Source organism: Pinus tabuliformis, chromosome 1_1, assembly GCF_031772625.1.
Source record: "Pinus tabuliformis cultivar Carrire ecotype Pingquan chromosome 1_1, CPIR1, whole genome shotgun sequence".
Lineage (NCBI taxonomy): Eukaryota > Viridiplantae > Streptophyta > Pinopsida > Pinales > Pinaceae > Pinus > Pinus tabuliformis.
The window spans coordinates 677,880,973-678,025,151 of record NC_142297.1 but is presented as its reverse complement, the minus strand read 5'-3'; the positions used below and the strand labels follow the sequence as shown (position 1 = coordinate 678,025,151).

The window sequence follows — 144,179 nt, the reverse complement described above, 5'->3', positions numbered from 1 at the left end:
ACCTATTCGATTGCTAAGTTCTAGAGCATGAACAACTTTTTCTGCAATAGACACTGAAGCTCCAACTGGAATATAGAACAGTAAATCACATGATCAACATCTTTAAAATACTTCTGAAGAAATGACCCATGGAAAACATCATGGAATTTCACTGTCAAAGGCAGTGAAAGTCGATAGGCTACTAGCCGAATCCTCTCAATAATCCTGAAAGGTCCAAAAACCCAGGGTTTGATCTTGGCACATGATCCAATCTGCGATGATCTCTTCTTTGGTTTGATGTGCAAGCACACTTGTTCCCCAACATGGAACTCCTTGAACAACATATTATGATTTTCATATCTCTTCTTCCTATCTTGTAATGCATTCAAATTCTTCTTGATTACCTTCATTTCTCGCTCCATGCCTGACAACATGTATGGTCCAATCAACACCCTATTAACTTGATCACTGCAACTGATGGGATTATTACAACTCTGCCCATACAATTCTTCAAACAGAATCATCCTCAATGACTCCTAGTACCCATTGTTGTAAGTGAACTCTACCAATGGAAGGCACTCTTCCCATTTCCACTGTTGATGCATCACATACATCCTCAACATGTCCTCCAATATCTTGTTGACCCTCTTTATTTGTCGATCTGTTTGTGGATGATAAGTTGTACTAAATGCCAACTCTATACCCAAACCTACAAATAACTCCTTCCAAAACCTATAAGTAAACTTCGAATCCCTTTCTAACACAATATTCTTTGGAATTTCATGTAATATGACCATGTCCCTGTTGAATACTTGTGCTACATCACTCACTGAGAATGCAGACTTCATTAGAGTGAAGTGCACTACCTTTTTCAACCTGTCCACCACTACCATGATGGAATCATGTTGTCTCACTGTCTTTAGAAATCCTATGATAAAGTCCATGAAAATGACCTCCCATTTCCATTCTAGAATTACAATCAGCTATAACAATCCACTTGGGTGCTTACATTATGCCTTCACCTACTAACAATCCAAACACCTAGCCACAAACTCTACTTCATCCTTCTTCGAATTCATCTAATAATAAATCTTCTTAATTGTTGTCAGCGTTTTCTGATATCCTGGGTGACCTGAATATGGTTTCGCATGAAAATCCATCAATGTCACCTTCTGGAGATCATTCTTATCTGGCACATATATATTTTCTCTAAATCTGACCAATCCATCTTTTGTGAGACAATAGTCCACATCCTATGCACCTATACCTACACCTGTAACTGTACCTATACTTGTACCAGTAATTATACATTTTCCTATAATTTTACATGTACCTATACTCTATTGTAATGTGTGTGTAAGCTCTCTATACTTGTCATCCTATTGGCCAGCCTGCAAGATCCTATCATGTAGATCTGTCCCATAGGAGCTTATAGCTTCTATATGATTTACCTATATTTTCCTACTAAGAGCATTTGAAACCATGGTCTCCTTTCCTTTGATGTATTTTATATCAAAACCAAACTCAATATTCATGTCCAACCACATAGCTTGCCTGGCATTCAGATTTAGCTAGTTAAATAAATACCACAATCCATTTTGATCACTCATCAATACAAACCTTCTACCAAGAAGATGGTGCCTCCACATATTCAATGCATGAATGTTCGTTGGAAACTCAATATCATGTGTCATATAGTTATTCTCAGGCTCATTCAGTTTTCGTGACTCATAGCACACTACCTGTCCTTTTTGCATATGGAGTCCACGAATTCCCCTCTTTCAAGAATTTGTACATTTTACAAATTATTTATCCATATTTGTGACCTTTAACTCTGGAGAGTGTGTCAACAACTACTTAATTTTCTCAAAACTGGCGTCGCACTCCTTTCTCCATTCAAACTTATTACCTTTCCTTTGCAATGATGTAATAGGATAAACAATATGTGAGAGGTTCCTATGAACCTCCTGTAAAAACCTACCAACTCCATGAAAAGTCTCACCTCATCTACATTTCTTGGAGCTTTCCACTCCATGATAACTCTTACCTTTCCTAGATCCACTGTTATGCCCTCCTTGGAGATAACATGTCCCAAGTAATGTACCCTAGTCTAAATGAAACTGCACTTGTTGATCTTAGCATACAACTGACTCTCTCTCAGCAACCTCAATACTGCCGCAAAATTATCGAGATGCTCTTCCTATTTCTTAGAATATACCAATATGTCATCAATGAACACAATAACAAAATTATCCAAATACAGATGCAACACACTATTCATCAAGCACATAAAGGTAGTTGGAGCATTAGTAAAACAAAATGGAGCTACAATAAACTCATAATGCCCATACCTAGTCTGGAAAGTTGTCTTGTAAATGTCCTCCTCTTTAATTCGTACCTAATGAAACCCAGATCTCAGATCAATCTTTGAGAACACTAGTGCTCCCTTCAACTGATCAAACAAGTCATCAATCCTTGGCAACTAATACATGTTCTTGATGGTAACTTTGTTCAACTTCCTGTAGTCAATGCAATATCAGTGCACTCCAAGGTGATAAACTTGGCCTAATGTATCATTTGTCAAGCATCTCTTTCAGCTGCAACTTTAACTCTACCAACTCAGGTGTGCTCATCCTGGAAGGTGATTTTGGTTTTGGAGTTTCCCTTGACACCAACTCAATAGAAAAGCCTAATTTTGTGTGAGGTGGAAATTCTAAAATCTTTGTACCTTCACAAAACTTCTACATCATCAACTTCTTTAGCTTTGTCACTGGAAATATTCACTACAAATAACACACACCCTTTCCTGCGACTACGCTTGGCCAACATAGATGTCACCATCCTAACTGGTGTCACTTTCTTCTTTCCCTGCAAGACTGCTAGTTCCCCATTGTCATCCAAGCACTCAATGGCTTTGTCATTACAATCCACCTTGGTCCCATGAAGGTATAGCCAGTCCATACCCAATATCATACTATATGATCCCAATGGCAATATGTTCAGGTGAACTACTATAGACATGCCATTCAACTCAAATGCACAAGATCTCACCCATTGATGAACTATTTTCTTTGTACCTATGGCCAACTGCACTAACCAAGATTTTTCATGAACTTCTATATTCAAACCACACTTATCCACCAAGCCACGACTAACATAACTATTATTAGATCTAGGGTCAATAAAAATAAAAACAACTTGATCACAAAGCTTACCATCCATCTCAATGATAGATGCCTAATGTTTTGCTTTCCTATTATTCAATGATGTATAAATATGAGGAACGCTCTAACTAACATCCCCAACAATCTATGCCTCATGTGCACTATATATATGAGGCCTACCAGCCTGTTTTTGTGGAAAATATCTCTTAAGGTGTTCCTTACCTCTTGTCCAACATTCCAACCTTCTAGTACCAGCACCTCTATGTTATTGTTGTGATCCATGTCCCTGTCTAGCTACATTGAACTTCTTTTGTGGTGCCACATTTTCTTTCTCTTCTACATTTTGAGGCCTTACTCTTTTTTCTTTCCATTTACCCTTACCTCTATCCTTATCCTTCCATTTCCATCCTTGTTGAGATTCATTCTTACGCTTTGACTTCTCATAACAATGCTTCAATTTCCCAATAACCTCCTCAAGTGACGGAGGCTCATCAGACTCAATTTGATCTATAAATGCTAATGGAAAACCACCTAAAAATCGCTAAAGTTTAGCCTTCTCACCTTTAAGATATGGTACATACCTCAATAGCTCCAAGAACTTAGTCATGTACTCTTCATTTACCATTGATCCCATATTTATCTCACAGGATTATTTTTCCTTACCATCACAGTACCTCTCCGATAGGTGCTTCTTCCTAAAATCCTCTTGAACTCATGCCAACTTAAGTCCTCCATCCTGATGTCTCTAACCGACTTCACATCTTCCCACAAGATAACTTCTTTACCTTTCCGGCTGAAGATAGCAATTATGGCCTTCATTTTTTTTGTGTACTTGTGCAACTAAAAGAACTTGTTCATCCCAAGTATCCAAGCCTCTACATCTTCTGGCTTCTTCAAATCTCCATCAAAAGTAGGTGCCTTTTATTTCTTAAATTCATATGAAAAGTATCCCCTATCACTCCTCCTATAAGGATGGTAACGATGACGATCATGATGTATGCCAGAGCCAGAACTAGAATAATACATGTATCCATCACCTATCCTATCCGGAGTATCCAATAATCTACCATCTTTGACCGTGTCATATCTATCTGACATGTTACCCTCATGAGACCTACTACCATATGCCCCATAAGTTATGTCCTCCTACCCATGGTTGATCTAAAGTGGCCCTTGTCATTGCAATCCTGACAAAATCTAAAGGAGTATTGCATTAACCTCTTGTTCTTTCTCTTGTTCCTACATTATTTTTTTCATTGTCTACCTTACAAATCCTTATTTCTTCCTTCAAGCTTCTCAATGTGTCTGCTAAGTCAAAAGACTGCCCAACACCACATTTCTCATTTGATTCATAGGGAGAATCTTTGTAGTCTATTTTTTATCTCTTTCCTGTGAGGCATACAATGTGAGCTAAACCAAATCACAATAAACCAATGTACCTTGGCATAATTCAGGGAGGATATATCACCTACAAGATCAACCAAATCAGTGTAATACATGTAGAAACATAATCATAACAACATATAGACATATAACAAATAGGTGTATCAACACATAAACATCGTTCTAGCTAGAGTCTAGTCATCAATGCATGACCATATCAACTACACATACCATGACCTCATGCATGACAACAAAAACCATACTAATGTACTCTGACAATACGTAAGCATAAATAACATGTAACATGATGAAACACTTCACGAAAACAAAAACATCCTTTTTCACATGGCGACATCATTACAACCATGACCAACACCATGCATATGAAACAATCATATATACTACAAGGATGATTAATACACATGCAACCGACATGAATACATGACCAATACACACTGCCCATCTAGTACAATGGGTGAACCATGCTGTGATACCACTCTGTAAGACCCTCATCCCATATCAACCCAAGTAACCAGCCAATTGGGGTAAACATGCGATGGGAGCCCACTATAATGGGATTCAACGTCCTAAGCCACCTTAAGGAAGTGGAATCAATGGAAAAACACAATGCAGACCTTCCACATCAGCAATAAAACTCCCAGGAGCCATCCCAATGACTTAGGTAACCATCCCCCAATACCAACTGAAGATTTAGACCATTAAACCCCCAAACCCTCCCTTTATATGGACATGTAGGCATCCATGAGGCTCTAGACGCTACCATAGCATGGGTATGCATGCGTCTGGAGACTTTTCTCCTCGAGCCTATTCCTACAACTCTCGGATTTGTGTGACTTTTTTGGCCTAGAGCCCAGGTCGCGGCCCATAACTCAATGACACTTTAGAAGTGAAACATAACAACAAAATAAGGATACAAGTGCAATTACTTGAATAAGGATTTGACTAGACCCCTATTATCCATGACAAGAATTTCATCAAACATGTAAAAATATGTAATCTACAGGTTTAAACAATAAATCTAAGCATAGGGGTCTCATACTTATATGAGAATTTCTAAGAAGCATTGTCCCCTTATATCATTAGCTACATTATCATCTATTAGGTGATACATACAACATTCATTCATTTACAAACCTAAGCATGAGGAGAGCCTTACATCATCACTGTCATAATACATGCTTATAACTAACATAATAACAAAAAAAATATCAAGGATACAGCAACCATAGAATCCACATATATACCAATACATTTACACTTAAGATACCACGGAGAGAACCTCTTATTAATGAATCCAAAATCCAACCAAGGATGGGACTACCACATTCCACCTGACCATAGATTGGCTGAGCCAAGTCTCTCTTCAGCCAATCACCATCGTGCCATATTCTAAGCATGATGTGGGAATCAATACAAAAGAACCAACCAGGGCATCCCAAGGCTAAACCACCTCACCTTCATCAATAGAAACTGGGATTTACTGAAATCCACACCGGATCACTAGGCCAAAACAATAAATATATAATAACAAGCTTTACCATGATCTTCACTAGATCACTGGGCTAAAACAAGCATGGGTGCCACCAGATTTCTCCACCTACACCGTGAACAATTTTCCTATCTCCTAGTTTCTCAATCTTTACCGTAATCCACAGTCTGATCTAGGGATCACTAGGCCCTAAATTGAGACTCCACCCTTTAGGATTTACCGTATATATTTTCATTCACAGAAAAGGATTACTAGGCCTAATCAAGGGCAACCACTTCTAGGATTTACAATATATCCTACCATTAACCAATTGAGGATCCCCAGGCCCACCTAAACACATAATACTTGGTTTTACCGTAACCCACAGTCTGGTTTAGGGGTCACTAGACTGGTGGATTTACCGCAATCCATAGTATGGTTTAGGGATCACTAGGCCATGTGTTATTTTATTTAGAGATCCACCTCACTCATATTTGAATCCATCTGAAAATCCGACTCAAACAAAAAAAGTAGAACCCCATTGCACCATGGCTAACTGGAAATGGCAAGACTAGGTTGAAAACACTGACACACTTGGAAAAGCCCATGCCATAATAGGAAAGAACCATATGAAACACCATGCATGCCAAATCTAGCAAGGAAAACACACACACAAATTGATAACTACAAAGAATCTTGTTGTAGATGCTTGAACGTGCTCTTCCTTTCTTACTCCTTCCTTCGTCTTGCCTCCTTTGCCTTTCTTGATCCAATGCCAAAGTGCTCCAAGAAAACTCTAAGTGTCCAAGAGTGAGAGAGGGAGAGAGAGAGAGAGAGAGAGAATAATGAGAGAGCTATAATAGTGAACTGACAAAAGATACCAACTGATCCTCAAAAGCCTTTTTATCAATTAGGCCTATATTTTATTCATTTTCCATTATTTTCCTTCATTTTCCTCCTCACATGAAACCTATGACCTTTCACCTTCCTTTTCTCCTAATTTCCATTATTTTCATAAATAAATTTGCCAAAAATGTCATTTTGCCTTCCCAAATGCTTTAGCAATTTCCTTTGCCAATTTCCTTAGCTATAATAAATCAATGAACACCCACTAGGATGTTTTTCTCAACATTCATCTTGAATAAATGTCCCATCAACCGTGGTTATTAATTTTCCTTTATCAACTTTTATTACATAGAATTTTCACTAGGATTGTTACAATAATAAACCAGATTTGTTTTGTGTAGGGGCATGCAAGAAAAATATGGTGGGTAGATTCTTCACCATTTTCACATAAGGGACCACACAAAGGACCTTGGATGCCCCTATTCTATAAATTATTCGATTTTGGGACATTTATATGAGTAAGCAGCCAACAAAAGGTATTTACTTTGTGGATAACATTATTGTGCTAGATGTTTTTCCAAGTGGAAGACTTGAGTGGCACTTGCATAAAAAATAAGAGCTCTTCATATCCAACCTTCATCAAATATGCATGTGACTTCCATCCCACTTGGTCGTCAACATTTTGGGTCCAAGGGGAATAACCTATCAGGATCTCCACCAAAGGGAGTAGGTTGCTAGGGATTTCCTTGAATTTCCATCTTAACCATTGTCCCAATCCCTTCCACTAGGAAATTTGTGGAGAGGAGGATGATACATTATATATTTCATCCAGTAGTGGAATTTGGATCCATTTCTCACTGTCCAACTAGGATTCTTGATGATTAGGTTAGAAAGTGGATGAGATAATATTCCAGATAGTATGTCCCTTTCATGTGGGTTGAATTGGGTCAATATTGTTTCGAGAGGTCTTGATGAGAGTATTTTGCAGTAAGAACTTTAGCCCATAAATATTTAGGATTTATCCAGTGGATATTGGTGGCCACTCGCCAATTCCAGTTGGTACCCCACCATTGTTTCTTTCATTTTTTCATTTTCCTTAATTGTAGCACAATTTACTATTTTTAGCAGTTTTTCGGGTCCTAAACATCCATAGCCGTTTTGAGGCCCTAAACGACCTTTTTTTGGTTATCTACTGCCAACGATTTTATGATAAAATCATTTTTTCTGTTGTATTCCTTGGAGAGATCTTTCCAATGGGTATCATGCGTATCAAACGAAGATAATATGACCAAGTCACAACCCCGGGAAGTTGGTTGTCCAACTAACCCCAACGGGCCTCACAAAGTCTTATATCCTCGGGTTAGGGTTTTGGTTGTTTAGGGTTTTCTCTTATTGTTCAATAATAAAAAAGGACCTTGAGCCTCATTACAAGTAGTTCAGAGGCATGTAGCCACCACATCTCTTCTCAAAGATAAGCTATTATCGTCGAGCTAGTCTAATTTCCATAATGTTTGTAAGCATATTTCATTATTTGATATTAATCAAATGAAGTGTTATTTCTTCCGCATCTTTGTATTTATGGTTATATCTATAATTTGTTGCATTCCTGTTTAAATTCAGATCAGTCGTATCAAAGCAGTCTTCTCTTTCTCTATTTTTCTTTACATGTCCCCAATGAGGTCGGGATATAAGGAGTTAGGGCTTGAACTGGTCGAACCTTTGCAAGACCAGCCTCATAAATCTCAATGACCTCCGATGTAGGAAGAAAATAAAGATGAGGGAGTAGGAGATCCTATCAAAATATTGCTTGAGGAGGCCCTCAAGAAACAAAGGAATGCGATGATGGATAACTTTGCTCCGATCCTTAAACGGTTTCCCACCAGCGGCGCATCCACATCCAACAACCACTTTGGAGGCTCCACGCCTTTTAAGGTACAAGTACACTTTGACATTCCCATATTTGAGGGACAGATAGATGCAGACACCATAGATAAATGGTTGAATTTGTTAGAAGCATATTTTCCTATTCATGATTTTTCCAGCCAAGAAAATATTACTTTTTATCTTCTCAAAGCAGCCCCCCATGTCAAGGACTAGTGGGAAACCTATTGTGATCAGAAGTATGAAAGTAAAAACTCACTATTTTCAGTTGCTCCCACTTGGAATTCATTCCAGGACGCCATCAAGGAGCAATACTACCCTGTCAGGAGCTATGAGGATAAATACATAAAGTAGACCATGCTAGGGCAGGGAAGGGACCAAGATTTGTTGGATTTTACCAATATTTTTCATACCTTGCACATGAAACATTCTGAGAAACATTTGGTACTCAAGTACTGCGACTACCTACATAGATACATTCAAGATGAGATGGAGTTCCTGAACATCTCCTTGCTCGGCACAACATACCGATAGGCTATCAAGATGGAGTAGAAGTTTAAATAGAAGAAGCGAGACTTTAGATCTGTGAATCCAAAGCAAGGGAAAGGTGCCGTAAAATTGTAGAACAAAGGACAAAGCCAATACTAAACAGCCTAGGAAAACCTGCCAAGGCCACAAGCAAAGGACAATACTACAAAGTCAAAGAAGGACACGGGAAAGTGGTGTGAGTTCCATAAGAGCTCCACCCACAACACAAGTGAGTGTTGGGCCAAGCAATCACTGGTGGTCGAGCTGAAGGCTTCAAAATTAGATGCATGTTCCAACTCTGAGTCAGAACCCAACAAGGGGAATCACAAGGGGAAGAAGATTATTGATGTGGAGCCCAATGCCACCGTCACCACCACAAAGATCCAGAAGGAGGAACTCAAAGATCCAGAGGAGGAGCGTCTCTGCCACTCCCAAATGTGGGTGAAGGGTTCCTTACTATAGCTCATTATCGATAGTGGGAGCCAAAAGAAACTCATTGTAGCAAAGGTCGTGAATTAGTTGGGCTTCCTGACCACAGCACACCCACAAATGTACACCATCAGGTGGCTTCACCAAGGACAGGATCTATGCGTGAGCTAATAATGTCGCCTTCCATACAACATCAAGCCCTTCACAGGTGAGGTATTATGTGACATTTCTCCCCTTGATGTTTGTGATGTATTATTACGCCAACCATACTTGTGGAAGCGACATGTTTTTTATGAGTCAAGGTGTCATGTTGTTATTGTTACATTAGGAAATAAGTTGTACAAGGTACCGAAGGTAGCCCCGCCTACTACCATCTCTATGGTTAATGCAAAAAATGCAGTAAACTAATTTCAAAAACCGAGAAATTTGTTTTCTGATGATACGCCCTCAAGGAAAGAAGAAGACAGAGGCCACGATGCCCATACAAGGCCCCTCCACACGACAAAAACATATGGACAAGGTCGTGGAGGAGTACGAGGACATATTCACCTCCCCCGCAGGGATGCCTCTGCATTGTCAAGTCAAGAACTCCATCGATCTGACCCCAGGTCCCCCGTTACCGAATGGACCAATCTATAGACACTCCATTCTGGAGAATGATGAAATCAAGAGGCAAATTCAAGATTTGTTGCAGAAAGGTCAGATTCGGCCAAGTTCATTGCCTTTTGTGAGCCCAATATTGTTGGTATAGAAGAAGGATGGGACTAAGAGACTCTATATTGACTATTGGGCACTGAACAAGATCACTGTCCAAAATAGGTACCCAATCCCATGGATTGATGACCTTCTGGACCAACTCACAAGAGAAAAATATTTTTGAGCAAGATCAACTTGAAGTCTAGATATCACCAAGTACCAATCAAACCCTTCGATGTTGCAGGCTACCTTCAAAGCCAAGGAGGGCCTTTTCGAATGGTTGGTTATGCCTTTCGGGTTGACGAATGCTCCTGCAACGTTCATGAGGCTTATGGATGACATCTTATAGCTATTCAACAACTCATTTATAGTGGTATACTTGGATGACATCGTGATCTTAAGCAAAAGTTGGGAAGAGCACCTCCACCACATCCGACAAGTTCTCCAAACACTGCGAAAACACAAGTTATGTGCTAGTTTGGAGAAATTTACTTTTGGCATGACCAAGGTTTAGTATCTGGGATACATTATTGATGAATTTAGCGGGTGCAGGTGGATCCAGCCAAGATCCAAGTCATTCGGGATTGGCCAGCCCCAACCACTCTTATAGAGCTCTATAGCTTTCTGGGTATTAGGGTTCTCTCATATCACTTGGTCCTTGAGTCAAGTCACCAAAGGAGGAGAGAAACAAAAACTCTTTTGGTTTGAATCTCAACAGAAGGCATTCAAATACTAGAAACATCGCCTCTGCTCTGCACCAGTGCTCACATTACCAGACTTGCAACAACCATTTGAGATTGAGATAGATGCCTCTAAGTATGCTATTGGTGCAGTCCTTACTCAACAGGGGCATCTAGTGGCATATCATAGTGAGACACTTTTAGACATGGTCCCAAAGTATCCCACTTATGATAAAGAGATGTATTCCGTTATGAAGGCCCATCGACAATGGGAGCATTACATTTTGGGGAAGGAAACAACCATCCACATAAACCACCGACCCCTGAAATTCATACATATGCAAGGGAAGTTGCAGAATGATCATCATCAGAAGTGGTCCACATACCTACAATAGTTCCATTTGAATATCAAGTATAAGAAGGGCAGCAAAAATAATGTTTTAGTCTACCTCAATGAACCAATGATCATGGCGTTAACTACCGTGCTCAACTCTTGTGGGCATGGGACTTCTGATTGGCCACACATACCATATGCTCTTTGGGGGTCAACGAGTTCCAGGTTTTCACCTCCAGGATGCGCTATTATGCCATATGGGACACCTTTGTGTTCCTTCAGTGAGAGTGTGAAGATGATTTGGGAAGTGCACTACAGTCAAGCCACTAGGAATTTTGGGGTCGAGAAAATAATGGCATTACTGCAAAAGTATTTCTATTAGTCGAATCTTCGACAGGATGTTGGGAAGTACATCATATCCTACACTACCTACGTCATCCCCAAACTGACCATCAAGAAGAAAGGTCTCTATACTCTGTTGCCTGCCCCTAGTCGACCTTGGAAATCCATCTCCATGGATTATTTCAGGCCTTCCTTCTACTAAGCATGGAAACAACTATGTTTTTGTGGTCGTCAACCAATTCTCGAAGATGGCCATTATGGTGGCCTGCAAGAAGAGTATCACAGCAGAAGCCACTACTAAACTCTTCTTTGAATGAGTGTGGGTACATTTTGGGATCCAACAGTCTACCATCTCAGATCAGGACAACAAGTACCTCAGTACATTTTGGTACAGTCTCTAGTCGATGCTGGACACGAAGCTCACTAAGTCCACAACTTTCCATCCCCAAACTGATGGCTAGACAGAGGTCGTCAACAGTACACATTCTGCACATGTACAACTCAAAGAATCCACGCACATGGGATGAGAGCCTCCCCTATGTCTAGCATAGCTACAACCGGGCTCTCGACAACTTGACTGGCCATTGCCCTTTTCATATGGGCTTAGGATTCTAGCCACTATGTCCCATTGATGTGGCCATACTAGTTGTAGCAACTGAGGGAGATTTAGCTCATGTCTAATCCAAATTCAACAAGGAAAATAGCTTCATTGAACATATTCAACACATCCTCCAACAGGTCCATGACATATTGGACAAATCCAATGCCAAGCATAATAGTGGCATGATCAACATCGGGTGCCACACAAGTTCCAGGTGGGCAACAAACTTTAGCTACATTCGCATAAGGAGTGCCTCACTGGGCCCCACCACAAGATTCACCCTCTCTGATATGGGCCATACAACATCACCAAGGCTAATGGAGATAATGCTTTTGAGCTCAACATTCCCCCATTCCTTGGCCTGCACCTAATATTTAATGTGGATCGTCTTCAGCCATACTTTCCACCATTACTAGACACATATGACATTTTTGAATATCTCATACCAACAAAGTTAAATCTAGATTGAATGGAACAAGTTGCGACTGATCAGATCATGGACACGTAAATCAAGCACACTCGTCAACAGAAGATCCAACTGTATTGAGTTTTCAAAGCATGCCAACTCCTTCACCAGCGCAAGTGGCTCACCAGGGACCAAGTTCAACAGAAGTTTCATCATCTCATGGAGAAACTCAATGCAATAGGGACCATTGCTTTCTAAGGGGGGAGGATTGATCCAGGTGGATATTGGTGGCCACCTGCCAATTGCACTTGGACCCCCACCATTGTTTATTTTTTTTTTAGTTTGCTTAATTGTAGCATAGTTTACTATTTTTAGAAGTTTTTAGGGTCCTAAACTTTTGGAGCCATTTTTAAGCCCAAAACAACGTTTTTTTGGTAATCTATTGCCAACGATTTTTTAATAAAATCATCTTTTCCTTCGTAGTCCTCGGAGAGACCTTTCCAACATGATTTCATGTGCGTCAAACAGAGATAATATGACCATGTCACAACCGTGGGAATTTGGCTATCCAACTAACCCCAACGGGGCCCATAAAATCTTAGTGTTACATCTCCTCGGGTTAGGGTTTTGGTTGTTTAGGGTTTGCTCTTATTGTTCAATGATAAAAAGGCCCTTGAGCCTCATTGTAATTAGCTCAGAGGCATGTAACCACCACATCTCTTCTCAAAGATAAGCTACCATCACCGAGTTAGTCTCATTTCCATACTGTTTGTAAGCATATTTCATTATTTGATATTAATCAAAGGAAGGGTTTTTTCTATGCATCTCTGTATTTATGGTTATATCTGTAATTTGTTGCATTCCTATTTAAATTCGGATCAACGATTGGATTTAATTTTCCAATCCAGTTTAGCTCCTACGACATGATTCATCAAGGTAGGGTCACGAATACCTAAACCTCCATATAGTAGCCTATCTAATCAACTGGAATTTCTTAGCTAAATATTTTCCTCCCTCCGAAAGCAATTTCTTGACATGCTTCCTTAAGTATTGGAGGATATACTGTGGAGCTAATAGGGTAGAGAAATAATATAGGAGAGTTGCAAATAGGAAACCTTTATAAGGAAAATACACCCTGCTAAATTTAACCACCTTGCTCCCCATGATTCAAACATGCCTTTTACTTTTGATATTAAATTGAGCCAAGCCTAAGGAGAGTGGGATTCGAGCAAGATCAAAATACTTAGGTACTTAAACTCTTTTCATCTTTCCACTATACTAAATCCGAAAACCTGACCAATCTATTTTTTCTTGATTAATGAAATATTCCATGTCAATATTTGAGACTTAAGAGAGTTGGTTAAACCTCCTGAGGTTTAAAGGAAATTGTCCAACACTCGCTGAAATATACTAGGTATTGCTACAGAGGCTCTTTCTAAAAGCATAATATCATCTAAAAATTGGGAGTGATTAGAATTTTTAAGGTCTTAAGTATAATGATTATTTGGAAGGCACGCAACCCTACACACAAATTCTAGATGACAATTAAAGGTATCAACTACAAAAATATAGAGGAAAAGAGAGAGAAGTGACATATATTTATTAAAAGAAAGTGTATAATTTATAAAATATTATTTTGATGTAAAATATAAATAAAATACTTCAATATTCATGATAGTAAAAATATTTTAATATCAATGATTTTTAATACAATTTCTATCCAATTAAAATATTTTAATATTAAATATATCCCATGTGAGGGAGATAACATAAATTTCACATGAATTAATTAAGAATATCGATAGAAAGACATTAAAAATAAATAAATAAATAATTTATTTTAATTATTTTTTTATTTATTTATTTATCATTTCAATCCAATTAAAATATTTTAATATTAAATATATCCCATGTGAAGGAGATAACATAAATTTCTTGACATGAATTAATTAAGAATGTCGAAGACATTAAAAATAAATAAATAAATTATTTATTTATTTATTTATCATCTCAATCCAAAAATGTAAAATCTTTTAAATGAAATTTCGTAATATCTAAAATAAATATTAATATTAAAATATTATTTTGATATAAATTATAAATAAAATACTTCAGTATTCGTGATAATAAAAATATTTTAATATCAATGATTTTTAATACCATTTCTTTCCCATTAAAATATTTTAATATTAAATATATTCCATGTGAGCTAGATAACGTAACTTTCTTCGCATGGAATTAATTAATAATATCGGTAGAAAGACATTAAGAATCAATATAAGAATTTTTTAATTCTTTAGTTATCATCTCAGCCGAGAGGTAAAATATTTTAAATGAAATTTTTTTAAAGTTAAATGAATTCCTTTTTTTTAATCTTCTCTATCTTTATTTACATTAAATTTTAAATCTAAATAGATTTATGAGAATTACTTGATACTTAACTTAAAATCATTTATTCCATTAAATTAAAGCACAATTAATAAAAGAATGTTTTATAAAACATAAATGCGTAAAGGAAAGTAAAATCAAAATGAAGACTAACAACTCATTTTAAGTGAGTGGAATTATAATATAAACAATATGCAATTAATAAACTTAATGCTTACAGGATTTGCTCCAAGATCATTTCTCAGATAGAATGTATTGAAGTTAGGGAAGTCTTTCAAAGACATGTCATGGACGTATTTGAACTCACAGATATTTTTATTCGCTGTTTTTTTTTATGGTATTGTACAAAGGGGTGATGTGGTTGTGGTGTTTTGCTTCAAATTTCTGAATATACTCAATACAAGTAGCATTAGCATCGGGGCTTCAAAATTATACCAGGGTAAAATTGGTGGCATTATGGGGCCTGCCATGGTTTGTTGAAGAAAAAAAAATTCATAACATGTATATGAGGATTCCATGATTGTTATTCAGGGCATCTCGGGGACCAGAAATTTGACCTCTCTGATCTCAGGGGAAAGAGGTAACGGGTGCATGCAGTCGTTCAATTCTTCACAAATTTTAACATTAAGGACATCTACAAAGAAAAAAATGTCAATGTTGACTCCCTATCCAAAACAAGGTTGGAGGATTCGGAAGGACATTTATACTTCTCCTTTGCCTCTGATGATGCACCCAATGCGGAGGGGTGGATCACTCTTCCATAGTTTTTTGGCACAATTGGCTTTTTCTCTTAAACTTTTCTGTCATATGTTAGTTTATTTCACTTTTTTGAGTTTTTGTCGGTATTAACCATTTTGAGACAATAAGACTTATATTTACTTACAATGGGGAATGTTTATTTATTTCAAACTTGAAGACTTTGTGTGTTTTATTTAAGATAGAAGTGCATCAAAAGGACAAAATACATATGTAACTAGGTTTTCTCCCCTTTAATAAAATCAAGTTCTGTTTTTTTCGTCCGAAAAAAATGCAGTAAATACAATAAACTAGAATATATAGAATTGGATATATAAATGAATATATCTATATACAATTAGGATATACACAGTATATATATATAGATATAAGTTTTTTTTTCTTAAATTTACTAGTTGTTTTATCTACTATTTTTATGTGCTTGCTTGTTTTTTATTTTTAGTCTTAGTTTGCAAGTTTTCTTATTATTTCTATGTTAGGAGTTGCATGGGAGAGTTATTACCTCATTTAAAACCTTTTTTTACTCTACTTATGTTTATTTAATCCTATTTTTGACTCTCACACTATTTGAGCATCTCCTACTCCAACTTTAGGCTACTAGCTAACAAAATAAAGTGTTTTTCTATTTTCTGTTGTGGATGCTCTATGGAACCAAAACCTATTGTACATTCACTCTCAGTGACTGTTTAAAATATGTATTCATGTCAAGAAGTAATATGCATAGTAATTATCAAGTAATTTTAATTTACCTCTCTTGAGCTACTTATTCTTTTTCAGTACAACTGCATTCTCTCTTCTATCTTGTTATGCAATTGCGAGTCTAGTATTTTTTACACAGTTATATATTGTGCTTGTGCTTAAAATGAAACATGTTGTGTATTTATATAAGGCCATTCTCTCCAATATATCCTAGTCATTAATTCCACAACATTATCTTGTCTTTATAAATAATAGGAATTTTAAAATTTTCATCTCCATACCTAGGAATAGAGAACTTGTTACACCCATATTTGATAGTTATTCCCAATATATTGTATATAGTTCTATTCAAAACTCCACTGAACAACACTATTTATGCGCAAACTATCCTACATATTTCCTTTTCAAACATAGTAGTAACACAAGCATAACTCATTGTGCTTGCAGATATGAGGTTTCTATCTAACCTTGCAATTTGTATAACACTTGGGAGTGTTACAACCCTTCCATTACTGAGCATCAATTTCAATTTTACTCAACCTATGGTCCTAGGTTTCAATTCATATTCAAAGAAAATATCACCTCCACCATACCTTTCATATTCACAAAACCACTCCCTATGAGGAGTCATATGAAAGGAGACACCTCAGTTGACAAACCATACATCATGATTTGCATGTGTGATTGAAGAAGAAAAGTGCACATCCCCTCCTTCCTATGAGTGATGTTATTTTATTTAAAGGGGGCATCATTAGATCACTTGCCTATTTCAATGCTTTTGGATCTAGAATTTTTCCTAAAATGCCCTTATTTTCCACATGTCTAGCAACTCTTTACAAAATTTCCTTGAGATTTAGATCTCCCACACGATAAATTATTATAATTTCTATATTGTGAGTATCCGATTATAGATAAGGAAGATTTTATATATATTTTCATGTTTTTCCACCTCGTATCCTCCAACAATAATGATGATACCACATAATCTAAATTAAATTAGCCATGTTACTATTGATCGCTTCCACTAGACTATCCTATGAATTTGGTAAAGAGCATAGTAAATTGATACACTTATCTTAGTAATAAAAATTATTATCAATGGATAATATTTGGATTGTGATATTATTGAAGGAATTTAAATGCTTTATCACTAAGTCTCCAACATTCATCCTTATGTTGTATAACTTCTTCCACATAAAAGTTTTTTACCAACTACATAGTCTAATAAAAAGCCTTTACATTAGAGAAATTTTGAGGTCTAAAATGGGAATATTAATTAATATTATAAAATAATAGTGGAAATAATAAAATAATATTAGATACATCATCAAATTTTAGAGGGAAAAATAAAATATTACTTTTCAACTTATATTTTCAACTTATTTCGCTATAGTTTTACTCAAATTTTGAGTGGGAGAACTCATTGGATGCAAAATCTAATTCCTCATCTAAGGAGTACACATGTTGCATATTTTAGATGGACCCTGCAACATGAAAAATGAGAAATACATGGAAAACATTATTGCAATCATGTTTTTCATGTATTTCTCACTTTTTGTGTAATAGTGTTTATCGAAATTATGCAACATGGGTACTCTTTGGATCAAGAATTAAATTTTGCATCCAAAGAGTGATCCTGCTTGAAATTTTAGTAATATCATAAGGAGATATAATGAAAATATGAGTTGAAAGATAGCTTCTTCTTTCTTTTTTTTACATTTTTAATCCAAAAATGGTGAATCATTCATCATGGTTGACATCAACACCTTGAATCCTATTGGTTCTTATAAAGTTGATTTTGGTTGTACATTTTTATTTTTAGGCCAATTTAGACCTCAAAAATTCTCTAATGACTTATTCCATAATGTCTTAGCTATACCTTCTCCTAAGAAATTTAGTAATATTAGATCTAAGAGACAACTAGCTTGTTCTCTTTGCCTTTAAATCCAAATTTTTGTAGCCTTATTTTGACATTCTCAAAGGTGCATTATCTGTATCGATAATAACTCATTCATCCTTTTCTACAAAAAGATAATCTATGTTGAGCTTCCACAGCTTAAAATATTAACCATTAAATTTTTGGATCTCTATTTTCTATTTTCTTACCAGTGTTCTCCAACAAAAGTATCACCACCATAAAGCTTCATCTATTACAAGATTAATCGTAAACCCAAGATATTTGGTCCCTAGCCACAAAATCATCCCCCTTAAGCTAATAATTTCTATAATACCAAATTTAAGTTTTAAACTTTATATAGTCATGCAATGCATACACACATTCTTAATAAATAGAAAACTAGAATAATGACAACCACACACTACATGAATATTTAATCACCCAAACTCACAAAATTGGTAAATTTTTTAGAGCCACACCTCAAATTTCTTATCATTAATCAAAGTAATTATTTACAATACAATATATAAGATCCCACTGCATCCAAAACACCTAATTATTTAACATGGATTAAATTACAACATTTATTCCTTAACCAAAATTGGAAAAATATGTGTTGAACCACTATGAACAAAAGCGTAATGTAGCAGAGAATGCACGTATGCCGGATATTTATATGTAATTAAGTGTATACACTTTTGTAAAGATATAATTTATTATTGAATGAAACTCAATTGGTGATTACATTCCTCTCGACGGTGTGCCTAAATAGGCATGGATTGGTCACGAGGAATTGAATGGTCATGTCTTTTGACCTTTCATTCATAACTAATTTTATTAATGTTTATTTCTTAATTAATTATTATTGTTTATTAATTTTTTTATTATTTTTTTATAACAATTCCACACTTTTAGAAATTCTTTTTCCTCTAAGAATAATAATCAGGGTTTTCTCTAGTTGAACACATTGCTACAGAGCAACGACTATTTGATTTTATGAGTTTGACGTTGTTTGTGCCTTGTGTGTTGGTGAAGTTCTTATATGTATTCGCATATTCTTTGAGGCTAGGAGGATCAACACCACACAGTTTATAATGTTGACCTTGCCAATTAAACTTCATGAATTGTTCTTTAAGGTTTGTAGTATAGCTTCTTAACTGCATTAACTATTATGCACCTAGAAATATATCCATTTCTATGAGCAGCAGAGCATAGAGTTCTATCTGTAGCTTGAGTTCTTGTATTTAAATTGAAACCTTATTAAATTCTCCTATTTTCTCAAACCTTTTCCTAGTAGTGATAATCATGGTCAGGTCCTTGATTTGGCACACACAAATATTGAGTTGTTTAGCAACAACAATATTTATACAATTATGAGTATTGTGAGAATCTACAAGTATATTAACATTTATTTCTCTTATGATCCCTTTAAGTTTCATGGTTTTAGCTCATAATTCGCTCATAATGTTTGTCTTAGTGCTCTTTCTTCTTGGAGACTAGGTTCTTTTTTTTTGAAGGTGTGGTGGAACATATTCTGCAGTTGCTTGTTCTTGTTGGTCCTTTGAAAAATTGTTTTCTTCATCCTAATTTTGGTGAAGACATGAATTGCAATTAATGATGATTGTTTTGATGTTTCCTCAGGGTCTGAATATTCATTTTATGTATAGTGGTTTCTTCATCAATATTTTATACTACTTTCCCTCCATCTACTATTTTATAGTAGCATAAGGATGTACCTTCACATATATGCCCTGGTGTCCAATCTTGCCCACACTTGCGACAATTGTTTTTCTTCTTTATCATTTTCTTTGGCTCATTACATGAAGTGTCTTACTCCTTCTCAACTTCATAAGTACATAATTTCTTATTGAGGCATCTATGCCTTGATGTCCATTTGTCTCCACAATATTTACATTTGTTTATCTCTTTCCTATCTAAGTATTGCTTTTGATTTTCATCTTCCTTGGTGAATGATGACATGTTGAACTTGTTCTTTTATTCAATATGACTTAATGTATGTTTAGCATCTTCAATAGTGTTGGGCTTACATAGTTTCAGTTCAACAAGAATATAGTCCTTTAGTCCACATATATGCATCTTTAATAGTTGCTCCTCAATCAATCCACTATGCCATATTGCTAATACTTCCCATTTGTGGGTGTAACCACTTATAGTCCCCTTCTGTTTGAGATCTATAAATTTATTATATAGGTCATCCTCATCCTCATCATGGAATCTCTTTAATAACGGACATCACACTTTTTCATCCACTAGAGGAACCAATCATAAGCTTTGACTTCTAAGGTGTTGGAAGTAGTCATTAGCTTCTCTCTTTCACCTAATAGTAGATTTTCTCCAAAAATTCCTTCCATCTTGTTGACCCAAACAAATGCACCTTTGTGATCTTTACTGTCATGTATTGATGGTTCATTCTTAATTCGTTAATGGTTTCTAACTGGAACTCTAGTGTGATATTAACTACCTGAAAAGCGTATATGAGGAAGATCTGGAGGGTCATGCTCATTGGTATTTCATAGGGAAGAGTTTGAATTGTCAACATGTCCACCTTCTCAATTTATTGATTAAGTTGTTCATACTGTTGCTAAATCTTTTGGTGGTTTCATTGATTTTGTGATTTTTTGTAGTATTCTCCCCATCATCTCCGTCAACTGTTGTTGTCCTTCATTTAAATTTGTTTGTGACTTTTCCAAGTTGCTGAGATGATATCGCATGCTATTGATTTTGTCTCTACAATGGTTTATGTGGGCTTATAACTCATCATTGTTCACCATTTCATTCATTTTCTTCTTAGCAAAACCCATTTTTTAATTTCCTTTTTCATTAATTAATATTATTATATAAATATATAACTATTTATATATTTATCAATGAATTATAAGTAAGACCTAATTAATTAATTTTTAAAACTATATAATTAAATAACTTATATAACATTATATGACTTATATAATTTAGTATATAAGTATGTAACCAAAAACATGACGAGAAAGGGGAACAAAAGGAAGAAATCGAGGAATGGTGGCAATGAACAACGAAATTGGATGCGGCAGAGGAACATTGAAGCACAGTTGTTTACGCGACTCATGATGGCAGAACAAGGTGCAAGCACGGTCGGGTCAGATTGCGATGGTAATAGGAATCGTGGTTTACATTGGACAACGAAGGTAACAAGGTTGGTTACAGTCTTTCTTGGAATTCTGGAAGGGGCACCAACAGCCTGGCTGAAGCAAAAGTTTTTGCTGGTTTTTTTGCTTTTTGTATTTATTTTGATATAAGCATTATTTCTATTTTCGGGGACTCAAAGATCATGTGGTCAATCATGTAAATGGAAAATGCCACATCAAATGCTCTTATCTCTCTGCCTGGATGGACAGGATCATGTTCTTTTGGGGCCACTTGGGAGAATGCACCATCAAGCACATCTACAGGGCACAGAACCAGCTTACAGACAGCCTGTCCAAGAACAGTCTTCATCTTGATCCAGACTGCTGCTGGTCCCGGGAGGTAAAGTCTGGAGGGAAAGCATTTTCCATACAAGACTTCTCTCTCCCAAGATTTTGATTATCTATCTGGTTTTCTCAACGTTTTTTGTTTTCCAAGCTTTTGTATGACATATATGTTTTTCCGTGGATTACCCCTCTGTTTCTTATACGATGTGTCTCATCTACACCGATCTGCTTATGTATTTGTGTTCCATGTCTCCAGTGTATCCGGTCTCATCAGCATGATATGTTCCATTTTGTAACTGTTATATTCACTCAATATAATATAATTTAGTTTTTTCTTCTTGAAAAAAGGTTGGTTGCAGCTGAATTTCGGGACGTGAGGGGAAAACGTCGAAATAGGGGTCTGCTAGAGTGGCACCACCATTGACCCGCGGGGACACGAAAAGGACACACTATGGGGAACAAGACTTCGACAAGGCAGGGACCCGACTTTGGAGAAGACGTGACAAGGGTTTCGTCGAATGATAGCAGTAGAGGACCAGTGGATGTGTCTTCGATTGGCAACAGGGAAGGATGGCACTGAAACAGTGAGCATAGCGGCAACGTGATGATAGTTAAGGGAAGGCGTTGAAACAACAAGATAGCATTAACCCTTTTTCCTTTAAAATGTATTCCTGCATCTCCATTAAAAACGGTTCTAACGAATAATTTTTTCAAACATTATTTTTTACCTTCTTTCTGCAACTTCAACATACGACTTTCTTCTAACAACTTAAAAATGATGATTTTAGTATCTAGATTTATTATTATTATTATATTAAGAATAAATACGTATAAAATAAAAATAAATAATTAAATTACGTTAATAATAATAATTATCAAAAAATTATTTTATATTTAAAAATTTTAATGAACATATATATTCACCTTCCCTTAAATTTACTGATTATTAAAACTAAGAAAATAAATAGATAAGAGAACTTATAAATATGTTAAAAATTAAATTAAAAATAAAGCTAAATTAATTTATAGTTATATTATAAATATATTATGGATGTGACCTTAATGAGTATTATAAATATATGTAACTTACTATCATGTAATAAAAACATTTAATTGGAGTCATTTATATATATATATGAGAGATATAAATTAATTGATTTGTAAAGATTTAATTTCCTAGAATTTATTGAAGTGATTAAAGGGTGATATGTTTAGGTATATATTGTTGTTATCTCATTAGACATTTAACAAGATATATATGGCAATGCATTTTCCCAATATAATTAAGGCTCATTCATTGTCCGAGTACATTGTTGTATGGAATTTAATGATTATGTGATGGGGGCTAATGCTAGATATGATATAGTTCTAATATGTAAATTCAAGTGGAAAATATGTATATATATATTGCAAATGTATGTTAAATATGGTCGTGTAACAATACAGTGATCTCTAGTTGTCTCATGCTCCATCATTTTAGGCAGGGATGAACATTCATGTTGCAAAATGATAATATTTAGCAGATGGGACAGATCCATTTGTAGCTCCAAGATGATTTGAGAGGTGAATTATGGTTCCCTATGGGTTTTTCTTCTACATTTAGACTCCTTTCCTCTAATTAAATCCCTTGGCTTTCTATTTATATCTCTCAATTACAATATTTTTACTCTATAATTTTCTTGGCTCCTCAACATGTCCTCTAGTCCTCGTACCTCTACATGACCTTTGTTCAACTAACTCATGTCCTTGAGTATTTTTAAGGTCTTCTCTCTTAGCCATTATTGCATCCTATATCTCTCTTAGACACATCTTATATTGGTATTCCTACTCTAATCCTCCTTCATGTGCCCTGTTTAACTATGTCTAACCCCTAGCTTTTACCTTGGGTGATGTAAACCTCAACTCTAGTTTGTCGCCTATCAACTGGCTTTTGGTAAGAATGTTGCTTCAATGAGCTTGAGGAAGGAGAAACAGTGATGTGTTTTTAAGAGCATGGTGACTTTCTCTCCTCGTAGAGGGTAGAGTGTTATACTCAAAGATATAGTGAGCATACTCTTTAGTTGATTCAAGCTGAAATCAGGTAGGTTGAAAGAGAAAATATAGAGGAGTGACATTGTTGATTAATGTGTAGGTGCTAGCTAAGCTTATTGATTGGATTCCATATAAGATCCATGCTCAAGGATGTTGCAACTATTATATGTATAACGTGGACATATATTATGTATATTATGGACATCTATCGACACTTGAATATCTTTCTTGATATGGTACTACTAGAGAGGAATGAGGAAAAACATAAAATTATCTTAATGTGGGATGAGTTGCAACTCACACCATGGATCGAAGGTTTGGACATGGAGAAGCTCATTTGGCCATCCCTTAAAGTAAGGAGTCCATTCTAATGGAAGTTTATGATTTTGGTAAGTCTAAATAATTCTTTATGTGCAATTCAATATTTTGAGTTGTCATCTTATGCTTTTGATTGTCCAATTAGATAATGATGTTAGTGGCCTTCAACTTCATTCTAGTTCTTTTAGAAATGTTTCTCAAGTTAAGTAAATTTTTTATATGAACTTTATTAAAACTTTAATTTTCTTTTTGATCTAGTTTTCCAAATAAAACAAGTAAGACTAATCTTTCCTTCTTTTTATATTATATATATATATATATATATATATATATATATAATTTTAAGAAAAAAATAAAATAATAATAAAAATTAAGAATTATTCATAAAACTCCAATCCTGCGAAATAAACTCAAGTGAAATCACATATTTAATAAATAATGAAATATATGAATTAATTGTGAGTTTACATTAAAAAAACACAAGTTCATTAAATATATCGTTATCGAAAAATACATATTTATTAGGTTTAAATAGAGAATTTGAGTTAAAATAGTGATTTGAGTCTTAAAGTTATTAATTAAAGCGCTAGATGTTCATATTTATGAATCGAATGATCACATTAAAAACAACTTAATTATGAACCTTACTTCATCACAATCATCGATATCATATTTGCTGGTGTTGAAAATGTTTTAATTTCTTTATTATAAAGTTACCATTCTTCCTAAAATGTCTTTCTTTTCCACATTTCTAACCACTCTTTACAAAGAAAAATTGGATAGTTAAATCTTTTATTTGACTACTTATTCTAATTTCTATCTTGCATGCATCCTATTATAGATAAGGCATATTTACTATAGCTTTGTATGCTTTTCCACTTCTTATTCTCCAACAATAGTGATGAGACCACATAATTAAAATTAAACTAGTCACATCACTACAATTAGACTATCATATAAATTTGGTAAAGAACAAACATTTATCTTAATAAGAAATATAATTATTAATGAATAACATTTGGATTGTGATATTATTGAAGTCATTTTACTCTATTACCAAGTCTCTAACATTCATACTTAAGTTGTACAGTTTCTTCCATAGATTTTTTTTTTTTTACCAAGGGATGAGTTAAACACAAATCCTTTAACTTATTCCATAATGTCTTAGCTATAGCTTCCCTTGAAAATTTTGGTAATATTAAAGCTGAGAGGGACAACTAGATTGTTATTTCCTATAGGTGCACTATCTATATCCATAGAAACTCATTGATCCTGGTCTACCAAAAGATAATCCATCTTGAGCTTCCACAACTCAAAGTCTTAACCATTAAATTTTTCAATCTTTATTTCTTATTTTCTTACCATTTTTCTCCAGCATAAGTATCACCACAATAAGGGCATCACTATAACAATATTTATTACAAACCCAAAATAATTGGTCCCTTAGCCACGAAAGCATCCTATTAAGCTAATAATTGTTGCAATACCAAATGTAAGTTTTAAACCTTATATAGTATTGAAATGCATACAGAGATTCTTAATAAATAGAAAACTAAAATAATGACCACACTTTACACCAATATTTACTAACCCAAATTAACAAAACTAACAATTTTTGTTAGATCCATGCTTCAAATTTTTTATTATTAATCAACATTCATTATTTACAATACAATATATGGAATCTCACTGCATCCAAAACACCTAATTATTAACATGGATAAGATTGCAATATTCATTGCTTAACCAAAATTGAAAAAATATAGGTTAAATAACCACAAAAAAAACTATATGTTAAAAAAACCAAAAAAAAAATCAAATAACTCCCAATTTTTTTAAAAGCCCTAATTTCCATAACACCCTTCTATAATAGATAATGCCACCTCCCATAATACACAATACAATTTTGGCAAACATTTTATTTTACCTTCTTTATACTTCTTCAACATATAACCTTTTTCAAACAACTTATAACATCTTAAAAATGATGATTTTAGTATGTAATTTTTTTTACAGCAAAATGCTTTAAAAATGAAGATGCACTTTTTTTTGGTAAAAGATTATGCTTGAAAATTGAAAGATAAATTTAAATTAATAGTATAAAATTTTAGTTAACAAATAAAATTTGATTGTGTAAAATGTCTTTTTATTATTATATTAAATATATAAAATAACACCCTTCTATAATAGATAATTCCACCTCCCATAATACTCAATACAATTTTTGCAAATATTTTATTTTACCTTCTTTATACGACTTCTAACATATGACTTTTTTCTAACAAGTTATAACAACTTAAAAATGATGGTTTTAGTATGTAATTTTTTTTAAAACAAAATGCTTTAAAATGGAGATGGTTTTTGTTGGGAGGTAAAAGATGATGCTTAAAAATTGAAAGTTAAATTTAGAATAAAATTTTAGCTAACAAATAAAATTTCATTTTGTAAATTTTTTTATTATTATATTAAATATATAAAACAAAAATAAATAATTAAACTAATTTAAATAATTATTAAAAAATTGTTCTTCCAATCGGGATGAGAGAGGGTGTCAGAGGCGACAGGCTTGGAGTTGATATGGTTAATACTAAGGTTTTTATTACAACTGGCCCCCACATGGTTAAGGCAGGGGTGCGGTGTCCTTAGCCATGAATGCATGGGATGTGGGCTGGCAAGGTGGCAGAGGGAGGAATAAGGAAGGGTGGCAGAGACAGGAAGGGTATTTGATGTGCCGGGAAAGTGAATTTTGCAGTGGAGAAGGAATGAAGTTCAGAGCGGAAGAGAGGAGGTGGAACTTCGTTTGCAGGCTAGCAACCACTTTCTGGTATGTAGTATAGTCTCACCCCTATTTAATTTCAATGCTCTAGTTGGGTCCCTATGGAAATTACATGCGCTGGTGGGGGTTTTGTTGGGGCGAAGGGAGAGGCAAGGGGTTGTCCCAATGGGGCTTAGCAAAATCAGGGAGGGACATGGCCCAGCTCTACGTGTCATTCATTTTGCTTTTAAGCCAAAGTTTGGGCAACGACATGGAAAATAAGGGGTCAAGCCAAGATACAAGCCCCTACCTGTTTGCTCAGACTCAAGGTATTAGGGATACTGGGGATGTCATGTCGGGGGGGCCGAGTGATATCGAGAGACATAAGCAAGAGCCGTGGGCAGGGGGACAACACACTAGCAATGCCAACAATTCGCTAAGAAAATCTTGCCATTTGCCTATGCATGGTAGAAAGAGCATAGCTAGAGACCTTAGGTGGCATAAGTAGCAAAGGGGCAAGCACACGATTGGAAGGAAACTGCTAACTGAGGGAGGGGCATGCAGGTATGACAACAATTGCAAGGTCCAGGTCCAAACGAGCTTAAAAGCCTGGCTATAACTGCATGGGGTGACCAGCAATGGCACCATGGTATGGGTGAGTGACACGGTGAAGAGACTGGGACTCGAGCTGGGAACCCAATTCCCTTGGCCACTTATGGTCACGGCGTTACCTTAACTCACCGCATGCCAAGTAGGCTAGATAAGTACGACAAGACCAATTGTGAGGGGTTGATGTGAATGGCATGAGGAATCTAATGGTGTTTGAATGTCTACAGGGCATCAGGGAATAGGGCATGGCTCCAACAAAACGAGGATGTGGTCGTGAAAGCAAGGGCCTGACCCCCCAGGTAGCCAACAGACCCAACCCGATGGAAGGCCGCAAGGGCCGCAAGCCTGTTGAGCACCTTATAGCAGAGGCAACCACGACATACAAGGACAAAACCTATGAAGGTATTTGAAAGTTGATCGATGATTGGGAAACCGAGATAAAACAGGTCAGGGAATCGGACGACGAGATAGAAGTCTGGAGGACGATGGTTCCTAATGCAAGGAATACACAGGGTGGAATTACGTAGTTCAAACACACTATGTACATGTACTTCTTGATGAAAAGTCTACTTGGTAAAGCAACAGAACAAATTTCTGTGGGGATGGCAGTCACACTGCAGGGCCTGCCTAATTACAAAAAATACATGGAGAAAATCCTATTTCAGTTACACAAACATGATATCAAGATGGATCGTATCGACCATCACATCCCTTGCATTGTAGAGCTATATGGAATAACAAATGCAACTATTGAGGATCCCACCTCTGTTGCCTTAGACTCTGAGGAGAAAAATGTCAAGAAATATTAGTTCCCCTATTCTTAGTTTTTGTTTATGCGGATAACATTTAAATTTCCTATTGTTTATGTCATATGTTATATAGTATTTGGACATGAGACTGAGACTTACCTAGCCTTGTTAGAAATACTGAAGCAATTTTGTCTTTGGATGGTGTATAATGCTGACCGATGGCCAACATACTCAGTTTCCCCTCGGGGCGAGCTGAGGCCACCTGGTAAAATTTTGTGGTGTAAATTTGCCTTATATATATAATAGAAAATGGTTGGTGGTGCCAAGCATTACAAAAAAAAATTATTAAAAAATTGTTTTGTTTTTTTTTAATTTTAAATGAAAATATATAATGGTTTTTTTTAAGAGTATGTGTTTTTCTCTAAAAGGTCATATGTTTAAAACTAGAAGGGGTAAAGTATGCATGTCTTCATAGACTTAATAGTCAAATTGTTGTCGGAAGTGGGTCCCTTGTCCCACAAATAAGATGATCTCATGGTCCCTTCTCCCACAAACAAAAAGGTCTCAGACACCAATTTGGTGTCCGCTAACCTTAAAATTAGATAATAATAAAAAATAACAACAATTAACTAAAAAACATTAAAAATATGAAAAAAATAAAAATATTAAATTAAAAAAAAATAACTTAAATTAATTTACAATTATATATATTTGATTAAAATGTATTTCTTTAATATAATGATATTGAGTAAGCAAATTTGATCTCCGGGCCCAACTCTGGAACGATGTAGTGATAGTTGGTGTCAAACCACTTGGTCATCTCCATTGCAGGAAGTGTGGCGTTTCCTCGAGCCATGGAAAAGTAGGTGTCGAAGCCAATCTCACCAACAGTGAATCCATACCTGGGAGGAACAGATCCAAGCATGGCAATTGTGTCTAGAACCTCATCATAGTACAAGTAAGTATTGTTGGAAATCAATTTGACTCCAGCAGCTACCATCTACTTCCAGATCGAAGCCCTCAGTTCCTTGGCCACAGCCTCGAGATCCGCAGCAGATGTTTTGCCATCCCAGAAGGACTCGAGAGAAAACTTGAGCTCTCTCTTTGGGCCCATGTGAGGGTATCCAACAATGTGGGAAGCCATTGCTTTCGGCCTTGAAAAGTCCTAACTTCCCTTTGAAGAAAAAGGTGCAGAAAACCAAAGGCCGAAAGCAGCAGAGTTTCTGTAAGTAGATGGATAGATTCCTGGTCTTCCTTCAAAGGATGGATATATTATCAATGTGATTTTCATGAGTATTATAGATATACATAATTATTTATCCTGCAATAAAAATATTTAACTTAAAAAGTTTTTTAATATATAATATTTTTAATAATATAATATATTTTAAATTATATATATATATATATATATATAATTTTTGAATTTATTATTATTAATATATATTAATATTAATTTAAATATTTATGAGATATAAATCAATTGATTTGTAAAACATTTAATCTTTTAAAATCTGTAATGGAGTATCTAAAGAGTGAGATGTGGGGAAACACATTGTCATGGTCTTATTAGACATTTAAGGGCACAGACGTGACAATGCATTCCCCTCAATATAATTAAGGCACATTCATCCTCCTAGTACACTGTTGTATGACATTTAATGGTTGTATAATGGAGATGGTGCTAGATATGATATAGTTATAATGTGTAAATTCAAGTGGAAAATACTCATAGATCTATTGCAAATGCATGGTTGTCCTTGGCCATCGAACCATGTAGTCTTCACTATTCATCCCATGCTCCACCATCACTTTAGTTGTATGGCACTTAATGGTTTTATGAAGGGGATGGTGCTAGATATGGCATAGTTATAATGTGTAAATTCAAGTGGAAGTTGTCCTTGGCCATTGAACCATGTAGTCCTCACTATTCATCCCATGCTCCAACATCATCTTAGGTAGGGATGAACATTCATGATGCAAGATGATAATATTTTGCACATGGGACAAATTTATTTTCAGCTCCAAGATGCGTTGAGAGGTGAATTATGGTTCCTTATGGGTTTGTTCTACTACATTTAGACTCCTTTTCTTTAACTAAGTGCCTTGTATTTATATTTATTTCTCTTGGTTCCAAGCTTTTTACTCTACAATTTTCTTGGCTCCTCAACATGTCCTCTAGTTATTCTTGTGTCTACATGACCTTTGTTCAACCAACTCATGTCAATTGAGTACTCTTAAGGCCTTCTATCTCAGCCATCGTTGCATCTTATATCCTTGTTAGACACATCTTATACTGGTATTGTTGCTCTAATCCTCCTTCCTGTAACCTATTTAACTATGTCCAAACCATAGCTTTTACCTTGGCTTTTACCTTGAGTGATCTCAACCTCAAATCTAGTCCATCACCTATCAACTAGCTCTCAGTAAGTAATCCCTTCCATGATCTCGAAGCAGGGGAGGCACGATGTGATTTCAAGGGCAACATGACTCTCTCGCCTCATAGAGGGTAAAGAATTTTACTCAAAGATATAGTGAGCATACTCTCCACCTAATTCAAGCATAAATCAAGCGTGTGGAAAGAGAAAATATAGAAGAGTGACATTGACTAATACGTAGGTGTTAGCTAAAATTGTTGATTGGATTCCATATATGATCCATGCTGAGGGATGCTACAACTAGTATATGTATAGAGTGGACATCTATTATGTATATTGTGGATATTTTTTGGCACCTGAAGCTCTTGTTTGGTAGGGTAGTGCTAGAAAGGAATGAGGGAAAAGAGATAATTATATTGGAAGCTCATTTGGTCATCCCCAAGAATAAGGAGCCCATTCTAGTGCAAACTTGTGATTCTAGGAGCCCATTCTAGTGCAAACTTATGATTCTAGTAAGTCTAAATGATGGTTCATGTGCATTTCAATCTTTTGAATTGTCTTTCTATATTTTTATTGTCCAATTAAATAATGTCTCTAGTGGCATTGCACCCCTTTAAGTTAACTTTTTATATAAAGGTTGTTAATTTTCTGGTGACCAACTTTAACTAATCTTTCCCTCTTTTATATATTTTCTCGAAAATGTAAAAGAAAAAAATTATTTAAAAAAAAAATATAATATTAAAAAAATAACAATTAAAATTAAAATTTATTTACCAAATAAACTCAAATCATATCTGCTATAAATATAGAACGATGAGAACTAGTTGTGATTTTACATCCCAAGAAACATATCGAAAAATACATATTTATTATTATGTTTAACAATATATTTTGACTATTAAACATATTAGTTAAAGTTCTAAATTTTCATATTTAGGAATCGATAGGACACAGTGAAAGCATCTGAATTATGGACCTTGCTTAATTGCAATGGCCGATATCGTATTTGCTTGTGTCGAATTGTTTTAAGCACTTTTTGTCAAGGTATAATGGATTGTTTCAGCGGTATCACGTTGATAGGTTCCATCATAGAGTATTTTTGTGGATGACTTTTCATAAGTATTACATCATAGAGTATTTTTGTGGATGACTTTTCAATAAGTATTACATCATAGAGCATTCCATCGAGGGGCCCTGGTCGCAACTCGTGGGTTTGGTTTGGTGTTTTCAGTCATGTTGCATAAAGAGTGAATATTTTACGTACAGCCCAAGTAAAACAAGAAACGGGTATATGGACTTCATAGATTTACGTTATTATACATTCTAACATTTTTCCATTCACTATGCCATCTTTATTTTCATTACATATTTTTCTAAGGAGTTGTGTTTTTATTGCACATTACCTTCCATTCACTCTGCCATCTTTATTTTCATTACATATTTTTCTAAGGAGTTGTGTTTTTATTGCACATTACCTTCTTAGTGCATAGCGTAGAGATCGTTCATCTTATAAGTATCGTGAATCGCATAAACAGCCAACCTCACGATCTCATACATGTTCGGTGATCTACCATTATTACGTGTTTCGCTAATATTGTGCAGGTGAAATTCTGGCTTGTGCCACAGAAATTAATGAATATATCAAATGAATTCTCCTATCAACTGCAACCGAAGACTATGTTAGGGGATGAATTTTTGAAAATTTATTAATTATGAGGGAGAATTGGTTAAAATACTGCAATTTGGTGTTGTGAGTAGAATCAAATATGAAAAGGTTGTTGAACGCTGGAATTCTATACGTTTTAACTACCCACTCCATTTTTATTAACATAATCTCGCTCAGAATTACTCACGCACGTAACTCAACTAGAGGAAGGATCGTTTAGAATTATGTTCCTTCATTATATATGGAAGCCATTCCCACTCTGTTCATGTTGTTTATATAATTCGTTGTCCGCACTCTCGCGTTGTTATTCTTTTAAATGGCGTTTCAAGCAATTATTGCGTTTTTTCTGTTAGGGTTTGTGAAATGTAGCCCGCCGGGTCCCGTGGTGGAATGTTCTAACGAGTTGAAGAACTGCACAGTTTCGAATGCTTATGGATCATTTCCCGATCGAAGTATCTGCAAGGCTGCCGAAGTTGTGTATCCTTCTGCCGAAGATGAACTTCTGGCTTCGGTTGCGGCGGCCGTTCGGAAGAACCAAAAAATGAGAGTTGTGACGCGTTACTCGCACAGTATTCCCAAGCTTGTATGCCCTGGTGGAGAGTCAGGTCTCATAATCAGCACTCGCGACCTGGATCGTGTTGTCTCTGTCGACAAGCCCGGGATGACGATGACGTTCGAGAGTGGCATAACCCTAAAGAATCTCATTGATGCTGCTGCCAAAGAAGGGCTTGCTTTGCCTCATTCGCCTTACTGGTTGGGTGTAACTCTTGGGGGAATGCTAGGCACCGGGTCTCACGGCAGTTCGCTGTTTGGCAAGGGAAGTGCGGTTCATGAATATGTTGTGGGGATGCGATTAGTAGTCCCTGCTTCCCATGGTGAGGGATATGCAAAAGTTGTGAATATCAATGAGGAAGACGAAGATCTCAATGCAGCTAAAGTTTCACTGGGTGTTCTTGGAGTTATTTCCCAGGTAGTGATGCCTTATTCCCTTAATGAAAGGCTATATTTTATTTTACAGCGTTTGGAATTCATCAGACAAATCTTAATTACGCACGTCCATATGCATTTTACTTTAGATAATTGATCTTTAGAAAACAATTAAGATTTATTGTGATTACGATGGATGTTCAGATAATTGATTGATCTTTAGAGAACGATTAAGATTTATTGGGACAGTTATGTAAGAATTATTTTGGAAGAGTGAGGTTAAATTGAGCTTACTTATGTCCTCCTTATTCCAAAATTTTGGAACTGGCCATGGAATTAAGGTCAACGTGTCAAATATTACTTAGCGCTAATTGAAAAAAATGTCATTTCCCTTATTCTTTATATATCGCTTTGAATTAAAATTAAAAATTTGATATACATATATGAATCTAATTTTTTTTGAACATTTAGGATATGTCTAACCATTCATATTCCTTTGGTCTAACTCTTGGTCAACCAGAGTTTCTTTCTTTAATTTATATTATCATAAGTCAACCAGAGTTTCTTTAATTTTACTGGCATTTGTGTAGGGGCCGTGATTTATAGTCATTAGTATAGCTGACATGATTGATTTTTTTTTCGATGGACAAATTCCGATAGAACTCGTCCACAAATATTCTTAAACAATTTATGAGGATATTATATATGAGGGTATTGTATATGTATGACATTCTGCAATTTTATGAGTGTTAGGTTTGTCATTATATCAAAAGTTGTAGGCAGCAATCAACTAATTTATGAGGATATTGTATGTGGATGACATTCTGAAATTTTATTAGTGTTAGGTTTCTCATTACACTAAATATTGTAGGTAATAATAAACTTTCAAACTTTGAGGGTAGGTAGTAATAAACTTTCAAACCTTGAGATGGTGGTTAGTTTTATATATTGTAGGTAATAATAAACTTTCAAACTTTGACGGGTAGTAGTAATAAACTTTCAAACCTTGAGGTGATGGTTAGTTTTATATTGCTAGTGTTAGTTAGTAATTTTTGGTAGGTAATAATAAATATTTAAATTTTTATTTTTAATTTGAGGTGGTGGTTAGTTCCATATTTCTAGTGATAGTTCCATATTTTTAGGTGGTAGTTACTCAATTCCATGTTTTAAATATGGCTGTTGGTCAATCCCATATTCCCAAAGTAGCCGTTAATCCACTTAATTGATGGGCAATGAGGGGACTGTGAGAAATGCCTCTGACGACCTGTGAAAACAACTCTCAGAAAAAACTTAATCATAACTTTGGTAACCGAAAAACACTCATCATAACTCTATTCCAGCTCTTTTGTAGATTTTTGAATATTTTGAAAAACTGATTGACCCATGAACTCAAACAGTTGACTTCGCTGTGGGTAACTCTATTGCAGGTTTTTGAATATTTTAAAAATCTGAATAACACACAAGTGAAGTTAAAAATTAAACAGCTAACTATAAGTGAAGTTAAAAATTGAACAGTTTAGTTAGCTGCTAATTGCATTTTCAAAATATTCCAAAACCCTCCATCAATACAAAAACGCCCGATCTAACCTTCTCAGAACCAGTAGGAGCTCCTTTCACTACCTCTGCGGTGTTAGAGTCATCTGATAATCCTACGCGTGAGAAAATCCAGACAAGTATGAACTTCGTCGTAGTTTTGATTCAGGGACAGAAACCATGAAATTCCTAAACTAATCCATCGTGCAGAGGGATACAATATTAAATATTTCCCAGCCATGGAAGCCGCGAGCCATAAACAATTGAGGTAAATATGATGCAGAAGGAAGGGAACCAGATGATGCAGAATACATAGCGTGCAAACCTTCCTCTCGTATTATGGCACTGTAATCCGTCCGAAGGAAAAAATAAAGCTAGTTGTGTAGTATTTGGGCAAATAAACCAATCACGGACCACACTGAAACTTTGTCGTCGTTCAGCACATGGTCCCTATCGCTGTTCCAAAAGCGCCTAAGCTGGTAAGCCGATTTGAAACGTACGGTGATCTTCTTCTTACTAACTCTTACAGAGGGTTTTCAAGAGTTGGAAGACTTCGTTGAAGCAACTTTTCTTACCAAACTACTCTGTACTTTACATCGTTGACCGACAGAACATGCCTTCAGAGTCCATTTGTTTGGTGGCCTACTAACCATTCAGGCATTAATAATCCATTCAAATTTTGATGACGTCCGTCAAGATGCGATGCATTCAAATTTCTCATTCACAAGATTTATGATGATCTCGTCATCAACTTAGAATTACAGTTCAGGGTTTCCATCTATGATTAAAGTTTATGGAGATTAATATAGTTAGGAAGCAAATAAGATATTAATTGAGTATTTTTAATAGTTAATTTTTATGATAAAAGAAGGGAGAGAAACACTCTTATATTACTATAGTTTTTGATGATTTAAGAAGTTAGGAAGGTTAGAAATGTGGTAAAGGTTTTGGAAATTAGAATTGATGTGAGTAAGAGGGAAGCAAAAGTGTGACATACTCTTTAGTTTTAAAGTTTTTTGGGAATTGACTAACTCCTAGTTCCATTACTCAGTTTCACTACTCGTGAGAATTAGTTCTTACCTTGGCAAAGCCCATTTTCCCAGGTTTTGGTTAGAGTTAGAAGCAACTTTAAGGAACTTTTTGGCTTTCATGTTGTAAAGCCTTTTTTTATACATCAAATATCTAAACATAGTCATCTTTCAATAGGCAAAGGCTAGCTTCAATTAAGAGGACACTGTAGGGAGTATTTTCTTTGATTTTGTGGTTGTAAATTATAAATTGCTTTTGAATAAACTTGATCTTCCTCCACTATTCTTTAGATATATGGCAGCCCTAAGTCTCACTTCCATATAAAATAACAAGAGTGATAAGAATGTCAAAAAGAAAAAATTATTTCATACCCACATATCTCAACTTACAATTATTTTCAACTTCATAATAAATTTTCCAAATATCTCTTAATTCAAAATATTTAATACATTATTAAATATTACATATTATTTTTTATATAATTCCATCTCACTTGCTCAATTTTCATTTCCATTCTCCTTTTACTTCTGTCTATATATTTTAAAAAACATGTTTTATTAAATGATTTTAATTCAAAATATCTTACATCTATTCGTAATTTAATTAATGTAATTTTCTATATTTTAATTTATGATATTTAATGCACTGCACTGCATATTGCTTATCTTATAACTCTACTCATACTAAACGAGTTGTCCCGCTGACCTATGGTTACCTTTCCATGTAATTAATTTTCATTTTCACATTCCTTTTGTTATGCATTTATGTCTGGAAAAAACATATTTTATTAAGCGTTGTTTAATTAATTAGATTGAAAATATGATTTTAAATTATGTTTTAAATAATTGTATTAAATATATTTTAAAATTAAATATATCATTAATTAAAACGATATTTTTTTTTAATTTATCCAATTAAAAAAAATCATTTAAAATATTTGACATATTTCTAGATATAATGAGTCAATAATTCAAAAAGTCAAGCGTTGATTATGAATGAGTTTCTATACATATGACTAATCAATTCCATGTCAAAAAAATTACATTGAAATATAATTGATATTGAATTTTTGAATTTGATAGAAATTATATAATATATATTGCAAAGTCTAGCAGGTGAGGAGAGAAAAAAGTTTTTCCCGGTATAATTTTGGTATAATTTTGATGAAATTTAGGGTAATTTTTTGGAAATCAAGTTTCAGAAATTTAAGGGTTTTTTAATGTAGATATTGAATCTATTTTGAACACTTTACTTTTATATTTTTAGCAAAATAACCAACCAAATCACTAAATTCCTAAAAGAAAACTGTCATCTAAACAAAATTGTTGCAGGCTTAGATAAATCCAATTATAATGGTTATTAAAATATTTTTATTAAAAATATTGAAATATTTAATTTATGATTTATATTAAATTAATTTTTAATATAATTTTTTTATTTATAATTCATAATATTAATAAAATATATTAATATCTATTTTAAATGATATATGTGCTTAATTAGTATTGAAAATAAAACATACATATTTATAATTTATATCTAAATAAATAAATTTGAATTAAATATTTCAAAATATAATTCTTATTTTTATTATTTAAATTTAATGTTATTAATTTATAAATATATATTTTATTAAATCTAAATAATAAAACTTTAGAAAATTAAGTTTAAATATAGAATATAATAATTTTATTCACAATATGATTTAAAGATATAATCATTTTTGACATCATTAGATTGAAACCAGCTATTTTAATTTTCATAATATAATTGATGTAGTTATATAAATTAAATGGTTGACAAATATTGATAAACAATTGATAACAAACATCAAAACACATAATTTATGATAAAGCTAGCATTAACAAGATTAAAAAAACATAAAAACTAACTAATTTATAACTTTGTTATTAATAATAGTAGTATAAAAAAATTACTATATGAGTTAACATATATATATTCAAAAATAAATAAAAATACAACAAGATTATTAACCATAGAGATTTTCAATTTATAAATATGATTTGTTACGACATCATGTGTCAATATTATGGTTTTTTAATACCAAATAGCTAAAAAACCATAATAAATTTTATATGACACTTGTTTATATGAAATTTTTGTCTATTAGTTAATTTAATTAAAATGATAAAAAGCCATCACTGTATTTAATATAAATTTTGACTTTTAATTAACTACTATTAAAAATATTTTACTATTCACAATATTTTATAATATTTGATGAAGATAAAATTTATACAAAAGCAACAAGTGTGGTTCATCATCATGTCAGGAATATAAACCACACTTGTTGGTTCAAAACAGGTAAACCAAAATCTTCAATATGACTTATTCCCAAAAAAAATTATAATTATGATATAAATCACAAGAGCTTAAATTCAAATATCATTTAACAATTATTAATTAAAATAAGATTTTGATAATTTTATTCTAAAATAAAACTAACTCCAAAAATAAATTTTATATTAGTTTAACTTATTTGTATCCATTAAACTTCATGCTATGGTAGCTTTTTAAAATATTTTGGAATCATATGAATATCTCATTTTGTTATTAAGATTCAGAAGCATTCCCAAAATAAAATATTTGGGAATTAGGAAAGGGAGTGATTTCAATTTCCTTTTACATCAAAGGAATAGGAATGTTACTCCAGTGTATATGTTTAATATTCTCTAAATAACAATCTAGTTAACTTCAACTGATGACCCTAGAATTCCTATAATTTCGATCGAGAATCAAGCATGGAGCTTCTCCGTACTAACGTTTAAGATTGTCTGCCCTTGCTGTGCAGGTAACCCTCCAACTGCAACCTTTATTCAAGCGATCCATAACAAACATTCAGAGTGATGACTTCGACCTTGAAAGCAGGATATTGCTGTTTGGCCTGGAGCATGAGTTCGCTGATGTTGCGTGGTACCCTGCTCAGAGAAAAGCCGTTTACAGAGTGGACGATCGAGTCCCTGTTAATACGCCAGGGGATGGAGTAAATGACTTCATAGGGTTTCGCCCTACTTTGACAGTTTTTTTAGCTATTGTGAGGGAAGCAGGTAACATAATCCAACATGGATACTCAGAGAAATTGATACACATGCAGATATCAATATCACCTATAGTTGATATAATCAAATTAACTCTCCTCATATTTTCTTGCAGAGGAGGTTGAAGAACTGGCTAATAACGCTGAGGGCAAATGCGTTCTATCACAGATTCAGGTTTCTACCATTTTTGAAATCGGCACAGGACTGGAGAACAGGGATTCCTTGTTTTTGGGATATCCAGTGATTGGTTATCAGAACAAAATGCAATCTGCTGGTTCGTGTCTTAGTAGCCCGGAGGACGGACTTGAGACAACATGTGGATGGGATCCTCGAATCAAAGGCTTATTCTACTTTCAGAATGGATTCAGCGTGGGCCTCTCGAAGATCCAGCAATTTCTTCTCGACATAAAAAAACTTCGTGACTTGATTCCCAGCAGCCTGTGTGGAATTGAACTGTACTACGGTATTCTGATGCGATATGTGAAAGCTTCAAGCGCTTATTTGGGAAATCAAGAAGATTCAGTAGACCTCGATATTACTTACTATCGAGCCCATGATCCCAACAGTCCCCGACTGTACGAAGATGTGCTGGAGGAAATTGAGCAAATGGCTCTAATGAAGTATGGAGCTCTGCCACACTGGGGAAAGAACCGAAACATTGCGTTTGACGCAGTGATGAAAAAATATAACAAATACGAGGCGTTTCTAGCAGCCAAAAACAAATACGATCCTAAGGGACTTTTCTCCAGTGAGTGGACTGATGGTGTTCTGGGAATAATAAAGGAGGGAGTGATCATAAAAAAGGATGGGTGCGCTCTGGAAGGATTGTGCGTGTGCTCAGAGGATGCGCATTGTTCTCCTGAGAAAGGTTACTTCTGCAGACCTGGGAGGGTGTACACAGAAGCACGTGTTTGCAGACGAGAGGGAACTTGAGACCAGTGTTTCCAGTATTACATAAAGATATTATATTGATTCATTCTGATTTCCTGACAGTGTAAATTGTGCTATTTTCTGTAAACTATAACGTTGATTCTTTTATACGGTGCCATCAATACTTTCCGATTTTTACACGTTCATAGTTCCTGTAATGATAGTAATCATTATCGACTTTTGTCGACGATTCTTCCGTCTTCCCCTGGTTGTCAAACATGAGCTTTTGAGGACATTCAAGCTACACTTACGACAGCGAGCTGGCCAATTTTCACTCCTACCTGCTGCACGTAAGATATTTCTCCAGATAAATGTGTTCAAGTTAATGAGATATTTGGAAAGCTACCATCAATATACCCTGAAAGTTAAAACTAACCCTAAAATACAGCGTACATTATAAAATTGAATATGATAAGTTTATTAAAACGAAATATTTCCTTAATCACAGAATTTTTCAAATAAGGCATTTTAGGTATAAATTAGTTTACAGTAAAGTGCGATGTTAAATCACCTGGTATGATTCACATTCAAATCATTGGGTTAAGTTACGGTATAGGTTCCTTATTCAAAAATCTACTCATTATATATACAATATACAAAAGGTTTTTATAATGATAATAATAAGAATGAATATATTGTTAAGTGTGAAGCCAAATTTATGTAGGATTTTAGATTTTTTTATATCGTCATTAGTTTTTAGATTTTCAGGATTCTAGATCCTTCTATACTACCATTAGTTTCTAGATCTCCAGGATTCTAGATCCTTCTTCAGCCTCTATAAATTTGTAATTTCTGTGGCCAAGGAAAGCAAGCCAAGGCCCAACCCTGTTATGTAATACTAAGTGATTTCTGTTTTTCTAGTGATTGTTTTATCTATTCCGCCATTTTTGATTGAGTAATCTTGTTGTTTCTCCATTTTTCTATCTCTGAATGTTTGGTTGCATGTGCTTGAATCTAGCGATGTGTCTGTTTACTAAAACCTGCGGGTTTTGGTGTAAGGGCAATCGTGACTCCAACAAGTGGTATCAGAGCCAAAAGACCATTCGAAACACACCTAGCTGGAGGGAGATTGTTTAATGGCGGTGTAGAAAGATAATCTAACACTTGCCGATTTTGGTGTAATGGCAATAGTGACTCATATATATATATATATATATATATATATAATATTAAAAAATCAATAGTGAAAACAATTGTTATTCATGAATACAAATTGTCTTATTTTAATTATTTAAAGGAGACCATGCCACTTGAAATTACTAATTTGTGATCTATATAAAAATAATAAAATCAATTTATATTGAATAAATATAAATTAATTTGTTATAGAAATTTAAATAAAATGTTAAATTTATACATTTGATTTTAATTATATTAAACAATATAATATAATATTGCTTTATATTAATTTGTGAAATATATCGATATAGAAACTAAAGCAACCATACAAAATTAAATTAAATTGCCTGTAATAAACAATCCATAATAAGTATTAAAACACTTCATCCTACATTTCAAGTTGCTAAAAAAGAAATCATAACAACTAATTAAATTAACTCAATTGAAAGAGTTTTGGTCGAGTCACTAAAGCACCTTTGCACGTGAGAGATCACGATGGACTAGTTCAACTCTATTCACACATCCATTCACTAAAGCTGTGATTCCATCTCTATTCACACATCCAATCACTAAATCACTAAATCAGCCAGTCCATCTCTATTCACACATCTAATCACTAAAGCACCTTTGCTCGTGAGAAATCAAGAAGGACTGGTTCAACTCTATTCACACCTTTGGGCCCACACTCCCTGATTGAGCCAGCCATAAGAGATCCCTTACCAAAATTCCTAATTATAGAGATTCTTGACTTACAATACTATAGCTTATTAATACCACATGCACAAAAAACTCAACTTTGTTCAGTAAAAAAATATATAAATATTTGTAAATATCATTCGTATTCTTCTTTCTTAAATCTCTCCAGTGCTATTTGTTTTTTGTTTTTATTTCGATACAAAATATTAACCGATATTTTCTAACCGATTTATGAGGACATTTTGTAGGTTTGCCACCGGGATATTTGATTTATTGGGAAGTTGAAATTTGACATAATTAGATCGAATATTTTGGAATATTTTTTTTTTTTTTTTGTATTTTTAGACGTGACATACACATGAGCTAGCTAAGTTAAATAAAAATTTTAAAATATCTCAAAGTTTACCATCAAACTAAACATAACCTAACATAAATAGCCTCCTAGCTACTTTCACTATGCCTCCTAAAATCCAGACACGTATGAACTTCCTGGTACGTTTCATTCGGGGACAGAAACCATGAAATTCCTAAACTAATCCATTTTCTGGAGGGATACAATTTTAGGTATTTCCCGGCCATGGAACCCCTGCCTTAAATAATTGAGGTGAAGACGACGTAGAATGAAGGGAACTAGATGATGCAGAATAGTTGTGTAGTATTTGGGCAAAGTAAACCTATCACGGGCTATATTGAAGCACGTTGTCGTCAGCGCAGGGTCCTTACACGGATCCATAACTAGTTGGTGAGCGGAATTATTTGATAAAGATGAAACATACGCTGATCCACTATAAGCCTCTCCATGATACGACGAAACGTTCTCACACGAGAAATGATATTTCATTAAGTTACCGTTGGGCAACTCAACGTTGGCGACTATTATGTTATTCTTACTAACTCTTACAAAGCGTTTGGAAGGTAGGAAGACTTCGTTGAAGTAACTGTTCTTACCAAATTAGTCTCTCCGTGACACATTTGAACGACCAAACATGCCTTCCATTAGTTTGATGGCCTATTACCAACTATCCCGTCTTTAGGAATCCATTCAAGATTTTGATAACACCTCTCAAGATACCATGTAAGAAAATTTCTCATTCAAAAGAAATTATGATGATGTCATGATATGAAACGATAATGGGACGAGAAATTAAGTCGGGAGGTTTCTCATTTTAGAGATGAGGAGAGAGAAAAAACAAGAAAAAGGTGAAAAACATAAAATAAAACATATATCATCAGCGTTTTCCAATATATGGTTTATAGGGAGTTGCTCATAGGATTTCGTTGCTCACATGGGTCACTTTCGAATATTCATAACGAGAAACAAAGCTTGTGTAGTTTATATGAGTCATTCTCAAATACCCATGTTTGATCCTCTAAGTTGACAAATACAATAGTGAAGAAACCTTTGGCATTGAACTCAAGCTTGATTTGGCCTTTCCATTCCCACTTGATTTGGACCCAGTGAGAGTGGGATTTTTTTGAAGGCCATATCCCTCGAAATTTCTGAATGAGTATATGATCTCGCATATACTTTGCATATTCTCCCATCTGATTTGAGTGGACTTCAAATTTGGGCTATACTTAGCATATTCTCCCATCTGATTTGAGTGGACTTCAAATTTGGACTATAATGTTGTAGTATTTGGCATGTAGCTACTAAGTTGTAGTTTCCCTAATTGGGTAATAGGATGGTGAAGATTGAATTGATCTCGATTGAGAATAGAGTGAAAAGTAAAGGGTTGTTTACAGCTACTACTACCTACAACTATATTGTTGTATAAAGGAGTGTCACTCCCTCATGTGGCATTTTCCACAAGGAAAAACCAAAAGGTCGAAACCATAAATGCTACAACTATTGAAAACAAATCCTAAAAAAGTTACCTGTAAACTATCAAAACTTTATCATTAATCCATTATAATAGTAATTAATCTTTATAATAATAAAAAATAAAAAATAATATATTTTAAAAATATAATTAAAATAGATACTAAAATCTTCACTAAATTATTTAAGTCTTAATTTATACAAATATATTATATAACTCTATTCATTTAAATTTATAATTTTATCAATTTTTAAATATTAAAAACAATAAAACTATATATTAAACTATACACTAAATCCACTTTTAAATAGAAAAAAAAAATTAAAACATTAAAAAAATAGCAATAAGAAACACATCGAAATCTGAATGAGACCAGCATTACAAATGAACGAGAACAACGTTTCTTAGAAAATCGTTCCAAAAAACCCATTCGTTTATGAAGAAAATGATTTTGTGTATAAAAAATCGAAAACGACCATACAATATAGCGTTTTCCTTGCCGTTTCCGTTTTCTTTGCGTTTTTTTCCCGGAAAGAAATGCTCCGGTTCCGTTTCTGGTAACGTGGATAATATCACAAAGGGTCTGGTGAAAAAAAAAAAAGATTTCATGATAAGGTCTGGTGAAAAAAAAGATTTCATGATTTTTTTTAAAAACAACTTTATAACATATATAAATGAAAGATAATATATATAAATAATTTTTTATTAACAGTATAAATAAATAAGTAAATTAATTAATTATATGAATTTTTCACAGCATAATTATTATATAAACGGAATATTATATATTTATTTATATAAATTGAATAGTATATATTTATTTATATATTTAATTGTGTATATTGCAATGGATAGTATTAATATTTACATTAAAGGTGTTTTCTTTGTGAGGTTTCATTGGCAAACACTATTCATTCCCACCAATCCCAACACTCTATTTTCGTCGTTCTAGCAAGTGAAAATATAACACGTGTACATCTTTTTTCAAATATTTGTATGTGCGGCGTGGTGAAGAACTAGGCTTTTTCGTCTTCCATGTTCAGGCCGGTGTCGTACCCTCCATGCCAGATAGAGGACAACAAGCATGAAGGGCATATATAGATAGATGCTTGGCAGATGCAAGTGGGCTAACCAGGGTTCGTGTCGACCAATAGTGACAATAAAGCCCAACGACATTAGAGCACATGAACCACATACTAACCGTGGGTTAAGGTCCAGCGAAAGCTGAAGAAGTTGCAGGTTGGGGAAATCGGGCCGCATGAAGAAGGAAGCGATTGTTTCTTTGATGTTTTTGTTTTCTCAAACCCTCAAGTTTGAACTGGGATTTCAATAGATCATCGGCTAGAGATGGCAGATGGTGTGGGGGTGCCAGATTTGGAGATGTATTTAGTAGAAGCCAGAGGAGATGGCGGGCATGTTATGGTGGTGGTTGAATCGTACATGGAATTGGTGAACGAGATTGCAGGCGTTGGGGAATGCAGGAACTATGTGAAGAAGAAGGCACTAATCTAGTGAGAAGGCTCAAATTATTAGCAGCCATGTTTGAAGAACTCAAGGAACTAAAGGATCCCCTGCTTAAGGATAATACCATGCAGTCCTTGCAATCTCTGCGCTCGGCTCTTACACATTCTGTGGAGATCCTCAAATTTGGCCACGAGGGCAACAAGTTGTTCATGTCTCTAGAAAGAAAGCAAGTTGCGGGCAAATTTCACAGTATAACTATTTAGTTGGAGTAGGCTTTAAGTGAATTGTCTTATGGAGAACTTGTATTGTCAAATGAAGTTCGAGAACAGGGTGAACCTGTACATGCCCAGTTCAAAAGAGCTAAAGAAAGAGCCGACACACCTGATTTGGAACTCGAGAAAGATCTAAGTATTTTCTTATCTTAGAGGAGTGACAGAGATATTGACCAACCATTATTAAGAATTAGTAGAAAAGTTACAACTCAAGACCATTGTCTGTCGATCTTAAGAAAGAATCACTGGCACTACCTGATATTGTTATCAAACGCGGAGATGTTGGTCAGAGGTTAGAGAAAATGTTAGGTATTATGAGGAGGTTGAAGGACTTATTTTTGACAGAGAATCCTGAGATGGATTCTCTTACGAGTGAGAAAGGATCGAATACTTGTGGTGGTCTTATAGATAAATCTAGCTCCCTTGTTATGCTTGATGAATTTCATTGTCCGATTTTCCAAGAGCTGAGAAAGATGTTGCCACAACACTCTTCCATTTAAATCCATCAAGGTAACAAGGCAAGGGCTCTGAGAGCTAGTGTTGTGTCCCCATTGATGCATTTGCTGGTAGATCCCAGTGCAGCGATTTTCCTAGAGCTGAGAGAGATGTTGCCACAACACTCTTCCATTTAAACCCATCAAGGTAACAAGGCAAGGGCTCTGAGAGCTAGTGTTGTGTCCCCATTGATGTATTTGCTGGTAGATCCCAATGCAGCGATGGTTGATGAATTGCTTGTTATACTCACAATTTTGGCAAGTCATCAATAGGGATCAAAATGCAACTGTTGTTTCGCTTGCATTATGAACATAATTACCGATCAAACGAGAAAATTACCTAGTACCCATTAGCAAAAAATCACTTGATTTTGAAAAATGGTGATTCATAATACACCCTTTTTTGTGGAGTATATTTTTGGCACTTTAACTTTTTTATGTATCAAGTGTGAACAATTTTTTTAAATATTAGTGATTTTCATGCTAATTTTAAAAGGTGTTGATGTAACATCAACTCATTTTTTTAGAGGGGTTAGTTTTGACACTTTAAATTTGTTTATGTATCAATTGTGAACATTTTTTTTGTTGGTGATTTTCATCTTGATTTTGAAAAGTGTTGATGAGCATCAACACTTTTTGTTTAGAGGGTTTATTATACCTGCCACATGCATGGTATTACCCATTCAGTTTTTCTTCGACTCTATATTAGTTTGTCTTTGACCAAAAATTTATGTCATTTATCCATAGTTTAACGTTGGAAAATCAGTTTTTGTTAGTTTTTATTATTATTCAAATTTATTTGTTTGTAAGGTGATTGGTCGAGGTCTTATTATGGGCTATTTAGTAAATTCCATTTCTATTACTTACTAATTTTTGTTTTTTGTTTTATTTCCTTTTTATTAACTTTTTATTTTTATTTTATTTTTCATTTTTCTATTACTTTTGTTTTCACCAATTATAGCTTTTCTCCATATTTTCAATTTAGGAAGACTTATTATTATATTAAAAACATATTTTAATAAACCTAATTATAAAAAATTATGTATATTAATAAAAAATAAAACACACACACATATATATGTATGTCAACATAAACAATATTAATTGATTATATCTCTTAATTTTTTATAATGGCATTCAACAATAGAATATTTATTCTATTGTTGTTTTAAATCTTTGTATTTATTATTTTTTAATTTAATCAAGTTATATTTAAATTAAGCTACAGGTACTAGCTACTATGTAGCTCTGGACTTTTACACTTTAAATTTTCTAATGTATTAAGTGTGGATAAAAAACAAAAATAAATAAATGTTTTTTTTAAATAATAATAATTTAAAGAAAAACAAATTAAACGAAAAAAATCTAAAACTATTTTTTAAAAGTTTAAAAAAATAAAAAAATAAAACCTTCGTTAACAAAAATTGAAATAAAAAAAAGTTAAGAATTTTTTTCTTAAATTAAATTAAAAAAAATAAAAATATTTAAATTAAATAATTTAAAAAAAATAAAAAATAAAATTAGGAATAATTTTTTGAAATTAAAATTATAAAAATATAAAAATAACATAAAAAAAAATTAAAAGAAAATAAATAATTATAAAAATAATTATAAAAAATAAATTAAAAAAAATAATAAAAAAAAATTCAAAACCATTAAAAAAACAAATTAAAATTAAAATTAAAATAAATATATTAAAAAATATTGAAATTTAATAAAAAAACATTTTAAAACAAAAATAAAAATAAAAATATTAAAAAAAATAATAATAGTTAAAATAAATAAAAAATTCATCCACCCCTCTCCGTCCACCCTCTACTCTTTAAATAAGGTTTTATTTTTTATTTTATTTTTAACTTAAAAATGTTTTTTTTCTTTTTTTCTTTTTTAATTATATATATATATATATATATATATATATATATATATATATATATATATAATTTACATTTCTATAAGTTAATTTTGATTTTTTTTGTTTTTATTTTTTTTAATGGTTTTTTTGTGTTTTTATAATATTTTTATTTTTTTTTATTTTGTAATTTTCAGTTTTTTTTTGTCATGAATCGTACCCTTGCCATCCCTAGCCAATTGGGCCTCGGGTTGGCTGGGAAAATTTTAATTCTTTTTTTAATGTTTAATTTTATTTTTGTAACTTTTCTTATTCTTAAATTTTAAATTTTATTTTTATTTTATTTTATTTTACTTTTTTTTTTTTTTTACATCATATGGTTATGTTTTTTACATTTTATAAAAAAATTTTAAGTCATTTCTATATATTTTTCATATTTGATTTTTTTTTTTGTCATGTTTTTTTTATGTTTTATTACTTATTATTTTAATTTTTTTTTTTCAATATTTGAATTTTTGAATTTCTATATATTTTTTATATTTGATTGTTTTTATCATGTATATTATGTTTTATTACTTATTATTTTTTTTATTTTTTTCAATATTTGAATTTTTGTTTGTCTGTGTCGATGCTTGTCTAGCAAATCGATCTCATTATGTGCAATTTGATAGTGATTTTAAATTTTTTGTTATAATGAATCGAGTTTGCTCTACAATGTGTTAATTTCATAGTTTGTCTTTAAGTTTTCATTACAATGGGTAAAGCTCACCTACACTACATGTCAATTTGATAGTTGATTTTTAACTCTTAGTATAATAACTCTTTTATTCAGGTGTTCATTTTTAAAGTTTTTTTAGTCATAAAATTTTTCCATAATGTCATCATTGAAATATTTTGAAAATTTAAGATTGTTTTGTTGTCATAATCTTTGGTTTTAATTCCTTGGTTGAAAATTTGTCAAGATTTTAATGGTTTTTCTAAGTCGTAATATTTTATCTTTAATGCTATGGTTGAAAATAGTTATAAGTATTGTTTCTTAACGCATGCTTGAAAATTGTTGGAATTTTAAGGTTTTTCAAAAAAATGATATTTTAAATTTAATGTCATGCTTAAAATCGTTGGAATTTTAAGGCTTTTTAAAAACGTGATATTTTATCTTTAATGTTATGCTTGAAAATCATTGGAAATTTAAAGTTTTCAGAGTCGTGATATTTTATTTTTAACGTCATTATTAGAGAATGTTGAAACGTACCTTGAAAAAAGACGTTATTTTGGCATCAACACTTTTCGATTTCAAGGTGTTTTTTGCACCAAACAAAATGGGTTTTATTTTTTTCACTGTTATTTTTAAAAGATATTGAAAATATACTTTGGAAAAAAAATGGTGATGCAGAACCAACACTTTTTACTTTTGGGTTGTTTTTTCATATTTTTTTGGGGGTTTTGGGCTTGAGTACCCATTTTGAGGTAATAGTTCACGTTTGATCGGTAACTATGTTTATGTACAAGTGATCCACAATATCTTGTTGTAGCCCGAGAACTTGGAGCTTATGAACCTTTGTCAGATTTGGTCCAGAATGGCACAACAAGAGCTAAGTGGAAGTCTGCTTCATTATTAGAACACATCAACATATGAGAGCAAGCTCCAAGTATTTGATTACAATATTTGAAGCAAACAAGCAATCAAACATTGGTTGGCTCACTCATGCATTCCTTTTTGGTATGGTGGTCAAAGATCATCTCCTTGTGGTTTTATTGTACATTTATTAGAAAATTGAAACTTGTGTCATAGCTATAAGGTGAAATACTCGAAGTGGTTGTGAGATGACGATGTAGGAATGTGTCGAGAGTAATATTCTTTTGTTATATGTGAAGGCAATGTGGTGTGGATAAAAAATTTTAATCAAGACATCCTTTTGGCAAAGTAGGACTTTGCTTCGTTAAAAATATAGATGATTGATATCTTTCATCTAGACTCCTTGACCACTACTGGGTTTGATTGATCATTCAATGAAGAGGCCATCTGCAATGGCTCCATTTCCTTTACTCACAATGCCCATTGAATCAACATACAAACCCTGTATAATTCCTTTGGCAGTTCAAATGTGCTTATTCTCCCCTCCCTAATCAATCCATCATTCACTCTCATTCTTCCTCTGGCATTAGGCAATTATGACTGAAAGTTAATAAAATTTGGGTGTGTCATAGTTTACTGCTAAGGATATGAAGTGAATTGCAATTCAATTGCAGTGGCCCAGGCTATGCAAGGTGGAAAATTTAGATTGCAGGGAAGTGAAAGAGGTTCAAACCCATATTGCAATGAACTTAGATTTGAATTGAGAGTGGCCTCTATAAAATTTCCTTGTTCCTAATGTCCTACAACATTCAATGGTCCAGCACCGAGTTGAATTAGAGGGCTACAATAGTTGGGTTAAGGTGCAACCCTAGCAACAAAGGTTCCTCTTTCTATACATGTATGCTTAGATTACATTCATAGTTAGCTACTGAAGTGATTTTTGTTTTGTTTAATCTGCAAGAATTTGGATGATTACTTATTTTTCCTCCAATTGTGGATAGATATATCAGTGGTAAAATAGTGACAGTAAACACTTCCTAAAAGATTTTGATAGTGGCCTTTGGCTCATATCCCTTAAGGGATCATGATTTGAGGGTCCCATTCACAAAGGGAAAATGTTGGGCTATGTTGTATTCTTTCCATGACTACCCCACGTGGTAGCCCCCGCTGTACACTACATGGGGTGATGTCAAGGGGTCACAATGGGGGCAGTAACCCCCCTGCATTGGATCCAGGGTAGTGCCCCAGAATTTTTTTTTGGACCCTATATTAGGTGGACGGACCTACCTAGGGTTTTGTGCATGGATTTCACACATGGTTTTGGGCATGATGGTTTTCTATCCATGGTATTTTGTAGATTCAGTCAAGGGAACTAAGGTTATGTTATAATCCAGGGTTAATGGATTGGGGTTTATGGATGCTTCGGCATGTATATATATCTATTGTAACATTGAAAGGAATATAATGAAAAATAAATCCAGTAGTCCCGGTTTTGGGATTCAGGGGAAAATCTCTGTGTATATTTGTTTTATGTTTTATGCTCTGGCCATTTTTTATTTTCTGTTTTTAGAATTTGTATGCAGGTAATTTTTGTACAGGGTTAAAATCTACATTTGGTGTCAGAGTTGTTTTGGCTTCAAGGGGATGCCTTTGCTGCTAAGGGGTTTTTTCTCGAGCTTCTAGTAGACCTTGTTTAGTGGGATATCTACGCGGTCGATTCTTGTGGTGACAAAATATGGGGAGTAGTGGAAAGATAAAGATCTAGAAATTTAATGGTCATAGTTTTGAGTTGTGGAAACTTAAGATGGAGGATCTGTTGGTTGATAAAGATCAATGGGTTGCGGTAGATCCGAGTACTAAACCAACAATAATGTTAGCTAAAGACTGGGTTAAATTGGATCGGAAGGAAAAGCACACAATACGATTGTGTGTCTCAGATTCAGTATTGCTGAATGTATCAGGGGAAGCTTCGGCAAAGGCTTTATGGGACAAGTTAGGGACCTTGTACCAATCTAAGTCTTTGGTGAATAAACTCTTCCTATAGAAAAAATTTTATAACCTGATGTTGAAAGATTGACACTTGGTGGCAAAGCATCTGAACGCATTTAATACTATGGTAAGCCAATTATTATTTGTTGATATTAAAATAGTAGATGAAGATAAGTGCATCAGTTTGTTGTGTTCTCTACCAGATTCGTGGGATAGTTTGGTTGTTGCAATAGGTACCATTTTAACTGCCTTGTAGTTTGATGAAATAATCTCATCCTTGCTACGAGAGGAGATGAGATAGAAAAATATGGAGGGCCAGAATGGTGATGGATTGTCTGTATGAGGACGGTCCGAGAACATGAAAAAAGTAAGTCCTCAAGTGGGAGATCTAAATCTAGAAGGAGATCTAAATCTCCAGGAAAACCCATAAAGTTGTGCTAGAAATGTGGAAAGGAAGGGCACTTCAAAAGGGACTGTAAATCTAAAGCTCCTAAGAAATGAAAGGGATCTGATGATTCTCCTTCTCCAAAGGACAAATCCACCTCAGATGAAGGTGGGGATGTGTACTTGGCTTCTTTTGCAAGTACACATGTAGATCATGAGGCATGGTTGATTGAATCAGGTGCATCCTTTCACTTCACTCCCCATAGAGAGTGGTTATGCGAGTATGAGAAATATGATGGTGGTGATGTCTTCTTAGCAGATGATAGGAAGGCTAGAATTGTGGATCATGGAAAATTCAAGTTGAAGTTGCAAGGTGGAAGGATTAGAACACTTATGAGTGTTTTTCATACTCCTGCATTGGCCAAAAATCTAATTTTTGTAAGCATGTTGGATGATGCAGGTGTAAAAATGGTGTTCCAGAAAGATACCTGCAAGATTGTTTGGGGAGCACTAGTATTGATGCTAGGAGTTTAGATTGGAACTTTATACAAGCTTTAGGGTAGCACTGTTATTGATGAGTGCAATAGTTTTGTGGTTCCTGAAAGTGGAGCAGAAAATCTGCTGGTTTCTAGAGAAAAGACCATGTTATGGCAACAAAGGCTTGGACATATTGGAGAGAATGGCCTTCGAATACATCATGGTAATGGTATGGTAGAAGGTATGTCTAATTTCTCTCTGGATTTTGATTTCTTTAAATATTGTGTATATGGGAAGCAGAATCAGGCGAGTTTCCCCTCTGGTGGTAAGAGGGTAAAATAGATATTAGAGCTTGTGCACAGTGATGTGTTTGGACCTATATCGGTTCCATCGCTAGGAAATTGTGTGTACTATGTATCATCTATAGATGATTTCTCAAGGAATAAATGGATATATTTCCTCAGGAAGAAATATGAAGTCTTTGACAGGTTTAAAAAATTTAAGGCTCTGGTGGAAAACTAGACATAGAATAAGATAAAGGTGTTGAGGACAGATAATGGTGGAAGGTTATGTAAGAATAGTGGTATAACATGACATAAGAATACTGCATACACATCCAAGAAAAATGGAGTTACAGAAAGAATGAACAAGACGTTGATGGAAATGGAAAAAAGCATGCTCAGTGATGTCGGGTTAGGATAGGAATTCTGGGCAAAGGTGGTGGAGACTGTATGTTACCTGGTCAACAAATCACCTTCATCAATGTTGGAATATAAGACTCCATAAGAGGAGGTATGGACTGGTAAGAAGCCTTCTCTTTCACATCTGAGGGTATTTGGATGTGATGCATATGTACATGTTCCAAAGGAGAAAAAAACAAAGTTTGATAGTAAATCTGAAAAGTGCATCTTTATTGGGTATAATGATGGTTTACAAGGTTATAAAATTTGGAACCCAGAAACAAGGAAGGTTGTGTACAACCGAGATGTGGTGTTTAGAGAGGTGAAAGAAGTTATTAAACATGAAGTCCTACCAAAGGAACCTGAGATGATAGAGTTTGAGCTAAAGGAGATAGAATCAAAAGATGAAGAGCCACAAACTATGGCTGTGAGAAGATTAGCTCAAGAAAGATGGTAGCCAAAAAGGTATAGTCGATATACTTTCTATTCAAAATTTTCTTTATCTATTATTGATGATGATCCCAGAACTGAGAGGGAAGCAGTAGATTCAAAGGATGGAAAACTCTGGAAAGAGGCCATGGTCGATGAAATGGAATATTTTCACAAAACTGAAGCTTTGGATCTGATGGAGTTTCCAGATGGAAGGAAACCCATTGGCAGTAAATAGGTGTTTAAGAAGAAGATGAATGCGGAAGGAAAGAAATCCAAAGCTTAGTTGGTAGCAAAAGGTTATTCCCAGGTACCCGAAATTGATTTTGGTGATATTTTTTCTCCTTTTGCCAAGGTAGCTTCTATTAAATTACTTTTATCCATTGTTATTTCTTTTGATTTTGAGGTAGAATAGATGGATGTGAAGACAAAAATTCTTCATGGGGATGTGGAAAAAGAGATCTACATGAAGCAACGTGAAGGCTTTGCGGTGAAGGGTAAGAAAGAATTGGTATGCAAGTTAAAAAAGTCTTTGTATGGGTTAAAACAATCACCAAGGATGTTGTGTCAGAAATTTGATACATTTATATGGGGACTTGGCTTTACGTAAAGAAAAGCATATCACTGTGTGTATTTTAAATTAATTGGTGACCATTTTATTTATCTAGTATTGTATGTGGATGATATGTTGCTTGTTGGAAATGACCAAGAAATTATCCAGGACTTGAAGGCTCAATTGTCCTCCAAATTCGACATGAAAGATCTTGGTGCTGCAAACTATATTTTGGGCATGGAAATTAAACGAGATCGAGCAAAAAGGAAGGTATGGTTAAGCTAGAGGAAGTATATCGAGATAATACTGTAGAGGTTTAATATGTAGGATAGTAAACCAGTTGTTATCACTAACCTAATAGAGTTTGGTTGTGTCAACCTTCAACCCAGCATAAATATTTCAAAACCACTTTGACTTGAATTAATCCCTTCCAATATGAGAGGGCTATCTCAAAACACTTATCAAGTTCACTTAAAGAAACTCAAAACTACAGATGACTAACTTTGATTTATTTTTATGTAGTTTTACAGGTGAAGGAAAATGTGATGAATGCTACCATTGGGCATGGAGTAAAATTAAAGAAAATCATGGAAAACAATAGTGTTTAATGAAAGCTCAGGTATCTCTAGATTTAAAACTAATATCATATGAACATTCATAGTCATACATAGCAAGTGAAGGAAATTGGAGCACTTGACAAGGATTCCAAGTAATCAAAATATTATGAATATTGATAGTAAACTAGAAAGCTTGGTAAGAACACATGAAACCATAACATGAATCTTAGGTACAAAAACAGAGTTGTTGCAATCTATATATTAACCAGATCAAAAGATTACATAGGGTCAGTTTCTTACATTATCGATCAACCATTTTAGAGTCAAGGAACTACAAATATATAGAGTAAGATCACCATCATATCACTAATTACAAAAATCAGTCACTTCGGCTAGATTCATTCAAACAATTTTGAGACCTTATCCTACTTGACACCTATTGAGAAATATTAGAGATTTCTATTTTACATAATTTGAATACAAGTAGGAATCTTCCACCATAAATGAACTCAACTGAATTATGTTTGATGGAGCTTACTAAAACAAAATAATTTTATAAATGTGCTGGATTTGGTGATGTGTCTCATGCCACGTGGATGTTGACCTGGTTAACTTGCTGGCCTATCAAGATGAAAAATAAGAACTGATGTGGACACCCTCCAAGACCTATAATCCATGTAACTGCCTCGATGTTTGATGTCCAAAAACTTTAAAAATGCAGAAAAACAAAGTTTCCATAGTTTCATAGAAAAAAACAGAGTCTTTAGCAGTTTCGTAGCAAACTTAAGTAGCAAATTAGAAAAACACCCTTCTGCTAACCCTCGGCTCTTTTTGCAAGTTATTAGGTTTTCCTTGATGTTTTTAAGCTAAATACAAACCTTTTGAACTTCCTTTTTTGTATTTTATGTTTTCCTTCTCCTCCATGAAATGCTACAACAGTTTCGTAGCAAATTTTCAACTTCATTATGGGGAGTCACTATGAAATTTTAAAATTCCGCGTTTTTTGAATTTTCATGGTTTCTAATGCCTCCTTATCACTCCTAATAACCTATTCACTATACATAAGGTTGAGTTTACTGGTTTAAGCATAGTAAAGACAAAATTGAAATTTTTACCATATTCAAGTAGTAGGATATATTTCACCAATAATCTTGAGATTTTTCTTTCTGAGTTCAACCTTAATCATTTAAATTTGAGTTTCTAGTGTTGTGAATTGTCCTTGTAACCTCTTCCTGTCTTCTTGTAGCTAGTTTTTCCTTCTATTGGCATTATGATGTATTTGTTGTACTTGGTGGCAACCCTCTTGTAGCAAAACAACTCTCGTGTATATGGGAACTAGATGAATTGTTATCACTCAGGTTGTCCCTTGGCTCCTTAAGGGATACGGCCGAGGTAACCACAAACCAATCTTTGGATTACAGGTTCTAGCCTACTTGCAATTATAGAGGGCTCTCTCTTTATAATTTAGCTTTGTTTTGATATGATTTTAGGCTAGTTATGGTGTACATGGGTTTTGTTTTGAGTTTTGCTGGGAAGGATGATGCTTTTCAAACGGAGTTGGACTGCAAAGTGTGAGAATTTCAAAACATTGAGCATGGAGTCAAGGATAAGGGCTGCTGGTGCATTTTCTTGGTCACATGATCCAGGTGGACTTGGTAGGTGGCCACCAATATCCACTTGGATCATTCCTCCCCCCTTAGGAAGCAATGGTCCCCATTGCGTTGAGCTCCTCCATGAGATGAGGAAACTTCTGCTGAACTTGTTCCCTGGTGAGCCACTTGCCCTGCTGAAGGAGTTGGCCCGCTTTGACAACTCGATACAGTTGGATATTCTGTTGGCGAGTGTTCTTGATCTGTGTGTCCATGATCCGATCAGTTGCAGCTTGTTCCATGCAATCTGGATTTAATTCTGTGGGTTTGAGCTGTTCTGCAATGTCGGATGTGTCTAGCAATGGTGGAAAGTATGGCCGAAGGCGGTCCACATTAAATACTGGGTGCAGGCCAAGGAATGGGGGAATGTTGAGCTCAAATGCATTGTCTCCCATAGCCTTAGTAATGGTGTAAGGACCATATCGGAGTGGTCTCAATTTCCGATAGGCTCCAGTAAGGCGTTCCTTTTGCAAATGCAACCAGACTTTGTCGCCCACCTGAAACTTGTGTGGCACCCGATGTTGATCATGTCGCTGCTTGTGCTTGGCATTTGATTTCTCAAGAATGTCATGGACCTGCTTGCGAATATGTTGGATGCGCTCAATGAAGCTGGTGGCCTTATCTGTTTCGGACTGGACATGAGCTGAATTCATGTGAGTAGCTGCAAGTGGCATGTCCAGATCAATGGGGCATAGTGGCTGGAATCCCAAACCCACCTGAAAAGGGTTATGGCCAGTGGAGTTGTGAAGAGCTCGGTTGTAGCTATCCTGAACATAGGGGAGGCTCTCGTCCCATGTGCGTGGATTCTTTGAGTTATACATGCGCAGAATGTGCACAATCATCCTATTGACAACCTCTGTCTGGCCATCAGTTTGAGGATGGAAGGCTGTGGACTTCGTGAGTTTGGTGTCCAGCATTGACCAGAGACTAGACCAAAAGGTGCTGAGAAACCGACTGTCCCGATCTGAGATGATAGACTGTGGGATCCCAAAGTGCACCCACACTCGTTCAAAGAAGAGTTTAGCAGTGGCTTCTGCCGTGATATTCTTCTTGCAGGCCATCATAATGGCCATCTTTGAGAACCTCTCGACGACCACAAAAACACAGTCATTTCCATGCTTAGTGGAAGGAAGGCCTGACATGTAATCCATGGAGATGGATTCCCAAGGTCGACTAGGGGTAGGCAACGGGGTATAGAGGCCTTGCTTCTTAATGGTCGGTTTGGCAATGGCACAGGCAGTACATGATCGGATGTACTTCCCAACATCCTGTCGAATATTCGGCCAATAGAAATAGTTTTGCAGTACTGCCACTGTTTTCTCGACCCCGAAATGCCCAGTAGCCCGACTGTAGTGTGCTTCCCAAATCATCTTGGCACGCTCGCTTGAAGGAACACAGAGGTGACCGAGGTGGCATAATAGGGCATCCTGGAGGTGAAAATCTGCAACCTGCTGACCCTCCAAGAGTGTCTGGTATGTGTGGCCGAATTCTGGGTCGCTTTTGTAGAGAAGTGGCCAATCAGAAGTCTCGTGCCCGCAAGAGTTGAGCATGGTGGTTAGCGCCATGATCGGTGGTCGACTGAGGCAATCTGCAACATTATTGGCGCTGCCCTTTTTATACTTGATATTCAAGTGAAACTGTTGCAGGTATGTAGACCACTTCTGATGGCGATCATTCTGCAATTTCCCTTGGGTCTGTATGAACTGCAGAGGTCGGTGGTCTGTGTGGATGACCGTTTCCTTCCCCAAAATGTAATGCTTCCATTGTCGGCAGGCCTGTACAATGGAATACATCTCTTTATCATAAGTGGGGTACTTCCGGACTGTGTCTGAAAGTGTTTCACTGTGATATGCCACTGGATGTCCATGTTGAGTAAGGACTGCCCCAATAGCATAGTCAGAGGCATCTGTCTCGACCTCAAATGGTTGTTGTAAATCTGGTAACGCGAGCACTGTTGCCGTGCAGAGGCGATCCTTCAACTCCCTGAATGCCTTCTGTTGAGATTCAGACCAAAAGAATTTTGCTTTCGCCCCGCCCTTGGTGACTTGACTCAAGGGCCAAGAAATATGAGAAAATCCCAACACAAACCTGCGGTAGAAGTTGGCAAGACCTAGAAAGCTGCGGAGCTCTGTTAGAGTGGTTGGAGAGGGCCAATCCCGAATGACTTGGACCTTGGCTGGATCGACATGCACCCCCTGTTCATCAATGATGTATCCCAGATACTGAACCTCGGTCATGCCAAAAGTGCATTTCTCCAAATTGGCACATAGCTTGTGTTGCCGCAGTGTTTGGAGAACCTGTCGGATGTGGTGGAGGTGCTCTTCCCAACTCTGGCTGAAGATCAGAATGTCATCCAAGTATACTACTACAAAGGAGTTGGTGAATGGCCGCAAGATGTCATCCATTAGCCTCATAAAGGTTGCAGGAGCATTCGTCAATCCGAAAGGCATGACCAACCATTCGAAGAGGCCCTCCTTGGATTTGAAGGCAGTCTTCCACACATCTGAGGGTTCAATTGGTACCTGGTGATATCCTGACTTCAGATCGATCTTGCTGAAATATTTCGCCCCCTTTAGTTGGTCTAGGAGGTCATCAATCCGCAGGATCGGGTACCTATTATGGACAGTGATCTTGTTCAGCGCCCGATAGTCAATACAGAGTCTCCACGTCCCATCCTTCTTCTGTACCAACACTATCGGGCTCCCACAGGGCGAAGAACTCGGACGGATGTGACCTTTCTGCAGGAGCTCCTGAATCTGCCTCTTGATTTCATTGTTCTCCAGAACGGAGCGTCGATAAATTGGTCCATTGGGTAGCGGCGCACCTGGGGTCAGATCGATGGAGTGCTTGACTTGACAGTGCAGAGGAACCCCTGCCGGGGAGGTGAAGATGTCTTCGTACTCCTCCATAATCTTGTCCATCTGTAGCTGCCGTGCAGAGGGACCCCGTTTGGAGGCCGCGGCCACTGTCTTCTTCTTCCCTTGAGGGCGTATCATCAGGAAAACAAATTTCCTGGTTTTGGAAATGATCTTACTGCATTGTTTTGCAGTAATCAAAGAGATGGCGGCAGGTGGTGCTACCTCTGGTATCCTGAAAAACTTATTTCCCAATGTAATAATAATAGCACGGGGCCTTGATTCATACACAACATGTCGCTTCCACAAGTATGGTTGTCCTAGTAATACATCACAAACTTCAAGGGGAGCAATGTCACACAATACCTCATCCGTGAAGGGCTTGATGTTGTATGGAAGGCGACAGTGTTGGCTCACGCGAAGATCTCGCCCTTGGTGAAGCCACCCAATGGTGTATGGTTGTGGATGTGCTGTGGTCGGTAAGCCCAACCGCTTCACGACCTCTGCCGAAATGAGGTTCTTTTGACTCCCGCTATCAACAATGAACTGTATCGGGGAGCCCTTTACCCACATCTGGGAGTGGAAGAGACGCTCCTCCTCCTCTGGAAATGCCACACCCTTTAAGGTACAATTTAATTTTGAAATCCCCATATTCGAGGGTCAGATAGACGCCGATGCCGTAGATAAATGGTTAAATCTGCTAGAGGGTTATTTTTCTGTTCATGAATTTTCGAGTCGGGAAAAGATTGTTTTTGCTCTTCTCAAAGCAGCCCCCCACGTCAAGGACTGGTGGGAAACCTACTGCGAGCAGAAGGATGAAAGTACTGGCTCACTATTTTCAGCCACACCCACCTGGGATTCATTCCGGGATGCCATCAAGGAGCAGTACTACCCTGTCGGAAGCTATGAGGATGAATACATAAAGTGGACCACGCTGCGGCAGGGAAGGGACCAAGACGTGCCGGAGTTCACCAATCTTTTCCATACCCTTCGCACAAAGTTGGGTATCAAGGATTCGGAGCAACATTTGATACTCAAATACCGTGGCTGACTGCACAAGTACATCCAAGAAGAAATACAGTTCCTAAACATCCCCTCGCTCGGCGCAGCATACCGGTATGCCGTCAAAGTCGAGCAGAAGTTTAAACAAAAGAAGGAATGATCCAGGTGGATATTGGTGGCCACCTGCCAAGTCCACCTGGACCCCCACCATTGTCTTTCTCAGCATTTTCAGTTTCCTTAATTGTAGCACAACTTACTATTTTTAGCAGTTTTTCGGGTCCTGAACTTCTGGAGCCGTTTTGAGGCCCTAAACGACGTTTTTTGGGGAATCCGGGGGCAACACGAGTCCATGGAATGGACTGGTGTTGCCCGTTCCAACAATGGTAGTGCTCGGATAGATCTTTCTAATGAGCTATTGTACCCGTCAAACGGAGATCATATGCCAAAGTTACGACCCCGGGAAGTTGATGTACCAACTTACCCCCAAACGGGGCCCACAGTTTGGCGTTTCATCTCCTAGGGTTAGGTTTTGGAATGTTAAGGGTTTTTCCATTGTTTCTCAACAATATATAGGCCTTCGAGCCTCATTGTAACACAGTTGAGAGGCATGTAGCCATCACATCTCTTCTCAGAGATAAGCTACCATCGCCCTAGCTAGTTTATTGCCATTTCTGTTTGTAAGCATATTTCAGTATTTTCCATTAATGAAATGAAGTATTATTTCCGCTGCATCTTTGTGTATATGGTTATCTCTGTAATTTGTTGCGTTCCTGTTTAAATCCGGATCATCCCAAGAGGAATACAAAGCAGGATAGCTACACATAGAACAATATCAAGCTGGAATAAAGATGGAATGAAGGTCAGAGATGAAAGGCAACTATGAATCTTTCATCAACTAACAGAAGGAGGGAGAATGAACTTTATATAGGAGCAGTCAAGGTTTCCTAAACGATTATTCATAAATGAGAGAAATAGTGTAAACATGATCATTTAAGTATGCATATTCATAACTATTTCTGAGGAAAAACATGTAGAAATAACAGAAATTGAGCATAGAGTGCTGCTAAGCAAAGTCTAAGCTATTCTTCTTTCCTGCTATTTAGATGGTGACACAATGGTTGCATAAACACATATAAACTGTAAACAGAGGTAAGAAACACTTATTGGGCCATGTAGATGCACAAGAATTCCATAGTTCACTCTTCAGCCTTTAAAACACAACAGACAATTCATCATCCAAGCATTCCAGTGATCTTTGATTATAGAGGTTCTCAAAGAATACAGAGCAAGTCTCGAGAGGAGTTATCAACCAACCAACCCTTAATACATTCTTTGGGGAGGTATTTATAAGCAAAATATCTACAAAACAGATCTGATAAAAGATCTGGAGAAATAACTCTGATTAACCTAACATATGCTTGAAATAAATGCCAAAATATCTATCTGATGTTGTGTTGGAGGCAGCCGCATTCAAAATGAGTAAATATGGTGTCCTTTGAGCTCTGTGCTATTCATTTGGCCATAACTGTGCTTTGGTTTCTGCATCGTTGCCCTTAGGTGGCCTTATGCGCATTAACTTTGATCTGGTGAGCCTTAATGGCTTTAAATTCCAACACTGATACTCTTTGACTTTGCTGGGGCTCTTTAATGTTCCTTTGATGTGGCTTTATGATTTCCACTAATATTTTCCACTGATACACTTTGCCACTTCACTGATAATCTTTACTGTTGAAAACCGCCCTTGCTTGCCACTTTATGGTGAGATTTGACTGCTACTGTGCCTTCCGTGGCCTTTAGAACTATTTCGGCACTTGGCCGATCAAAACATTATCAAAACTGAAGAAATATTGCAAAAATGAGGAGGAATGGATGCACAAGACTGTGCTGAGGCCAAAAATAAAGCTGTCGGGAGCTTACTAGGGCTGGAGCGATCAAAAAATGATTGGAGAATGCCTGCAGCCTTTTTTCTGGAGTCCGAACAACAATCCTGAGCAAATGGCCCTTTTCCTTGTATAAAGGGAAAAAATTCCTAAAAAATGAATTTTGATAAAAAATGGGTGGGAAGCGAACACTGTAGCTTGGATTAAATCCTGGCCATTGGATTGCGCGAAGGCAGATCCAATGGCTGGCATGCAATCGACGATCGACGAATTTTAATGAAAATAGGTCATCGGACCCGAAATGCCCTTCAAAACTGCTCTCTATAATTTATCGGATCCGGATTACGGGGCGTATAGTACCAAATCCTTTCAGACCCGAAACCCATTAATCTCCTCTTTATAACATTTCGGCTCCAGCCAGTTCGAGCTATATATGGGGTCGTGACTTAATATGGACCATTGATCTGAGGGCTCGAATGGGCGGATGCGATTAAATCGGTGTTTTGCTATCGGCGGGGACATGGGGGCAGGCTTTATATATATTCGATCGCCGAAATGGGGAGATCTCCGAAATGATCTGAGTCGTTGATCTGGGCGGGGGCGATGGATGGTGGACGCGCGATCGCGATGCGATATATGCGGTAATGGGGAAATACGATAGGAAATGGCTCCCGATAGCGATATCGCTTCATATGCGATAGCAATATCGCATCAGAGAAAGGGGAATGGAGCATATATATGGGCCAACAAGCATTGTGACTGCCGATATCGCATCATAGGAATGATCTATGAATCGGCCAAGGGAAAATGCAATCGGCAAAGGATTTTTGCAATCGGAGATGGGTTTTAGTGCGTCAGAGGAAGGTTTTTAAGCTTCGGAAGGGTTTGTTAATGCATCAGAAGGGGTCCGATAGCATTTGAAGGGGGTTTTTGTGCTTTGGAAGGAGTCCAAATGCATTAGAAGAAGGTTTTAAGAAGCAAAACTGAGGGTTCTTACTAAGTTTCAGGCAAACTTAGTAATTCCCAAGCGAATATTTATGGTTATATTTCAACCAGAGGGAGGGGATATGTAAATAGGGGGATTTTATACATAATTTAGTAAGGGGAAGGGAGAAATCATGGGATTTACATAATAATGTTAGGAGTTAATATGATTGTGACAAGAAAGCGCTAAGTTTAGAGATCTTAAGCTTAAAAAGGGAGATAGAACTTTGTAGAGGACATATGAACACTCCTTAAGTAAAGAAGATCTTTACTACGGGAAATGATATGAAACATGATGAGTTAAAGAGATATCAAGCAGATCTTGGCCTCTTTAGGGGAATTAGTGAGTGATTTGGGGAAGAGGAAGAAGGGGAAGTTAGACATGCCTCACTTGAGCTGCTCTCAAATGGAAAAATGCCTTGTACTTGTGATTTGAAGTAAAATAACACTTTGAAATACAAAATTGATCACACTTATTGATTCTGCAACCTCAAAACTGCCTACCCAGCCTACTTACCTAACATTTTTTCTTCTTTTTGGTTTGGGTGCACTTGAACTAGCAGACCCAACCTTTCAACTTTTCTTTTTGCTATCCTCCTAACAAAATTGATCCTTATTTCTTCCGGGGCTCAGATTAAGCTGTTGAGCGCCCAAGATTCTCTACCTATCTACAAATCTGCCAAGATTAAACAGTTTGGACAGATATTCATTCTCTATCTTCTAAAACAAGCAATTTAAACCTAGGGAGGCCAAGATTAAGTTGTTTGGCCTTCCCTTAACTGTGAAACTCTTCAAAAATGGAACTTTTGCAGCATCGAAAAGATGAACATTTTTGGCACTTCCATTGTCAATCATGAAATATGAACACCTATTGCAATAGGAGGCTAACAGTGGCTCCACTTGGGGATTGCTTTTCCATGTGAAAAGCTAAGAACAGCAGGTTAGACGGCCTTGGTCTTCAACTGTTGCTGTAATCTGAAAACTTCCTTCTTCTTTGATGCTTTTGACTGAATTCTTGTAAGCTGATATATAGTATTACTTTGAGCTGATTTGCAGAAAAATTTCAGCTCTGCTTCTTGCCTTTTGGGTGCTTGTAAACATGTTCAAATCTGCTTGAGCACTTCTTTGAAATTAATTCAAAAACAGAGATCTGAATGGTGCATTTGCTTTGATCCTTTCTTCAAAATTTGTCGCGTTACTCCGTTTTATCGGCCTGCTATAAAACAAAGCGCTGATAATATAAAATATTAATGTACAAATATAGAGCTGAGTTATATACATCAAAAGGGAACATGATAGTGCTTTAGCGTTCGGCCATTGATAGGGCCTTCTTCAGCTTCTTTTCCATGTGTAGTCTTCAGGAAATATGTATTGTTGCCCTGCACGACTGAAATAATAAAGGGGCCTTTCCAAAGAGAGTCGAATTTTCCGTGCTTTCCTTTGTCCTCTCTTCTTGAATCCCATCTTAAAACTTTGTTTCCGATAAGAAAATCTTCGGCCTTGGTTCTTCTATCAAAAATTTTCTTTAGCCTTTCTTGCAAAATATGACTTCTGTGGTAAACTTTCTCTCTTGTCTGTTGCAAATGAATGGTTTGGTTTATTCTCCTTTGTATATCATTTGGCTCGGCTTGAATCTCTTGCAACAGTGTGATGATAGGAATGCCCAAAGATGAAGGAAATCTGGCCTCCATGCCATATACTAGCTCATATGGGCTCATTCCAATGGATCTCTTAGTTGTCAATCTATCAGCCCATAGTGCATTTGTGAGCTTCTTGTGCCAATTTTTTTTATTCTCCTCCAAGAGGGTAATAGGCTATGGAGTGACCTAAGGAAATGTGGTATTTGTTGCAAAAACAGGTCATTTTCTTGGATTTAAAGGCAGCAGCATTGTGTGTAATGATATTCTCTGGACAACCAAATCTGGACAAAATATTGGCTTCAAGGAATTGGATGATGGTTGAGTCATTGTCTTTCCTACAAGGGATGGCCTCAATCCACTTGGTAAAGTAATCTGTAGTAGTTAAAATCCACTTGTGCTGGCCGGAAGAGGATGGGTGGATCTCACCAATGAAGTCTAAACCCCACTGCTGGAATGGTTTCTCTGTTGAAATGGGCTTAAGGGGTAAGGGTAGCAGCTTTCTTTTTCCTTCAAAGATCTGGCATTTGTGGCAAGACATCACAAATTTTTTCACATCAGCAAACAGAGAGGGCCAATAGTAACGAGCCCTTAGTATCTTATCAACAGTAGACTTCCAATATAAGTGCCCTCCACAGTCCCCTGCATGAAATTATTTCATAACATTGTCAGATTCGTTTAAAGTCAAATAATTCGGCAAAATTCCTTCATGATTCTTCCAAAACAGGGCACTATCTAAGACACAAAACTTTGAGGCTTTCATTTTTAAAAATCTCTTTTTGGTTCTGGACAACCCTGGGGGAGCAAACAGGTTTAACAATATAAAACAAATATCAGCATACCAAGGTGATTGCAAGAAAGCTTGACTGATCTGTGGAGTCGTCAGCTCCTATTTGTTGTCCAGTTCATTTATGTCTAAGCTTGGAAATTTGTTTCGGACATCAGTTTGGCTAAACCTCGTCCCTTTATCAGTTTAGTGGGCTTTATCTCAATGTCATACTCAAGGATATTGCCAATCCATTTGCCTCTTTTTCCCTCAATTCCCTCTTGAATTAGGATGTATTTTCCAACAGAGTTTGGAACATATGCAATGACATGGGAGTATAAGATGTAAACTCTAAAATCTTTGATGGCCTTAACAAGGGCATATGCTTGTTTCTCCATGATTTGATATTTCAAGGGGGCATCTCTAAGGGCTCGACTAAAGAAAGCAATGGGCTTTTCATTTCCTTGGTCATCTTTCTGTAATAGGACAGCAGCAATTGTGTGCTCAGAAGCAAAGGAAAAAATGATGAAATCTCTATCAAATTTGGGGTTGGTGAGGACTGGTGTTTCTGTTAAGGCTATCTTGATGCCCTCAAAGGCTTGCTTGGCTTCTAAAGACCATTTAACTTTGGAATCCTTGTTTAGCATGTTATTTAACATTCTTATTAGCTCGGCCAAGTTAGGGATGAATCTCCTTAGGAAATTTATTTTTCCTAAAAAAGCTTGCAGTTCTTTGATGTTTCTCGGATAAGGGATTTGGAGAATCGCTTGAATCCTTTCCAGATCTATCCTAATTCCATCTTTTGAGATAATATGGCCCAGCAATTTGCCTTCTTCTAGGCCGAAGAGAGACTTCTTGGGGTTTAAAGATATACCATACTTCCTACAAGTTAGGAATACTTGCCTTAGATGTTTTAAATGCTCCTGGTCTGATTTTGAGAATGGGGTAAGGTCATCAAGGTAGACCACCAAGAAATCATGGATTTCCTTGGCAAATGCAATGTCCATTGCCCTTTGAGAGGTAGCACCTGCGTTTTTTAGTCCGAAAGGAATTTTTACATATTTAAAGGTTCCCCACAGTGTTGTAAAGGCTGTCTTGCCTTGGTCATCCGGGTGAACAAGTATTTGAATGAATCCTGAGAGGCCATCAAGCAAAGAAATTCTTGAATACCCCACAACCCTTTGTAAAATATGGTCCATTTTTGGCAATGGGTAGTGGTCTTTGAGAGAGCCTTGGTTCAAATTTCTTAAGTCAACACACAATCTAATCTCGCATGTTTTCTTCCTTGTGGGCACTAAGTTGGATACCCATTCTGAAAATCTGACTGGTGCAATGATACCTTCATCAAACATTCTCTTCACTTCTTTCTCAATCAAGGGGAGAAGCAGAGGATTGATTCTCCTTAATTTCTGTTTGAAAGGCTTTTGATTTGGTTTCAAAGGGATGGTATGTTGTATGACTGAAGTGTCATAGGACTTGAGGTCCTCATAACTCCATGCAAATACATCTTGGAACTCTTTAAACATGACAACATACTTTGGATTTTGATTAGGGGGCAAAGACTTGGAAAATTTAATCATTTTGGGCTTTTCTGCTATCCCAATATTACAGTCTTCAATTGCAGTGTTTAAGGGTTGCATTTTTGGCTTTTTGGGAATGTCATTTCAATTGAATATATCTTCTAAGGGAGTCAAGCCTGTGGGTAGGAAATTGTCTTTCAATTGAATGATTTCAATCTCTGCCTCAGCTATTTCATCCAAATTCATTTGTTTCAGCTCTTCTATGTTCTTGTCATAAAAAATGGTTGGGTGCAGCATTTGATTTGCTGCTTCAGCTGTTATATTCTGCTCATTTTGGCTCATTTGTTGTTGTGGGTCATCCATGGCATTTGTATCAATCTTTAGGCTTGAAAATTCTTACTGTAAAGTGAGGAAATTATTGATCTGTGCGTCGTTTTCAAAGACTTGCCAGTCTTTGACATTGTTAGGGACATCAGGCCTGTGCTTTATCTCAGCTGTAAAGTGGTGATTGGGCTCAAAAGGTAGCTTACAAGTGCTAGCAAAAGTAGCTAGGCTGTGTGCATGTAGATTATGGCTTCCTGGAATTTTAGCAAGCTGGGATTCGGTGAAGGTATTGAGTATTGCAGTGGCAACAGTCCTATAAGCTCTTATCCTTCTATCATTAGTGACAAAATTGCCTTTCATTTGTTGTATGATTAGGTCGGAGTCACCTAGAATGGAAACTTTGGCAGCTCCTAGAGATTTGATTAGCTTAAGGCCTAAAAGGAGGGCTTCATAATCTGCCATATTTTTGGTACCTCTGAAATTTAATCTATAAGCATGACCCTTTGCATGGTTGTTTTGTGTATTATGGATCCACACTCCTGCCCTTGCTCCTAGCTTATTTATTGAACCATCGAACTCCAAATACCATATGATTTCTTTCTCTTGACTAGTATAGAGAGTTTCAATTATTGTCAGAGTGGGCAGCTTTGAATTTTCTGTTTCATTGAGTTCTTCTTGTGTGCTGGTTGCATTGATTGTTTTGACAGTTTCTTGGGTATGGGAAACTGATTCCTTACTTATGCATGTTTCTTGTTCTAAAGCCAAAGGCTTATCATGAGTGGGAGGATACATTTCATCATTAAACAAGATAAATGAATCCATATCAGAATGGATTGAGTAAATTGGAAAGTTTTGGGGCTTTTCCTCACTACTTACCACATATTCCATAAGTGTTTCCCTATGTAGTCTCTTTGGTTGCCCAAAGACTGAAATAGTGGCATAAGAGAGGTCTAATTGGAGAGATCCTTGGAGTTTTGCTCCCCAAGATCTTGATAAGAGCATACCATACTTTGGTGGAATGTTAGCTACCACCACATCCATTAGGATTGTTTTGTTGGGATATTGGACTAAAGACACACATAAGTCTTTGATTAAGCCTAAACACTTGACTTGGTTAGAATCAAATGAGAACAGGTCTTTGTATGGTCTAGTAACATCAAGGTTTAGCTTCTCCATTACAACTTTGGGCATTAGGTTGTGTGAAGCACCTGAATCAAACATTTCATTGTGCAAGACTTTATCATGTATGTGCAAAATGACATAAAAGGGTAAAACAACTCCATTTGCTGATTTTCCATCGACTTCTGGACCGAAAAGTAGCTCAGGTTAATCACCTAGGACATGAACATCATCCCTATTCTCTGGCATTTGCAGCGATCTCTTGATTTGTTGTCTGTATACATCATGTTTAGCAAGTTCAGATAAAGGGATGGATATCATAAGTTTGGCAATTTCTGCCTCTAAATCAAATGGTTTATCCGATTGGGTTTTAGTATTGTGAGAGGCAGGCTTCCCTTTATCCATTGGAGTATCACCGATTTGCTCTTGTTCTTCATTGATTTCTTGAACTATTTCTGACTTGGAAAGGTTTTTAGGAGTGCTATTTACATTTTCCTTTGAGGGAAAAGATACAAAAGGCTGATTTTTAGAGGGCTGAACATCTGTGACATCCTCTATGGTCACTTCTTTTGGATTTGGGACTGTTTTATCAGCAGTTTCTATGATAGCGGCCTTGTCTTTTGCTTTCTTAGGCTTCTTGGCATCCTTTGGCTTGATGGGATCAGACACATCAATGGTTCTTGTTCTCAATTTGTGTTGTTTGTGGACCTCATAAAAAGCTGAATCATAACCTTCTCTATAGTCAAATGACTCTCCAGAGTTGGTCTGAAATTGATTTATATCATGGTCTTCTCGGTATTCTTGGTCTTCTTGGGTTAGAAAAATTTGTTCCTCACCCTTCAAACCCATCAAGTTTATATGAGAATCCTCGGATGGTTCACTAGATGTGGATGCCTCAGCATAGTTATCTTGAAAAGGAGGTCTTATATCATGGTCAGGGCTAGCCCTTCCAATGTTTGGATTTTGGTTTTTCCTAAAATTTGGGTTTCTGATAGTATTGGTTTTTTGTCTTTCCCACGATGTTTTTCTTTCCATGGTTCCCATTCTATCTTCAAAACTGTTTACCTTATTGAATATTTCATCCAACTTTTGCTCAAATGCTGGGGGTTCTTCTTTAAAAGTGGTTCTTCTCTCGGCTCTTGCTCTGTTTCTTTTGGCAATCAGGTTTTCCTCCACACTAATAGCTACATTCTGCATGTCTGCTAAGGTTTGAGGGGCTCTCTCCCTCAATTGATATGCCATGTCAGAATCAAATCCATCAATAAATTTGTATAAAGCTAGATCAGGTGAAGGTCTAAGATTTTGTGGAATAGCATTGTAAACATTGTTGAACCTAGCACAATAGTCTAAGACAATTTCTTGAGGGCCTCTTTTGATAGTGTCATACTCAGATAGAATGTACAGTGGATCTCTCTTTTTCTCCCATCTGTTGAGAAATGTTTGGTAAAGGACCTTTGGATCAGCTATGGAATTTGCAGGGAGAGCTCTAAACCAGGGCCTTACATCACCTGTTAAACTTTGGAAAAAAATATTCATTCTTACATGATCATCATCTATTTCATAGCTCTCAAAATAGTCCTGCATTTTCTTGGTATGTTGCAGGGTAGTGTTAGAACCAGTACCATCAAAATATGTGATTTTGGTTTGATAATCTTGAGGCATAACCCTAGGATTTGCAAGTAATTGTAAAGGAGCATATCTATTCGCCATATTTACTGGTATAAGTGGAACAGCAGGAAGAAATGGAACGACTGGAACAGTAGTAACAACAGTGGTAATAGGAGGAGTATGTGTAGTGAATGGAGGAGTGGAAAAGGTGCTTTGAGAGGTGGATGATGAACTAGGAGAGGTCGGGGCTGAACGAAATAAAAATTTGACAAGGGTTAGAACATAGCCTTGGGGAATTGCTTCAGGACTCGAATAAAAAATATCCTCTTTTCCCTCTTGTTTCCTTAGAAACTTTGGGATTAAATTGGGATTTTCAAAAATAGCTGGGGGATTTGGGTCTGGATTTGACCTTCTATAGCATGATTTCTTTTTGGGAGCTAGCTTCTAACTTGTTTTTTGGAATTTTCTGAAGATTCTCCCCAGTGGAGTCGCCAATGAGTTATCACTCAGGTTGTCCCTTGGATCCTTAAAGGATACGGCTGAGGTAAACACAAACCAATCTTTGGATTACCTGTTCTAGCCTACCTGCAATCAGAGAGGGCTCTCTATTTATAATTTAGCTTTGTTTTGATATGATTTTAGGCTAGTTATGGTGTACATGGGTTTTGTTTTGAGTTTTGGTGGGAAGGATGATGCTTTTCAAACAGAGTTGGACTGCAAAGTGTGAGAATTTCAAACCATTGGGCATGGAGTCAAGGATAAGGGCTGCTGGTGCGTTTTCTTGGTCACAAGAGGAATACAAAGCATAATAGCTACACATAGAACAATATCAAGCTGGATAAAGATCGAATGAAGGCCAGAGATGAAAGGCAACTATGAATCTTTCATCAGCTAACAGAAGGAGGGAGAATGAACTTTATATAGGAGTAGTCAAGGTTTCCTAAACGATTATTCATAAATGAGAGAAACAGTGTAAACATGATCATTTAAGTATGCATATTCATAACTATTTCTGAGGAAAAACATGTAGAAATAACAGAAATTGAGCATAGAGTGTTGCTAAGCAAAGTCTAAGCTATTCTTCTTTCCTGCTATTTAGATGGTGACATAATTGTTGCATAAACACATATAAACTGTAAACAGAGGTAAGAAACACTTATTGGGCCATGTAGAAGCACAAGGATTCCATAGTTCACTCTTTAGCCTTTAAAACACAATAGACAATTCATCATCCAAGCATTCCAGTGATCCTTGATTATAGAGGTTCTCAAAGAATACAGAGCAAGTCTCGAGAGGAGTTATCAACCAACCAACCCTTAATACATTCTTTGGGGAGGTATTTATAAGCAAAATATCTACAAAACATATCTGATAAAATATCTGGAGCAATAACTCTGATTAACCTAACATATGCTTGAAATAAATGCCAAAATATCTATCTAATGCTGTGTTGGAGGCAACCACATTCAAAATGAGTAAATATGGTGTCCTCTGAGCTCTGTGTTGTTCATTTGGCCATAACTGTGCTTTGGTTTCTGCATCGCTGCCCTTAGGTGGCCTTATGTGCATTAACTTTGATCTGGTGAGCCTTAATGGCTTTAAATTCCATCACTGATACTCTTTGACTTTGTTGGGGCTCTTTAATGTTCCTTTGATGTGGCTATCTACAAATCTGCCAAGATTAAACAGTTTGGACAGATATTCATTCTCTATCTTCTAAAACAAGCAATTTAAACCTAGGGAGGCCAAGATTAAGTTGTTTGGCCTTCCCTTAACTGTGAAACTCTTCAAAAATGGAACTTTTGCAGCATGGAAAAGATGAACATTTTTGGCACCTCCATTGTCAATCATGAAATATGAACACCTATTGCAACAGGAGGCTAACAGAATCTACAGAAGAGATATCAGATGTGACAGAATGCATGGCAGTAGTGTTTACAGATGTGATGAAATGTAGGGCAGCTTCATGGAATCAGTTCAGAAGGCAACTCACTCAGATAAAAGATCACACTATAGCAGGTAAAAAACAAAGAATTATAGATCAGTCTTCATAGAATGAAGAAACAGAGGTATACGCAGGTTTAGAACTGACCAAGCTGTGTATACAAGCAGGTTCATTGTATGCAAGTCACGTATAGGCACACACTCACTTTCACAGAAGGAAAAGCACGTATACCTTGGAAAAATAAATTTTTGGTTCGACATGGGATTTTGATCCATGGTATTGGTCTACAGTATTGACCCTAGGTATTTGGTCCAAGGTATTGGTCCTAAGTGGTTTTGGTCCATGGTATTGAGAAAGACCTACAAACTATAAAAGGAGGAGAAGATCATTAGGCCAAGGTGTGCATGTATCTAATATCTTATAAAATGTGAGATCTAATGTGCAGGTTATTGGCTTACGATGTTGTGCTTGATCTGAACCAAGGATGAATCTTAGCATTTGATGAAGGATAAGATCTAATGATGTATCAAGATCTTAAGGCTTGAAGTGAATTATCTTTATGTAGTTTGATCACGTATTTGAATAACTAGCGCATGTTGTAGTCTGTAAATATGATGATCTAGGTATGACTGAAGTCTGGAATAGTTGTTATGTTTAAATCATCATTTATAGATCTATACGTAGGTTCACTTTAGAAAAAGAGCATATACACACTGGTTATATATATCAAAGCAGCGTATACATCATAAATTTGATTTGTAGATCTGTATGCTGGTTCGCTTTGAGGAAAGTGTGTATGCATGCAGGTTCGACACATGGAAGTAGCGTATACCTTATAAAATATGTTTTAGTTGCTTCTGTTTGTTTTTGCAGTGTTCTAGGTTCTCGCTTGGGTTCTGGTTACTGTATTCCGGTGACAACATTTTGAATGATCAGATTGATGGGTTGTCAAAGTGATTGATCAATTCAGTTGTGGATGGTTCAAAAGGAGGTTGGTTGATGCAGATATATTTGATGATTGAATGACATTGTTGATGGATCCAATTTGAAAATTTATGAAACGTGGTCCCTGGAAGAAAATAGAAGGATGTAGCCTTCTGTAGGCCAGCACCTACATACTAGTAAACATATCAGCTAGTACAAGAGCTAGGGGGTTGTAGCTCCCTTCCAGTAGAAGTTGGAGAACAAGAGAAGGTTGTAGCCTTCTGCAGGTAGAAGCCTACGTACTGGTATAAGACTGCACTAGTACAAAAATTGTAAACATAATTTTCTTATTATTAAAAGAAGACAAAGACGACAGCAGCAGGTGGTTTTCACCCACATTGGGTTTCCACCTTATATCTTGGTGTTCATGTGTGGTGCTTATGTGTGATGCTTTATTCTGTTTTTTACTGCACTCTCTAATGAATTCCTAATATACTAGTTAAAGATCAATGCATGATAATTTGGGTAAATCAAAAGATCTTAGCATCTACACTGGTTGCATTAAGTACAGTTGCGTATACATGCTAGTTTACTAAGCTGAAGTAGCGCATACAAATCAGTTTTGAAAATTAAATTATTGATCTAATAATACTAATTCACCCCCCCTCTCAATATTATTTCCAACAATTGGTATCAGAGCAGGTCCTTCAGAAGAAGCTTGATCGCTTGAAAATACCTAATTTGTAACCCCACTATGCATGGGATGGATTATGTAATGTTTCTTGTTTTTTCCATGTATAAACAATTGATATATCCCCACTTGGTTGGGTGGATGAGTGAAATTTGGTATATCCCCACTTGGTTGGGAGATGGATGTATGTATGAGTCATTGGTGATAGGAAGGTCATTTGTGATGCATGTATAGGGTCATGTTCTTCTTTTAGAACATCGTTTTGCAGACTTTGCATATGCTCAGGGGGAGCATGGACTCGATCATGGGAGCTCAATTAGCACACTTTAGCATATCATAGAATTCAGCATGCACTTAGGGGAAGCATGATGCTTTGCCCCTGATGACAAAGGGGGAGAGTGACTTGGTGTGGTTGTTGTTGCCATCAAGTCCAAAGGGGGAGATTGTTGGCATTATGATGTATGTGTTGTACTTGATGGAAACCCTCTTGTAGCAGAACAACTCTCATGTATATGGGAACTAGTTGAATCTACAGAAGAGATATCAGATGTGACAGAATGCATGGCAGTAGTGTTTACAAATGTGATGAAATGCAGGGTAGCTTCAAGGAATCAGTTCAGAAGACAACTCAATCAGATGAAAGATCACACTATAGCAGGTAAATAGTAAATAATTAAAGATCAGTCTTCACAGAATGAAGAAAGAGAGGTATACACAGGTTCACCACTGACCAAGCTGTGTATACATGCAAGTTTACTATATACAAGTCACATATACGTACACATGCACTTTCACAGAAGGAAAAGTGTGTATACCTTGGAAAAATAAATTTTTGGTCCATGGTATTTTGATCCATGGTATTGGTCCAAGGTATCGGCTCTGAGGTATTGACCCTAGGTATTTGGTCCAAAGTATTGGTCCTAAGTGGTTTTGTTCCATGGTATTGAGAAAGGCCTATAGACTATAAAAGGAAGAGAATATCATTAGGCTAAGGTGTGTAAATATCGAATATCTGATAAAGTGGAGATCTAATATGCAGGTTATTGGCTTATGGTGCTATGCTTGATCTGAACCAAGGATGAACCTTAGCATTTGATGAAGGATAAGATCTAATGATGTATCAAGATATTAAGGCTTGAAGTGAATTATCTTTATGTAGTTTGATCATGTATCTAAATAACTAGCGCATGTTGTGGTCTGTAAATATGATGATCTGGGTATGACTGAGGTCTAGAATAGTTGTGATGTTTAAATCATCATTTACAAACATGTACACAGGTTTACTTTAGAAAAGGAGCGTATACACGTTGGTTATGCATATCAAAGTAGCATATACATCATAAATTTGATTTGTAGACCTGTACACTGGTTCGCTTTGAGGAAACCACGTATGCATGCAGGTTTGACACATGGAAGTAGCGTATACCTTATAAAATATGTTTTAGTTGCTTATGTTTACTATTGCAATGTTCTGGGTTCTGAGTTGGGTTCTAGTTACTATATTCTGGTGACAACATTCTGAATGATCAGATTGATGGGTTGTCAAAGTGATTGATCGATTCAGTTGTGGATGGTTCAAAAGGAGATTTGTTGATATATATATATATTTGATGATTGAATGATGTTGTTGATGGATCCAATCTGAAAATTTATGAAACGTGGTCCTTGGAAGAAAAGAGAAGGTTGTAGCCTTTTGTAGGCTAGCACCTATGTACTAGCAAACATATCAGCTAGTACAAGAGCTAGGGGGTTGTAGCTCCCTTCCAGTAGAAGCTGGAGAATGGGAGATGGTTGTAACCTTCTGCAGGTAGAGGCCTACATACTGGTATAAGACTACACCAGTACAAAAATTGTAAACATAATTTTCTTATTATTAAAAGAAGACAAAGACGACAACAGAAGATGGTTTTCACCCACATTGGTTTTCCACCTTATATCTTGATGTTCATGTGTGTTTCTTATGTTTGATGCTTTATTTTTTTTTACTACATTGTCTAATGAATTCTTGATATACTGGTTAAATATCAATGCATGATAATTTGCGTAAATCAAAATATCTTTGCATATAAGCTGGTTGGATTAAGTACAGTTGTGTATACATGCTAGTTCACTAAGCTGAAGTAGCGTATACAAATTAGTTTCGAAAATTAAATTATTGATCTAATAATACTAATTCACCCCCCCTCTCAATATTATTTCCAACAAAATTTAAAGTTTTACCATATTCAAGGAGTAGGATATATTTCAGCAATAATCTCGAGATTTCTCTTTTTGAGTTCAACCTTAATCATTTAAATTTGAGTTTCTAGTGCTATGAATTGTCCTTGTAGCCTCTTCTTGTCTGCTTGTAGCTAATTGTTCCTTCTATACATGTTTTTCAACATCTTGTGCAAAGGAAAAGTCCTCTTTATCATCCTTTTGGATTTATCTACAGTTTCATCATAAAAATCTATCTGCTTTGACACTTCTTTTTGCAACTCCTCAAACTCGGGTTTTGAATTAATAAATTCTTGTCTAGCTTCTCTTAATTGTTCCTGCACAACCTCTATTTCACTTTTTTCTTGTACGACCTCCTAGCCTCTCTTTTTCTTTGATGGCATTGTTTTATCCAAAGGCACTTCTGGCATCTTTTCAGCTTGTTGCATTGACCCTGTAACAAGTTTCCTTGGCCTAAGCATGAAACCATATTCTTCTTGTGTGAAGTCCAACTTCTTAGCCCTATATCTTTTCTTCTTACTTTCAATTTTGGTCCCTTCTATAGGCTGCTCAATTGGGCTTTCTTCGATCTCAATAACATCTAGGATATTACTTAGCTGGCCTTTCTTTTTACTCTATTATTTACTATGTCTTCTAGTCATCCTCCTCTTGGTGCTTGTGGAAGTCTCTACTATAAGTTTTTATTCCTCTAGTTATTCTTCTGCCTCTAGTTGTTGCTCTTTTCTAGGGTTATAGATTTATACTTTAGAGTTCTCCTAGGGGGTGGAAACATCTAACTCATAGTCACTCGAGAATAGGAAGGTAAGCCAATCTCTATTTAACCTATTTATCTCTTCTACAACCAGCAGGTTAATGAGGCCATTGTGAAAAATAGAGGCATCACTTGCATTAGGTATGGCTTGGACATTGCTTGCCATTTTTCCCAAACTTCTAAACAAATAAAATGGAATGTCTAGAGGTTGCCTACTAGTGAAATGAAGTAGCAATATGAAATGATAATGATATACCATGTTGAACTTGCCTTCAAATGTGAAGTACTTTTGGATGACTATGAAGAGCTTGGAGAAATGTTCTTTAAGGCAAGTTCTAGGAATACCTGCAGTCATATCAATACTTTGTGTTCTTCTTTGAGAAATTGATCACATTTTTGCACCTTGATATTTTGGACTTTAAACCACACTTCACCTAACCTTGGAATATTTGTTGCATGGGAAATTATGTCAAGGAACACTACAAAGTTTAGAAGACTGACTTTTGTTTATATTCCAGTGAAATTCATAGAAAAATATTTAGAAATATGAGCATGGAAACCCTGTATCTTTTGACAGAAACATAGACATGCAACACTAGCAAACACTTGAACAAAGGTAGGGTCTTCCTCTAGCAATTTCATGTCCACGGGCTTATAATGCACCATTGATCCTCCTTTATATTTTGTCCTGTGTGTTATGGCTGGAACACATAGGGTTCCTTCTTGTCACCTTCTTTCCACCTGCAAATCAACCTAGAGATAGCTAGATAGAAGTGGACTCTAACCTAGAGACAACAAGACCTTTATGAGAGCTAGACTAGTGTGAGAGATAAATAACCAATTCTTTGACAATGTTAAGCTTATGGTAGTAAAGTAAAATACAAAAGAGCAAGTTAGCAGCAAGGAGCTATGGGGTGTCAATATATAGGGAAAATTGACAAAATATTGGTAAAGTGCCTTCATGACTCACCACAAGATTGGACAACCACACTTTCTAAATCAAAAGAACCATTACTTCACTGTTAAGAAAAAATGTGTAATTCATCACAATTTTGTAGTAGGACAGGTATTCGAAGAGAAAAATTTGCTATGGAAGTGTCAAGAACTTTCATAGCAAACCCTCAGTGAACATAATTGAAGCTACTCTAGGTTTCTGTAAAACTGACAAAATTACAATTATGAACAAATAAGCCTGACACACATGAAAGATTGGAATTGAAATTTTATGATTTACCATATATGAACTTAGATGGACCCCACATGATGACATGATGAGCAAAAACCCCATGATAATGAACTTTATTTTGAGAAAATTTGAAAACCCTAATTAATTTGACCAACAGACTTGAAAAACTTTTCTTAATATACTTAACAAACGTTTCTTAGGTGTTATCATGGATAACATGGTCTGGTGAAGGTTCCTATTCCTGTAGGTGTAAATTTATCTGTTGAACAGTGTACCATGACACTAGAAGAGGAAGAGGACATGTCTCGTGTTCCATATGCAAGTGTAGTCGGTAGCCTGATGTATCCAATGGTTTGTACCAAACCAGAAATTGCACGTGCAGTGAGAGTATTGATTAGGTTTATGTCAAAACCAGGGAAGGAGCATTGGACAACAGTGAAGCGTGTTTTTAGGTATTTGCGTGGCACTACTGAGTATGGTTTGTATTACCGAGGAAGACCAAGATTGGATAGAGTTTTGGACATCTTTGGAATTGTTGATGCAGATTGGGATGGAGATATAGATCAGAGAAGATCTACAAATGGGTATGTGTTTAATCTATCTAGAGGGGTAGTTAGTTGGATGAGTAAGAGACAATTTGTAGTGGCACTTCCAGCTACAGAGGTAGAATACATGACAACCACTCATGCAATCAAGGAATTTGTTTGGTTGCAGAGATTGTGTTCAAGTATGGGGTTAGTACAATGAGCTATGTGGATAGACTGTGACAACAAAAGTGAAATTTTCTTGGTAAAGAACCCTTCTTATCATTCAAAGAAAAAGCACATTGATGTTCAGTATCACTTTGTGAGGGATATGGTTGAGGTCAAAAAGGTGTTGCTGGTAAAGGTGGCCACTTTTAAGAATACTAAAGATGTATTGATAAATTCTATGAGTACTCAGAAGTTATCTTGGTGTAGAGAAACAATGGGCATTGAGGGAAGCATCAATGATTCAGCTTTCTTGTACCCCCCTTGGGAAAGAAAACAACAAGTGGGAAGGCTCCTCCAGTTTTGTGCACGAAGACCTTGGTAAGTCTGCAGCTGAGTGTGCTGTCCCCTACTGCTGAGTGTGAAGGGCAGGAAAGAGTTGTAATTGAATATCTTAAGCATAATAAAGGCTTGTTTTTTAGAACTTCCTATGTAGCATTGTTTTATCTCTGAATTTAATGTATTTATGATTTTATGAATGCATTTAATCAAGAAAAGTAATTAATAGATTCGCGAAGACATATATATGTTTATTTATATGATGTTATGCATGTTTAGTGTAATTGGTGAATGACATAAATCTACTAACTTCTAATTACTGTAATTTATGAGTTTTAAGGTTTAGGGTTCGCGAAGGTAAAGGTAAAGCCCTAACTCTACAAAAAACACACAACATAGTCCTCTAGATGCAGAAACCTGGTTCTAGCATCCCCCAATACTGCCTCGGGTGAGCCTTCAGCCTATGCTACGTTGGTTATTTCCAAAAGGGTTGGTATTATAGGGATTTGTTGGTTAGTGCAACTAACTCCCAACCTGGGTCCAAGCCCCTCAAGCCCACAAATGGTTTTGTTGCCAGTACCAAGATCTATCCGATAAATGTGTGATGTGGCGTAATTGGATATCGCCTAAGAAGGAGATTGAGAAGTGGATAGATCAGAAGTTGAATGAGTTTACAGCTCAAGAAAATAGGAACCAACACTTGTCGAAAGAAGAGTGGTTGTAGAGATACCTATATACAGAGTAACACGAAGTTTTCTTCTACTCTTTTCCACGTGAATCATATGAATGGTTGGCTAAATTGGAAGATGGTCAACCTACCTAGACGTTGGACAACGCTACAGTGTGGACTCCAGAGTTAGTGAAGCACCTAGAAGGATCAAAAAACAAGGTTGTGAAGGTTATCGATTAATGGATTGATAGTACTTTGGGTGGGTTTATCATTGAGTTCACGATTGATACGTCTGCCAATTATAGCAATGTTGAACGGTAGTTTTTCAAAGGACCAAGAGGTAAGTATATGAAGTCTCTGAAAACTTAGATTAAAATGCTATTATGCGAGAAACTAATTATGGCACTAAATTTATGTTTAGAAGGGACTTGACGCCAAAGCTATGTGAAGTGGGAAATAGTTTAGAAAATATCTAGATGCAATTGTTGAGTATAGTCCTTTCTTGTGAGCATATGATAGCAAAGAAGAAAGTAATAGTCCAAAGATGATGAGAGGTGCGCCACAGTCGGTAGATTTGGGCATTGTGGGAATACCACATCCATTCACTCCACCTCCACCTCACACACCTATGCCTCCACCTCCACCTCCACCTCCATTATTCAATATGGTGAACACTATGAAGATGCCTATAATCATGAGTCTGGGGAGAGAAGACCCTGATCAATTCTAGTTTGTAGCATATGCGATGTGGAAATCATAGCAGATAACGAATGACAATCTGAAGAAAGTGTAGCTCATCAGAGCATTCAAAGATGGGGCACTGAGTTGGTATATTAAGTATAGTACGACTCATCCATTTGCATCATTGAAAGACACAAAATATGCACTAAATAGTGACTTCAAAAGGCCTAAGTATCAAGCCCAGTCAGTGACTGAGGTCAAAGAAATTAAGCATAAGATGAATGAATCTGCATGGGATTTTAATCAAAGGTTGAAATGTTTGCTCTAACAGCCTAATCTATAGATCTTGGACGAGAAACATAAGGATTGGTATATTGCTTCATTGTTACCTCATTTGAGATTACCATTGTCATAGAAGAACTTGGATTGCAGGCTAAAGTGTTGGAAATTTCTATGAAGCTAGAGGCTTTGCCTATTCATGATATAATTCTGGGAGTGTAGAAGATTCAATTGCAATTAGCTAGCCTGCATATGGAGTTGCAGGATCTTAAAATGGGGAAGGAGGTCGAAAATGAGATCCCTTCCTAAAGTATGGTGCTTAAAATGCAAAGGGAATGGTCATGGGAAGGATCATTGCATGGTATATTAGAACTATCTAATTGGGGGAGTTCCTATTCCCCCGAAGCCAGAAGCTAGAAAATAATGCTGGATCGAGTAACGGTGTAGTGCCATGGTGTGCTATTTACCAAATAATAGGAAAAAACTCAAAAAATAATTGCCATTTGTTGGAGAAGTTCGTGCTAACTCCGCAATAACTATTCTACAATTTCTATAGGTTTGTAGGCCATGGTGAGTGCAATTTCCGAAGCTATGAATTAATGATGGATAGAACTCTGACATATAGAGTACAAGCTGAGACTCGTCTGCAGCAGGATCAAAGTGCATCTACAACATGCAAAGGATTCTAGGGACGAGGAAGAGGATGAGGGGGAGGAGTTGGAAGAGGTCACAGACATGTTATTTGTTACAATTGTGGGGAACTAAGTCACTATGCGTAATATTTTCAGAACCCGGCACACCCCTCTTGTCAATATTATTGATAGTTTGACCATATAATAGAAGATTGTCCTCTACTTGTCACACGGAATCAGTCAAGGGTGCGGACACAGCTGACCTTCCTAGAAGTCTAAGACATTCTAATGAAAAACAAAACAAACTGGAGCTATCCTTCTCTAAACATACATTATGATATGAGAAATCAAGTGTTTCGTTCTTACCTCTGTCCAAACGCTGTTGTAGAAGTCCAAGCTTTGTTGATCCAGATGAGCTCCTCCCGTTCTCCAAAACCTGCAATCACCAACAGTCAAACAATTAAATAGCACCTGATTATAACATAAAACAAAGCATATTCAACATATAGACCAAGGAGTACATGAAATAACCCATTAACAACAAGCTATTGAGAAGAATGGACCAATTTGCATTAAAGGTAATCAAAAGGAACCATTACAACCTGAGCCTTGGTGTTGTGCAAGCTCCTTCCAGGGTCCACAAGAGTCTTCCTCTACTTTGACAAAGCTCACCCACTTCCAAATAGAACAAGTAAAGATGACAATCTCTCCTCACAAGCTTCTAAATGGGAATCCTAATTCCTGCAGCATTTACCCTTAGAAATCTATAGCTTTCAACCTTCTTCCTTCTGGCTCAATGCCTCTTTTTATAGTGCTCAAGAGGAAGTTAATCAGGTCCACCATCAATGGGATAGTCCCCTCTTTGGATGGGATCACTCCCTTATTGATGGGATAAGTTCCTCTTTGATAGGAGTGCATGAACCATCTGGAGGCGCTCAATACTCATCCAAGAATCTTCTAGAATGCTCTAGAAATGACCACAAGTAAGTTTTTGAAGATAAAACTTGCGCATTTTAACCTTTTCAGAGGGACGCACCTGCCCCTTTAGATACAGAGCGTCCTTAGACGCAGACCTTATGAACAAAAGGTGCGTACCCGCAGGCAAGGCTTGAGAGAACCTGCGTACCCAGAGATAAACATGTTTTATAAAGACTTTCTCTCTTTCTTGGAGTTTGATATGAATAGTAGAGGCATAAGACTTGCTCAAAAGGGTAGTATGACTGTTGATTGAGCCATATCGACTGTAAATAGCCATGGTGACATTTTTTAGTGTAACAGATTGCCCCCTAAAGTGCGAAGCCTGGAATAGATTAGGGTTTTGTATTATCTAGGAAGGGTGAAGCGCTTTATCATTTCGAAGATTATCTCGTGGAGAACTTGGTTGGAACCTGCAATTTTCAACACAAAATACATGGATAAGATTATATCATCACTGAGGTAGGCATTCCCATACTCAGATAAAAACTTTAACTAGCAGACTAACTACTCTGATACAGAAATGATCTTGTAGTACATCATAATCATAGACTTTTGTAGACACAGTATGGACGCAGCCATCTGTTTATGATTAGTCTACTTAGATAATGAATACAAAACTCCTCGCAGCCTGGACGGTAAAGATTTGATCCAGGGTCTTCATTCCTACTTCTCGAATTGGTACGATTCTAGCCATGCGAATAAATGAGTCGATGTCGAACATGGTAGAAACCACTTGATTACCAGTCGATGATGTGAACTGTTAACAAGTGTGAGAGAGACCACCAGTAATGTCAATGGTTCTCAAAGTACCCAGTACAATCCATGAGATGTGAATGAATGAGTTGGTGTCGAACATTTCACGGAATCCTTTGATCGAAAGTCAATGATGTAAACTGACGTCAAAGGCGAGAAACCTGCCTTTGATGCATGCAGACTTCAAGGCACTGACGATTTCTAAGTCATCTCTCTAGATAATGTGCTGATGTCGATAGAAAGAGACTCGTTGCAGGTAAGCCCACAACACGAAATCATTGTTCAAGTTGAAGAAATATTGCTGTAAGGACTGACTCAGGGATGGTCAAATGGATGACAAGTATTTTGCAGATGAAAGTTTTGTTTGCAGACCTCTTGAACACATAACGACACGACAGATGGTTTGGTGCTAAATAACTCAAAGTTAATCCCCGGAACCCGGTTGAAGACTTTCAAAAGTGGTTTGATTGACTGTGAGGTAAAAGATTTCCCAACCCAGGTGAATGAAAAGTGTCGTGTCCAAGAGTGGTAATAAAGTTTCTTTTGAGACAAAAGGTAACAAATAGGCTCATTCTTCTCTCTTTTCCCCCACCATTTCTGGCAAGTACCTCTTTATTTTTAACAAGCTTGAGGAGGATAACATATGCTTGATTATAAGCTCATCCTTCGGATGAGTCCAACCCAGTTTTGATTCGAACCCTAGGAAGGAGTGGTTCGTTCCTGTTTGTAATTGAACAGGTCCTTTACTGTGAAATGTTTAACGAGCCCAGTATAGGAGAAACTCGGTGTTTTTCAATTTTAGAGAGTCTGAAAAACTTAAGGAAACTCCAAGTTGAACTTTTTCGTAAATTTGTGTCCCTCAAGCCCGAAAAAGTATAAAATAATACCTGGGGGAACCGCTTGATCTTGCGACCAAGGAGTACTTTCATGATTAGTGTCACTAACCTGAAAAGTAAAAAGCGATCAAGGACACGTCATTTTATTTCCGTATCGAGTTTGAAACGACAAAAACACGGCAATCTTTTCCTGATTTTACGGTCAGAAAAGAGCTATAAGGGGACCGTCTTTTAATTCCGTTTTAACGAGTGTAAAAGAAATGCTCGGCAATCTTTTCATGTTTTAGGAGTCAGAAAAGGGCTTAAAAGATGACTCTGATATTTGTTTGTGAAAATTTACAATTTTCCCTCTAAGTCCCTTTGTCCTGCACAAAAGCGACACATTACTCATACCTGTTTAAGATAGGCAAAAATTCATTGAAAAACATCTTTCCATGGTGAAAAATGAACAAATTCATCCAAAAAACCTATAAAAAGAATTTTTACCATATCATTTTTACCGTTTGACTGTTGAGGTTGAAAAAGGAGCTTTTGACAAGAAACTTCCCGTGGTCGCTGCGGAAAATCTGACCGTTAGAATCGAATGCCGTCTCTTCCAGGTATTTCCCAACATCCTCCTTGTCAATTTCATCCGTTTAGAATTTTGTTTTAAGTTTCATTTTTGATTTCTGGGGGGTTTTGGGTTTTGGAAACCGCCCTGCGGGGGACGCAGCTTTCCTAAAGGCTGGCCTGCGTCCCCCGACTTTTTCCTACATAGGGAAAAGGTCGGGGGACGCAGGTTGCCTTCAGGCCACCTGCGTCCCGGCGCACTGTGTGCCAAACGCGGGGTGCGTCATCCGCAAAACGCGGGTTTTGAAACCCCAAACTCCCAAACCAACCATTGAAATTTCTCAAAACTAATTTTAATGCCTGTTTATTCATGTGTAGGGCACTTATCATGCTGGATTGGAGAGAAAGAGAGCATGAGGAGGTTGATGAAGCTGCAATCAATCATCAACCTTCCCTCGATGCCCTAAGAAGATGTGGTTTATACAAATACTGGTCCATACCCGGTATGAGAGCTCAGGTAAGGTTCTTGGAGTGGCTGGTCGAGAGATGGAACGTTCAAGAACAATGCTTTTATATCGGCGGGCAACAACTCGAGATAGAGCCTGCTGACATTTACTTTCTTACTGGCTTGCCGAACAGAGGTGAGCAACTCAATCTGGCTGGGACTAGGCCGGGTGGCCAATCCCTTGATAGTCTCCGAGCAGATTGGTGCCTACCTGATCGAGAGCACAAGAAAGGCATAGAGATCAAATATGTCTCTCAACGTGAACTCATGGTCTTAGCTTTCACTGTGACCAGGATTTGTGGCTCAGCCACTTTACATATTGCTACTGGGTCTCAATTTCGGATGGCAATTGATTGTCTCCAAGGCACCATTTTCAACTGGTGTGATGCGCTGTTGGCTAACTTGAAAGCCCAACTAACCAAGGCAAAGACCGGCAGACTAAAGACCTTTGGATATGGGCCTATAGTCGTGAGCTTTGCCTTAGAGAGGATACCAATGCTGATCCCTCAGCATCTCACTGTTGATATTTCGGGTCCTCAGGAGCCAAAGCTGGTACGATGGGTTGCTGTGATGGCCCGGCATCCGGACGAGGGTGCGGCAGTTGTTCGATTTACTGACAGTTATTTTCACTGGTTAGAGGACCAGGTGTTCGCGATTCAGGACTTTCCGTATGCCGGAATAGATTTTCGAGGTGATCCGGACATGGTTCTTCCACAGGGAGAACAATGGGATGACAGAGGTACTTTATTTTTCACGAGTTTTCAAATTATGTATTTTTTTGTTTTTTATATATATCGTCTCAAACTGACAGTAAAATTTTCAAAATGCAGATGTTGGTCCACAGCGTCCAGCCAACCTCCGGCTTTTCGAGAGGCGACATCCAGTTGCACCGCTACCGGCCCCACAGGACGCGGCGGCTGCGGAGGTACTGACTGAGTTGGAGCATGATCTACAGCGTCTGACGGCGGATATACCGGAGACATCTATGGATGATATTCCTATCAGACTTCAGCGCTACGTAGTCGCGGTCCCTGGACCGTTGAGGAGATTTTTGCGCAAATTAGCCCGTGCAGTGGTGTCGTACAGGGAGCACCACCAGTGATTGGCTAGTCACTTTGTAGACACATGTGACATTTTTGTCTTTTTGTACTTATCATTTTGCCGATCATAAGGTGTTTTTCAACCTATGATCGAAGACGATGTATATTTTTTGACACACTCCTATCTATATATATATCACTATTACCGGCTTATCTTGTTTAACATATATGATGAAATGTTTTTTAAATTTACTTGCATGATTATCGTAAATGTCTGTCCAACACTCGAGAAGCAATTGCATCTGCTAATGTATTTAAGGACCTTGGAATATGCTGATATTCAATGTAATCAAATTCACGTTCCAAGAGACGCACTCTCAAAAACAACCTTAATAACACAGGATTTCTAATGGCATAAACTCTATTAAGCTGTAATACAACAAGTTCAGAATCTAACCTCACTATCAAACGTCGAATTCCAAATGAAATAGATTCGGATAATAATTCAACCACTGCACTGTATTCTGCAATGTTATTCGTTGTTTGACCGAGGCTTACCCCATGCATAGAAACTAACTCGTCAGAGGGTGAATAGATAACCCAAGCTGCGGAAGAGATATTCCGTGTATTACGACAAGCACCATCAGCAAATCCAATGTATGTTTGGAGGGGCGTCGACATCTACAATATCAAGAGCAAAACCAAGATAAGCCAGAATAACGACGAAAAACACACTCACTAAGCTAAGCACACTGACTAACTAACAATCAAACTAGCTAGAAAGAAAACCTAACCTAACTAAAAATTCTCCATACCCACCATTTAAGCATAATACCTCTTTAGGTAAAGTCCATTTCTGGGTTTATCCAAAGAGTCCCCATCAAAATCTACTAGCTCATAAGCCCCTTTTGCTAGCTTTCGCTTTACAATATAGGGTCCATGCCACATAGGAACGAATTTTCCAGCACCTAGCTTATCGTTAGCTTGATCATATAAGAGCACTAGGTCTCCCTCCGAAAAATTTCGAGGGGTCACATTTCTATCATACTGAGCTTTCATTCGCTTCGCGTGAGTCTCGATTGCCAATGTAGCGTCACGTCGAGTCTCATCTAATTTAGCTAAGTACAATAAACGTTTCTCCTCTTCGGAAGTAGCTGGAAGTAATTCGACAGCCATTTGAAGTGATGGGATTTCACATTCAATGGGTAACACTGCTTCTAAGCCATAAACTAGCTGGAAAGGAGTGAACCCTGTTGAGGTTTTCACTGAGGTTCGGTATGCCCATAGCGCCGAAAATAACATGTTGTGCCAATTCGACCGATGAATACCAATGGTTCGTCGGATCATGATAACCAGAACTTTGTTGATAGACTCAACCAAACCGTTGGCTTGCGGATAATAAGGAGTAGAGCTGTCATGGCGCAAACCAAGCTGGCTTGTAAGTTCAGTCATCATGGTGTTTCGAAAATGGCTTCCATGGTCAGTAATAATTGCTTGTGGGACACCAAACCTAGTTATTATATGATTGAATATGAAAACTGCAGCTGTTTTGCCGCTTGCGTCGAATGTAGGCATCGCCTCGGCCCATTTAGTGAAATAATCAACCGCGAGGATGATATACGCATGCCCCCCGGCCGAGTGAGGGTTACAAGTAATAAAGTCGATACCCCATTTGGCGAATGGACCAACGGCAATTATAGGGTGGAGAGGAGCAGGTGGTGCGCGCATCTTTCGATCAAACACTTGGCAGTTGTGGCACTTCCTGACTGCAATGATACAATCTTTAAACATAGATGGCCAGAAGTAACCAGCGCGCAACACCTTCTGAGCTGTGGCATACCCAGACATATGACCGCCACATGCTCCAGAGTGACAATCATTCAAAACTCTCTCAGCCTCTTCGTGAGTTAGACAACGTCGAAAAACTAAGTCTGCCCCCCGGCGATAAAGTGTATCTCCAATAATTTTGTATTGCTGGGATTGAAACCTAATTTTTCGCCGTTCCTCTTTGGAAGCTTCAGGCCGAAAGGTTTGGGTTTGGAGATAGATGATTATATCCCCGAACCACGGATCTAAAGTACTGATAAGAAACAAAGATTCGTCCGCAATGGACTCTTCTGCCACAGTCTCTGTGTCAGTACGCGGGAAATCACACATCAATTCCGCAAAAACTAAGGATTTCTTAGACTTGGACTTCTCGAACTCCAAGTCGAACTCTTGCAGGATAACGATCCATTTAGAGTACTTGCCCCCTAGCAATTGTTTTGTCAAAATTTAAATCATAGGGTTGCAATCCGAAATAACTGTAGTTTTACGGAGAAGAATGTAGTGACGAAAACGCTGGACAGCTTGAACGGCTGCCAGGGCCAATTTCTCCACATGCGAATATTTTAACTCAGTGGGATTTAAGGTTCGACTGAGATAATATATCACATGTTCTGCTCCGAATTCATCTTCTTGAACTAACACCATTCCAATGGTGGAATATGAAGCTGCGAGGTATAAGAAGTAGTCCTGGTTGTAGTTGGGAGGATGCAACAACGGTGCATGGGTCAACGCGTGTTTAAGTGCATCAAAAGATTGTTGGGCAATCTCGTCCCAAAAGAATTGAACGTTCTGTTTCAACAACCGTGTAAAACCTTTAGTGACCTCGGCGTAGTTTGGGATGAATCGACGTAAAAAGTTCGCTTTCCCTTGCAAACTTTGGAGTTGGCGCAAACTCGAAGGAGGAGGCAATTTGATGATCGCTTCGACTTTCGAGGGATCGACGCGAATGCCGGCTTTTGAAACAACAAATCCCAGCAATCGACCTGTTTCTATACAGAAAACACACTTGTGGGGATTCAACCGAATTCGATAATGCCTACACCTCATAAAGATTGCTCGTAAGTGGTCAAGGTGATCAGCTCGATGTAAAGAATGAGCAGGCAAATCATCGAGATACGGTTGCACAATGTGCTTGATGTCGTGAAATGCGTAAGACATCGCCCGTTGAAAAGTGGCCCCGGCATTCTTAAGCCCAAAAGGTAATTTGCAATAAGCAAATGTCCCCCATGGACAAATGAATGCCGTTTTTGGTTGGTCGGCAGGTAGAATATTGATTTGATTATAGCCCGAAAAACCATCCATGAAGGAAAACATTTCACTTCCGGCACAATCATCAATAATTTGATCGATATAAGGCGTAGGATAGTTGTCTTTTGGACAAGCTCGATTGATATCCCTATAGTCGATACAGATTCTTATTGTTCCTTGTTTTTTGTTGACCGGAACAATATTCGATACCCAATCCGTTAACGGGATCGGATAAATGAAACCTGCTTTCAACAGCTTTTCGACTTCTGCTTTAATCGCAGCCGCTTTTCGAGGGTGAATCTGACGCAACCGTTGCCGAATGGGTTTAGCATCCGGGTAGGTTTTGATTTCATGAACAACAATGGCAGGATCGATTCCCGGCATTTCCTCGTAAGACCATGCAAACACATCGCGGAATTCTTGGAATAGGGCCTTGTAAGTTTGGATTTCTTCTTCTGTACATGAGGCACCTATATGAATGTTCTCCTCAATTCCGGGCTTCACTGAAATATCAATGGGAATAGTACGAGAAATATTCCCTAAATTCAACTCTGAATCAGAATGTTTCGTTGGATCCTGAGCGTCTTTGACATATTCAGCGGTAAAGATAGATGAAAAATCATTTTCAAATGCATCATCCTTAGGTAAAAACGAAGATCTGTGATGGAGATCTTCCCATGGTAGATCGTCTACACTTAGGATTTCGCGAAGTTGTTCGTCAGATGACACGACTTCGGGAAACGCTATCCGTTCTAAGGTTGAGGTGAAAAGTGATTCTTCACTGACCACATTCATTTGGTCGATTTCGGTTGAATGAAAGTCGGTAAAAGACATAAGAGCTTCATAAGCAATTTCATATGGACTCAAAGGCATAGCATTACCGAATGAGTCTATCTCAGAGTCAGATGGAACATACCAAGGATCATCATAAATAATGTTTTCTGACGTAATCATATGAATTGTTGCAAACGAAGGTTCTACGCTGAGTGGAGGGAGAGGAAAAGTTCCCAGTAAACCGGAATCCTTAACTAAACCTACACCAACGTCCTTATAAGGGATTGTCGTCTTACCGACATGCTGGATACTCTCTGAAGAGGCTGGGTCGGATGAAAAGTATGTCAACTGATCAATAGTCACGATCTTACCGTTGTGTGGAAACTTAATTACTCTGAAGACCGATGAAACGACCGCTGTCATAGCATATGACCAACTTCGACCCAAAAGAAGGTTGTAGTCTAGAGGGGCATCAACCACTTCCACATCCAGACTAACGGTTTTACCTTCTACCCCTATAGGCAATTCCTGTAGAATACCAAACGGACGGAACCCACGGCCATCAAAGGCCTTAAGGATGGTGGGGGATTGGTTCAACGAAGGAGAACCAAGGGATCTCCAACATTGAATTGACATAATACACGTAGAAGCTCCCTCATCAATCACAGTTCGATGAATAGGCCTGTTTTTGACTATCACTGGAATTTGGAAAGCCATTTGATGGGGGAGTCGTGGTGTACTATTTTCTAGATCGAAGATCATTAGATTCGGATCCTGAACGTCAACAGCTCCTATAGCCGACAAAAGCAATTTTCGTTGTGCTGGACATGATTGCAGCACTTCTAACGCCGACATTGCTGAGGGTGAAACAGCTAAGTCCTCAACAATGTTGTAATTCTGGGCCGCTCTCGCATGTGGATTGAAAGCAGACCTTCGAAGTACACCCTTGGCGGGCGGTTTAATTACTAAGTCTGGGTTAGGTTTCTCGATCTGTAGTGGATCGGAACCAGGAGCTGAGGTTGATGGGTTAGAGTGAGAAGATTCTGCTTCCTTACCATCAACAGGATTCTTACTACCATAATCTTGCGATCGAGTCGCAATCCTCACATGAGACATCATCAAAATGGGTTCTTCACTGGCATTCGAGGAAGAACCTATCATCTTATTCTCCTGCTCCGGAAATGGATTTTTTAACACAGCAGGAGTGGGAGAACCTTTGACTATTTTCACTACCTCGGCCCGATGAGGGCAATCTCTCGTAAAATGATCCTCTTCACAAATAAGACAAGGATATCGAGGTTTGCGCTTTTCGTCATTGGTTTCCGACTTTTCAGTTTTCTCCTTTGGAGCCTTGTCTGCTTTAGCCTTCTTCTTTCCTTTCTTCTTTCCACCGTTTTTTGATTTGGCCGTAGATGACTCTACAGCGTGAATATCGGCGGTAAGTTCAGGAGAAGACTCTCCTGTCGGGGAATCGGGCAAAGTGATAATAGGAGTAGTTGAAGCCTTGGAAGACTTCTTCTTGCTCTTTGTATTCACGATACCAATCATACCATCAGCGGCATGAGATCCCGAAGGAGCAGCAGCGATTTGGTTCGACTTTGGAAGATCCGGAATCTTCTCGTGTAATGTACCCGACTACGTGTAAACTAAGTCAAGGTATTGTGCCTGAGCAATGACTTGCTCCTCAGTAACTACTCCGGCCTTAGCTACATCTTCAGTAATTCTTGGTAATAATGATTTAACAAACCATTCAGCTAAGATTTGGTCCTGGATAAAAACTTTCACTAACCTTCTTCGACGTCTCCACTCATGAATGTGATCTGAAATATACGTGGAGGTTGATTGTTTTAGTGAAGTTAATAATTCCGTACCGTTATCGTATCTGACCGGTAACTGAAAGTGAGTTAAGAACGAGGTAGCTAACTGGCTAAAATTGTAAAAAGAGGCCCGTGGTAACTCAATGTACCACTTGGCCGCGAGACCAATGAGTGTACGCTGAAAAAGACGTAAACGGATCGAATCATCCGAGATGGAATTTGAAGCACACCAGAGGTGGTAAGTCATCACGTGATTGGACGGATCCTCTCCAGACTTACCTTCGAACTTGGGTATATCGCTGGGCAACTTATTTGGCATTGGCGGCCAGAACGGAAGATATTGAATTGGATCGTTCGTTAGGCGCGTCAAGTCTGGTAAATCCAAAGTTGCGATAAACGGTAACTGCCGGTTAGGATCTCTAAAACTCTGGGTCACAATACCAGCCCCAGGAGGAGGATATCCAGGATAACTAGGAACAGGAGTCGCATTTGGGATATTATATCCTCCTGGAAAACCAGGATTAACCGGACCGTACTGGGGTTGCTGAGGTTGTTGATAAGTGTACCCAGGATACGGTTGATACTGGTAAACCGGTTGTTGGACAGCTTGCCCAGGTTGATACTGTCCCTGGTACGGAGGTTGAACAAATTGAGGTTGAGTAGTAACAACCGTACTTATACCAGGTTGGCCTACAGGCATCTGGACTGTGGTTTGAATCGTAGATCCAGACAACGGTACAGATGTCTGAGGAGTGGTTACAGGGACAGTAGAAACCGGAGCCGTCGATACTCCAGAAGTAAGTATGGTAGATGTGGCGGTAGTTGCTGCAGCCGTTTGAGATGGAGTACTAGGTGCAATTGGCGGCTGAGTAACTACCGAAGTTACAGGGGTCTGAACACTTGACTGGACAGGTTGCGGTTGCTGGGGTGGACCAGGAACTACAGGTTGTCCTGCTTGAGGTACCGACTGTATACTTGGCTGCAACATCTGTTGACCTTGTGACGGATCCCACACTAACATTCCAGGGTATTGACCCATAACAGGTTGAGGGTACTGAGATCCATAGCCGGATTGAGGATAGGATTGATAATTGTAAGGTGCAGTCCCATATGATTGCCCTTGAGGTGGTTGATAACTTTGACCTGAGTATTGACCTTGAGGTTGATAACCTTGAGGTAAATACGGGTACTGGGGTTGACCTTGACCTTGAGGTTGGTATCCTTGAGGTTGATACCCTTGGGGTTGATACCCTTGGGGTTGCCATCCTTGAGGTTGCCATCCTTGAGGTTGATATTGATACTGAGGTTGACCTTGGGGTACATATTGAGGCTGGGGTTGACCTTGAGGTATGTATTGCCCCATAGGAGCATACTGACCTTGAGGTTGCCCCCCAGACACGAATGAAGTACCTTGAGGTTGCCCCCCAGGCATTAACGAAGGCTGCCCCCCAGGCGGTAATTGGCCACCTTGAGGTTGGGTAACGGGAACTGAACCTGACATCATGTAAATGTCTCCTACACTCAATGGTACATTACCACTGTTTCCAACTAATAACCCATGATCAATGGGTTGAGGAGACGCTCCCGCAAAGGTACCAGAAAGAGATTGATACCCAGTAGGAACAGAAGGACCGCCATGTAAAAAAGATTCAGGACTTTGTGTAAACACAGATGACTGACCAGACATATTTACAGGAGTATGAATACCTCCAGGTGGAAAAGGAGTACGAGGTGTAGAAAAACCTAGCCCAAAGTTGTCTAAATAATTGGTTAACGAAAGGTACCAAGTGGTACTTCTAGGAGGACTGTAAAAGATGGATTCACGCTCCCTTAGATCAAGGGTAATTTGATCTTCAGGATCAGAGACGCCTATTTCTTCCTCTGGAACAAGTTCTTCTATAGCAATCAAACCAACAGGAAGATTTTCGGTGATAATTCTTTCTATTCTCGGTGAATCAGGAACACTAGGAGTCGGAGTAACAGGTTCGGATATTTCTGGTTCTTCGCCTGTATCGCTAGCAGACGAAAAACTACCAACAAGCTCAGAAACTGTAACAGCTTTGGGATTATAACCTGTCTCTAAACTTTGGTAATCTGGATGGACTACCAAGGAAGATTCTCCTTCTTCAGGTGAACCTACTCTACTGCCACTAGGAGGAGTTACAAGGACCTTTAAACCTTCTAAATTACTGGGGTCGTCTCGAGGAGGTTCACCCCTAAGTCTACGGGATCTTCTCAACAATTCGGCCACAGAAACAACTTCAGGAGACTGGCCCCGAATTCTACGGGACTGTCTCGGTAATTCCGCCACAGCTAAAAACTTTTAACTACTACACACGAAAACAAAATAAAATTTCAAATCAAACCACCTAAAGTCTCTAAAGAACCAAACAAATTTGAATCACACGCCTAAAGAATCTAGGGCGTCAAACCAAACACAAACAGTATCTTCCGGACCAAAAGCGCTAGTTGGTGATTAGGTCCAACCTCGCAGGATTCAGTACAGAAATGGCGGGTGGAACAGTTACGCCGACAACCTGCTTAATGAATAGACTGGACCAAGTTCCTCCACTTTAACCGTCTCGAGTGAAGTGAACCCCCCAGAAAATCCAAGTGAGTATAGCCGACGTCTGCTCCAGGTACAGTGGGACCTTCCCTCCACCGTCACCTTGGGTAGAATCCTAGAGATTATGGTCACTAAGGTTACCAACGGCCACAAGTACACCTGGGGGAACAGTCTAAACTCCGACAGCACGCAAGGGCAGAGTAGCAAGCTCAATCCCCTTACCGGCTCCTTGACAGTAATCCAAGGTTTACCGATAAGTGACCCCTGGCTCCTCGACAATGGTTAATCCGAGGTTTACCGTTTGTAATACGTACTGTCTGGCGTCGTTCCCAACGAGGGGGGAATGATCCCCTCACTGGTTCGGACACGAGCTCGTGCTTCTCCTTTAAGAGGAGCTTTCCCAGAGTGTAAATGTAACAATTGGATTTGATTCTATCACAAGATCGACTACTTGTTTGTTTTACTGCCTTGGAGAGTTAAGTACTCACCTACTCCAAGACACTAGCCTAAGCTATGTTGGTGCTTCAGAGCCCTAGAAAATAAAAGTTACTAGTTCAATTTTACTTTAAGCGTTACTTTTAAGGTTGTTCTTTAAAGTCACAAGGTGATGGAAGTGAAACCAATGGTGTGCAGACTCGACTCCAACCACTACAAAGATGCACCTAAGATGATCTACACTACTTTTGCTTTTTCAATGAAAATCTTTAACTAAGAGAGTTGAGAGAATGCAATTTTTAAAGAAAACAACTTCCTTGGAAAAGACAATCAAAGAAACAATTCTCTTTTTCTTTTCGAGCACACAAACATAACCACTCTTTACTTGCACGAAAAACTCTTTTTCTTTCAAAAACTTTTAAAGCTACTTGAAACAAAACTTTCCAAAGGAGATATTTTTGTATTTTCTCTTTTCAATAAAGCATGTAAACCTACCTTTAACAAAAAACAATCTCAAAAGCTACAAAACTATGAAAATTTGACTCACAAGCAAACCAAAAGAGAGATTACTCTAAGTAAACCTAACAAGGCAAAAGCTCATAAAGGCGATTCTAGGATGTTTTACTTGATCAAAATCAAATCAAGGACTAGCTAATGCAGAATCAAAAGACTAGCCAAAACAAAACTCAAATCTTTTTGTTCTTTTTGTAAAATGGAATTCAAGACTTAAACAACAAGCACTTCGAAAATGGCCCAAAAGACAACTTGATGGTAAGTTACTTCTATAGGTAGACTTTAGAACAGGTCTGACTTCTTAGAAAGTTGACAAAACTAGAGATATCTAAGGCTTGACAATTCCTACCGCTAAAGTCACTACAAGACCTACTCAAAATCAAACCCTAGGGCTTACACTTCGACGAAATCCACTAAAACACTTAATGCCAATGAAACCAGTTCAGGTGAAGATTTTGGACAAGGGACTGATGAATCTCGGCAGAAAAAGCTAAGAAAAAACAAAATCTAAGAGCAAAAAGGGCAAAAAGTGGAATTTTCTTAAATTTTGGCAGGGGACGCAGGCAACCCGTTAGCACAGGTGCGGGCCCGCTCTGTGAAAACAGCAAAAGTGCGTCCAGGGACGCACTGTGCAGCACTCAGAGGGTGCGTCCTACTGAAAAACTCAAGAAAACCAAAAATAAAACTAATCCTAAGCTAACCCACCCAGAGACAAGATCACAGAGCCAAAACCAGAAAAATAAACCAATTTTCTCAAAGCAAAGTTCAAACAAAAGAAAAGACTCTTCTCATTAATGGAAACTATCCCCAGCGGAGTCGCCAATTTGCCACACGGAATCAGTCAAGGGTGCGGACACAACTGACCTTCCTAGAAGTCTAAGAAATTCTAATGACAAACAAAACAAACTGGAGCTATCCTTCTCTAAACATACATTATGATATGATAAATCAAGTGTTTCGTTCTTACCTCTGTCCAAACGCTGTTGTAGAAGTCCAAGCTTTGTTGATCCGGATGAGCTCCTCCCGTTCTCCAAAACCTGCAATCACCAACAGTCAAACAATTAAATAGCACCTGATTATAACATAAAACAAAGCATATTCAACATATAGACCAAGGAGTACATGAAATAACCCATTAACAACAAGCTATTGAGAAGAATGGACCAATTTGCATTAAAGGTAATCAAAAGGAACCATTACAACCTGAGCCTTGGTGTTGTGCAAGCTCCTTCCAGGGTCCACAAGAGTCTTCCTCTACTTTGACAAAGCTCACCCACTTCCAAATAGAACAAGTAAAGATGACAATCTCTCCTCACAAGCTTCTAAATGGGAATCCTAATTCCTGCAGCATTTACCCTTAGAAATCTATAGCTTTCAACCTTCTTCCTTCTAGCTCAATGCCTCTTTTTATAGTGCTCAAGAGGAAGTTAATCAGGTCCACCATCAATGGGATAGTCCCCTCTTTGGATGGGATCACTCCCTTATTGATGGGATAAGTTCCTCTTTGATAGGAGTGCATGAACCATCTGGAGGCGCTCAATACTCATCCAAGAATCTTCTAGAATGCTCTAGAAATGACCACAAGTAAGTTTTTGAAGATAAAACTTGCGCATTTTAACCTTTTCAGAGGGACGCACCTGCCCCTTTAGATACAGAGCGTCCTTAGACGCAGACCTTATGAACAAAAGGTGCGTACCCGCAGGCAAGGCTTGAGAGAACCTGCGTACCCAGAGATAAACATGTTTTATAAAGACTTTCTCTCTTTCTTGGAGTTTGATATGAATAGTAGAGGCATAAGACTTGCTCAAAAAGGGTAGTATAACTGTTGATTGAGCCATACCGACTGTAAATAGCCATGGTGACATTTTTTAGTGTAACACTACTCAACGCAAAAATGCAAGAGAAGAAGAAGCAAGAGCCCACTTAGAACATCTAGATGATGAGGTCAGAACCACGTGAGGGTGACCCTAGTGTTAATATAGTTATAAGGAGTGGTATAGCTATTGGGGAAGATAAAGCTGTAGGGAAATTGCCAGAAGAGAATCTGTGGGTGCGTAGAGCGACTAACAAAGATACTGAATGATTTTCATAAGGAAAAGGAAACATTTATGGAGGTGAAGAAGTGTTTTTTGGATTTAGAAGCTTCCACATTGAAAAATTAGAGTGTGCAAATAGATTAGGCTGAAGAGGTCATTACTGCATAGGAAATAGATCCTTTAATATTGCCATCCTTCTTACTGGCCTACCTGAAGCTCCTAAGGGACCAAAAAGCAGTGGAGGGACTACAAGAGTTAATAGAAAATTGCACTGGCAAGGATAATTTGTTTCTTGAATAACACGCAGTGCATAAAGTAGACAAAAGTCAGAAAAGGAATGGTCAGGAGATGTGGACTGCACAAGTTAGAGAATTTGAAATGGATCAGGTGGTCCTAGTGTTGGCATTATGATACATATGTTGTACTTGATGGCAACCCACTCATCCCAGATGATAAATTATAGTGCAACAAAGTTCACGCACTTTCATGAAGATAAACGTTTCTTTCATGTAGAGAAAAGTTCACGCACTTTCATGAAAATAAACGTTTCTTTCATGTAGAGAAACGTTCACGCACTTTCATGAAGATAAAGGGTTCTTTCATGTAATGAAAAGTTCACGCACTTTCATGCAGAGAAAAGTTTCTTTCATGTAGAGAAAAGTTCATGCACTTTCATGCAGAGAAAAGTTTCTTTCATATAGAGAAAAGTTCACGCACTTTCATGCAGAGAAAAGTTCCTTTCATGAAGAGAAAAGTTCACGCACTTTCATGGTTGGCTCGTGGTATTAGGCTGATAGTTTTTGATCCTATGGTTTTGGTCTGTGGTATTGCATCCAAAAGTGTTGACCCCAAGTATTTGGTTCATGGTATTGTGTTATTCTGGTTTTGGACCGTGGTATTGTGAAAGGCCTAAGACTATAAAAGAGGAAGGAGATCATTTGGCAAGGTAATTAATCTGAATGATTTGAATATATAATAAGTGCTAGATCTAAAATATTTGTGATTGAGGTTATGGTGCATACCTGGATCTGAATGAAGGAGGAACCGTAGCGCATAAAGAAGGATAAGTTCTATTGATGGGTCATAATCTTTAAGATTGAATAATAGTATCTTTGTTCAGTGAAGTGAAAGAGCGTATACACGCTGGTTCAGTGAATGAAAACCACATATACACAGGTTGGTCCAAACACAGGAGTGTATGCATGCAGGTTTCAGGTTGTTAAAGTAGCGTATATCTTTTAAATTATGATCTAGCTGCCTTTGTTTATTGCTGCAGTATTATGGGTTCGGAATTTGCTGTGTGGTTACTGTTACTGTGTTCTGGGTACAACTGTCAGAGAAGTGTTTACTTGATTCAGTGCTAATTGGGGAAAAGGAGATTGTTTGATGCAGATATACTTGATGATTGATTGATGTTCATGGATCCAGTCTGAAAATTTATGAAACGAGGTCCCTGGAAGAAAGAGAAGGTTGTAGCCTTCAGTAGGCCAGCACCTACTTACTAGTATCTTGGCTAGTATAAGAGCTAAGGGGGTTGTAGCTCCTTCCAGGAGAAGCTAGAGAACAAGAGAGGGTTGTAGCTCTCTGCAGGTTGCAGCCTACATACTGGTAAGGACTGCGCTAGTACATTGTAAAAATAATTTTCTAATTAAAAGAAGATAGAGACGAATTGCAGCAGGTGGTTTTCACCCACATTGGGTTTCCACCTTATATCTTGTGTTCTTGTGTGTTTGATATTCTTCAGATCTGTTTTACTGTCTCTGGTTACTGGTTATTTGATTCTGATACACAGATTAGTAATCAACTTCTGAAAGATAAAGTAAATTATAAGTTTGCATTGTATACGCGGGTTTCCTTCTACATAGTTGCGTATATACGCGGTTTTAATTAACTGAAGTAGCGTATATTATCTAGATTTGAAAAAGGGAATATTTGACTTGATAATACTAATTCACCCCCCTTCTCAGTATTATTTCCAACACCTAGATTTTGGATCTGATGCGAATGTTTTTACTAAATATAGATGGGAAATAATGGGAAAGTCAGTGCTATAGTGGTCTCCAATTCAACTGTGAATGGCGAACCAATAGAATATTATTCTTATGGGACACTTACATGGAGTAACTGTAGACATTGAAGGAGTACATCCTATAGCTTATTTTGAGGTAATCGAGATAGTAGATGATAGTAATCCCTACCAGATGATGCTTGGAATTGATTGGGAATTTGATATGAATGTGGTCATCAACCTGAAGAAGCGCAACATGACATTTGAGAAGAAGGAACTACGAGTCATTGTTCCATTAGATCTAGAAGAGGGTGAGTGGTATAATGAACTAGTCCAAGATTACTATTAGGAGGATGATATTGAATAGATTTATAAGCTTACTACATGGAAAGATCAATCCTATGGTGGATGGAGGAATTACTTGGGAAAAGGACAACTCCTACAACTCATATTCAGATGAGGAGTTGGAGAATTGGCAGAATAGATTGCTTGAAGTATCAAAACAACGATGCAATAGAATTACTAAATCAATCCGGTGTTTATCCATTGAGGTACTTAATTTACAATATTATGATGGCTTAGAAGATGTAAATTTGTTTCTTGATAAATTTTAAAGGGATGTACTGGGGGAGCATTAGTTCCAGGCATTGGACATCATGCTAAGAGATACACTTTCCAGATGGTGGGGAAAACATAAGAGCAATTTTACAAAATGGAAGGAGTACCAAAGGATGATGAAGTTGTGATTTGGATATGCCAATACCCATATTTCTGAAAAATATATATAGAAAGATGATTTGTGTGAGCATCTTGCTTATTAGACGAAAGCATGGGGCAAGGAACCATAACTTGAATGGGTACGTATATTCTGCCACACCTTGGATACTAATCCGACGAATTGGTATTTAGAAACAGAGCTACGACATGGAACTGCGAAGTGGGATGTTATGAAGGAAAGATTTATGCTAACATTTAGTTTTGAGGACGATTCGGATGTTTGATGAATAATTACAGGAAATAAAGGTTGCGATATTCACAACGCTTATAAAACACGTTACATGGGTACAACCCGACTAGAGTACACAGCTACGCCATGCTCTGGAATGCTACAATGTTACCACAGAAGAAGGTGAGGAAGATCGCAAGAATATCAATATCCCTGAGTTAGAGGGGCACCGTGAAGTCACTAGGCCTGAGGTAGAGGTGCCTGACATTGCAAAACCATTGAAGACCAAGCAAGTGAACATTAGCTCAGAAGCACAGCCAAAGTTTGCGAATATAGGTGATTACTGGGATGAAGACACGGTTGAAAAGGTGGCAGAGTTATTGCGGGAATATCAGGACTTGTTCCCAACAAAGTTCTCTGATCTAAAGGGGATAGTAGGTGATCTGGGTGTTATGAATATCAATCTGAAGTCAGATGAGAAGCCGGTAAAGAAGTGCCCATATCGATTGAATCCTAAATACAAAGAAAAGGTGCACGATGAGCTAGATAAGATGTTTGCAATAGGAATTATTGAGCCTACAGAAGAATCAAACTAGGTTAGTCCTATGTTGGTTCAGGAGAAGAAGACAAAGGGAGAAATTAGGATTTATGTAGATATAAAGAAGTTGAACGATGCTTGTGTACATGATTCATTCTCTATGCCATTCACAGATGAAGTCTTGGAGAACATTGGTGGTCAAGAAGCCTACTATTTTATGGATGGATTCTCAGCCTATCACCAAATCATGATTGTGCTAGAAGATCGAAGTAATACTACCTTCACCACAGATTGGGGCTCTTTACACTATACAGTTATGCCAATAGGCTTAATAATTGCCTTGCGATCTTCTCTAGGGTGGTAGTCGCATCCTTTAAGGAATTTATGGAAATTTTTTTGGAGGTCTACTTTGATGATTGGATGGTGTTTAGGCTAGTTAAAAATCATGTTGCAAGTATTTGCCTAATGTTGGATACTTGTAGGAAGTAACAGATCTCCCTAAATCTAAAGAAGGGTATATTTTGCATACCATATGGGATACTTTTGGGCCACATTGTTTGTAAGCAAGGGTTGATGGTGGACCCTTCTAAAATTGTAGTGATTATCAATTTGGAGCCCCCAAGGAATGTAAAACAGTTGTGCGCTACATTGTTCCATACAGGATACTACAAGAAGTTTATTAAGACATATGCACATATCATTGTGCCCATGGAAAATGTATTGAAGAAGGATGCGACATTTTGTTGGGATGATGATTTTTCAGAAACGCTTAGATGTTTTGAAGGAAAAGAAGGTTATAGAACCTATTCTAGTGTTCCTCAATTGGATGAAAGAATTACATGTACATGTGGATGCGTCCTTCATAGCATTAGGAGCAGTTTTAATCCAACCAGGAGCAAGAGATTTCGACCATCCGATTGCATTTACGAGTAGAAAGTTGTCTAAGGTAGAGAAGAATTATTCTACCATGGAGAGTGAAGGGTTGGAAATGGTATATGCACTCTATAAGTTCAGACGTTATTTGTTGGGTGCGTACTTCAAAATGTATACACACCATTCAAATTTGAAGTACCTAGTCAACAAACCTATGTTGGGGGGGAACTTATAGGTGGTTATTTTTATTTTAGGAGTATGAATTTGAAGTAATTGTGAAGCCAGGGAGATTAAATGCTAGACTCAATCACCTTTAGTGGATTGAGAATGGGGAAGAACCCAGAAGTATTGATGAAGGATTGCCTTATCCACAACTCTTTATTGTGCACTTTGCCGATGAACATTTTGTGGATATCATACAATTCTTGTCTACAGGTGTAGCTCCTGACAGATATACAATGCAACAGAAGAAGGAATTGGTAGTCAGGGCTGCAGATTGCTCCGTCATCAGAGGACATTTGTATAAAAGGGGGTCAGATGAAGTTCTGCGTAGGTATGTACAGGATTATGAAAGAAAAAGTATCCTCGTTGAAGTGCATGGAGGAGTTGCTGGAGGGCATTATGTTGGAAGAGAAATTGCATAGAAGATCCTATGAGCTAGGCTATGCTGGCCAATTGTGCACAAATACTCCAAGGACTATTATAGAGCATGAGATGTCTGTCAGAGGATCGGGAAGCCATCACAAAGGGATGAATTACCTCTGAACCCACAGGCCTTGTTATAGGCATTTGATAAATGGGAAATAGATTTTGTGGGACCTATTTAGCCACCAGGAAAGAAGACAAGAGCACACTACATCATCAGAGTGACAAATACTTGACAAAATGTGCTGCGACATAGCCTATGAATGATTTTAGTGTAGTTACCACTGTGAATTTTATATTTGAGTAAATTCTATATAGGTTTGGTTGTCCTATGATTTCAATGAGCGATAGGGGTTTGCATTTCCTAAATGAAACGATGGTTGCTTTTATTGAATAATTCCATATGTATCATCAGAAAAGCATGCCGTATCATCCTCAAGCAAATGGAATGGTTTAAGCTTTCAATAAGATCATTGACAATGCTTTGGTGAAGGTATGTAATGCAAATAGGACTGATTGGGATGTGCACATACCAGTTGTTCTTTGGGAATATAGAATTACCTGTAAGAAGTTGATCGGATAGATACCATTTAGGCTAGTTTATGGACAGGAAACGATGATGCCAATGGAGTACATAATGCCTAGTTTTAGGATTGTTGCACGGTCACAAAGATGGCAGATTGGGATATAATGGAAGAATGCCTCATGTAGATACTTGAGTTAGAATAATATCACTTCTTGGCAAGCTTTTATCAGCGGATGAAGAAGGCTCAAGAAAAGGTGTCGCATGATCACCACATTAAGTAATGCACCTTTAAAAATGGAGATTTAGTGTTCATGTATGATAGAAAGTTTACTAAGTTTCTAGGAAAGTTTCAGATGCATTAGCTGGGACCATACATTATCAAGGATGATCAACGTGAAGTTCATATCATGAAGCTAAGTGGGGAGCTATTTCCAGGAAGAATCAATGGGAGCCAATTGAAGTTGTACCAGGGTGGTCCTTCCCTTGTGCGGTGACTATATGGATGCAGGACAATCTTAGTACTTCAGGAAGTTGCAAGGGATTGTGGGACTATAAACTACGTTGCTAGTAGAAAATTTTTGGCAAAGAGATTCGGTTGCACAACGCTTAGGAAAAATCCATAGATGGGAGTTGTGACGAAGGAGCTACGCTAGCAAGGTGGGTCCCGCACAGCCTGGCCAGAAAGTGACTGTTGAAGACACTGTAAGTGATTGGATGGTTAGTTTTTCGTTAAAAGGAGTAGGGCGAAAGGATTTATGGAGAATATATTTGGAAATTTTCAGCCAAAAGAGCATTTATGAGGGAGATATCGAGGGAACTGATGGATTTGAATTTATAAAGGGCTATAAATACAACATCTCACTCCACATTCCAACACTTTTCTTCCAGAGAGCTTGCCCTGATATTTTGTGCCTAAATTTGAGTTGAGATGATTGTTGCAATTCTGGATGAGATTAGCAAGAGGTAGATACAGAGTTTTGATATAAGGGGCTTGGTTTTGAGGCAGATTTGAGAAATTATTCTAGGAGAGCATTGAAAAAATGTCTACAACACCACTAATCCATACGACAAAGCTGAAACATGCCTTAAGGCCAAAATCAAGGGCCAACCAAACTCCCCACCTGAAAATGTCTTTCACTATTACGTTCGCAACAGGAGAGAAGAAGGAAAATAAGCCATAGCAAGTAGCATTTCAGCAATCGTTGCACAAAAAACCAACTGATATTAGACAGAAGGGTCATATGGATAAGAATATGTAAATGACGGAACCCCTAACCTGGATGAAGAAGGACTGACTATGGGGGTGGAAGATATCGATGGAGAGGAAGAAGTGTCAATTACTCAACTACCACCTTATGTACCCCCTAGAAAATCCATGGCCAAGGTCACTAAGGACCTTGAATCCTTGAAATATATGGTATTCATGCCATTTCTACCGAAGGAAGTACCTGTTGAGGGCGACTTGTTTGCTGGGGTACCATTTCTAAAGATGGAGGACTCAGATCTGGGAAATCATGTGAATTTTCCGCACTCAGAACCCAGTAAATACTTGAAATCAGTCTACTACGAGGAGTCGGGAGTCACAAGGCTTGAGCTAATGAAGTGGATGGCCACGATTGAGCATGTAGGGTTTCTCAACATGATATATGTTCCACATTTAAGCCGCAACATAATTAACACCATTTGTGTGCATCAATTGTTGGCAATAGTTCATGATGGGTGCCTTTGGCTTGGAGGGCCCATTCAAATTGACGATATGTTGGTCCACAGAATCACATTTTTACCTTATTAGGGTGCGGACCCCATAGACGCTTCTGTGGGGAAGTCACAGGAGAAGAATCTCATGGACTAAATGAAAAGCGACTTCAGGTTGGTGAAGAAGTCATAAGGTTATTCCATTAGCTCCATATCGGATGGAGCTATGTAGTTTGCTGCAAATATTTTGGCAGGAAAGATAATGTGGAAGTGTCATGCCAATGAAGTGTTGGCACCAGTGGTATCATTAGCTGTGCAGTGCAACTACGGGGTCCAACATAATTAGGAAAAGTACCTCTATCACAAGTTCCTGGAGGATTGTCAAGAATCCTAGGAGGATGGAAAGGAATTCCACTACGCATGGTTATTGCTATTGATCATGTTATTATCCTGGAGGATGCCTGAGGATAGCTAGTTCCTAATGTAGGATCCAGACTTGTGCGAGGCTGCAAAATTCACCTTGTTGTGGGAGACGAAGGATCTCGACTATATTATTAAAAACAACATGTTCTGAGTATTGTTCGAGTCAGAGTTGCAGATGGTGATCAACCAACTACCGTAGTTATCACCCAGCCTATATGTGCAGTACACAAATATCACCAATAGAAAATGTGGTAGCATCAATTGCCGGGGGGGGGCAGAAGCAGAAGAACAAAACCCGTGAGTTCAGATGAGAAAATGGGGAGAAGCAACATAGTTGCTATAGAGCTAAGAGGAAAAGCTCTGTGTGAGTGCACTGTTGTGTAATGCTGAGTGAGATCCCATTGTACAGTGAGAGGCCAAGAGTTCCTATGTAGAGGATAGAGACCCCAAGAATTGTGCTAATGTGAGTTAGGCAGAAGTTCCTATGATGCGAGAAAGGTCGAAGGTGCTTGTGTAGAGAAGGAAGGCCAAGAGTTGAGCTTGTGCTGTAGAGAGCAAGAGGCTGAGAGCTCAGTGACTGCTGATGAAAATCAGAGATCAAAAGGAGGATAGGTGTCTACAAAAGGAGGGAGTTGGTGCTTCCTGTTAGTCAGTGCTATCAAATAATCAAAGGGATTTGGTACTTCCTGTGAGTGGGTGATGACAAAACAAATTGATGTAATAGAGTAGGTGATCTTATTTACATCAATAACAACAACAATCTTTGGTGGTTTTTTCCGAAAGGGTTTCCACGTAAAACCATTATGTCTTATGTGTACGATACTTATGGTGTGTATGCTTGTATGTCGATTTCCTGTTGTTCCAATATTACATATTGTTTCTAATTATATGGATGGGTGCCAAGCTTGAATACGAAAAGTAAATAGGCATAACAGTTTAAAATTAGCCTTAATATTGATTCACTCCCCCCTCATAGTATTATCATCATTTCCAACACTATTCATACAATTTTAAGTCTGAGTCCTGGGGTATTTGAGTCCTAAATGAATTTAAAAGAAAAAATACCATCAATAGGAACTCCTAGTCAAAATAGGCATGTTTCATCAATGGGGGCTTTCTTGGATGGTAAAAATGAGGCACTGTTACTACCCTGATGGATTTCCTAACACAGTAAAAATACCAAGGGTTCATTACACATATGAAAATGGCCCTTTGTATAGATAAAGTGTGGTTCAAGTCTTAAATTACTTTAAAAAAATAGATACTCCTCAACAGTGTCCCCAAATGAAATATAACTTGTATGTAGTGTAAATAATCTATGTAATTTTGTGTGCTAAATAGCTAATCATGCCTTCTCTATTTCATAAACTAAGCCTTAGTTATTTAACATAATTCCTTAAGAAAGGGTCCATCCAGCCATTATATAGTGGCAAGTTTCAACACCATAAACAATGATTGGCTAGGATAAAAATCTATTAGTCTCACTAACTATGCTAACACAATCTTTCATTCTAATGTTTTCGGGTTCAAAGATGAGTGCGAATTTGATATAAGAGGTATCCTTAAGAGTGACTGATAGTTAAAGAAACTTGTTTGGTAAGTGAAAAAGGGGTATTGTTATTACTGCCATTTAGGCTCAATTCATCCTGTGATGTTTTTTCTCACTAAGAGTTGTGCTTCTGGTACGTTACCCGGGATTTGTTCCGCTTCTCTATTTGGGTTTTTGTTGGGGATCAGGTACAAGTTCTTGGTAAAAATGTAGGAATAGATAACCTCTTAGTTGAAGGATTGGAATATCATAATCTGACAACATGAATTAGTACTCTCCTAGATTGGGGTAGGTCAAAATTGTAAGATAAAACACTACCCAAAGAAATACCCCATTTGTAACACAGATCATGTATGGAATTTTATATTCTAAACAAAAATGTAACCTCTTTTATATGAAAGTGTGTTGATTAAAATGGAAAGAATATTTTATTGTTATTTAAACAATAGAATGGAATTGGATAGAATACCTGATGTGGCATTGTCAGTTGAGAACATGAGCATGATGGATGGAATTGGCCATGCCCGATTTGAAGACAAGAGTCTGAAGGTGGTGCTTACGAAAGTTCTCAATGGTGTGAGCTAGGATGTAATCAAGGTTGCTTTGAGTCTCGTCTGGGAGACCATACCTGTTCATGCACTGTAGTAGGGATTTTCCTTTGAATATCTGTTGGAATAGAGTCCCCTAGGGTAAATTTTGTAATTATTTTGTTATTTATGTAAAGTATCTGCATTTTGAGGGAGCGGAGCACAAAGTTAATAGGAGTCAAAATGGACTTTAGTCCCTTAGCTTGTTAGAAGATAGGATGTTTTTTGACCTGCCCATGGTTCACGAACCATGGTATTGTAATGGAAGAAACTACATAAAGTAGTCATAGGGAGTCATAGGAGGTAACTAATATTAGAAGATCATGGTATAGGCAAGTAGTATGAGGCAGAAAAGGTTGTTTTCCGTACTTAGGTGAAGGGGGAGGCTTTTACAGCTATGTGCATGGAAGTTTGGTGCTTAAAGTGCAAAGGCCATGGTCACCATAAGGACCATTGGATGGTCTATCAGAATTATCTTATTGGGGGAGGCCCTATCCCCCTGAAGCGATAAAATACCACAGGTTTGAGCACAGGAGTAGCACCATGGTGTGCTATTTTTCAGGTTATAGGACAACATGTGACAAATAATTGTCATTTACTGCAGAAATTTGTATAAACCCCCAACAGTTTTTTTGCAATTTCTGCAAATTTGTAGGTCATGATGAGCGCCATTGTTGAAGCTATGAATTGATGATGGATAGAACCCCTAAGTATAGAATGAAGGCAGAGACTTTTCCTTAAGAGCAGGGTGCAAATGTGGTGCGTGGAGGATTCCAAGGCTAAGGAAGAGGGCAAGGAGGAGGCGCTAGAAGGGGTCATGGTCAAATCATCTATTACAATTGTGGGGAAGTTGGTCATTTTGCATGGGATTGTTAGAATCCAAGACAACCTTCCTGTCAATATTGGCAACAATTTGACCATGTTATAGAGGATTTCCCTATGCTCATCATGAGGATGCAAGAAAAGAAGACTCAGACCCAGTAGCCTATACAAAATATCCAAATGATGAGGTCAGATCCTCACAAAGATGGGCCTAGTGTCAATATTGTTACGCGAACAGGTATAACTTAGAGACGATAAGTGGAAACAACATGAAGATGATGTGTGGGTGCGCTAGGTTGCTGATAAGGAGATGAGATTTGATGTAAATAAGGTGAAGGAAACATTTATGGAAGAAAAGAGGAGCTTCACGAATGAAGGAGTTTCTACATCAAGGACTCAAAATATGGGAAGGTCTAAGGAGACCAGTACTACGCAGGAGACATACCTATCACTATTAGCATCATTTTGAAAAACCTATATGAAACTCCTAAGAGATAAGAAGGGAGTAGAAAGACTGCAAGAGTTTATAGATAATTTCACTGGTAAGGATAATCCTATACTAGAACAATGCATAGTACATAAGGTGGGAAAAAGCAAGAAGAAAACTCATCGCGAAATGATACTAACTACCTAGATTAGAGAATATGAAATGGACCAGGTAATTCTTGATTTGGGCTCTGACGCAAATGTTGTGCCAAAATAAACATGGGAATGAATGGGAAGACTAGCGCTAGAGTGGTCCCCGATCTAGCTGAGAATGGCCATTCAACAAAATATTATTCCTATGGGGCGCTTATGTGGAGTGACTGTAAATATTGAAGGGGGCATGCCATAGGCGACTTTGAAGTGATTGAAATAGTGGATTAAAGTAACCCATATCCAACATTACTTGGAATTGATTGGGCATTTGATATGAACGTAGTCATCAATCTGAAGAAGTGTAGTATGACATTTGAAAATAAAGAACTAAGGGTGATTGTACCATTGGATCCAGCCAAAGGTGCGTGATATACTAAACCAATCTGCGATTATGAGGAAGATGATGACATTGAGAAGATCTATAAGCTGACTGCATGGGATGAATATTGGATCAATCCCACGGTAGTGGGAAGATCATGTGGGAGAGGAAAACTCGTGTAACTCATATTCAAATGAGGAGCTCGAACAATGGCATAACTGATTGCATGAAGTATCATCATTGTGCTGCAACAGGCTTACCAAATCATTGTGATGTATATCCATTGAGGTACACAATTTACCATATTATGATGGTTTAGAGGATGTCGATTTATTTCTGGAAAAAGTTGAAATGGATGTACCATAGGAACATCAGTTCTAAGCGCTAGACATTGCTCTACGAGCTACATACACCCATTGGTGGGGCACACATAAGAACAGTTTTCCAGATTGGAAGGAGTATTGGAGAACAATGAAGTTGAGGTTTGGGTATGCTAATACCCGCATTGCGGAAAAATACACAGGGAAGGATGATTTGCGTGAGCGCTTAGCTCATTAGACAAAGGCATGGGGAGAAGAACCACAACTAGAGTGGGTTCATATCTTCTGCCACTCTTTGGATACAATCCCAATGAACTGGTATTTGGAAACGACGATACAACATGGGACCGCAGAATGGGATGTTTGGAAAGAAAGTTTTTTGTTAACTTTTAGCTTTGAATATTGATTTGAATGTATTGATAAGGTGTTATATGAGATTAAAGTTGTGATATTCAAAATGCCTGAAGAACTAATTGAAAGGATACAACCAGATTGAGGTACGCAGCTGCACCATGCACTCGAATGATATAATGTGATTGCAGAGGATGGCAAGGAAGATCCAGGAACATCCACATTCATAAGTCTAAAGGATAGCATGAAGTCGAGGGACATAAGGAAAAAAATCCTTGATATATCATAGGCTTTAAAGGCAAAGTAGGTGAATATTGAATCAGAAGCACAACCAAATTTCACGAACATAGGAGACTATTGGGACAAAGATACAATAGATATGGTCGCAAAGCTATTGCGAGAGTATCAAGACTTGTTTCCCACCAAGTTCTATGATATAAAAGGGGTAGTAGGTGATCTGGGAGTCATGAAGATCAATTTGAAGCTAGATACAAATCTAGTCAAGCAACGCCCCTACCGATTAAATCCTAATTATAAGAAAAAAGTGCACAAGGAATTGGATAAAATAATTGAAGTCGAGATCTATGAACCTGTCAAGGAATCATACTGGGTTAGTCCCATGGTGGTTCAAGAAAAGAAAACATAGGGTGAGATTCAAATATGCGTAGACTTAAGGAAGTTGATTGACGCATGTGTCCACGATCCATTCCTTATGTCATTCGTGGATGAGGTACTAGAGAATGTTGGAGGATGGGAATCCTATTCATTCATGGATGGATTCTCAAGGTACAATCAGATCATGATCACACTGGAAGACCAGAGTAGAACCACCTTCATGACTGAATGGGGTTGGTTTCAGTATATAATGATGCCTTTCGGGCATAAGATTCCCCTACAATTTTCTCTAGGGTAGTAATTGTGGTTTTTAAGGAATTTATCCATAAATTTTTGGAGGTCTACTTTGATGACTTGACAGTGTTCGGGCCAGTAAAGTGACACATTGCTAGTCTGTGCCTCATGTTGGATACTTGTCAAAAACATCAAATAGCCGTTAATTTGAAGAAATGCATATTATGCATACCATACAGGATACTGTTGGGCCATGTTGTTTGCAAGAAGGGATTGATGGTAGACCCTACCAAAATTGCAATAATCATCAATTTGGAGGCCCCAAAGAATGTTAAACAATTGTGCGTAATGTTGGACTCTATGAGATATTATAGGATTCATCAAAGTGCATTCTCAAATCACTACAACTATGGAGAAATTGCTAAAAAAGGATTCGACATTTTTTTGGGACGACGGCTGCTAGAAGAGTTTGGATATTTTGAAGGAGAAAATGGTCACCACGCCCATTCTAGTGTTCCCAGGTTGGAAGAAGGAGTTCCACATTCATGTAGATGCTTCTTGCATCATGTTAGGAGCTATGTTGACCCAACCAGGTGAAGAAGATATTGACCATCCAATAGAATTTGCAAGTAGAAAGTTGTCAAAGGTAGAAAAGAACTATTCAACCACAAAGCATGAAGGTTTAGCAATGGTGTATGCACTACAAAAATTTAGGCACTATCTGTTGGGTGCACGCTTCAAGATGTATACAGATGATCCTTCTCTAAAATAATTGGTCGAAAAGCTTATGTTGGGGGGGGGGGGGGATTTGTAGATGGTTTCTGCTTTTCTAGGAATATGATTTCAAAGTAATTATGAAGCCAGGGCACCTGAATGCAAGTCCTATCATGAATTGAGAATGTGGATGAGCCTATGAGTTTGGAGGAAGGGTTTCCTGATGTGCAGCTCTTTGTGGTTTTCATCACAAATGATTATTTCACAGATATAGTTCAATTTTTATCTACAGACATTGCTCCTAAAGGGTATTTGATGCAACAAAAGAAAGAACTGGAGGTCCGAGTTGCAGATTTCTCTGTTATCATTAGACATTTATACAAATTTGGCTCTGATGAAATAATGTGTAGGTATTTTCTAGAGTATAAGCAGCAAATTACCCTTACAGAAGCTCATGGAGGAATAGTAGGAGGACATATGCAAGAAGAGAAATTGTGCAGAAGGTCCTACACACAGGACTTTGGTGGCTAACTGTGCAAAAGGACTCCAAAACATATTGTAGGGTGTGTGATGTCTTCCAAAGGACGGGGAGACTGTCATGAAGAGATGAATTTCCACTAAATCCACAAGTGACTTTCTAGGAATTTGATAAGTGGGAATTAGATTTTGTGGGACCAATACAACCATTGGGGAAGAAGACAAGGGCCAGATATATCATTAACATGACTAAATACTTAACCAAGTGGGTGGAGGCACAACCTATAAAATATTGTAGCATTGCAATTGCTACGAAGTTTATTTTTGAATATATCTTATCTTAGTTATTGGTGGCGGTTGCAAGCCTCAGTAAGTGCTAGTGCGACAATCGTCGTAGAAAAACCCAAAAAAAATCCACTTGAAGGGAAAAATGGATAAGTCCAAACAACCGACGAAGCCACTAGATATGGATGAGGAAAAACTATGTGGAGGAATAGAGGAGCTTGATGCAGAAGAGGTTGAATCAATAACTCGACTGTCGAAGTATATCCCACCCCGAAAAGCCACCCCTAAAGTGCCGAAAGAGCTCGAAAATGTGAAGTTTATGGTTTCCACAGCATTGTTGCTGGAGAGTGTGTTGTTTTAGGGAAGCTTGTTGGACTGTATACTGAATCTAAAAATGGAGGATTGGTACCTTGGAGACCATGAGAAATTTCCATAATTGGCCTCAAACAAGTACGTGAAGAAGGTCTACTATGAGGAGTCGGGAATCACGCGCCTTGAAATAATGAACTAGGTGGCTAGAGTTGGGCGTGCAGGGTTCCTAAACATGTTGTGGGTGCCGCATTTTAGTCGCACCAATATTAAAACCATTTGTGTGTGCTAATTGATGACACTAGTACACGATGGGTGTCTCTAGCTGGGAGAATCCATCCCAATCACCGACATGCTCATCCACCATATAACGTTGCTGCCATCCCATGGAGTGGACCCTATGGAGTCTTTCATAGAAAGTCGCAGGAAAATAAGTTGGAAGACCAAAATGAAGGGTGAATTTGTTATGGTTAAGAAGTCACATAGATACTCTATTTAGTCCATATCATATGGCACAATGTAGCTTGTTGCACAGATATTAGCTGGTAAAATCATGAGAAAGTGTCGCACAGATGAAGTACTGGCGCTAGTCGTTTCTCTGGCTACACAGTGCATCAGGGGAGTCCAGTATTACTAGGCTCAATATCTATGTAAAGAGTGTCTAGAGGACTGCAAGGAGGCCTAGGATGAGGGCAAGGAATTTCACTATTCCTGGTTGTTGTTCTTGATCACTTCAGTGGCATGGAGGATGCCCGAGGAGAGCCAATTCACATAGTAGGACTCAGGCCTACCAGAGGAAATGAAGTTCTCTTCCTTGTGAACTACTAAAGACCCCAGGCACATAGTGGAGACCAAGATATTTTTCATGTTTTTTGAAACAAAACTAAGAACAATGATTAGTTAGTAACCAAGATTTAGTCACCCACTTTTCACGTGGAGTACACAAATATCCTTGATTTTAAGGCAGATTTCCATAATTTGCATATTCACACAAAGAAGGATTCCTGGGGAATATGGCACAAGTTGCCTTACTTGGTTTCTGATGAAGATATCATAGGGGTCATCAGCAGGTGGCCAAGTGATTGGCACACCCCTTCTGATATCGGTGTAGGTACCAGCACGAGTGCTGAAGGTTCAACAGTGCAGACCATGATAATAGAAAAGAAGAAGGAGTCACAGAAAGTTGTCAGTCGAGAAAAGGTTGTGCAAAAGAAAGAAGCTACTGCGAGGGAGAGAGAAGTGGCGGCCAAAGGAAAAGTAGCAGTGTAGGAAAAGACTACATCGCATGCCACCATCAATGTCATGAGTCAGATACCGAGCGAACACGGGTGGAGGAAGAAACAGTGGTAGAAGAAGAAGATGATGCAGAGTTCGAGTCCCCCTTTGTTGTCAATAAGCAGAAGAAGAGGACTTCCATAGGGAAGTGCAAGAAGCAAAAGTCTAGCAAAACAGTAGGCAAGATGCCTTTAGTCCTCATCGAGGGGGACTTGGATGAAATTAGGGATGTGGTCCATGATGCAAAAATGAACCTCATGAGCCACTTTGAAGCGCAGTACAAACAATCACTCAATAAAGTACAACAGGGCATGTGGGACTTGCAGGTCCAAAAACCTCTCACTTAAGTTAGCATAGGACAGGAGAGCACGAATGAAGTGAGAATGAATCAAGCGAGCAAGTTAGTCTTGGACGAAGAAATCATTATGGACCTCCACACTGTGCAATTTCCAAAAGGATCTCTATGCGGTGAGCTGAAGAATAGGAACAACTACTACATATGAAGAACCTGAGTTTGAATTTGGCTGTGCTTCCCATTCAAACTTTGCATGAGCTACACCAAGGGGTGTTGGACGAACTCAGGATTTGGGAGAAATGTGCACTGCTGGTCATCAATGAGGTAAAGACTAATAAACAATAGATCTTTGAGGAAAAGGTGTAGGCCCTTAAGGAAAAGGAGGAAGTCATAGCGCGAAGCCAGAAACTCGAAGCAGCGATTGCACAGGCCTGCAGTGAGCTTCCAGGGCTCAAGATCCCAACAAAAGCAGACTCTGTGGAGAAGATTCAAAAGCCATCCGCTTTAGTCAAAGATTCTAAGGATGAAATTGGTCGAGGTAGGTTTGAGATCCAGTTGCAAATCTCAGAGTTACAACTAAAGTTGTAGCCCGCTACCCTTCCTGAAGTCAGAGAGTAGCACAATGCTATTATTAAAGAAGGAATGGACACCTTGGAAGATGCAGTCAATGAATGCATGGAGTTGTGGACCTCATTGCAGGAGGATCCAACTCTACAAAATATTGGCATAGAAATAAGGGAAAAAAAAAACAGTTTGACAAAATCAGGTCAACAGTGCAGACCTTAGCACCAGTGCAAAGGTTTTATAGATTACAGGAAGGAAGGCTAATTCAAAATGAAATTGATGAGCTACATCGTAAGGAAGATATAATCTCTTCAAGGATGCAGTCGTGGGAAGATGAGGCGAGTCAATTGACTCTATTAGTGCAGAGCAAGCTCAAAGGGATGTAGTAGACATAAAGGACCATGGAACTTGTAGTTGAAGGCCCAACTACTAAAAAATTGATCGAGGAAGTGCGCCAACCTGCTGCACAGGGAACAACATACCTACAGGTGTTAAAGATTGAGTAAAGTGAGCTGTAGGCGAATATCAAGTTGCCACCAGTAGAGTGAATCGAGGATGAGTCACGAAATTGTGTTGGGGGCTATTCGAACAGGATCCCTTGGGGTAAATTTTGTAATCATTTTTTTTATCTATTTAAAGTCTCCGCGTTTTGAGGTAGCAGAGCGTGAAGGTCATAGGAGTCAAAAGGGACTTTAGTCCTTTGGTTTTTTAGAAGATAGGATGTTGTATGACCCACCCATGGCTCACGAACCATGATATTGTAATGGAAAAAATATATAAAGGAGTCGTAGCAAGTCATATGGGGTAACTAATAATAGAAGATCATGGTATGGGCAAGTAGTATGAAGTAGGAAAGTTTGTTTTTTGTACTTAGGAAAAGGGGAAGGATCCTCTAGCTATGTGCGCGAAGACCTTGGTAAGTCTACAAGCTGAGTGCATTGGTCCTTGCAAGTATGTGCGCAGGGAAGAAGAGTCTATAATAGAAGGATCATATCTAATACAGACTATTTTCGAGCAATAATTGTGTATCTGTACCTTTATATTTGCTTATGCAATTTATGTATGTTCGCTCTGTTTTCGACATTTATCTAAACAAACACTTAATTAGTGCATGAACGTGGTAGATATGATAGTTTACTTGAAGTTATGAATGTTTAAAGTGTTCCATGAAGGATTAGATTCTATTTTTAGTATGTTACTATGATCTTTGCATTTTAAGGGTTAGGGTTTGTGAAGGTTGGGATCAAGCCCTAGAAGTAACAAAAACCCATCACAGAGACCTCTGGAAGTAGAAACTTGGTTTTTTCACCCCCCAATAATGCTTTAGGTGAGACTACAACCTATGCTAGACGGGTTGTTGCCGAAAGGGCCAACAGTTTAGGATTTTTTGGTTGGTGCAGCTAACTCTGAACCTGGGTCACGACCCCTCAAGCCAGCAATATCCCTTGAGGGTTTTTCTCATCCAGCGTCAGAATCATACATGCAACATTTCATATGTGGCTAAGTGTGTTTGAACCCTCTATAGTTTTCTCTTGTTTCACCTACTGTATTCTCCCAAAAATTTCAGCTCTGCATCCAGTTGCTCCTTTTCATAGGGCCACAGGGCTTCTTGAATGTCTTCCCATCTGAAAACATTTGAACGCTTATAAAAAATGAAAAGACAAAAGCAAAATCTTATGAAGGGAAAGGTGAACGAAGAATGAGGAACATATATTGTTGAGCATTTATTAATTCTCAGTTTATCCTTTTATTTCATGAGTATGTGTGATTGCTAAGTTTATTCACCTTCTTTCCATCACTTATATTCCTATTGTGATATTCATTTCCAAAGAACAACAAGCTCTCCTTGAAGGTTAATGATGTAATGTGTTTTCTCATTCCATTGTAAGAACACTCTAACCATCAAAATATTTTCATTTTGTGCACTATGTATTGTGAAATCCAATGATTGAATTACTACTTTGTGAATTGTTGAATAAAATAGTATATTGACTATCTTTTCAATATTTTCTTATATGTTTTCATTTGAAATATGATACAACAAACTTATGGAAGTATAGGTATCATTGAAGAAAATGAAACATAGATTTTCTTTATTGACGAATACATGAACATTTAGAAATATCACATGAATGAAATATTGCATTGTATGTCAAATAAAATACTTTTCAAATTCACTAGCCAACGAGTGATTTTTTTGTAGCATCTTTAATTTTTTTGAGTTATCCTATGTTGCAATAGCGTGTCAGATTTTTTCATTATTTTCTCATAGATAAGATAGTTCATTCATGTCCTATACCTTTCACATATAGTGTTAATATCTCACAAGTTTTCACCCCTAGATTGATAATTTAATTTCTAGGGTTTTAGTTAATTAAATTGACTACAACGTCTTACTCAAATTATGCACGCCACAAAACGAAACTATTGTGTCATGTGATCCTCTTATTTTTTCTAGGTTTTGTGCCTCTATTTTGCATATCACTCACTCATCCAAGTCATGCTAGTCATGTGCCCCTCAATTCATTTCACACTCCCCTTGCAATCTATGATAGACTTACACTCACACTTCTTCATTTTCTTGCAATTTCTGCATTCATATTTCCTCCTCTCCACTCGAATCATGCACTCAACTATGGTAATTTTGGTTCATAGTTGAACCTTTATCCCTCTAGATGGAGACCAAATTTTGAAATCTAGAAAGTGCTAAATAACTCTCACTTATCAATAATAAAAAAACCAACAAGTTTTCATCAATGAAGAGTTAATTTTAATTTTTTGGTACTTCCTTACACAAGACCAACATGAATGGTTTCTCCTTTAAAAAATATTTAAAAAAATAAGAAGGAAATTAGTTGTTTGTCCATCTTCTCATCTTCATATAGCATCTTAGGAAGTAAAAAATGAAGGTCATATGCCAAAGATATCACTATTTCCTCCACATACATTTTTTTATTGTTACTCCAATACTTCCATTTTATCATTATATCCATTATCAAGTTCATTTATATATTTTCCATTTCCCAAACTAAGTGTTATTTTCATGTGGAATTACCTTACCTTATTACTGAATTATTTGTGTGACCATTTCTCACATTTAGTCATTTTCCAAGTTGTGCATAATACCATACTTCATATTTTTCCATTCATTCATGTACCCATATTTCATATTCATTGAACCCGTTAGTTCTGTGGAGTGCCATACTTCGTATTTATTTGCACATTCATGTACTCATACTTCATATTTCTCCACAGGTTCACTCATGTACCCATTCTTCATATTTCTCCATATCCATACTATTTATGAATGCTACTTTGTATTTCTTTTCACATCCATGTATTCATACTTCATATTTCTCCACACATTCACTCATGTACCCATACATCATATCTCTCCATACCCATACTAGTTATGAATGCAATAATTTATATTTCTCTACACATTCATCTACATATACTTCATAATTATTCATACCCATATTTGCACTTGCTTTTACCTTTAACATTTAGTAAATTTTTTTCATATCCTTTATTTTTCCAAATTTATCTTATATAAATTTCCTTCTCCCCTTCATTGGTGTGCCTCATAATGGCATGTGGAAAAAAGGTGGACCTCTCTCTAACTATCAGTCAAAAGGTATTGGTTGAATACAGATGACTAAGTAGTGACTTGGTACAATGGTAGGCTTTAATATGGCAACCAACAACTATATTATCCACAAGCTATGCAAAGGTTCTATGGCTCTTTCTAATTCATACATAGATAATATGAGGAGCCCATTTCTTTATAATTTGTTATAAATTCACTCCCATGATGCATGTGGGGGAAATAAGTTTGATTTAGAAATCGAAAGCCAAGATTTAAGTGGAGTAGATCAACAATTGTTGAGTCACTATCTTCTAGATGCCATTTTTTGAGCTCTCGAGGTCCAAATTGAGAAAATGAGAGCTAATTATAAAACTAAAGACATGAAGAAGAAAATGAAAATGGTTTTTATGGTTGTAATAAAAATTATGAGTACTGAAATTCACAAGGAATAGTAGATTCCTTACACAATTTGATGATTTATAAGAAAGTTACTTGCAAAAACAGAGACGTTGGGCCCCTCAATTACAAAAACAATGTGATGGTGGTTTGTGAAAATAAAGTGATGGGAATAGTGTTATTAGAGAAGGATATGATGGATACCTTGAGAAATTCCAATATATTCTCACGAAATTTACCTGATACAATCATTTATGGGCTATTTCAGAACTTCGACATGGGGACCTTTTCCACTATGTGAATATTGTATCAAGCATTGAGTTTGTGCAAGATGATGAACTATTTGCAACTACTGGATTTTCCAGAAGAATCAAAGCTTTTGACTTTGAAACAATAGTGAATGAACCTACATTTTTGCAGTATCCTGTTGTGGATATGTCCACTCAATCTAAGTAAGTGGCTTGAGCTAGAACAAGTATATTAACTCTCATATTAGCAATAGTGATTATGAAGGCATTGTTACTATCTGGGATGTAAATACTTGTCATACTGTCATTATGTATGAATAACATGAAAAAATGAGCATGGAGTGTGGATTTTTCATGCAAAAAGCCAACCAGGCTCATCTTAGGGTGTGATAATGGAAAGGTCAAGGTGTGGTGTACATGGAAAGAAACAAGTGTTCTGAATATTAACATCAAAGCAAATATTTGTTGTGTTGAGTACAATCATAGATCAACCTATTATGTTTTGGTTGTTTCAAAATATAATCACATTCATTATTATGACTTTAGAAATCCTATTGTTTTAATATAAGATTTTAATGGTCCTAGGAAAATAGTTTCCTATGTTAAGTTCATTTGAACAAATGAAATACTTTTTTTATCTAGTACAAACAATACGCTATGCATGTGGGATGTGAGGGATAATTTCATTGTATGGACATTTAAGAGGCACGCTAATGAGAAGAAATTTATAGGGCTTAGAGTCAACTATGAATACATAGCCTGCTTCTACAAAACAAATGAGTGTTTGTGTATCACAAGGCTATTTCAAACCATGTTGCTTGACATCAATTCAACAGTCCAAACTTGGATGACAGTGAGAATGACACATCACATTTCATAAGCATTGTTTATAAGAAGAGTGAGATCCCTACAATTTTAGCTTCTAATAGCTAAGGAGCAATTAAAGTTCTTGTAATTGCACTGTGAATTTCAAGTTTCTCATATAATCCTTCATGGCCATTCCTAAACAACAAAGTTGGAGAGAATTTTGAAATTTGTTAAATTAAGATTCTTTTTGCAAATTAGCTCTTTGGATTTCTTGTTGCTTGAGAATGTTGATAAATGGGGTTTACATGGATTATATGAAACAATTTTTAGTTTACCCATATCTCTATAGTGCCATATGCTTCTGCAAATTTATCGGTTTTCATTAACCTATAACATAATAGCCATCGTATCTTTCAGTAATGTAGTATCTTATTACATATTCTATATGCCCCTCTTAACACTAATTTGAAGGAATATCAACCTCAATTTTGGCAACTTCTCTAGTATGGGGCGAGCCCATTGGTGAAGTCTCAGGCTATGAAGGCTAAAAGAATTACGTGTGTTAGAACTCATGGAAAGGTTCCAAGTAGAAAAGTGTGTTAATATCTTTAGAAAATTGAAGTGAATTACTCTACAGTATTCTCAGACAAACTTGAATGTTGTATATTTTTGTTTCGAGAGATAAACTTCTTCGCTTCTATCATATATAGTGTTTGTTGCATCTCTATGATAATCACCTCTCTAATTTCTACCAAAGTATAAGTTCAAAAATTATCAACAAACACAATATTTCATTGAAGTGAGTCTTAACAATATTCACGGAAATATTTTTCTCATTCCATGTGATAGATGCCTTAAGTAGTGAAAATATTATTTGGCCTCAAACCCTTAAACTTCTTTAAGAGATTAGAAGATCACATAAATCCAAAATAACATCATGTTCATTCATGTCCATTATTAATATCAATTATAAAAATCTAATTTAATGTCATAACATAGCCACACGAAAAATAATGGTTGTTATTGGATTATATCAATGTGTTAAATGAATGTATATGGATTGTTACTTGAAAGCACTACATCACAACATGATAATGTCACTATGTGGAGCTCACCACCTATCTAACGACTTGGTAACACTCTGCAAGTGAGACCTTCCTTGCTTCAGAAATTGATATTGCTAATGCTAAACTAGTACAATGTTTGTTGGACACTTAAGTGGACCCTAGTTTACCAATTAAAGCCAACAAAAAATATGTTGTTGGGACCAAAACATGATTCTAAGGCCTTAGAAAAATTAAGAAACAACTTGTTAAACCACAAGTGGAAGATTTCTTTGATGATATAATGAAATATTTTCTAGCAAGGATGCCCGACTGCTTTATTGGAGAATGGAAAAATTCAAGGATACATTCATGTAAGAAGACATATTTGAAATTTTATGGATAGAGTTTTCTAGTGAGTTTTTGTGAATGGTTGCATATGCTTGATTAAGCCCCACATAACCATTGAGGAAATAAGAAGACACATAAGTTGAATCTGAAATCAAATAACTTTGGAGCGTTGTGATCGCTTGGTTAATCGAGCAATAGACTTTTTGGGGGAGCAAACAATGGAAGGATACATTGTATCTAGCTTGTAATAGAATTGTAATAGTTGTACTAAAAAACAAAGGACTAGTTTCAGAATCAGTTCTCAGATAGATTAGTGAACACAAACCTACAAGGATATAAATGTTGTTGGTGAAGGAAAAGCTATTTCCTACTAACCCACTGAGCATGGTGGTGTGAAACCTTGCATTAAGGAATGGGTTACAGTGTGGTTGGAAGATATGAGAGATAAAAGGACCAGATGATAATTGAGGACACAAAAACAAAAAATAAAGTTGAACAATATTTGAAGAAGTAGAGATAACTAACAAATGGTGGTTGGACTATATATGAGCAAATGAAGAAGGAAATGAGGAGTTGCAAAAGGATATTAGAGAGGAAGGGAGTAGTGAAGTGAGGATGAGAGAGATGGAGAGTTTGAATAGGAAAGGTGAGTTGGAAAGTGAATGGTTTTGAAACAAAGAGATTATGATAAAATATAGCTCAATAAGGAGTAGTAGTCAAGGCACCTCAATGAGGTCTGATGAACACAATGGAGTTGAGTTATGAGAGATATGTGAGTATAAAGTTACAAGTTGGATGCAATGTAGCATCAGACTGTGCATGATAATGAATGAAATGAATGAATGTGAAACCATATCCTAAGGCCAACAAATGTTCCCCAAATATTTATGGAGGACGAGAACCTAGTAGTGGGAATGACACTAAAACATAACAAAGTTAGCATCATACACATCCCACCCCTTGTGCTTCTTAAATACAATTAGGTAACACTCCACTAGCTTGTTAATAAAGGTTCAATTCCACCTACTACTTAGCTTACTTATGAAGGAACAATAAGAAATAGAGGAATTACTCTTAACGATAGTGTAAGTTTAAATACTAGGAGTAGTGCAATTGGTAGTTTTAGTTATTTAGAGAAAAAAAAGGGTTTTATGAGTTTTAGTACCTATGATGCTTTGAATTATAACCTTGGAGTATGTAGGAAAAATAATATTAGAGTGATGTACTATTTAAAATTTTTAGTCATATGTAAATGCTTTGGAAAAAAACATAATGATACACATACCTTGATATATTCAAACCCTAAAAAAAGTTGCTCTTAAAATATTGTGTAAAGTTACCTAATGTCATTCAAGGAGAATATCACAATTACTTATGTTAGTAATGGTGTGATCAACTTTTTCACTCTTAAAGGAACATTTTCTAGACATGTACCCCATCAAGCATAAATTATCCTAACATATACCTTTGAAGTAATATAAATCATCCTATGACTATCCTCAAAATAATTTTCACCCATAGCCTTGGTGATGGTGTCAGTCTTGTATCAAAGTGGCGTGAGCATCTTATGGGAGTTTCAAATAAGAAAGTATTCTTATCAACTTAAATCTAAGCATCGATAATTTCTTGAGTTGCATCAGAAGGAAAAAGTGAATAAGGAAAATAGGGCACTAGAACAAGAGACTGACACTTTCATCTTTAGAGGTTACTTTGGGGTTGAACACGACCTTGTAAGTTGTAACCGAATCTATTTTTTTTTTCACAATTACCAACTTCAAATATACTTACCTAGATTGTTTTATTTTTTGTGACTAGAATCAAAGTTGTAATCAAAATGGTACACCTGTAACTAGGGCTGGTGTGTGGATGAAATTCGATACAAAGAGTGATGACACTCCAATGTCATCATTTAGTGCAAAGAGAATGGTAAGTTCCGAACCTATTCTTATATCTATGCAGTTTTTTTTTAATGTTAATGACCTCAATTCCCTATTGGTCCACTGCTCCACCACTAGGTTGAAACCACAACCCATACCACATCACCTTGGCTCCATTCATCCTGACGTTCTTCTGCTTGATCCTTCGTTTCTTTCTCCGGCTAGAGCTTGCAGGTTGGCTTAGCTGTGGGTCTTCATTACACCAATGGAAGTGAAACCAAGCTTGCATTCCTTGCCACGATAGAAAACTTACATCATTCCATTAGATCCTTCTCGGCGCATTCATTACCTCCACCTAGAATTCTTCTAGGGTAAAATCAGGTGATGTCATCCCACACTTGGGTTCTCCAGGCTTCCACCCAAGCACCTTGTTTATTTTCCTTTAACCATTCAGAACACATGGAGGCAATGGGCTACTCTACTGCAGTTTGTCGCTTCTTACTGGCCCATGTAGTTGTACCATTTATTGGTACATAACAAGGATGTGTTACAACCACAAAAGGAGGATACACTACCCATTCCAAAGGAAGTCCCATCCCATGGGGGATTTACCTTGTTAACCAATACCTTACCATGTTCATTCATAAAATGGGGTTATTTAATTATGAAAAATAATGTCAATAGTTTGTAACTATAGTGGGGATTGGGGGTATTGTGGGGTGTTTATAGATACTAGGGGGTATAAAAATGGGTACTAGTAAAAATAAGGATCTTTTTGTTGGAAAGATGTATTGAGAGGGACATTTTGAGAAAATAATTTGGGTAAAATTTATCAATATCTAGTGAAGTTAGAGGTACTTTTTAATATCCAACAAACACACATGTTATACACAGGTTCACTAAGTGAATACCCTGTGTCCTACTAAAACCACTTTTGAAGGAGGTTCTTAAGATATTAGAAGCACTTTCATCTTCCATGCAAGAAATGAAGAAAATGGAAAGGGTCTCCATGTGAAGAAACAAGAGTTGGTTCTTCGGCCTTCTGATTATAGGCATTGATTCCACTCATATTTGCATCAATGAGAAGATGGTTAAGTATCTCTTTGCGATTTCCACCATGCTTTTCACCCATAGCCTTGGTGATGGTGTAAGTCTTGTATCAAAGTGGTGTGAGCTTCTTATGGGAGTTTGTAAATAAGAAAGTATTCTTATCAACATAAATCTAGGCATCCATATTTTATTGAGTTTCACCATAAGGAAAAAGGGAATAGGGAAAATAGGGCACTAGAACAAGAGACTGACACTTTCATCTTTAGATTTACTTTAGGGTTGAACATGACCTTGTAAGTTGTAACCAAATCTAATTTTTTTCACAATTACCAACTTCAAATATACTTATCTAGATTGTTGTATTTTTTGTGACTAGAATCAAATTTTTAATCAAAATAGTACACCTGTAACTAGGGTTGGTGTGTGGATGAAATTCCATTCAAAGAGCGATGACACTCCAATGTCATCATTTAGTGCAAAGAGAATGGCAAGTTCCCAACCTATTCTTCTATCTATGTAGTTTTTTTTTTTTTTAATGTTAATGACCTCAATTCCCTATTGGTCCACTGCTCCACCACTAGGTTGACACCACAAACCATACCATATCACCCTGGCTCCATTCATCCTGAGGTTCTTCTGCTTGCAACTTCATTTGTTGCTCTGGCTAGAACTTGCAGGTTGACTTAGCTGTGGGTCTTCCTTACACTAATGGAAATGAAACCGAGCTTGCATTCCTTGCCATGATAGAAAACTTACATCTTTCCATTAGATCCTTCTCGCTACATTCATTACCTCCACCTAGAATTCCTCCAGAGCAAAATCAGGTGATGTCATCCCGCACTTGGGTTCTTGGGGCTTCCACCTAAGTGCCTTGTCTATTTTCCTTTAACCTTTCGGAACACGTGAAGGTAATGGGCCACTCTACTATAGTTTGTCGCTTCTTACTAGCCCATGTAGTTGTCCCGTTTATTGGTACATAACGAGGATATACTAAAACCACCAAATGAGGATACACTACCCATTCCAAAGGAAGTCCCTTCCCATGGGGAATTTACCTTATTGACTAATACCTTACCATGTTCATTCATAAAATGGTGTTATTTAATTATGAAAAATAATGTCAATATTTTGTAACTATAGTGGGGATTGGGGGTATGGTGGGGTGTTTATAGATACCAGGGGGTATAAAAATGGGTACTAGTAAAAATAAGGGTCTTTTTGTTGGAAATATGTATTGAGAGCGATATTTTGAGAAAATAATTTGGGAAAAATTTATCAATATCTAGTGAAATTAGAGGTATTTTTTAATATCCAACAAACACACATGTTATACACAGGTCCACTAAGTGAATACCTTGTGTCCCACTAAAACTAATTTTGAAGGAGGTCCTTAAGATATTAGAAGCACTTTCACATTCCATGCAAGAAATGAAGAAATCGAAAAGGTCTCCATGTGAATAAAGAAGAGTTGGGTCTTCGGTCTTCTGGTTATAGGCATTGATTCCACTCATATTTGCATCAATGAGAAGATGGTTAAGTATATCATTGCGATCTATAATAGGAAAATAGTTTGTGCAAAGTGGTTAAGTTGAAGGTAAAGCTAACCACTCGCCTAGTTTTCTCAACATCTCCTTGAATAGGTGGTTGGTCTCATCATATGAAATTGACAATTTTTTCATTGGATGACTATGTGATGGCATGGCGACAAGAATTATTCAAGATACCGAAGGGAATTTCATTGATGATGACATATAATTTAGTGTACTTGGATGAGGGAAAGGCATCAAGCATATCGATGGTGAGGAAGAGAAAGCTTGAATAGAGATCATATATTTCTATGATTAAGTTATCTATAGGTGTTTGTAGGGTGATGAATGGTTGTCACACCATGATATCATAGTATAGTGGAAAGCATGTCATTTCCACCATGTATCAAGAAAAGTAGATGTTGGTGAATGTGGGAAGTATAACATAGTCTCTTGTAGGGAAATTTGGCTAATTACATGTTCATCGAAAACTATAGGGAGGAGATGAGGTTCACTCCAAACTTATGACCACAATGGAATGAAGAAATCAGTGAAGTCACCACCAAAGCATACAATATAGTGGAGTTCACAAAGTATTTGATAAAATAGGGTTGGAACAGGTGTGGTAGTTGAGGAGAGTGTGGATACTTTTACTCAACCTGACTTGAATGAAGATGAAGTGGTAGGAGAGGAAGACAGGGATCCAACAATCATTGTGAACTTTTGTAGAAAGGCCATGAAAATATATGACATTCATATAACAACACAATGAATCATGAAGTTGCGATATTCACTAAAGGAGGTCTAGTTGGTCTTACAATTCTTGAGGATGAAGTGTCACTCAACCATGATGATTTATTGGAGTCTCGGTGGAGAACTTCAAGCCTATGTTTATTGAGAATAATTGTGAACATTTGGATTTTCATGAAAGGAAATGCACCCTTGATCTCTCAAGGTAACATGAATCATAGAATTATTGAGCCAACTAAGAGGAGGAGTAACTCCACCACTGGCATGATGAGGGGTTAAACAATCCATGGAAATGGGAAGGTAGACAAAATAGAGTGTATTTTGGCATGAGAATGTAAGTTTTCATGATTTGCGCATGATTGTCGAATTAGCTATCCATCTAGCTCAAAGCATGGGGAAGCCCAATGTGTAAATAGATGTCTGAGACAATTGAAGTACGCATGCAAGAGTATGTCATGGAGGCTTGCACAAAGTGACTTCTCAGAGTTGGATACTTGGTAACAAGTTTCCATACTGACATTCTAGTTGATAGACTTGGGTGTTCAAGTTTGTTTATTACAAGGTTGATAAGGATGATAATGTGCTTGGAGTGGGTGAGGAGGTATAACCCATGATTTGGACATGGCCTATAGACATGTGCTATGAAACGATAAAAAAATTCATGTATCCATACCTAGACAGTCATGCAACATCATCCATCCATACCTAGGTAGTCCTCAAACATCATCCATCCATACCTAGATAATTGTGTGTGCAAATAGGCATGCCTTGGCCAAAAACCAATGGGATTCACATGAGTAGCCACACAATGGGTTGATGCGCAAACTAAATAGACCTATGGGGCTCCAAACTTATCTTACACTTGAGAGAGGCAACCTAGTGGGCCTTGGGGATATGGTTACACCAAGGGACTTAGACCAAGCATGGACCAAGTTGAGTTACATATATTGGAGGATTGCACAAACCAACTTGGATGCTTAGAACACATGAATAAAGGTGCGATGAGGACCAAGATCTACACCATTGATTACCATGATTGGGATGATTCACACAACTAAGCGTGTGGACGAGGTTGGGGCATGACTGGATGAACTAGGTGATAATTGGAGTTGGAGTACATGGCAAGTGGTGGCACCATGTGTTGATGAACTAGAATGGAGAGAGCATAAGAAACCTTGCATGCTAGTGAAATAAACAAGCAAATGAGGAGTTTTTTAGACAAAAGAAGGGCAAAAAACAAAAGATGCTACAAGTGGCTAGTAACAATGCAAGCATGCATGAATTACAAGTGACTAATAATAATGCCAGCATGCATGAGCTATTTTGAGTTATAAAAATAGCATCCCATGTGAACTAACATGTTATAACGATGACACATTCCAACATATGGGGCATGCCCAAAATAAGAGCCATGTGACAACATAAATATATCAATTCAAGTGAGAAGTGGAGAAAACAACAATTCTACCAACACAACTCACACAAACACAAGAGTAGCATGAGGTAATCTAGCTAGCTGCAGCAATAGGTAAAGGATTATAGTGTGAGAGTCTAGTGGGAGATGGATATGCCATCGGTTAAATAAGTACCTAAGGCCATGGCCCATTATGCTATGTGGAAAATGATATTTCATTGGGTCACTGCTGTAATATAGTGTATACTGGTCGTTGTCAGTGGTTCACTGGTTTGTTGGATGGTCTCCATATATGTTATTAAAATGATTTTGTGTTTCTACACGTCACCTACTTTCCGTGGACATTTTTCTGCTACTGTACTGCTGGTTAGGTCTACGAGTAATACTATTGTCTGCCTGCATTTTTACTTACAGCTAGTTGGCTACGAGTTTCGATCATCGAGTAGGCTGTCTGGATTGCAATAAATTCAGGAATATAAGTAACTAATTAATAACGTGGGAATGCCATTACGTATATAAATAAATAAATAATTGATGATGTTATTTTTTGAATTGTTTTGGTCCAGATTTGTTGATAGGTATTTTACCAAACGTGTGTTTGGTTAAACCATCCATATGTGGAAGTAGCAGGTTAAAAGTTGGGTTTGATTCTCTGTTCAAAAAATGAAAACGAAATATTTCACCCCTATAGCTTTACAAGGAACATAATTTGATATTGGCATTCCGGTTAAATATTTCATCTTGCCTTCGTGAAAAACAAATTATAATAATCGTTACAACCGCAAAGAACATTCCCTCTGTGATAACAACAACCAAGGTCACGATCTGATACAAGTTCGGTGATCTGCCATTATCATTACGTGTAAAGATCAATTTCGATATACCAAATTTGGTGCAGAAAAAAAAAAGAGAGAAAGGAATATCAAACGAATTCTTCCCTAACATGCGCAACAATTTACGGAGAGAGCTCTTAAAGAATTCAGGTTGGCACGGCAATGCTTGAAATGATGTAGACATGTCGCTGTGGATAGAAGTAGCATAATTATATTAGGTAATGTGGTTATATATTTTTATACATTTTTTTTTTTAAATTAATGACTTTCGCATAGAAACATAAAATAAAATATAGAATAAGTGGTTATGCCAAAATCATTAGGTATGGATGTATTGGTCATCTTAATTTAAGTAAAAAAAAAGGTTTTGGCATAACTATTTATTTTATTTATTTATTTATATAATTATAAAAATTATCAAATAATATAATGTCAATATATGTATATGTGAAATACATGTATATATTTTCACATAGTATGAAATTATTACAACTTATGAAATAATAATTTGGTTTAGATCTGATTTCTAATGTTTGAATATTTTTTATGGTGGAAATGAATTCAGCCTCATCAAAATCCGTGAAACACCTAAAATTTTGAAGCTTGACAGTTGTAAACTAGATTTCCAAAAATTTCTTTCAAATTTTATCAAAATCATACTAGAATTTCCATTGTTTTCATGAGAAAAAGGTCATCTAATATGAAGTTATTTGTTATTCATATTTTCTATGATATTTTTTTAATTGTTTCAGATAAATATGAAAAAATATATATCTATCCTTTTAAACATTTCAAAAAAATTTCATAACTTAGTTGTTAAACCAAACCAACAGGGAACATTCATCACTAGCCACTATCAGTTAGTGCAGATTGGCTCATCATTGTTATTCAAGGAAAAGCATGCCATCTGCTAATAATTTGCAAGGGGCACTTTTTCACTAGTACTAAATGTTTTTGACTTTTAGACCATTAACACTTTCCTTAACTCTAAAAAAATTAACTGTTAATCAAATATAAACAATTTTATGAGAATTTAATAAGTAATTAATATTTAAAATTCTATCTGTTATTTTTGAGAAAATAATAGCAGCTTTCGTTTGTAACTGATTAATATTTAAAATTCTATCTATTGATTTAGGGAAAATAATGGCAGCTTTCATTTGTAACCGTATCCTTAATATGACAGTATGATAAAGATAAACCTCTTTCATTTATGATAGTATGATAAAGACAAACCTCTTTCATTTATGATAGTATGATAAAGATTTAATTTAAAAGAGAACTTCACTTATCAACCTAATTATTATGACAAATATTTTAATTAAAAGAAAGATTACTTAAGCCTATCAACCCAATTAGACATACACGCATCCCACGGATTTATCACATACACTTTAACAATAACTAAGTCACGGAGCGAATTATTAATAGATTTAATATATGAATAGGTTTTTGGGCGCTGCAAATCTCCACGTTTATTGGAGGTTTCCATCTTCTATTACACGCATCCATCGTAGAATTACTGCGATACGCAACCCACTAAAAATGTGACATCTTTAACCGTTGATCCTCCCTCCTTCATATATGGAAGCCCACCCCACCATTTTCACGGTGTTGATACAAAATGTTGTGCTCAGTATTGTCGTACAGTAATTCTTGTGGGGCTCTTCCTTGGAATTTCAGAGAGTTTTTGCGCTCTATGTTTGTGCATCTACGCTTCGTTTCTGTTAGGGTTTGTGAACTAAAGCCTGCTGGGTCCCATGGTTGAATGTCCTCATGGGTTCCCCGACTGCACATTTCGAGTGCTCATGGAGTATTTCCCTGGCCAAGTACCTGAAAGGCTGCACAGGTCGTCTCTCTTTCTGCCTAAAATAAAATTGTGGGTTCTGTTGCCCAGGTCGTTCGGAAGAGCGTAGTCTAAATATGTCTGCAGAGAGCATGTTACGATTTGGAAATATTGTGGTTTCATTTTCCAGAGAGCTCTTGTTTAAAACTCAGAAGAATGGCTGAAATTACAAATATCGGTTCTTAAGGAGACTGCACAATCCTCATGCATTAAGGGTTTTCAGATTTCAGATTTTTCAAATTTCAGATTGCAAAATCTGAAAGCAAGAGGAGGTTTTCAGGAAGCTGAATGAAGGGAAGGATCTTTATTGATAAAGATAGCTATATAGGTGATCGCAATGGCAATAATTATTTTATAATTGATAAGAATGGTTGTTATCTCTTCCATCTAAATTGACTCATGCTATGCTAATAAGCTAATGAATGCCATGGGAGTAACGCGCCACAACTTTGGTCATCTGGTTCTTCAGTGGAAGGATAGACGGCTTCCAGTTAATTCGAGAAGGAAACACTCCATAAGCACTCGAAACTGTGCAGTCGGAGAACCCGTGACAACATTCAACCACGGGTCCCAGTGGGCTGCACTTCACAACTCCTAACAGAAACGATGCATAGATGCACAGGGGCGGTATCGCTCTGTGGAATTTCAATGAACAGCCTAGAAGAATAGAGAATAGGACAGTACTGAGCACAACAGATTGTATCAACACATCCAATTTAGATTTTAATTACGTGAGGAGTTTGAAGAAAGCTTTACATTTTTAAGATCTGTGAAGAGTTTGAAAGAAAGCGTGAATACTTTAATTATGCTTATAGTTCGTTTTTAATTGAAGCTTGGTATGTTTGTTTTCTTGATTTAAAGTTTTAATTCAAGGTTATAAAATAAGTTTTTTTGGTAATTTTTTTTATTAATAAATGGAATTTTAAATATTAATGATTTTGTATTTTTAAATATATGTTTTTTTTTTCATATATATTTAATATAATTATCTAATTATTACACAAATTATCAAGCAATAAATAATATTAGATGAAAAATAATAAAAAATATATTTTATTTATTTAAAAAATAATAAAATAATATCTACAAACATATATCAACCATATTCATTGATATAAATTTACTAATAAATTATAAAACTAAAATAAAATGATTTTCTTTACCATAATTTATAAAATTGAGATAAATTTTATTTTTTTATAATCATGTAATGGTAAGGAAAAAATGGTTTGGAGCATTCTTCAATTTAATTCATAAACAGGAAGAAAAGAAATATCCTCGGAGGGTATTGTCATTTAGCTCATAAATATAAGGGAAACGTTGAAATATCACTGGAACGCATAATTTGGTACTTTGGTATTGTTATTGTTATCTAATTTGGTACTTTGGTATTGTTACTGTTATCTGCTATGGCTACTGTCTAATTTGGTATTGTTATTTGTTACTATTACTGTCCAATTTTGTATGGATGTTAGTATTTGATATAGTGTTTATATGATTTTATTTACTTTCTTAGAATCGACACTCATCATGTTTAATGTACTATGAAAAGGTTTAATTAAACATGTAGCCTTATAGAAGGGCAACTGGCATATCATTGTTTGAAACGCCTACAAAGCATAATTATTTGCATAATTACTTTCCTTATTGGTAAAACCTGAATCAACGTCATAGACATGGGTTAATGTCTCTTTCAACGCACACGCAGCGATAGAAAACTGATAGCCCAACACATGAAAGCACAATAAACATTATCAGGCTATTTCTTACTAATAGTTTGCTTATTAATGACAGCCTTGTAACTTACAAACATAGACCATCAACATTATTGTACATTGTAATGCTATTTCTTACTAATAATTTGGTTACTAATGACAACCGTGTTTTACAAACCTAACATAAACATCAACATGTTGAGAGAAGATTTATCAACCATTGACTAACCATGGATATGAACATCCTATCAGCTGTCGTCCAACTTTCTCAATGCTTACGGCTTTCCTCGCCTGCTCTATGGGAACACCGAAGAGGCTGAGTGGGAACACCAAATATAGGCACAGACCCTATTGCGCAGCAGAAGCGGTCTGCACCAGTCTGCATAGAGCGCAAAAGCATTAGCAGGAGGAGATGGATTAGCATATTTTCAAAAACCCAGACTTGATACAACCTTCTCCCTTACATAAAAATATTATAACTAAATAATGAAACTTAATAGAATAATTTGGAGAAGGTTTTGTTTTGTATGAGATAATCATATATATCTCATTATTTTCATTGTTAGCACTGGCGAAGATGGGTAGACGGAGAAAGTCGAGAGACAAAGGTTTATAATAATACAGTTATTAATCTACTCATTATTGTAATATCAATATAATTATGTAATTGCCCCTAAGCTGCTCGCATCATCAAGGAAAAATAGGGTATATGATCCAGTCTTTCGAGTTACGTAATAGTGGCCGCTTCTATTCTCCTAAGTTATTTCTTAAGGTTGCACCAGGCTAAAGCTGAAATTGACACGTCAATTAATCTCTTCACCGTTTCCTACACCCAATATTCATAATCACAATATAAAATTTCACTCAAGTAAAATGCTGCAAATAAAAAATTCAGTCAATCACACACTTAGCTTCCTACAGTTAGGGACGTTCCATGCTTCGAGGTTTCACAGCAGTTAGGGACGTTCGATGCTTGGAGGTTTCACAGAGAAACTCAGTATTTGGAAACTTCACCGAAGAAACTTCCCATATTTGGAGGCTCTCCTCATTTCGTTATGTTTTCAACATTCCACCATTATTATTTGAAAAGTGATATATAAAATAATAATTACAAAATAAAATAAAAAAACACATATTTTATTTGAAAAGTTTTATAGGAAAGAGAATAGATCATTTTAATATACTGACTGAAGAAAATAAATAAATTATCATATTGAAAAAGCTAAATACTGAATGGATAAAGTCTTTAACCTAAAAAAAATTGACTCATGCAGATTCGTCGTTTAAGGGAATTGTATTTATGGCTGCGGCCTGCTTCTGCAATGTGTAGAATATCAATAAGTATAATATCATATAATGTGGCTTTCCATATCTCCCACCATATCACCGGCGTTGATGGCATCTGCCGGGCAATATCACATTTCCCGCTTAAGTTTCTTTAACCACTCAAATCAAAGCTCTCCGTAGTGAAATATTTAACACGGGATCAGTTTAAAATGCAGGAAATTAAAGCTGTAAATTCACCTCTTGGCATTGTAAAGACCAAACTCACCAAGGACTGTCCACGCTTGGAAATGGTAGCGTGGGTTTTGTTGCAGGTCGAGAGAGGTGCTACCATAAGATAAAGAACAAACCCTACACTAAATATATATATTGTTACTGTTGGAATTTTCTGACATACAGACAAAAATTGCTCTGTGTTTTGCACTCTGTTTTTTTGCACAAAAAACAGAAAGATCGCTTGCTGGAGCAACACAGTTTGGTGTTGCAGCAACTGAGTTTGGTGTTGCAGCAACGCTGAATAACACTCTGTTTTAACACAGAAAAATACTATGTTTTTAACTCAGAAAACAGAAAAATTCGTTCTCTGGAAATGGTGTTGCAGCAACGCAGTTTTTCTTCAGTTGCTGTAACTTGTGTTGCAGCAACGCTGTTCGTGATGTTGCAGCAACGTAAATTTTTGACGTCAAGTATTTTTTGAGTTACAGGAAAAATAACTTGTATTTATTAAAATAAAACTAACTGTTACAGATTTGTCTTCCTCATACTGAGGGAATTTCACAACTTCTATTGCAAAACAGATTTACCAAGGAAGCTTCTGTTCCACACAAATAACATCTACGCTTTCTATCAGCAAACAACCAGAAAGAAAATTACATTCAAATTTCCTCACGCTGCTGCGTGCTCTCCTCTGCTCTGTGTGATTCTTCAGCTGCTAACGTTAAAACAAAAATGCTGTGTGGTATTTATATGCTAAAAGATATCTGATTAAAACAATAAAATATTACAAAATATCTTCTAATGTTTATCTCTGTATTTAATGTAGCAAGGCGGTGATGCTTCTATCAAAAAACAGGTCGGTTGTCTGCAGGGGAATTCAATTGAAACTTTAATGCATATTTATGTGCAAAAATATCTGGCTTGACTTTGATGCACCGATCAGCCTGGAGTATTTACTGCAAATCAGATTCTTGTCCAGCTGTTCATTGTTGCAGTTGGAATTAAATTCCAACACTCCCCCTTAATTTCAATTGCTGCATACCCAAACATTTCCTGAAATGATCAAAACCCTTCTTTGTTAATGGTTTTGTCAAGATGTCAGCTAGGTGATCCTCTGTTCTGCAGTGCTGCAAAAAAATCTCACCATTGTTAACCAATTCACGTATGAAATGAAATTTGGTGTCTATGTGCTTTGTTCTTTTATGAAAAACAGAGTTTTTAGACAATGCTATTGCTGAGCTATTGTCACAGTAAATGGTTGTGCCATTTTCTTGTTCATGACACAAATCTTTGAGAACTCTTCTCAGCCATACTGCTTGGCATGCTGCTGCTGTTGCTGCCACATACTCTGCCTCTGCTGTTGACCAAGCCACAACTAGTTGCTTCTTGGAAGCCCATGAGATGGCTCCCGATCCCATATGAAACACATATCCCGATGTGTTTTTCCTATCATCAACACTTCCAGCCCAATCACTGTCAGTGTAACCTGTCAACATGAAACTTTCAGAAGAGGAGTATAAAATACCAAACCCCTTTGTTCCATTCAAATACCTTAGAATCCTCTTGGCTGTCTGCCAATGAGTCTCTTTCGGTCTTTCCATAAATCTAGAGATTAAACTCACAGCGTGCATAATGTCCGGCCTAGTTGCAGTCAAGTACATAAGGCTGCCAGCTATGCTCTTGTACAATTTTGGATCAAAATATTTGCTGCTGTCTTCTTTGGTTAATTTCAGCCCCACTACTGTTGGAGTCACGACAGCCTTGCTGTTCTGCATGTTAAATCTCTTCAACACAGCTTCTACATATTTATCTTGAGAAATGAAAACACCATTTTCACTTTGGTCTACTTCAATTCCAAGAAAATACCTTAAGAAGCCCAAGTCAGTCATTTCAAATTCACTTTTCATGACTGCTTTAAAATCAGCAATGAAAGAAGCATCATTGCTAGTAAAAATCAGATCATCTACATATAAAACAACAATAATAATCTTACCGTCATTCTGCTTTATGTAGAGTGTGGGTTCACCATCAAACTTATCAAACCCATTCTCAATCAGATAAGCATCAATTATGTTGTACCATGCTCTTGGAGCTTGCTTCAGCCCATAAAGAGCCTTCTTCAGTTTACAAACTTTATGCTCTTGGCCTTCAACTTCATAGCCTGGAGGTTGATCAACATAAACCTCTTCTTTTAACACTCCATTCAGGAATGCAAATTTAACATCCATCTGATAAATCTTCCATTTGTGTTGTGCTGCAATAGACAACACTGTTCTCACTGTTTCCATCCTTGCTACTGGTGCAAAGGTTTCATCATAGTCTCTGCCTTGTTGCTGCTTGTAGCCTTTCACAACAAGCCTTGTTTTGTTCCTGTCAATCTTACCTTCAGCTTTACTTTTGGTCTTATAGACCCACTTAACTCCAATGGCATCCTTGCCTTCAGGGAGATCCACTAACTCCCATGTTTAACTCTTCTTAATTGCACCAATTTCTTCATTCATTGCTTCAATCCATTTATCTTCATTTACAACATCTTCAAAATGAATTGGGTCATCAACATGACAATACAAAGCGAATAATGAATTCAGACCGGTATTGTTACTTACCTCTCCTTGTTCATAAATCTCATTCAAATTTCTGAATCTTGGTCTTCTTGGTGTGCTTGGAGTTCCATCCGAACTTGAGGGTATTTCAGATCCCTGTGGTGTTTCAGCATCAACTATTTGTGGTGTAACATCATCTGTTCTTCCTTGACTTCTCAAGGCTGTTCGGATTCCAGCTTGTGGTGTGGTTTGTTGTACTTGCTGTGGTGTAGAAGGAGCCACCAAGGAAGGATTATTTGTTGCTGTCCCTTCCTCTTGTTCTTCATGAGACACAATTGTCTTCACGTTCACAGTTTTTTCCAAGCTTCCATCCCAAGCTTCATCTTCAATGAACTGCACATCTCTGCTTACTATTAATTTCTTGGTGGATGGATTATAGAGTTTGTATGCTTTTGACTCATCACAATAGCCAATAAAGACACACTTCTCCCCCTTACTATCAAGCTTTCTCCTTAGCTGATCCGGTACATGTGCATATGCAACACAACCGAATACTCCCATGTGAGTGACAGTTTGCTTTTGACCACTCCATGCCTCTTCTGGTATTCTGTTCATGACAGCTTTAGTTGGGCATCTATTCAAGATGTAAACTGCGCAAGTAACAGCTTCTGCCCAATACTCATACGGCAAATGTTTTGCCTTCAGCATACTTCTGACCATGTCAAGAATGGTCCTATTCTTTCTTTCAGCAACACCGTTTTGCTGAGGTGTATACCTTGCGGTAAACTGCTTTTGTATGCCATTCTCTCTGCAAAAATGCAGAAAGTCTTGGGAGATGTACTCTCCTCCTCTATCTATTCTGAGCACTTTGATATAATGCCCACTCTGCTTTTCAACAAGAGTTTTGAAGTGGCAGAATTTCTCAAACACTTCACTCTTCTGTTTCAGCATATACACCCATGTCTTTCTAGTGTAATCATCAATAAAAGTTAAAACATATTTATTTCCAGCAAATGATGGTATTCGCATCAGTCCGCACACATCAGAATGAACAATTTCCAAGGGTGCTTTTGCCCTTATACTCTTTCCTATTGGAAAGCTTTCCTTGTGTTGCTTGCCCAACATGCAGCCTTCACAAAGGCTGTCCGGTTTCTCAATCAACGACAATCCCTTTACCATTCCCTTTCTGTGCAACAGATTCAGGCCTCCGAAATTGAGATGTCCAAATCTCAAATGCCACAACCAATTCACATCTTTCACCTGTTCTTGAAAGACTTCTTGTGTTACAGCCGCAATAGTTCTGCCTTCCTTCAAATCTGCCCTGAGTTTGAGAGGAAACATTCTATTGCTGGTCATCTGCACCTGTGCAATGATCTTCTTACTTGGAGGTATGTCTCTGATTGTACACGTATCATCTTTGAAGAACACGTTGTAACCTTTGTCCATGAGCTGTTCAATGCTCAAAAGATTACATTTCAGACTAGGTACATAGTATACAGCTTGCACAGTCATCTGTTCTCCATTTTTTGCTCGGATATTGACACTGCCCTTACCCTTGACAGATATCTTATTATCAGTCCCTGTTGTTACCTCAGATTTCGCATTTTCATCCAGATTGGCAAACATTGCAATATTTCCAGTCATGTGATTACTACAACCTGAGTCTAAGAACCAAAAATAATCTTGTTTGTCTTGAGCTATGTTACATGTTAACAACACATTCTTTGGGTTCTTATCCTCTTCATTTGCAAAATTAACATTCTGCCTATTATTCACATCATTTTGTTTTTTCTTACATTCATTGGCATAGTGCCCAAATTTCTTACAATAATGACATTGGACTTGGGATTTGTCATACCTTTGTCCATGAGCTTGCTGTTTGCTTGAACCTTCAGCATGGTTCTGATTGCAGCTCCTTCCGCTTGTGCTAGCAGGATAATTTCTGCCTCTGTTTTGGCTTCTACCACAACCTCTGTTATTTGCTCTGCCTCGACCTCTTCTTTGGCCAAAAGACATCTGAGTCTTAAATGCTTGCTCAAAAGAGGAATTTGTTCCTCTACTCAGTCTATGTTCATGAGACAACAGAGGAGCACTCAGCTCATCTACCGTGAACTGTGAGAGATCTTTTGTTTCTTCTATTGCTACAACAATAGATTCAAACCTTGAGGGTAAACATCTATAGATTTTCTCTACAATCCTTCTATCTTCAAGAATCTCACCATGAGATCTTATCTGGGTTATCAAGCCAATAACCTGAGTGAAGAATGAATCTATTGTATCAGATTCCTTCATGCTGAGATTTTCAAAGTCTCTCCTCAACATCTGCAACTTTGCAGTCTTCACCTTCTCCATGCCTTGATAAGCAGTTTGGAGAATATCCCATGCCTCCTTAGATTTTGTTGCTGCTGCAATCCGCGGAAAAACACTTTCATGTACTGATTGGAAGAGGAAAAAGAGGGCTTTGACATCCTTCTTTCTGTCACCCTTCAACTGGTCTCTTTCTGCTACTGTCAAAGCAGCCAGTGCTGTTGCATCTGCAGGTTCAGCATAACCTGTTTCAACCAGCTCCCATATTCCTTGAGAAGCAAACAATGCTTTCATTGTTATGGACCAATAACTATAATTTTTCCCATTAAACTGAGGCAGTTGGGGATTTGTCAAACCTGTTCCAGCATCTGCCATCTTAACCTGTATTGGTAAAAAAAAGATACTGACTGTATTTTGAAAACAAGCAAAAACTTTTTTTGCTGGAAAAATCTGCTCAACAAACTTCTTACAGCTCCTACAGTGAAAAAACAATCTCTGTTTTTGACTCACTAAGTGCCTAGACTAGCTCTGATACCATGTTGGAATTTTCTGATAAATTCCATAACAGACAGACAAAAATTGCTCTGTTTTTTGCACTCTGTTTTTTTGCACAAAAAACAGAAAAATCGCTTGTTGGAAACGGTGTTTCAGCAACACAATTTGGTGTTGCAGCAACTGAGTTTGGTGTTGCAGCAACGCAGAATAACACTCTGTTTTAACACAGAAAAATACTCTGTTTTTAACTCAGAAAACAGAAAAATTCGTTCTCTGGAAATGGTGTTGCAGCAACGCAGTTTTTCTTCAGTTGCTGTAACTTGTGTTGCAGCAACGCTGTTCGTGGTGTTGCAGCAACGTAAATTTTTTAATTCAAGTATTTTTTGAGTTACGGTGTAACAGCAACAGGAAAAATAACTTGTATTTATTAAAATAAAACTAACTGTTACAGATTTGTCTTCCTCATACTGAGGGAATTTCACAACTTCTATTGCAAAACAGATTTACCAAGGAAGCTTCTGTTCCACACAAATAACATCTACCCTTTCTATCAGCAAACAACTAGAAACAAAATTACATTCACATTTCTGCACTGGTGTGCATTTCACTGTTCTGAAATTATTCTTCTTCCTCACGCTGCTGCATGCTCTCCTCTGCTCTGTGTGATTCTTCAGCTGCTAACATTAAAACAGAACTGCTGTGTGGTATTTATATGATAAAACATATATGATTAAAACAATAAAATATTACAAAATATCTTCTAATGTTTATCTCTGCATTTAATGCAGCAAGGCGGTGATGCTTCTATCAAAAAACAAGTCGGCTGTCTGCAGGGGAATTCAATTCAAACTTTAATGCATATTTATGTGCAAAAATATCGGGCTTGACTTTGATGCACCGATGAGCCTGGAGTATTTACTGCAGATCAGATTCTTGTCCAGCTGTTCATTGTTGCAGTTGGAATTAAATTCCAACACTCCCCCTTAATTTCAACTGCTGCATACCCAGACATTTCCTGAAATGATCAAAACCCTTCTTTGTTAATGGTTTTGTTAAGATGTCAGCTAGCTGATCATCTGTTCTGCAGTGCTGCAAAACAATCTCACCATTGTTAACCAATTCACGTATGAAGTGAAATTTGGTGTCTATGTGCTTTGTTCTTTTATGAAAAATAGAGTTTTTAGACAATGCTATTGCTGAGCTATTGTCACAGTAAATGGTTGTGCCATTTTCTTGTTCATGACACAAATCTTTGAGAACTCTTCTCAACCATACTGCTTGGCATGCTGCTGCTGTTGCTGCCACATACTCTGCCTCTACTGTTGACAAAGCCACAACTAGTTGCTTCTTGGAAGCCCATGAGATGGCTCCCGATCCCATATGAAACACATATCCCGATGTGATTTTCCTATCATCAACACTTCTAGCCCAATCACTGTCAGTGTAACATGTCAACATGAAACTTTCAGAAGAGGAGTATAAAATACCAAACCCCTTCGTTCCATTCACATACCTTAGAATCCTCTTGGCTGCCTGCCAATGAGTCTCTTTCGGTCTTTCCATAAATCTGGAGATTAAACTCACAGCGTGCATAATGTCCGGCCTAGTTGCAGTCAAGTACATAAGGCTGCCAACTATGCTCTTGTACAGTTTTGGATCAAAATAGTTGCTGCTGTCTTCTTTGGTTAATTTCAGCCCCACTACTGTTGGAGTCACGGCAGCCTTGCTGTTCTGCATGTTAAATCTCTTCAACACAGCTTCTACATATTTATCTTGAGAAATGAAAACACCATTTTCACTTTGGTCTACTTCAATTCCAAGAAAATATCTTAAGAAGCCCAAGTCAGTCATTTCAAATTCACTTTTCATGACTGCTTTAAAATCAGCAATGAAAGAAGCATCATTGTTAGTAAAAATCAGATTATCTACATATAAAACAACAATAATAATCTTATCGTCATTCTGCTTTATGTAGAGTGTGGGTTCACCATCACACTTATCAAACCCATTCTCAATCAGATAAGCATCAATTCTGTTGTACCATGCTCTTGGAGCTTGCTTCAGCCCATAAAGAGCCTTCTTCAGTTTACAAACTTTATGCTCTTGGCCTTCAACTTCATAGCCTGGAGGTTGATCAACATAAACATCTTCTTTTAACACTCCATTCAGGAATGCAGATTTAACATCCATCTGATAAATCTTCCATTTGTGTTGTGCTGCAATAGACAACACTGTTCTCACTGTTTCCATCCTTGCTACTGGTGCAAAGGTTTCATCATAGTCTCTACCTTGTTGCTGCTTGTAGCCTTTCACAACAAGCCTTGCTTTGTGCCTGTCAATCTTACCTTCCGCATTACTTTTGGTCTTATAGACCCACTTAACTCTAATGGCATCCTTGCCTTCAGGGAGATCCACTAAATCCCATGTTTTACTCTTCTTAATTGCACCAATTTCTTCATTCATTTCTTCAATCCATTTATCTTCATTTACAGCATCTTCAAAATGAATTGGGTCATCAACATGACAATACAAAGCGAATAATGAATTCAGACCGGTATTGTTACTTACCTCTCCTTGTTCATAAATCTCATTCAGATTTCTGAATCTTGGTCTTCTTGTTGTGCTTGGAGTTCCATCCGAACTTGAGGGTATTTCAGATCCCTGTGGTGTTTCAGCATCAGCTGTTTGTGGTGTAACAACATCTGTTCTTCCTTGACTTCTCAAGGCTGTTCAGATTCCAGCTTGTGGTGTGGATTGTTGTACTTGTTGTGGTGTAGGAGGAGCCACCGAGGAAGGATTATTTATTGTTGTCCCTTCCTCTTGTTCTTCATGAGACACAATTGTCTTCACGTTCACTGTTTTTTCCAAGCTTCCATCCCAAGCTTCATCTTCAATGAACTGCACATCTCTGCTTACTATTAATTTCTTGGTGGATGGATTATAGAGTTTGTATGCTTTTGACTCATCACAATAGCCAATAAAGACACACTTCTCCCCCTTACTATCAAGCTTTTTCCTTAGCTGATCCGGTACATGTGCATATGCAACACAACCGAATACTCTCATGTGAGTGACAGTTTGCTTTTGACCACTCCATGCCTCTTCTGGTATTCTGTTCATGACAACTTTAGTTGGGCATCTATTCAAGATGTAAACTGTGCAAGTAACACCTTCTGCCCAATACTCATACGGCAAATGTTTTGCCTTCAGCATACTTCTGACCATGTCAAGAATGGTCCTATTCTTTCTTTCAGCAACACTGTTTTGCTGAGGTGTATACCTTGCTGTAAACTGCTTTTGTATGCCATTCTCTCTGCAAAAACGCAGAAAGTATTGGGAGGTGTACTCTCTTCCTCTATCTGTTCTGAGCACTTTGATATAATGCCCACTCTGCTTTTCAACAAGAGTTTTGAAGTGGCAGAATTTTTCAAACACTTCACTCTTCTGTTTTAGCATATACACCCATGCCTTTCTGGAGTAATCATCAATAAAAGTTAAAACATATTTATTTCCAGCAAATGATGGTATTTGCATCGGTCCGCACACATCAGAATGAACAATTTCCAAGGGTGCTTTTGCCCTTATACTCTTTCCTGCTGGAAAGCTTTCCTTGTGTTGCTTGCCCAAGAGGCAGCCTTCACAAAGGTTGTCCGGTTTCTCAATCAACGACAATCCCTTTACCATTCCCTTTCTGTGTAACAGATTTAGGCCTCCGAAATTGAGATGTCCAAATCTCAAATGCCACAACCAATTCACATCTTTCACCTGTTCTTGAAAGACTTCTTGTGTTAGAGCCGCAATAGTTCTGCCTTCCTTCAAATCTGCCCTGAGTTTGAGAGGAAACATTCTATTGCTGGTCATCTGCACCTGTGCAATGATCTTCTTACTTGGAGGTCTGTCTCTGATTGTACACGTATCATCTTTGAAGAACACGTTGTAACCTTTGTCCATGAGCTGTCCAATGCTCAAAAGATTACATTTCAGACCAGGTACATAGTATACAACTTGCATAGTCATCTGTTCTCCATTTTTTGCTCGGATATTGACACTGCCCTTACCCTTGACAGATATCTTATTATCAGTCCCTGTTGTTACCTCAGATTTCGCATTTTCATCCAGATTGGCAAACATTGCAATATTTCCAGTCATGTGATTACTACAACCTGAGTCTAAGAACCAAAAATCATCTTGTTCGTCTTGAGCTATGTTACATGTTAACAGCACATTCTTTGGGTTCTTATCTTCTTCATTTGCAAAATTAACATTCTGCCTATTATTCATATCATTTTGTTTTTTCTTACATTCATTGGCATAGTGCCCAAATTTCTTACAATAATGACATTGGACTTGGGATTTGTCATACCTTTGTCCATGAGCTTGATGTTTGCTTGAAGCTTCAGCTTGGTTCTGATTGCAGCTCCTTCCGCTTGTGCTAGCAGGATAATTTCTGCCTCTGTTTTGGCTTCTACCACGACCTCTGTTATTTTCTCTGCCTCGACCTCTTCTTTGGCCAAAAGACATCTGAGTCTTAAATGCTTGCTCAAAAGAGGAATCTGTTCCTCTACTCAGTCTGTGTTCATGAGACAACAGAGAAGCACTCAGATCATCTACCGTGAACTGTGAGAGATCTTTTGTTTCTTCTATTGCTACAACAATAGATTCAAACCTTGAGGGTAAACATCTAAATATTTTCTCTACACTCCTTCTATCTTCAAGAATCTCACCATGAGATCTTATCTGGGTTATCAAGCCAATAACCTGAGTGAAGAATGAATCTATTGTATCAGATTCCTTCATGCTGAGATTTTCAAAGTCTCTCCTCAACATCTGCAACTTTGCAGTCTTCACCTTCTTCATGCCTTGATAGGTAGTTTGGAGAATATCCCATGCCTCCTTAGATTTTGTTGCTGCTGCAATCCGCGGAAAAACACTTTCATGTACTGATTGGAAGAGGAAAAAGAGGGCTTTGGCATCCTTCTTTCTGTCACCCTTCAACTGGTCTCTTTCTACTACTGTCAAAGCAGCCAGTGCTGTTGCATCTGCAGGTTCAGCATAACCTGTTTCAACCAGCTCCCATATTCCTTGAGAAGCAAACAATGCTTTCATTGTTATGGACCAATAACTATAAATTTTCCCATTAAACTGAGGCAGTTGGGGATTTGTCAAACCTGTTCCAGCATCTGCCATCTTAACCTGTATTGGTAAAAAAAAGATACTGACTGTATTTTGAAAACAAGCAAAAACTTTTTCTGCTGGAAAAATCTGCTCAACAAACTTCTTACAGCTCCTACGATGAAAAAACAATCTCTGTTTTTGACTCACTGAGTGCCTAGACTAGCTCTGATACCATGTTGGAATTTTCTGATAAATTCCATAACAGACAGACAAAAAATTGCTCTGTTTTTGCACTCTGTTTTTTTTGCACAAAAAACAGAAAAATCCCTTGCTCGAAACGGTGTTTCAGCAACACAGTTTGGTGTTGCAGCAACTGAGTTTGGTGTTGCAGCAACGCAGAATAACACTCTGTTTTAACACAGAAAAATACTCTGTTTTTAACTCAGAAAACAGAAAAATTTGTTCTCTGCAAATGGTGTTGCAGCAACGCAGTTTTTCTTCAGTTGTTGTAACTTGTGTTGCAGCAACGCTGTTCGTGGTGTTGTAGCAACGTAAATTTTTGACGTCAAGTATTTTTTGAGTTACGGGAAAAATAACCTGTATTTATTAAAATAAAACTAACAGTTACAGATTTGTCTTCCTCATACTCAGGGAATTTCACAACTTCTATTGCAAAACAGATTTACCAAGGAAGCTTCTGTTCCACACAAATAACATCTACCCTTTCTATCAGCAAACAACCAGAAAGAAAATTACATTCAAATTTCTGCACTGCTGTGCATTTCACTGTTCTGAAATTATTCTTCTTCCTCACGCTGCTGTGTGCTCTCCTTTGCTCTGTGTGATTCTTCAGCTGCTAACGTTAAAACATAACTGCTGTGTGGTATTTATATGCTAAAACATATCTGATTAAAACAATAAAATATTACAAAATATCTTCTAATGTTTATCTCTGTATTTAATGCAGCAAGGCGGTGATGCTTCTATCAAAAAACAAGTCGGCTGTCTGCAGGGGAATTCAATTGAAACTTTAATGCATATTTATGTGCAAAAATATCGGGCTTGACTTTGATGCACCGATCAGCCTGGAGTATTTACTGCAGATCAGATTCTTGTCCAGCTGTTCATTGTTGCAGTTGGAATTAAATTCCAACAGTTACGGTGTTCAGAATTTGACCTGATGATTCAGGAGAAGGAAAATGTAATCAACGAAGTGGCTGGTA

At 37.2% G+C, this 144,179-nt stretch overlaps 1 protein-coding gene and 1 pseudogene across 1 annotated transcript; both read left to right on the top strand.

Annotated features, from left to right (window-relative positions):
- The first annotated feature begins 32,829 nt into the window (after positions 1–32,829).
- On the top strand, positions 32,830–40,059 carry LOC149215229 (L-gulonolactone oxidase 5-like). Its single transcript, XM_089391049.1, has 3 exons — positions 32,830–33,444; positions 38,776–39,031; positions 39,138–40,059. Exons 1-3 carry the CDS (start codon positions 33,016–33,018, stop codon positions 39,953–39,955), a joined length of 1,503 nt encoding a protein of 500 aa, XP_089247175.1. The 5' UTR covers positions 32,830–33,015; the 3' UTR covers positions 39,956–40,059.
- Positions 40,060–44,937: 4,878 nt separating this feature from the next.
- LOC149215228 (E3 ubiquitin-protein ligase COP1-like) lies at positions 44,938–118,750 on the top strand (annotated as a pseudogene).
- Positions 118,751–144,179: the final 25,429 nt, after the last annotated feature.

Coding starts and splice junctions, on each gene's coding strand:
- LOC149215229 (XM_089391049.1), top strand. CDS start 33,016: ATGAGAGTTGTGACGCGTTACTCGCACAGTATTCCCAAGCTTGTATGC. Junction 33,445..38,775: donor TTCTTGGAGTTATTTCCCAG/GTAGTGATGCCT, acceptor CTTGCTGTGCAG/GTAACCCTCCAACTGCAACC. Junction 39,032..39,137: donor AGCTATTGTGAGGGAAGCAG/GTAACATAATCC, acceptor ATTTTCTTGCAG/AGGAGGTTGAAGAACTGGCT.